The 144,179-nt window shown below is 38.7% G+C and overlaps 3 protein-coding genes and 1 pseudogene across 3 annotated transcripts; 2 read left to right on the forward strand and 2 right to left on the reverse strand.

Annotated features, from left to right (window-relative positions):
- Nucleotides 1-4,859: 4,859 nt before the first annotated feature.
- Nucleotides 4,860-97,993, forward strand: LOC139736452 (mediator of RNA polymerase II transcription subunit 12-like protein). The gene is made up of 40 exons (XM_071647202.1): nt 4,860-4,973; nt 9,392-9,454; nt 12,446-12,484; nt 23,225-23,329; nt 31,952-32,038; nt 34,640-34,799; nt 46,976-47,250; nt 47,739-47,849; nt 49,771-49,895; nt 50,733-51,003; nt 51,925-52,024; nt 52,693-52,829; nt 58,770-58,901; nt 59,507-59,636; nt 60,805-61,019; nt 61,370-62,092; nt 62,835-62,998; nt 65,810-65,918; nt 66,655-66,785; nt 68,630-68,743; nt 69,457-69,598; nt 70,024-70,159; nt 70,919-71,236; nt 73,024-73,310; nt 75,016-75,120; nt 75,871-76,103; nt 76,917-77,087; nt 77,918-78,053; nt 79,084-79,149; nt 81,167-81,279; nt 82,164-82,296; nt 82,506-82,667; nt 82,956-83,123; nt 83,459-83,707; nt 89,732-89,840; nt 90,668-90,771; nt 91,550-91,588; nt 95,353-95,451; nt 96,089-96,330; nt 97,660-97,993. Exons 1-40 carry the CDS (start codon nt 4,881-4,883, stop codon nt 97,991-97,993), a joined length of 6,630 nt encoding a protein of 2,209 aa, XP_071503303.1. The 5' UTR covers nt 4,860-4,880.
- A 7,999-nt stretch (nt 97,994-105,992) lies between these two features.
- On the reverse strand, nt 105,993-108,590 carry LOC139736453 (serpin B8-like). The gene is made up of 2 exons (XM_071647203.1): nt 108,572-108,590; nt 105,993-107,209 (listed from the first exon to the last, which is right to left on the reverse strand). Exons 1-2 carry the CDS (start codon nt 108,588-108,590, stop codon nt 105,993-105,995), a joined length of 1,236 nt encoding a protein of 411 aa, XP_071503304.1.
- A 4,692-nt stretch (nt 108,591-113,282) lies between these two features.
- LOC139736454 (leukocyte elastase inhibitor pseudogene) lies at nt 113,283-117,045 on the forward strand (annotated as a pseudogene).
- A 9,508-nt stretch (nt 117,046-126,553) lies between these two features.
- Nucleotides 126,554-136,324, reverse strand: LOC139736460 (programmed cell death protein 10-like). The gene is made up of 7 exons (XM_071647211.1): nt 136,267-136,324; nt 133,920-134,035; nt 133,098-133,253; nt 131,746-131,917; nt 130,443-130,569; nt 128,089-128,179; nt 126,554-126,715 (listed from the first exon to the last, which is right to left on the reverse strand). Exons 3-7 carry the CDS (start codon nt 133,176-133,178, stop codon nt 126,554-126,556), a joined length of 633 nt encoding a protein of 210 aa, XP_071503312.1. The 5' UTR covers nt 133,179-133,253; nt 133,920-134,035; nt 136,267-136,324.
- Between the last annotated feature and the right edge of the window lie 7,855 nt (nt 136,325-144,179).

Below are 144,179 nucleotides of genomic sequence, written 5' to 3' on the forward strand. Positions count from 1 at the left end.
CACTATATACCTATTTAATTATGGTTAAAAGAAATCATAGAAAAAATATCTTATTTCTTGATCACCCTTTCATTCAAAAAGCAGTTTACTAACACTTGAACTACTATTTCGGTAGGTTTTGTTTGTTTTTTTTTAACCAGCGGATTGGGAGGGGGCGCACCCCCCCCCCCCCCTCCGTCGTTACGCCACTGCTTTTGGGTGAAATAATTGGACAGATTTCTTAAATTCTAACAAAAAAGCAAGAAAATCTTTTCATCGCGGGAATTATGATTATGTGGGGTGGGGCAAATGGTGCGCTTGCCTTCCAATATTTTTATGGGGCAACATTTTTGTTTTCTTTCAAAAGCAAGAAAATCTTCTCATTACGGGAATTATTAATTATGGGGGGGGGGGGGCAAAATTCAAATATGCTTGCCCCTCCAATATTTTTATGGGGGTAACATTTTGTTTTTCTGTCAAAAAAAAAGAGAAAATCTTCTCGTCTCTGGAATTATGGAGGGGGGGGGTGGGCAAAATGATATGCTTGCCCCTCCATTTTTTTTTTCATTTTTTTTTAATGAGGCTAAGGCTCGCTCTTGGGCTGGCAATATGGATTGGTCAGAAGTAACGTACATAGTCCCTACATACTTGTAAGTAGCACACGTACATGCAAACGTGTATAAGTGCTCCGTATCGCACGGATGTACGATACGGCCGATAGATAGTAAACACTGTAGAATACTAATAGATATGTATAAAATCAGTGCTGCCAGAACCAGGGGTGCGAATTGTTTTTGCCGACGATTTGTGTGTGTGTGTGTGTGTGTGTGTGTGTGTGTGTCCCTGGTGTCAAATATCTAAAAAAAATAGAAAAGAATAATTATTTTGCGTCCGGCGTTGAGGTCGCTCGCAGACTGATTTTTTTTTTTTTTTTTTTTTTTAAAGGATCTGAAGGGGGGTGCGTTCGCACCCAACGCACCCCCCCCCCCCTGGTGACGCCCATGCGAATAATATCGACTGGAGATTCCATATTTATCAGTCATTATCTCGTCCGTTATTTCTCCAATTACTTAATGTGTTACATAATAAATCACATGCACAATTAGACACATCGTGCATTGTTTATATTCTCTGAATATTTTTAGTGCAGTGGATATGAAAAAGGAGAGGAAACCAGTGGCGTATCTAGGGAAAACGGCACCCGGGGCAAGCACGAAAATTGCGCCCCTAATTTCTGAAAAAGTGTTCAACCCCAACCCCATCCCGGTAGGGACTTTAAACCAAATCCACATGATGCTTTTTCAAGCATTTAAAAGGGATCTTTTTAAGGATGATTTAAATGTAATGAATCTTGATAGATTTTGGCGAGCGAGCGCAGTGAGCGAGCCGAAAATTTTTGTATTTCAGCTTACAAAACATGGAATTCTTGTCATTTTTTGCTTACCAAATCTTACTATTCTAATCAAGATATAGTGACAGCCTTATAGATATAACGATTTATGCCCAAAAACTGAGGACTTTAAAAAATACTCTAAATTAGTGCGCGCGAGTGAGCTGAAATTTGTATATGGATGTCCTCGTCATCATCACGTATTGTTCTTATCTTTTTTTATATAAATTTTGGCGAGCGAGCGCAGTGAGCGAGCCAAAATTTTTGTATTTCAGCTTACAAAACATGGAATTCTTGTCATTCTTTGCTTATTAAATCTCACAATTATAGTGACGACCTTATATAGATAACGATTTATACCAACAAATTGAGGACTTGAAAAAATACTCTAAATTAGTACAAGCGAGTGAGCCGAAATTTGTATATTTCTGCATCATCATTACGTTTTTTTCTTATCTTTTTAATTTTTTTTTGCGCCCCCCTCCCCCGTATGTTCGAAACCGTTGGCGTCGTCTTTTGATCCAATCGGCGATCGCTTCAGAACGAATGAAATTGCAGTCGCTGCTCGGTGTGACATTTTTCCTGCTAAATATAAAATGACATGAGTGAACACAATAGACATTATAATTTTGTCCGCGTCATCGTCACGTTTTGTTCTTATCTTCTTCTCTTTTTTTATACAAATTTTGGCGAGCGAGCGCAGCGAGCGAGCCGAAAATTTTTGTATTTCAGCTTACAAATCATGAAACTCCTGTCATTTTTTGCTTATTAGATCTTACAATTAATCAAGATAAATAATATAGTGACGGCCTTATAGATAACGATTTATACCAACAAACTGAGGACTTGAAAAAATACTCTAAATTAGTACGAGCAAGTATGCCGAAATTTGTATATTTCCGCGTCATCATTACGTTTTGTTATTATCTTGTTTGATTCGGGTTGGTTTTTTTTTTTTTGCGCACCACCCCCCCCCCCCCCTGTATGTTCGAAACCGTTGGCGCCTTCTTCTGATCCAATTGGCGATCGCTTCAGAACGAAAGAAATTGCAGCCGCTGCTCCGTGAAACATTTTGCCTGCTAAATATAAAATGACATGTGTGAACACGTAGACACTGTCATTTTGTCATCATCACGTTTTGTTCTTACCTTCTTTTTTTACATAAATTTTGGCGAGCGAGCGCTTGCGAGCGAGCCGAAAATTTTTGTATTTCAGCTCACAGAACATGTAATTTTTGTGTGAACACAATAAACATTGTCATTTTGTCCGCGTCATCATCATGTTTTGTTTTTATCTTGTTTGATTTGGATTTCTGCCCCCCCCCCCCCCCACCATTCTCCCTCCCCCCTTCCGGGCGAGTTTTTTTTCCCTTCTTCTTCTTCTTCTTCTTTTCTTTTCTTCTTCTTCTTCTTCTTCTTCTTCTTCTTCTTTTTCTTCTTCTTCTTCGTTTTTTTTTGCGCCCCCAAGGAGTGGCGCCCGGGGCACGTGCCCCCCTTGCCCCCCCCCCCCCCAGATACGCCACTGGAGGAAACATAAAGCATTTGCTCAAAGTTTGATAAACCAGAAAAAAAAGAAAGAGCACAGTTCATTTATGGAGTTATCATATTATATAGCTCTAGTTTTGCTGATCGGACTTTTGATGTGAGATTCTTGCTGTATGGGATACCATGACTGTGTCTAATAAACACAATCATTTCAAGACCCCTAAGCACACGGGTAATAAGTGACTGATCTAAGAATGTTTTGTTACCATTAATTATTATCGAATCTTGACAATAATACCTATGACGACGTCGTTGATCTTTAAAAAAAAAAGAAATCATCGTTAGATTGATTTTTGTTCGGGATGTCGATCGCTTGAGCTATGTGTTTCTATCAAATTGATTGATATTTTGCGATCCTCTCTGTCGTGAAGTGAAATGGGTCGACTTCACGGGGTATAATAGTGTGAGGTCCACGGGGTTCACACCATTGAGGATGTCGGGAGACTTCAATTTAAAAGAAATTGGGCCTTCAATGTTTCTGAATGACTAAAGCAAAACAAAAAACAAAAAACAAACCTGGATCCAACACAGGGATCTCTGTTGTGTTACGAGTTCCCGCTTTTCAGAATTCGTCGTACAAACCCGGATTTTCTCCAAAATTGGGATGATTGTCCAAAACTTTGACTTTTCCTCCGATGCAAAACGTGTCCTCTTCCTCTGGCCGTTCTTAGAGTGAATGAAACTCACGCGGTCTCTTCGAGCTGACCAGAGGAAGATTTCTGACCCAATCACTCTTTTCTTCCAAATTATTATTCTTACTCTAGAATAATCTTAGTTTTCCACAAACACGATTATACCTTTCGGGAATCACAATAACAAAAACTGCTAATGTCTGAAAATATCATAGCCGATGTTTTTATTCTATAATTTTCTCCAGGAGAATTACTTGCTTGCTCGCGGATGACCACCACGATGTCATCGCAAGTCAAGTGTTTTTTTTTAATGAAATACACCCGATTAAAGCTATAATTCTCCGGCATTTCTGAGGCAAAAACAGTAATACAATTGAATTACACTGTATATAATATTTTATGCAAATCCCTTTTTAATCCCGTTCATGCGCTGTATAGGGAAGTGTTCTATTCCAAGCGTGTTAGGCCTAATAATTACAATATTATCGAACTTACTTTCACCAACTATAAAATTAATCTTGTCAATTTCCTATTTCCCGACATCTCTTAGGCCTTTCAAACAAAGATGAAGATCATGTCAATTTAAGCTTTGTATTTTTCTTTTCTTTTCCACTCCAGGCCTCCCATCGATACAACAACTTAACCGTCCGCCGTGAATTAAGGTTCAGTGGTAAATTTAACAGAAGAAAATCATTGAAAATTAATCTTGTCTCATTAGTGTTAGTTTATCCAGCCACACTGAAGGCACAACATGTACCAATAAGTTACTGCATAAAACTCAGTATGAATCATGTCCCAGTGAGAATATTATTATGATAACCATATTCTCATAGCACTAATATGTACCATCACATAATTATGTTATTGGCAATGACGGTGAAAATAAATATCATGATGGGAAAAAAGATGTTGTAACATTGCCACGTCTAAGATTAGTAAGTATAGGTCTAGTCAAAGTGATAGTGCAGATCCGACAACAAATGTTCGAGGAAATTTTTTTGTTTTAAACTCTAAGGCAAAGTACGACAATCACTGTCTTTAAACCGTCTTTTGTTATTACTTTAATATATCACACACGGTAACGTACTTTCACAGTACAGGAGGTAGAACTTGCACTTCCCTAATTGAACGCTGCACCAGCTAGTAGAGCCACAGATAGAACTACACACGTACACTATATCATATGTATAGCGCACTGCAGCAGCGATCAAGACCCGTCACTCGCTGATTATCGTCTGTGTGTAGTGTATGCACACAAAAGTACGTGGAGCGGAGCCGAACTACAATCTCTTCGAACACACACTATGAGCAGGCCATTCTAACCTGCCAAGCAAGATGTCCTCTCATCTGCCTCACGAAAGTAGGCAATTAAAACGGCCTAAATTAGGGCCTCCTGGTTACTATCCTCAAGATCCCAAGCAAAAAGAGGTATGTAATTGTCTTTTACACATCAGATTTTGTATATTTGTGGTTGAACGGTGTGGCTATCTTTGTCTTGAGGTAGTGAACAGCTTTTTCCTCTCACGACAGGCCGAAGTGTTCGCCGCCGTGGCCGTGCCGACAGCAGGTTAGTGGCCGTGATGAACCGAGGCGGGCCGGCGCCGGGCTGACTCGCGGGTCGTTCGTTGTACTTGTAGTGTCGCAGCTGCACGCTCAGCTCGCGCTCATATTTCTGTTAAATTTTCCGGAAGAATTTAAGAGCTTGACAGTAATGTTTGATGTTACACTGTTGAAAAACTAAAAGTGGATCTGAGAGAAGGTATGAAAGTTAGCACGCTGAAATTCATCTCTACCAGTAGGTCTAAAATTTACTCTTGTCTAGCTGATTTCTGACAAGTAACCATGTTTAGACTTAACTGTTTGTCTTGCTTGGCCCATAAGACCATGTCATAGTAGGTTGGCTATAATTCATGTCCTGCCCCCCCCCCCCCCCCCCCCCCCCCCGATCCAGATCTGAGTCAAGTTTAGTTTTACTGTGAGTTGTGTTGTGTAGAAAAACTTAGTATGGTTGGGGCACCACCTATCGGCAGGGCACCTTCCCATCGGCACCCTGCGTATCATGGCTGTTTGGTGTGATGTAGAAAATGTGAATAAATTCAACTGAGAGCCTAAGAAAGGCAGTGTAGTAGCCCGACCAGACGCTGTGCGCTAGCACGGCGTCTGACGGTGTGTGATACACATATCTACTAAACCCCTCAAACACGGCCACACAACAACAAAACTGTTGAAAATTTCTACATTTTTATCACAAATTTTACAAATCACTCACGTGTATTGAGATGCCTGGACTATGAGCATTGTATTTCAGTCCATAGTGAGCCCTCACGCAACATACACTGAGCAAAAAGTCCAATCTTAACCCGGAATGCTGTGATCATCGCTGGGCGATTCAAAATAAATCTTTCCCGGCTTTGAACGATGCAAATTGCGCAGCTAGAGTTTGTACGTCCGCGCAGTCGACAGCGCCCCCTTTGCCCAGTGCTGCGCCGACATTTCGAATCATTTCTGCGATTTCTACGATTTCTGCGGCGTACAGGATTAAAAAAGGTGTCATTTTTGGTAAGTTGTGAAATATGTATGTCAATATCAATAGCTGAAAACGGTAGCTAAATAGGTACAGTTTTCATCTTATGTAGTCTCAGTAACAATATGGTGCAGTAAATTCAAAATAAAGTTGGCGCCCCGGAATACAAGATTACGTAGTGTCCACACGGTACAGCCCTGTCGCGACTTACACTTGTGTACAGCGACAGGGCTGTGTATAGTTAGCAGTGTAGTAGACTCTACTAAGGGACGGACCAAGGACTGAACTGAAGTGTTCGCAGTTGAATTGTCTTGTTCCATGGGCATCAACATGCGGACTCTGACCCCAACACAAAAAACTAGGGCTAGCCTCGGCATGACTCCACTTCAGGCCACCTCTGGAGGTGGTCTGAGCCCCGGCTATGCAGAGACTCTCCCGCTTTCGACGGGAGATCTCCTGCCCTGGCTCTGTGTCTCCCACTTGAAATTCTTTCTGACTTATTACCACCGTATGTTGAAAAATAAGCCTTAGTAGCATGAGAGAGCATCTAGAACCCTAGAGCTTCCTGGGCCCTTAAGCGGACCCTGGACCCGGGCCGCAAGGAAATTCGCGCTTCTCGCTCGTGATGTGCGCTTCGTGCACATCAAGTTGAAGTCTCCCATTTGCTAGGGGTTTCAAGCGGGAGAATCTCCAGATCAGAAAGTGCTTGGAGTTGGAGTCTCTGGCTATGTGGAAATGGTACATGGTCGAGGACAGCTTTTGGAGCTGCGATTGACTGGTCACATGACCTTCTGTGCGCGGTATAGTATCAAAATCAAATATACCGCGCAAAATGTTTGTTTACTAAAAGGGCACTCCTATGGCAGAGTAGGGCAAGGCAACCTGAGGCTGGCCCATGTATAAACTGCTTTTTCTCACACCACACACACAAACACCCCCAAAACATTATTTTTAGAAAAAAAAAAATATATAGATCCTATTTCACAATAAGCAAAAATATTGAATATGCACCAGATTGCACGATTTACAGCTTAAAAAAAGATAAAATCTCATGCCTAGCTGCTCGCTGACCTTTGCATATTCTGAACAAGCGCATCTGCAATGTACAGTACATTGTATACTTGTGTACTACAAGTTCGATCAACTGGAACCAATTTCAGTTGTACACATCTAGCATAAAAGTTAATGAGCTGATGGACTTGTGAGTCTGGCACTTCTATCAAAGTACATGTAAAGCCTCATTAATGAATATGCCTCAGCTACACTCTTTGTGTGTGGTTGTACCCATAATACTCAAGTGAAGTATATTCCTACGTCTGGAGAAAGCACAAAGAAGGAATAGTCACAGGAAGTACTACATATTCTTATATGCAATGAACAAGGAGACTATTTTAGAAGAAAACACAAAATGTTAATATTTTGCCATTTTAGTTGTTTCTTTGAGTGCTTGAGTACAGCTACAGGCTTTAAAAATGAATGTACATCCATGCTGTTGATTTTTAAAAAAAAAGATGATCTGAAGTTTATTTCACCCAACCTATTTTAGGAAAAAAAGCAATGATCCATAATGACAAGTTTAGCATGGCTGTACATATTTACAGCGTAACAGAATTTGAAATACGAAAGCAATGCAAAGAAGGGGTGGGTGTGATTTGAAGTCAGTAGTAGGCTCGTTTCACTGTGTGCAATAAATTTAGAAAATGATCATTCATAATTGATCACTCTAGTCTTTGAATCAGCCAATTATTCAAATAGAACTATCACTTTGTGAACACGGAAACATACGTTGTAGACTTGTGTAGTTGTATGAGGTGTTTGTGACATCTTCAGCGTTCAATTTCTGGCACACTGATGGATTAACAATTCATCAGAATTTTTTATCTCCTGAATCTCTCTCTCAGTCTTCTGTGACTCTTCTCTTTGTGTCTTTGCTCAGAATTGTAATACAGAGATACAAAACAAAAACAATTGTTGCAAAGAAATTACATTATAGATAGCATTTTAGTTTGCAGTATAAGTGCAAAACGAGTGGAATGAATGAATAGAAATACTGTATTTAATAAAAGGTGCAGACCATGTTTATTTGTTAATTTAAATTCTATTTTCACAAGATGGCTTTATAGTGCATTGAGCACTGTTTGTGGAGACCCTACAAATGTATTGAACAATATGAATTAGCATACACATACGAACATTGAAGCAATCATAGTACGGTATTAAAAAAGAATACAATATAAGATCTGTGATTGCAAAACAGATACCAAATTAATTGCAATTTACTTTTTCTTTTGTACATTAGCTGTAGAAGTATAGTAATGCATGTATATCAGATATGTTAACTATCCTTGACAAAATCAGTACCAATTGCAAAAAGGAAACTTTTCTGTATTTTTTTTCATATGCACTTGTCTGATGAATTCTACATCACTATAATTTATACATCTATATTCTAATTTTGCAGACTGAATATGTACAATAATTGTACACAAGAGTTTAGATTCATATTAATAAATACTAGTAAAATGTAGAATTTACATTATACTGGTTGGCTATGAATGGGATACCAGGGAATATTGCATGAGTTAGGGCCCAAGTTGGCATGAATCGAAGATGAGTGGAATTTTTGAAAATTTCAGGCTGCGAAAATTCCGTCGACTCCAATTTGCAAAAATTCAACGGTTGCCTGAAAATATCTTGCTTTACAGTATACATGTGTACAAACTGTATATGTGTTAGGTTACAGTAATTCATCCCTAGCTAGAATACAATAAGATATTATTATGATTGACGCAAAATTATTATTTGAAATATACAGTGTAACAATACAAACATAAAGGCAATGGCAAAAATCTGATGGCTTCAATATGTACAGAAATACACTGCGGTTATTGATGGATGTCTTCCAGTTTTCTGTAGACGCTCAATTTGTCTACCTATCTGTTGGAATTTTGTAGATATGACTTTCTCAAAAGGGGAATTTCAGGCCATATAAGTAAGTTTGATAAGAAAGAGTAAAGAGTAAAAGCTTACAAGCACAACAGTGAAAACTTGATCAAAATTGGATAAGAATTAGGAGAGTTATGACATTGTGGAAATTTGCTAATTTCTGCAAAACAATTCTGGTGTTGTTGATATGAATATGCAAATGAGTGAGCTGATGATGTCATCACCTCACAATTTCTATTGATCATGTACACAAAAAAAAAAAAAAAAAAATGGCCAAATTCAGTTTTAATGTCCATGTGGTCAACTTTTGTTACATCATTTAACTCATTAAACATGCTATTGTTTCTCTTTTTGTTTTTCTTTCCGTGTCCCACAGGATGAGCTCACAACAGTCAATGTCAAGCAGGGCTTCCCAAATATACCCCCTGTCTCACACGAGGTAAGAATTTTAAAGGTGTAGTATATTTCAAGCTTGAATCTTAAAGACAAGGCAAAGTGTGGAAAGTTCTGAAATGTGTTTGGACTGTTGTCCATATTCTACTTCTGTCATTGCATTTTTTTATTTTTACCGTTCAGTTCATGAAAACACTTCATGCATATTTTTGGCTCACCTGAGCCAAAGGCTCAAGTGAGTTATTCCGATCGCTCTTCGTCCGTTGTGCATCATGCGTAAACTTTTTACATTTTCATCTTCTTCTTAAAAACCCCTTGATGGATTTTTACCAAACTTGCTACATGTAGCATCCTTAGGGGAATAGGATCTCAACTTGTTCAAATGGGAGCCATGCTCCCCTTGAGGGCCCCCAGGGGGGCCCACCCCCCTCCAAATTAAAGAATCTTTAAAACAAACAAACAAACAAACAAATTATAGAACCAGAAGTGATAGAGCTGAGTTGATCCTATAAATTAGTACATTGGTGACTGTAGTTTCCAGTTTGTTCATGGTTGATCCAGGGGTGCCCCCCCTTGGAGTGGAGTACGGTGGGGGTCCAAACTGGGGCCTAAATTGTAAATTTTCATCTTTTTTGATTACCCGTGATGGATATTCATGAAACTTTGCAGACCATAGCATTCCTAGGGGAATAGGATCTCAATTTGTTCAAATACATGTGTAGGCAGCATGCTCCCCAGGGGGCCCCCAAGGAGGACCCCCCCCCCTCCCGGAATCTTTAAAAAGTCTTCTCTAGAACCAGAAGTGATAGAGCTATTCAGTTAATACTATACTGTAGTTTCAGAGTCTGCAAGAATGTGTGGAAGTTGAACTTGCGATACTTGGGTGAGCGCAAGACCCCTGGGTCTCTTGTTTAAGAGAGAGAAACTGTGACAACTAGAAAGCAGAGTGCTGTGAATACGAATATCCTTTATGATACTCTTAATGCACAGTTTAGGAGGTACTGTAACCTAGGGAAAAAGTTGTTTGAAAATCAAAGTAATAAATAAAGACTCAACCCTTGGTTGTTATTACCTCTCATTCAATATACAGCCAAACTTATAGTTATTACCAGAGCATCATCCAGACATTGGAAGTAAAAAAAAGAAAAAAAAAAAAAAAAAAAAAAGAGCAAACCATTAAGATAATAAATTTGACATTACGGTCATTAGGAAATGTAGAAACTATGTTTGAGTACCCGCATCTTATGTATGTACAGGTCAGTATCATATTACAATAGTAAGCTTAAAGGGAAGCAGTCCTGAGATTTTCACTGTACTGATAATTAAGAAGAGTAAAAAATATAACCTTTCATCAATTTATACGCGTGGACATCAAAAATTGTCTCCGTACGCGATTTTAAAAAATAATTCCTGCAAGCGATCGTGTAAGAGCTTGCCAAAAGGTGCAACGTCATTGATGCCCTACTCTCAAGTTGACAGCCGTGCCTCAGAAAACCAATTTAAGTGTTCAAAATGATCATATCTGATTTTTTTCATAAAATGTGACAATATGTGGTTTTATTATTTCAAACAAAATATTTCAAGCTTATTTATATATACAATTAATATAAAAATAAATAGTAAACATGTATTTATAAATAACTACGGAGCGTACGCATGACGAGCAGAACACCGCTGGAAAGAGTTGTGCATCGATGACGTATGACTCTCCGCCATAAGACTTGCTCATTTGCAGAGTCACACTTTTTTAACCGAAATGTACGAGCTTATTTGGTGATTTGAAAGTTTGTTTTTGATGAAAGTAGTTCATTTGAGGTACCAACAACAACATATTTTTTTAAATTTCGTGAGGACTGTGTCCCTTTAAACAGGTAGATTCAAAGTTGTCTATAAATGCAATTCCATTATAAACATGAACATGAAATGCTACAGTTGTAGTTGCCTGAAATGAGAATTACTAGCAGACATCTTGAATTTGATGCAGACATAAGAAATTTGAGACCACTCCATATTGTAAATAGATCTGCAGTGCTGCTTAATATTGAAAACATGCTATATGTGCAACGTCGTCCATAATGTCAGATCTGTTGGGACGTGCACTGTACAGTATATGCATTGTGTGTATTCTGTGCTCTATGTGCTCTTGAAAATGTTAATTTTCCATGACATAAGAGATTGGATGCAGCATTAAAAATACAAAGTCTGCTTCATGCATTCCTTAAATGCACATCCTTCACATGTGGGCAGCTTTGTATCTAAAACTTATTTTTCCTTCATGCAAGTGCATCAGGAATGCTTTAAAGATTTTTTAAGGATCTTTTTTTTTTTTTTTTGCTTTACAAGTATGATATATCTTGTGACAAAAAGAGAATCAAAAGGAAATTCCGTAACAATGGTGTACAATGAAGTGATAGAATGCAATGGAACATTCAAGTGACTAGATTTTTTGGGAATGAAATGCATTTTTGCTTTTGCTTTTGTGCAAACACTCTACAAGTGTTTAGCATTACTCTATTGTAGTAGTACACCAGTATATTAATGTAATACTGTAGTTCTGGGCAATTCTCTTATTTATTTGGAACGAAAGTTTTTCTGGAGATTTGGGGTCAAATATCCTGATAATAAATGTTGTTCGGCTTAAGAATGTGGTCAACTTTTTAGATTTGTAAGTCTCGAGTTCCAAAATTTCACTGTGTACCATGTGATAATGTTGAAAGGCAGATATAGTATCGATGGATTTCCTCAAAGATATGAAACTAATGTCACTTGAGATATCACTTGGCTGATCATATACATGGCAAACTGGAATGAAAATCAGTGTGATAATCATTAATGCAAAATACCAAAACCTCACATTTTTAGTGAAGTACATCTATCTTCATAGTATGTCAGATGGGAGATGAAGAAGCAGCTTTGATTATTCACCATTTAATGGTTCCTCTTCTATGACTGTTCATTTTATGGAAGATCTAGCCAATTGTTGGGTCATTCTCATTTTTTTTTTGTTCTTTTGTTCTTTTCTTTCTCATCCGTGCAGTATGCAAGTGCTAAGGACAGCAACATCTACAAGAACAAGGTATAGTATGCTACCCGTGGAAAGAATTGACAGTTCATAGAAAATGAAAGTTATTCTTGTGATGACTTCCAAGGAAGAGTGACCATCACTGTACCGAGTTTATTCTCATAAAAGGACCATAAAGTTGCAATGGGCGAGTATTCGACTGATGTACCTCAGTACATGGCCAGTAGGCAAACTGGCAAATCTGATAAACAGATAAACCCATGGCTTGTCTGTTACCTAGAAGTGCTTGTGCCATTGCACAAACACAATGTAATGCCGTATGATACCAACATTTATTTTTAAACTAAAAATCCACTAACAAGACTCGACGCTTACATTTTTATTTCTTTCTTCTTTTTTTTCTTTGTGGCCTGTCCAAAATCATCAAATTTCATTATCAGGTGGCTCCAAATATTAATAGAAACATAAGAAAATTATATAATTTAATAGAACATCAAAATAATGAAATAAGCTGTGATAAGCATGTGAAAATTGGCAGGTACAATTGATGGCTTCAGATGCCACATAATGTGACAAAGTTCACTTAAATTCTAGCATATTCAACACTGAAGTGAGGCATAAACATGATTTTCCATGACACCACACATTCATGAAATGAATTTGATATGGAGTGTACCTAGTACTATTATTGGATAGATGAAATTTGGTGGAATTTGGCTGTAACATAGACTGAGTGTGACCGTGAAGTTGAATGGCAATCTGGCAACCCTGGCCACAGCAGCTTGCTGAAATGTAGTGCACAGTTGTCAAGCACTGAGCTGTAGATATTCTCCTGTATTGTGGATGACAAAAACCCTTGAAAACAATGTACCAGGTACACACTTGCAAATGTTTGGTGAGATGGATCAATCAGGCCACCAAAACAGATCATTTCTTTGAAAGTGATGGCCCAACATCTATTTCTGGTGGCCCTGGGCCAACGCTAATTTTAAACCATGCCATCAAGTTGAAAAGTATTGTGAAGTTTAACTGGTAATTATTGTTCATTGCACCTTGCTAGTTTGAATATGAGCCACGAAGACATACATACAGTTGTAGTAGAGACACAGTGTATATTCTATTTAAGTTTAGCTTGCAAGTTGTATGCTTTCAGCTTATCATATTTTCAGGAGATTTTAACAGTATCATCTAGCACTAACAAGCTATGTAAGGATATAAATACCGGTAATCTTTTACGCTAGTCACTTTGAGGATCACCTGGGAGATTCACTGGGGAATCAAATGTGGAACACCACCGAAGATTTTTTTTCCACACAGGCGAATGAGCTCACAGTTGATTTTCTTTTGCTTGCTCTTCTGTAGACATATAGAATGTTTGTTTCGCTAGACCTTGGTATACTGGCCTCTTGCTGTTGCCCCCCCCCCCCCCCCCCCCCCCCAAAAAAAAAAAAAAGAAAAAAAAAAAAAGAAGAAAAAAAAAAAGTGTTTTTACAATGGGAAACAGAGTATGACCTCTGACGTTTAGTTGGGATTTTACCCAGTAGTTTAACCGCAATGCCCTTTACGCCACAACTTCACCCAGAACACCCTATAGAAGCTCCAGAGAGTTTACCAGGCATGGTTCAAGGATTAAATTTCTGCAAAGTCAACTGATATTTACTGGGGATTTGACCCATGAGACCTTTCATACTACAAGCTCTCCTGGGTTCACCTGGGTGCACCCTGATGAAATTTGCTAACATTTGCTATTAAAGTGTGAAAGGGATTTAAGGTATACTTTGTAAATCCTTACAGTTATGATATGGAAAATCCATTTTCATTTTGTCATAATTTCAAGATTTAATGAGAAAAATGGGCAAGGCTCTCTGTTCTGAGGTTGTGTGGGGAAAATTTCAGTAGCATTCATAAATATTAAAAGATCTTCAGTGGTACAAATTGTATGCATAGACAAAAGTGCATCATCAGTTAAGCTTCAGTGAGGAAAGTTGTCAACCACGTGATATGAGTGCATTTTTGTTCCCACAGTTAAAGTCACAGTGTAGTTGAAGTCGCACTTTAGAAGACTATGTCACCTCATTTTCATATCCCATTATAGAGAGCAGAGTGGCAGGATATTACATTCATGGTAGATTGATTGGTCATATTTTGATTGCAATACAGGAACAGTGAACTTCATAAAGCATCTATAGGAGTGAACTTTCTGAATTGTAACTTTTATGTTGCCATCACTATGAAATGCTGTTGTGAATGTTGCTAAAGGATGATTATTTGTCTTGTTCCAGGGGTGTAAAGAGGCCTTTAAGAACAAAAGGATGTTGCTTTTGGCTAGCATGATATTCTTAATTAAGTGATTCTAGTACCAGTTTGTCCCTGGTAATGTGCAACACTACAGGAAAAGATTGCTCATATCATTCTTTTGTAGTAAATGTATGGACAATGTACACCTAGAAATTTGCATACAGTAAGTGTAGATTTTGTGATGCTGTTTCACATATTGTTGTCTGTAAAGCCTGAAAAGGCAAAGACTCCAAAAGTTTCTACAGTTGCACACACTCATACTACACGTGTACCCTTGACTGTTCCATTCCTACGAAACTATGCCCTGAATTCACATGCACATGTCGGCGTACATTCATTATTTGATAAATGTCTGCAGAGGGATGCATGATTTGTCATGCACATTTACACAGACAAATTTGCATAATCCAAGGATTATTAGATTTAAACCAAATTCAAATTTAGTATTCATTTTTCATCCTTGGCCAATTTCAGTACACTTTACTTGTATTTTTTGACAAAGAGTGTGTTTTGTTTTTGTTTTTGTTTTTATTTTTTATTTTTTACATAATTTGACATCTACAGTGATCTTTACATGATCATGGTACTACTTTTGTGATAATTTCACAGTGTATTACCATTGTCTCAATAGTTCAGAGGAACACAAATTCTCTAAAGTCAAAACCACAAAGTATGACACTAAGCATTCTGGACAAATGCCTACTTTCTGTGAGGGGATAAAAAAACAACCAGTGTTCTCATGCCTAATGCATGATTTACACATTCATTGAAAACTTTGTTCGCAGAGCATATAATCAATGTTTCATTAGCTCATCACTCATGTGCACAATGTAAGTACAGTGAACTTAAGCTGATAATAGGTACCAGGTATTGTGACCTTCACTATGTATTGACAAGGAGACATCAGGCCCCCAAATTTTTCCAAATCCAATTTACGTAAATACTGAATGGGCGTGCAACACTATTTGGCTCTGAAATTCTCGCTATTCATTTGTGAACATAATACTTCAACAGCATTTTAATAAACAGTACTATGTACATTTTGTATTTAAACTTGCATGAAATCAAGGCCATAGCTACTGCATTTGTACTCTGTTTCCTTTTTCAAAAGACAAGATAATGCATTGGCGATATTTTTTTAATCGTTTACAACTCTGCAGTATCATCCTCTACCTGAAGTGCAATGTCTGCTATGTAGCAAGCCAGTAGCAAGTCAAAAAAATATCCAAAGCTGACAATATACATTGTATGTACCAAATTTGGTTTAAATAGATATAACAAGTCTGCCTTGCTAGTACTGGAGAAAAAAAAAACACATAAAAATAGAATTATAATGGGCAGCCCATTCTTAAGTGCGAGCTTGATGTACAAAGAGCACTGCACTAATTTGTTATTCTTGAAGAATATGATTTGTACATATTATATGCACACATATAAGTATGAACTCAATGGATTATTCCTTGTTTCTGACCGATGTTTATAGTGTCGGTCTTTAATACCAAGTGCATTTGGTAGCCTAGAAGAATAATAACATGCCAACTATATTCCCCTTATTCTGGCTTCAAATTTGTTGAAATAATTACACCATGGATATGCATGCAAGTTGAGATTGATTTTCTATTGCCTGCAGCAGACATCTGTATCTACAGTAATATTGTTTACACCATGAGTAAATGAGTAAATTTGATTACTTTCTCCGGATAGTAAAACTGAGCAAAGCAAAACAAAGTGCATTTGATAAATTCTTTAGTTCAACAAGTTATGTTTTGATCAGATTCTGTCAATATTCAAGTATTTGGAACACGTACTGTATAATATGAAAAGCATCAATCATCTTGAAAAGAGTTTTTTCCAACTGTTAGAAGACTTTCTTTTTCTTTCAAATTGGTAGAATTTATCTTGATCTCACGAAATGCACGTTTGTGGTGTGAATGTTGCTGTTGAGTTGATCTGCAGATGGTGATTTTAAGAGCTCAGATAGAAACCACCATATGTACAAATGTATCTACTGTTAAAGAACTCTATTCAAATTTGCCTCATCTTCATGGTTCAAAGGGCACAGTTTGTCTCCATGCTCACTGAATTTGACTAGAGTGTAGGCAGTAAAGATTTTCTTCTTCTTTTTTTTGACAAACCCAGCGGTTTTGTGGAAAACCTGCTGTATTCATTGTAGTTTTACCCTCCACAGTCTTTTTCACAGTATGCAATGCACAAGACGGGCAATAATGTACTCACCATTTACAGTGTATCCACATTACATTAAACGTGGAGGCACTTTCGACTTGAGTCTGGTACGAACAGTAGTATGTTGCCTTCTTTCTCAAGGCAAGCTTTGCTGTTTTTGTTCACTGGTATCCCAGATTCTAAACTATTTTGTTCCCCCCCCCCCCCAAAAAAAAAAGGATAACCTTTTGATTCTATCTGATATAACTAAAAGTTGGGGTAGTGTTGTGGTATATTTTGTGGCTTCTATTTCAACTAGTACCGTATTCTTTTGGATTTTAGAGAATATCAAACCTACTTTATTACAAGTTTACTCCAGAGGTATTGCTGTCTCTCCCAGTAATACTGTTTCTTAAAGGGATCGTACAGTTCTGGTTGAGACCTAATTTCAGGTTTCTAACATTTTTAGGTGAGATAATGAGAAATCTCATATGAAATATGAAAGAGCATGCAATTTTATGAGGAATTCATTGTTTATTTGATAAAAATTAGTTTTAAAATGGCTGAGATATCCAAAAAAGAACAATTCTCATAAAGTGTGGGACCCACACTTTGTAACGATCGCTTTGTTTTACTTTGTTTTTGGATGTTTCAGTTATTCCAAACCCGATTTTCATCAAATAAACTTTGAAATCCTCTTAAAATGGTATGCTCTGTGCTATATCATTAGTGTTTTCTTGGTATCTTGCAAAAATTCGAAAGCCTATTTCTCATCTCAACCAAAACTGTACTATCCCTTTAATCCCTTGAGGATGAGTCCTGAGTATACTCGGGCAGGAGTCTATGGGAAATGCGTGTTGTAGCAAAATCAAACCGTCCTCAACAGGTTACAGGTCAAGTTCACCTTCATATTCATAAGGATTGAGAGAATGCAGCAACATACATGTAGTAGAACACATCAGTCAAAGTTTGAGGACAATCCGTTCAGAAGTGATGAATTTTTGAAGTTTCAGTGCCACCATCGCTGGATGAGAAGACTACATGTACTATGCACACCCGTACAGAGCTCTTGTGATGTCACATGCATAGAATAGTATAACAAAATATGAAGAAAATTCGACATATTTTCACTTTATTTGCATAATAAAAGAGCATTTGACTTGAACCTTTCAGAAGGCAGAGGGAATAGCATTACCCTTTATTAGTTACAAGTTGAAGGAATGTGTACTTTTCTCAAAACATGAAATTTTGTCGAATTCTCTTTACATGTATATTTCCCTGATATCATTCTGTACATGTGACATCATACACTGTAGTAGTCTTTTCATCCAGCAGTGAAAAAACAGAACCAAACACAACACTAATGTGTAATGTGTGAAAAGTGTATGACTATAATGCGACAGAAATATTATGAACATTGCCCTTCTACTTAAACTATAATTTTTTCCTGTATTTTACAGATACAGTAAATTCAAAACACAAGCAAGAAATAATGTTTCATTGCTGGAAACATTCATCTGGTATTCTGTACTCCTTCATACTCCCTCACCTTTATCTACCCCCCCCCCCCCTTCGTTGCGTTGCTAGGATACATTTATAGTACAGATATGTCACTGCCAGTTTGTACTGTGTGGGAGAAACACACACACAAAAATGATCAGCACTGAAGTAGGGCATGTCACAGCAATCATCATATTGCGCAGAAATAAGCAATCATACCATAATTCATGCATACTGCATGCTCAGTCAGATGTATGTGGTACTTGAACATCGTCAGATGGCATTGCGGCCGATAGAGCACATCGTTAAGACTCCCAGCGGTGCTTGGTGGCACAATGTCATTCTTTTTAAGGGTAGTAGCGCACAGTTGTGATCAATCATTTCTACCTTTTATGCCACTTTGTCTCGCCCTGGAATGGCAGTCGTGAGATTTGATGGAAAAAGATATGAAAATGATTTTTTTTTTTAATGATTGTCTGTCTTTTTCTTAATACTTTTTTTTTTTTGCCTTTTCCCCTTGCCTTTGTCTTCTAATAGTACAACATACTTTAAAGATAGCTATTTGATTTGGGGGATGTGTAATAAAACTTGCTTTTAAGCACACACTTTTAAGGTTGTTATGTGAAATTCAGGTATTTTTTATTGCTGTATCATAGGTATACACACAGCTCCAGGCTGCAATACCATGTAGTAAAGGCTTGAAACTTTTTTTTTTTTTTTTTTTTTTTTGTTGCTTGCATGCATTTTTACAATCATAAATTCTTTTATGTTTTTTTAAATAAAATGTAGGTATATCTATATGAAGGAGGTTGTTAGGCATTTTGCACCTCAAAAGATGGTAAGAATTAATAATAATGATAATAATTAGACAAATTTGTATAGCGCAGCTACTATGTAAATATACTCTACTGCGCTGTGATGTAACAGAGCTCCTAATATTGTCACTGATTAGACACACGAAAAAATAGATAACAAATTAATCAAAGGCTTCTGAAAAAAGATAAGTCTTCAATAAAGATTTGAAGACAACAAGTGATGATGCCTTCCTCAGTTTCTCAGGTAATTTATTCCAAAGTTTTGGAGCAGCACAGCTGAAGACACAATCCCCTAAAGTTACTTTCGTTTTTAAGTGAGATTGCTTTAGGAGCAACTTATCCTGTGTCCTTCGTAAATTATGAGAATATGAGTGTGATTTCATTGATATCAATTCTGATAAATAACCAGGTGCTTGACCATGCAATACTTTATAAACAAGTATCAAAATCTTAAATACAATTCTCTGTCTTACTGGCAACCAATGTAACTTCTTCAAAACAGGTGTAATATGTAAAAATTTTGACGAACTGGACACAAGTCTGGCACATGCATTCTGCACATGCTGAAGCTTGGTTATCTGTTAATCTGGTAAACCAAACAATAGCCCATTACAATAATCAAGCTTATTGCTAATGAATGCATGAACAAGAGTTTCAGTGTCTTCCTGGCTCAAATATCTACGAATGGTGTGCAATGAATACATAATAGTATGGACATTATTTTACTTAATAAGGAATGCATGCTAAGAAATCCAGAAAGCATTCCATACCCTGTAGTGCATTTCATTTGCCCATGTACATGTAGAATGTCATTTTAAGTGGTTAACAGTGAAATGCCTGTTTGTCACAAGTGAGCAAAACTAGTTGTCACCTTATGGTTCCATGTCACCAGACTTCTTCACCATTAAAGGGTGTGTACAGTTCTGGTCGAGGTGAGGATTTACATTGTAGCTTTTAACGTTTTGCGAGATATTCAGAAACCACTCTATGAGATGTCAAAGAGCATGCAGTGCTGAGGGGTATCAAAAGTTTATTTGCTGAAAATCGGTTTGGAATATCCCAAAACAAGGTGAAACTGAGAGATCCTAATAAAAGGTGTGGCCTGTCGCCTTTTATTATTATCACTTTCTTGGATCTCGGCCATTTGAAAACCAACTTTCATCAAATAAACGTTGAATCCTTCTTAAAATTACATGCTCTTTCATATTTCACAAGAGGTTTCTCATTATCTCACTTTAATATGAATATTCAAAACATGAATCCCCACCTCAACCAATACTGTACAGTCCCTTTAATTCTGGGATTTGTTAATATTTTAATTCTCAATACAATAGAAAAAAAGTTCTACCCATTAGTGATGACAAAGATTGTTGATATCAGAGCAGTATAATCTCTTTCATAGCCAATCATTTTTATGCCCCCGACAAAGGCAGTTTGAAGGGGGTACAACATGTACTACTAAGTATTTATTAAATGGACATGTGGTTGGGCAGGTGTTCAGTCGGTCTGTTGCAAAATGCTGTGGATCAACTTCTTCTCAAGTATCCAAGTGAATCAATCAAAATTTTGCGCAAATGTTGAACTCAATGTAAAGTTGTGCAAGACACATTTTTCCACAGTGGGGGAAAGTGCATTGCCATGGTAGCAGCACATTATGCCCTGAAAATCAGGTACAATTGTAGAAGGCTTGTGAAGTGAACTACTTCTCTAAATTGTCATGCGATTCAAATTAAAGATTTGACAAATCTGTCGTTGTGTGAGACACATTTGTTGTCAGTAATGGAAAGTGCATTGCAATAGTAAAAGCACATTGTGGCCCCCAAATCAGGTCAAGACTTGCAGAGTAACATAATTCTTCAGACAGAGAAACTGGAATTTTTTATGAGAGAATAGGTGAACACAAAATCATGCATGTTGTCCTAAAAAGAACAGAATTTTGAAAAGAAGGAAGGTCAGGGAAAATGCAATGCAAAAGCAATGAAATGAGTGAGATGATTTAAGGTTCGTTCAGACGATAGTAAAATCTCTCGTTTTTTTTTTTTTTTTCTTTCCTTTTTTTGAATGGTGGTTGTATCTTGATTTGAGCTATGGAACATCCAGATGCTCAAAAATATGAATCATTATTGCTCTTTTGATTAGAGTTTTAGAGGTACAGTTTCCTGGCCGGTCAATCATGCGCACTTATTAATGCAGCACAAGCAAACGGCATTTTACATTTTGGGTGGTCTTTGGGCGGAAGTACCGGTAAGTGTAAATTTGAGCTATTAAAGCTCTGCCTCCTCGGTCATGTTGTGGAGGTCAAGTCTTTCAGACATGAATCAAGCAATTATCAAGATTTGAAACACCTTTTGAGAGTCAAAATTCCAGAATCATGGTTACAATGACTTGTTTTCAGACGATAGAGATATCTCGATTACAATCATGATTCTTGAAATAGCGATTACAGTCATGATAAACTGACCAATGATCTTTCATGGCTGACGTGTTAGCTGATTTTTGCTAATACCTAATGGCATGCGTTTCAAAGCAGAATAGATTTTTGAATTTGACTTCAACTCTTGTCAATTTTCCTAGTTGAAAATAGAAAGGTCAAGTGCCTTGTTTGTCTGAGGGCAGTCTACTTGAGTACATGTATTCTATTTTTTTTAATAGTTTGACAGGAAGCATTAGGTCCATTCCCATTTGAATGACCTTGGTATCAAATACCATGGTAGTCTGTCGGCACCATTTCCTAGTGGAGAGATACATGTACAATGTACCAGGATAATAGATACAGTGGCAATTCAGTCGGTACCATTCTCACTCTCAAAATACAGGGATTTTCTGGTAATCATTGCGCATGCGCACATCTTGTATTGGCATCAGACAGGAAATGTGTTAGGTCATGTGAAATTGACAATATGTACACCATTGTATGATTGGTGTTTTTTTACTGACAAATTTTACGCCCAAATCTTGCATGCATATTTCTTGCAAAGTTTGAATTAACCACCTTAAATGGCACAGTATTTTGCAATATATTTTGTGAAGTATTTGCATTCACATTACTTATGCGAAATACTGTGATATTTCAACATCAGTGTAAATGCACCTCTTGTGCTATCATCTAGATACAGGGTATCAGAATTCTCTAGGCACAGTGAACATGCAGTACAACGTCTGAGCAATGTACTTTTTATAGTGTGTGTTATGTACATTACACACACATGACTGTCACATAGGTTGTCATGAACCAGCCAGAATTGATTAGAGAGAGTGTTCAGAGTGTGTCAGTGTATTGTAATAGGGGTACGCATGAAGAATTCAGTTTACGATAGCGTATTTACCTAATGAAGCAGGATTTTGCTGCAGGTCGTTCAGCTTCCAGTCACATTAAATGCTATCAGTGGGTACAGTCAGCAAGAAAGCATGAATTTGTTGAATTTTTGGATTGTTTTTCTTTTTCCTTTGTTTTGACATTAAGAAATATACTGTGTCAGCCACATACATTATATGTAGGGAACGTACCCGCACTATTTCAGGAATCAGGGTATGTACACTGTACAAGACAATGATGAGAATGGTTTGAATTCAGGAGCTGCAGAACGAGGGGGGGGGGATAAGTGATACCATTGACCAGCAGCCCCCCCCCCCCTTTAATAAGAGTTCTGCGTCCCCTGAAATTCACAGTAAGAACCTCAGTGCTCAACAGAAGCAGCAATTGCTAAGAAGTAATGTTACCGTAGGGATTTTCCCACCTTGGAGATTTGATGCATTAAATCAATATATTGACATGTTGGTAATTTTACTGCCCATAAATGTTAAAGGAAGGCTGCAGTAATTTTCGAGGAACAAAGTGATCACATTTGGAAGATTTAGGTACTCCTCAGGTCTGTGTACTACACTGTATATTCAAAATGCTCTTTGTTCATTTTATCATTTTTCATAAAATTTGTTGTGTATTTGTATCAAATGATATTGACTGCTTTTAGATTCAATGTTTGTTTGTTTGTATTTTATTTCCCACTCCTGTCTGCAGTTTGGCGTGTATTTCAGTGCAATAGTGGCCGAGAAGCAGAAGCTGAACACATTCCAGGATACAGGAAAGAAGAGACAACCCATCTCAAAGGATAACTTCTCCCTGGTAAGAAAAACTGATTTCGTATTTGAATAAAAATTTCTCCGTGCCTATCTCTGTCTGCCTCTATGTGTTTGTGTGTGTGTCTGTGTGTGTGTGTCTGTCTGTCTTTCTCTTTCTCTTTCTTTCTTTGAATGTATGTTTTTAACTTGGACTTTTCATGAAAAAAAAAAGGTGAACATGTGTTTGGGTGTTCCACTGGTAGGTTTGGAAGATGAAGGTATTGTTGATAATGCGGGCTTGAGTCATGCTGATGATAATGATGAGAACACTCCACAGCCAGATGTGAAAGAGGATCACTTTTAGTATGGTGTTAGCAATTCCATATATCATTTCAACGTAGTGGAGATGATTACGACCGGAATTTGTGATAACAGGAGTACAGTGATGATAATGATGATGCTTACAGTGACATATCTGTTGCGGTATTATTTTTTATTTTACACTACTGATGGTAATGCGGCTGATGAAAAAGAAATTATGAATTGTTTGGACTATGGACATACATTAATCCGTCAAGCCGAATGCTTTGCAAATTGTTCAAGGTTTGCTGTTCTTGTTCTTTTTATTTAAAGAAAAAAAAGGGTAATGAAAGTCTTACCAGTTCTGACTCAGAAGTGAGGATTAATGAGGAATTCCAGTCCAGTCATAAGTACTGTAACTCTGATGAGAAAGAGCCAAATATTACAAGAGTACAGCAATGAAAATTTGATCGAAATCGGATAGAACTTGGGTAAGTTCTGAAATTTTTGTGAGGTTTTGCTAATTTCTGCAGATCAGTTCTCATATAGTTGATATGAATATGCAAATGAGTGAGCTGATGATGTCATTGCCTTGAAATTTTCCATTGATCATGTAAAAAAAAATGATGAAAATTCAATGTTACTGTTATTGAATTGTGAAACATGTTGAATAACTTCAGAATTGAAATGATCAGTTAGATATGTCAGGATATGAGATTGCATTTGAAACTATAGAATAAAAAAGGAAATATCGAAATTTATGTACAACTATATATGGCAACTTGTGAGGGGATTACATTTATAATCACTGCACTATTTGCATATTCATATTGACTGTTCAAGAAGTGTTTCCTGAAAAATGATCAAAACTTCACAGTGTCGTAGCTTACTTTTCATCCAATTTTGATCAAATTTTCATTGTTGTGCTTTAAGATGAAACTTCTACTTTTGAATAGACTAACATTCAATTGCACTGGAATTCCCCTTTAATGTAGCAGTGTGTGGAACTTTTCATTCACCCTGCCTAAAAGGATGTAAGAAAGGGGGTAAAGATGTTTCCAGGGCCGTCCATCTATTTCCAGTTTGAAATGGAGATTTCCCTTTAAAGGCACATTGTTGCAGAGTACTATAGGGACCAAGAGGGAACACGGGCATCTCAGTCAACTCAGCATGCTATTTGAATTTCTCCAGTGTTCTTTCATAAAACTGCCACAACTGCAACATGAACGCCAGTTTCTAAATTACATTCCTGAAAGATGGTTTTGCAGTTTTAGTGCACATAGTAAAGAATCTGTAGCGCTCTGTTAAAGCTTCAACTGAAAATGTGGGTGGTGCCAGCAGAAAAAGAATTTTTGTTGTTGCAGTCATATGATGCAGTTTGAAGATACTGTTTTTCCCCATTTTTTATCCAACTCTACCAATGCTACCCCATCGTTACTCCTGCTTTTATACACACACACTCACAAATAATTAATTGGGAGTCTCAATAAAGTTTGTTTTCTGCCTTCTGGACATGGCATTTCCACGAGGGAAAAAAAAAAATTATTGTCTCATAAAGTTTTGCTGATATAATGCAGTCTCTGTATGTCTGTTTCAAAAGCATGACTTGCAGAGTGTCACCTGAAAATTTTTAGATTCACCACCATATGTAGAAGCATTCAGTTATAAAATGCAATTTATGATGCATCAGGCAGCCCCAGTAATTGTGGAAAGTTACCACCCTTTGCTGAATTCAAAATGCAATTCCACCAAATGCTCAAGCTGCCTTCGATAAGTCGAGTATAATCAGTCATGCAGCGTGGTGGAGTCTTCATCAAAATCAGACAAAAAATATAAGAAATGTATGGAATTTGAGAGTTTGACATGTTTTCATGTAATCTAATGGTGACTCATGGCTATCTCATATACATACACTGTATAACATGCAAATTACGTGATCAAAGCAATGATGTACAATGTAGATTCTCAAGGTTCCCATGGATATACTTGGATAATCTCTACTAAAAGTACATTTCTGACATGAAATTTAAAAAAAGAAAAACTGGCATCCACTGTAATATATTTATTTATTAAATACAATTGTATATATGTATTTATTTATCTTTTTTTATTTTTTATTTTTGGCAATAACCAACCAGGGATGGCTTTCGGGGAACAAATTGTTCATTGTGTTGTAGTTGCTAGATCATCAACCAAAAGCATGATTTTATGATATTTTCCTGCACAAACAACTACGCAGTTCTGTATGATCTTGCTCCACAAATCTAACAAAAAAGTTACATACATGTAGGTTACACAGCCCCCAGGTTGGATTAAGGTCTGTCGAGAGTCAGCAATATTCAGTTTCAGTTTCTGTTATTCCTGGAATGAGGGATTCTTTGCAAAAGCTGGCAAAGTTTGGAAGCGTAGGATCAAGTTGAGTTAAAGGAATATTTCTCACTAATCTTTTGTTTTATATGCCAATTATGTTTCTTTGCTTTGACATGTTTCTACCTAATTTTCTGTACCGGAAAGAGTACTCATGTTTATGAATACTCTTAACAAGCACTTCTCAGAGCAATCAGCAGTAACACTGGTACTTTAATTCATGAATACATAGGCTTAATGTTCATTCCAACATTATATTATAGTCTGATACTCCCATCATAATATTTGCTGTAAAATTGTAAGTCCATTTTAAATCCTGAACAGTGAATTATTTTGTTTCAATAGTCTTGCAACTTCGGTTCTTTTTTTCAAACCAAAAGATTGATTTTCTTGCACCTGATGCAGTTAACATACTTGTACATGTATGTTAATGTTAGTTGTTGGTGAATTGTAATTCTAATACGTTAGTTGTATGGGTTAACATTTCAAAACTGATAACTTCTTTCATAATCTCATGAAGACTGGGAAATCGTCACTATCAATGTTTTTGTCAGTTTTGTGATGACGCCAGGTCATGTGTATACAAAATAACAATATCTCACAATTTCTGTGGAAGTGGTAGTACGATGTCTACATGCATGATGTGTGTATCTATTCTTTGTTTGCCCTTTGTGTTTCCCTTTTGCGACCCTGGAAATATGATTCTTCTCATATTAAGCACCAATATATTTGTAGAGGTAGGGTAATTCAGACCTTTCCTCAGAATAATAAAACTCGAAACTTCTTGTTGATAGAAGGAAGACAATATAGATTTATAGATACGTACTATAGAATTCATTTGGAAAAAAAAAAAATTCAACTGTTATTCTGGGTACAAAAGGGGAAGGTATTCTCACATGACATGGTTTCAGTGTTTCATTTCTTTCCTTAAAAACTGAGGTGTATTGCTGGACGATTTCATACACAAGATACGAGACATTATTCTTTCACCATGCAAAATTTCATGACATTTGCAAAAAGGATTCAAACTTTAAGTCTTGTCTGTTTGATGTCTGTTGCAGAGAATTTGTATATGCTGCGCATTTGTTTTCACAATTAAAAGGTGTGTATTAGTGCTGGCAATGGGAACTCAGCAAGAGGGGAGCAAGATTAAATGAGATTCACAGTTGCATAAAGAAGTTTTATCACGACTGATCTTTTCTTTTATGGAGGTTTGAAGACGCTGTAAAGGTATCAAAGTAGTATCAAGTCCTAATTGACTAAAAACATCAATATTTCCATAAAACTCTGCTGATACTGTGGTATTCATTGTCTTTGAAATGCTTTTAAAGGTATAATAGTAAAATATAGTTTTCCATATGCCTGCAGAAACTGTCAATTTTAGCCCTGAAATTGACAAATGCATGCCAGAAAAATGTGTACTTTATACAATCCGTGTATGCTGTGATAACACAGTTGCAGTTGTTGCGTAACAACCACTGTTCAAAATATTAGCCAAAAAAGGTACACCAAAATTTTTGCAGTCTTAGAGCATACTGATTGTGGTTGCTACTTACAACATAATGCTTTATAATTGATTACAAATCAGGCCATAGCAGTATCCATCAATCTTTTGCAAGAGAGTGAAATGCATGCAGCTTGTTGGGTGATAATATTGCTGGGTCACGATTGATCATTCAAGTATAATATTCTGCCTACCCAATACCGTACAGGGAGGGTACTTGAGGAGTGAAATACTATGATCAAAAGTGTCTTAATACTTTTGATCTCAAGGTACAACTTCAGAACAATTCATTATCCTGGCAAATCACATCAGCCTGACAAGTCTCGTGGTAGGATCCTATGGATATGTTACAGGGAAATTTTGAATGGTGAAAAATTAATTTTGAGCCCTTCTGATAACTATGTTTTGGCTTCAACATGAAAGATAACTTTCATGTTGAGAAGTCAAAAGTTGCTCATGATCTGCTGTCAACATTTCTTTTAAAAGTTGTGGGAACACGTCTGAGGAGTCTAGAATTTCTTTTCAACGGTTGATCATATTTCAATTGATGCACATGCATACAGTACATAATGTGTGAAATGTAGTGCATTATACACATGTACTTTAGTGCATTGCATAATTACTAGAACTACTTATTTCTTTTTAAGATCTGACAGTGAAATTTGAAAATGGTAGCAATTTCAAGAAGATCTGTGAATAGGCAAGATACCTTCATGAAATTTTGCTCAGAGATACAGACTGCAATGGCCTTGCTTCGGGTGGGGGGGGGGGGGTGCACATAAAAACAAAACATTTGCAACTCCAACAGTAAGAATGCATTCCTCAAAGACAACCTATGAACATGCATTTATTGGGACTATGCCTCCTTAAATGAAGGAAAAACATTTAATCATGTACATTGATGATCTGAGCATTTATAGAGCAAAGACTGAATTAGGAAGCTTTTTTTTTTGTATCCTATGTATAATATGGAACTTCATTTGTGTATTTGTGTCCTCTCACTTCTTCATGAAATGCAACCTCAGCAAAACTTAAATATGTACATTTTATATGTTTCATTATATACATGTATACATTAAATATCTCTTGTTCTGAATGTTTATGTTGCTCACAAATTTGGATTAAAGAAAAGAAGCCCCCCCCCCCCAAAAAAAAAAAAAAAAAAATCTGTTGTTGGATAGGAAATATAAGTTTTATGCATAATTCAGGAGGTTTAACAAACAGAAGAAGGCCCATTGTATATGGTGGCCATTATGCCTTATTGCAAACAGAGGCTATTAATGCAGAATTATTTGTCTCTTCCACAATATTTTAGATACTGTACAGTGCCAAAATCAAGTGTGGTACAACATGATATAATATACAAAGTATCACACATGCTAAATTTCAAATTCAGTGTCATCTTTCTTGGAGAACATTATCAAAAGGCTTACAAAAAAGGGTACTACTTGTACTGTACCTCTTAAGGTTAGAATGCTTCAGTCCAAGTTTGCATGCATTCTCAGAGTCTTCTGTATAGATGAAAACAAACAAACAAACAGACAAACAACCACAACCACAACTAGCATACTGGAAAGCAAACAGTATGGATGATCCGAAGTAGATGTGATATTAGTTCATGTTGTAAATTGATGGGAGATGAGTCACTCTGATGTTTTTCAGGCTTAGTTAAAGTACAATATTACATGATGAAAAGATATTTAATCATGAACTGGGATACTGAAAACACACACACACACACACACACACACACACACACACACACACACACACACACAGACTTTCTACCTTTCCACCAATCCATGTTTGATTTCACTCTATCAGGTCGAAATGAAACCGAAAGTGTTTATTTTGTATATTGGTAAAATGTATATTTTGCTAGAAAGAACTTGTTGATGGTGTGTTGAAATTTGAGAGATACAGTATACTGAGTCTCAGCTTTTTGCCAACAGTCGCATTCACCCAATTAGCATTGTAGAGACAATTCAAGGTTAACATACATTGTATGCTCTCTCCTAATCCTAATGAATCACATTAATTTGCGGTATTAAAGGGGGCAGTCCTCTTGCATCCACAACCATTTTCTTTCCATTGCAATTGTCTTTTTAGAGTAGTGTCTGCAATTTCTTTCTTCTTTTTTTTTCACTGACAGAATGTTTGATTCAAAGATGAAGAGTAGATGCTTGACAACTTTTATCATTCTTTCTGCATTTTTTATCAAGTTGCTAAAATGACTACACGATACCCGATGAATAAAGAGAACATCTCTTACACTTACATGTAGACATAGCATAGCATAGCATTCCATCCCTATTGAAAGAGGATCTTTTTTTTTTTTTTGTAAACAGCGATGAAAGAATATCCCGCTCTTGCCATTAGACATTTCAATAGTCTTCATATCTTTGATATCAATTTGACTTTAATGGTATTAGTTTGCTCGCAACTACAGGCTTGCTGTATTTAATTTGAGGGAGGTAAAGGGTTGCTTTTTGACATTTACAATGTATGTGAAACCAAAATGCTTATTTGTTAAAGTTTGAGGGAGGAAAAGTAAAAATTGGTCAAAGCTGAGTACAAATATGAATGTTTGGATTGAGTGACTGCAGCAACCTTAACACATCAGCAAAGTTTGAGGAAATTTAGGCAATCTGTTCTGAAGTTTGCATATTTTAAGTTTCGGTACTGCAAGTGCTGAATTAGAAGATTTCAACAATTTGTTGTGTCACAGCAGGACATTTATATAAAGAAAATATATATAATCTTTATAAGATATAAAGAAATTTCCATATATTTGATTTTTATATCATATGGAAAGTATACATTCATTTCACTTTATAGACAAATGTTGAGGGTAATATGATATATTCCCCCTTCTTTCTGAAAGAGGTAAGCCAAGTGCTTGTTCATTGTGCTAGAAAAATGAAAATATGTTACGTCTCCTTACATTTTCTTTACATTGTTGTTCATGTGTGACATCACATATTACTGTACTCTCCTTATCCAGCGATGGCTGTACTGAAACTTTGAAAATTCATAACTTTTGAACTGATTGTATGATTATCCTCAAACATCACTGATGTGTTCTACGAATGCACTTATATAATTTTTGCATTCACTCAATCAACATATACAGGGTGTCTCTAAAAAAAGTAAACCCAACTTCAACGGCAAATTTTCAGAAAACTATAAAATATTTACACATTATTTTTTCATGGTTACATAGTCCAATAAGTCCTCTGTCCAATGATACCACGTAGGTTATGTAACTCTCATGCATGACTGAGCATGATTCAACTTAGTGAATGGGTGTGAAATCATCACTGTGGCAAGTTTCGTGATCAGCATACTTTCTCACATTGTACGAGATGGCTCTTTGTGTTGGAGGCTGCCTGTCGGGGAACTGCATCCGAAAAGCCTCTTGAACTTCCACGCAACTTCTTGTTTCCTGGTATCGAGTTACCAGGAATACTCTCTGCTCAATTGTCAACTGTACCATGTTTGGAAAGCATGCGAAGTGTGCCTGTGTCAGGAACAACCTTTGCTGACAAAAATTTAACTTCAAATATGCCCTGAATGCATGACAACAGCAAGAAATAACTTGCCACAGTGATGATTTCACACCCATTCACTAAGTTGAATCATGCTCAGTCATGCATGAGAGTTACATAACCTATGTGGTATCATTAGATAGAAGACTTATTGAACTACAGTATATAACCATGAAAAAATAATGTGCAAATAGTTTTCTGAAAATTTGCTGTTGAAGTTGGGTTTACTTTTTTTAGAGACACACTGTATTTATAGGGGTTTCATTCCCCTTTAACCCATTGAGGACGAGTCCCGAGTATACTCGGGCAAGCTTCTGTGGGGAGTGTGTGTTGTAGCAAGATCAAACCGTCCTCAATGGGTAAAGCGGACCACTTGTGTTGAAAGTATAAATTGTATATCAGCAAGGGTATTCACTTGTTCATGGTAAAACATGGCAGATGAATATTGTAGTATTTTCATTCCAAGTTGAATGCAAGAGACCCATGCAAGAATGCAAGAATTTAAAGAAAATGTTGATGTTACCTGTGAAACTATGCATAATCTGTGTAATGTATCATGTAAAAAACTTTCAAATTGGACTTCTGGGGGCTTTTCATGAAGCATTTTGTCCAACAAAGTTGTCAGACAAATTTGCTCTCAGCCAATCAGATGCAAGAATTTCCGTAGCTTGTAACAGTTTGTCAGAAAAATATCCGACCAAAATGCTACATGAAATGCCCCCCTGTTGTGTGCATTCTTTAAAGGAAACCATTCAAACATTGGTTCCTGGTAGTTTGTGTTCATGTTAATGATTGTTCAGTTGTAATGAGGAATGAGATGTACAAGTGTACTTAGAAATGTTGCAGTATAAAGGCATAACTTTCAGTGACATACACTTAGCATACATTTGTAAATATTCTGCAAAGATTACATTCTTTCATCCAATTCAAGATATCTATGACACTCATATCTGTTTTCCATTACCAGGTTGCAGCCTCCAAAGCCCGTGGACAAGCGCAGTCATGGTTTTACGATCTCGCTGGAAACAAATCCCTCAACCAACTAGCGAAGAAGGTAATGAACTGTCAGAAATATCACACAAAGAATGCACTCATAATATTGTTTCATTCCATTATGAAATAATATCGATACAAATACTGCATCCTTTAAAGATTGAAAGATTATTCCTTTGAATCTGCATACAGTAGCTCCTCATGTGAAGAATTAACAGCATCCATTTAAAACACATCTTTTCAATCAGTTCTTTTGTGAAAACCAACCTTTGGACCTTCAAATGACTTTTCCTTCTGTTCTGTCTTCAGTTTGGTTATTGTCTGGGATTAGTTTTTATTTGGAAATATTTGTTTCCAAGAGAGAGTTCATATGATTTCTGTTAAATCACAATTCTTGAAAATCTTGCAGGAAATTGATCAATGTAAGGGATGATATAACCATTTTAATATCAGTATCATTTAGAATGGTGCTATGTATCAGAATGCCAAAGTTGTTTTGATTGCTGGAAATTGGCAGCTAATGAAATGTTTAGAAGAATTGAATTTCAGATTTGCACTAACCAAAATAGTATTGTAAGCCTTGCATGTATACATGGTTCTGCCACGTTCACACTAGTTTTTATTATTCTACAATATTGAATTATATTAGGACTATCTGCAAAGTCGCGCAACAAATTCTACTTGAAGAATAAGCAATTGATACACTATATAGACATCATCATTTTAGAAATATTCAGCTTAACCCGTTGAGGATAGGCTGATCTTGCTACAACATGCAGTTCTCATAGACACTCGTGACTCGTCCTCAATGGGTTAATATACGTTATAAACGTAGTTGATGGTGATAATTAAAAAGATCCTGTTGTCACTCAGAACTTGCCATACAATACATAATATCTATGTATAGTGTATAATTTGAAAACTATTTTCTCCGAAAACATGTGCGCAACTCTATGTGGAAAAGAAAAGTGATGTTGCAGTGAAGGAGATGTGGTTAGAGATGGTGCAATCTTGGAATCAGAAAAGTGTCTATAGATGTATTCAGTAGAGGAGGGCAAAATGATTTTTTTAAAGCATATTTGCTGTACATGCAATGTCAGTAAAACTCCAACATTGAGCGTGTCACCTATTTGCAATTTGTGAATCGTAAAACCTCCTTTCTGTAGTCAAGGGTGCAAGTCATCAGGCACCTTTTTACATACAACATCCGTGCCAGCCTGGATTCATAGTTTAGAATTCGTGACAGCCATTCTTTACGCTGCTAAGGAAGTGTAATGAAAGTGTCAGTGGAGTTGCATTTGGTACACAATGGGCATGGAAGAAAGCCCTTGGCAGGTCTTTGTAGGTGCCCAGAAAGTGCACTGTCATAGGTTGACTTTCCTCAGAAAGTGCTGGTTGGAGTTGGTTAGGAGTACAAAATGTGGTTTAGCATTGTGCTTGAAAGCAACAGACACACAAACACCACATGTACACACACACACACACACACGCTCATACACACATACACACACACACACACACACACACACACACACACACACACACACACACATGTAAGGAGAAGGAATAGACTCTTTATACCTGGTATTGATCTCACAGATTGAGCATTTAAGTCATACATTTCATGCATGTACATTGTACAGACATGTATACATTGCATGTGTGATGAATGTTGATTTAAAACCCAGAGAGCTTTTATTGGTGTGCTGTATTCTGAGAGAAGGATACCGGAAAGGAGTTTAGAGAAAGTACAGTGTAAAAGAAGGCCCGTTTACACTGCCTAACTTTGCAAAAATAAAATTGGGAAGTTAAGTCTTTCCATTTACACTGGTGATGTAACTTTGCATCTCTTCTTACTTTGCAAGGTTGGGGTGAAAGTTGCCTAGCAACCATCAGGCAAAATTGACTGAGGCACTGTACATGAACTACATCATAAATGCATATTAAATGTATGAGCTACACAGCACTCACTTGTGTTCAGAATTTCATGTTAAAGTTAGCACATTTTGGATCCAGTTGTGTATGCCACCACCGCCACCTCGGCATTGCGCAGATTTCTTGAGTGTATTCAGCCAATCATATTTCCTGGTGGGATTTCATACTGTTAGTACAGAGGCTTGTCATGTTATAAAATCTAGCCAATAGCCTGATTGTCATTGTGAAAAAAAAGATAAAGTCCCGGTACAGTTTTACTGTTTTTCTGATGTGTTTAAACAGTGGTCTTTGATAAGGGGATTTTACACATGTTGGGCTCAAAAAAATTGAATTTTCATCATTTTTTTTTTTACATGATCCATGGCAAATTGTGAGGTAATGACATCATGAGTTTAATATCTCAATTACATGTCATATCAACTGTTGAAAAAAATTTTTTGCAAAATTAGCAAAACTACACAATTTCCTAACTTAAAAGTTTCATGTAATTTTGATCGAGTTTTCATTGTTGTGCTTTTCCACAAATAAAAATTTTACTCTTTCTGTTAAATAGATAATTCTTTAACAGGGCTAGAATTCCCCAATGAGAAGTGATTTGCAACTTTGTAAGTCAGTCAGCTGTCAGTGTTGATGTTGTAGGCCGTGGGTAGTCCCAAGAGGCAATGGCATCCTATGCTGCACTTGTTGTGACCCGCCAGTCTCTTGGTTCCAATCCCCACCGTTTCAGGTACCCGTGTTCCATCGCAAGGATGACATCTTCATCACCATGTGTGAGACGAACATGCCGATGCTCCGGGCAGCGTGGTACCTCAAGATGAACGCCGCCTACCACGCCGCCATCTCGGAGAACAAGATGAAGAAGAGACAGCCCAACGACCCCTCACAAGGTACGTACGTGTACAGTTTATGTACCTCAAATCCTCCATCAGTTGGATATTATATTTACAAACTAGACCATTTCTGTAATATACTAGATTCGTGGGCGTTTCTTTTCCTGTAGCTTAGTAGCAAACCATTTTATTCACCTGCTCCCTCCAGTTTTAAAAGTTTCTTATGCAGAGATTCACTTGATAGCACTCATATTAAGTTGTTGCCAGATAGGGTAAGCCCTGTGGTTGTTAAAGCAATCTTTGTAAATAAAGTGTGCATAAAATTTGAATACATTACAGGAATTTTTTATTGATAGAGGGCGTATTAGTGATGAAAGCAGTGTGTGCACCAAAATAGCAGCAACATACATTGTAGATGAAATGTATTTTCAGCATTGTGTAATTTGCTAACAGATCTCTTCATAATAATGCCATAACTGTCCAAAATTCTTTGTTCCTCAATTTTTTTTTCATCCATTTGAACATCATTACTCAGCTAAGTGACATAGATTGACAGATTTGGGTGTTGTTGTTTTTTGATTTGGCCAACACAATGCTGAACAGTGTCTGTAAGCGGTTGTGCATTTAGCTTGAAGCTGTCACTGAATGGTACTGCCTTCCTGCATGGGTTTAAAGTATTAAACAATATTGCATGCGGGTAACATGGGGCGGCATATTCTAGCTAAGACAGATTTGTTGTCGTGCAGTCTTAGGATGAGAAAATGGTTCTATGACATTTGCTCCTGCGACAATTACTCCCATGAAATAATCTGCACACTATTTAAGCCAAACATAAAAACTTACCCACAATCATAACCCTAACCGTAGTCTTAATCCTCACATCAAAATAAAGCTAAATCCCTATTACAATTCTAACCCTAACCCTAAGGCCTTGGAGAAAATAAGACTGGGGCAATTAATTGCCGCAGGAGCAAATTTGATGTCACCAGGAAAATACAGTCCAGAGATTATTGTGTGCAGAAGGAAGACGAAAGCACTGGTTAAGGGGTATACTCTTCTCAATTATATACAGATCAGTGTTTGCCTACATCATGCTGTCTTTCTATTCACATATAATGTACCTTGTTGTGTTCGCCACTTTGTTTTAAGCTCAGAGAAATGGGAAGCTTTGCAAAATTCGCTGGGATGAACCAAAGTGTTGAGCGATTAGGTGAATTAACCATAATTACGGACTTCCTCAATGTTCTCAGTGTATGATCGTACATTCTTCATCAGCAAAACTATGCGAGGCTGTAATAGACTGATGTTTCAGTCATACAACTCTCTTAAAAAAAAGAATAATGGTGGCTTCATCACTTCTGGCTCTGCATGAGTTAGGGCTTCAACCCCCCCCCCCCCCCCCCCGTGGGGTGGGGGGTTTGCTGCTTAGGTGTGAATCTTTGACATTACCGGTAGCGTGCTATGACTGTAAATGCATTCACAAATTACCATAGTTGTTGCCATGATGCAGTGGTCTCAGAAGGCAACTGACACTTTCACCTTAGTTTAGGTGCTTGACGCATAGGATGTATTCCCTCCACATCAATTCATAAATCATTTAAAGGTGCACAGACTTGGGATTCAAGAGGGCACCATTTAATGGTGTGCCATCTTTATTATGAAGATCGATGTTGTAAAACTAGATAAATGGCAAAGAAAAAGTAGATCATCATTGCCGGGGTGACATGACCTCACATCTACAAAATGTTAAATGTTCAGGAGAGCAAGAAATGTGGCAGCCAAAGTTACTATATGAAATGGGATTGTCTTTCCTTTGACATCCCACAGCAAGTTTCCACAGCAAGCTAGTATTAAAAGCAAACTGTGTCTTTGAAGGATCCGAATATGTGATAGGTGGGACCAGCCTGGCACAACAGTGCCAGGTAAAAATGGCAGAGGTAAAAATGGCAGAGGTAAAAATGGCACAGGTAAAAATGGCACAGGTAAATATGGCAAAGGTAAAAATGGCAGAGGTAAAAATGGCAGAGGTAAAAATGTTACCTGTGACATTACCTCTGACATTTTAACCCCTGCCATTTTTACCTCTGACATTTTTACCTCTGACATTATTACACCGAACTGGAACGACAGCCAAACCAAGAGATGAACTATTGTAAAGTTGACATTATTTCAACTTTTGACACACACTGACCATACAAAACTGCTCTTGCTGAGATGTAGATGGTAGATGCATTTCCATAAGCATTGTCGAATAGTCCTGCAACAGTGCCCTCTTCAGTTCCGGGTCTGTTTAACTTTAACTGAAATTGACATAAAGGGGGGAAGTGCAAGAGTATGAAAAGAATTATGTCATTGCAGAAAACTTTCAGAATGAATAAGCCTCTTCTCAGGGCAATTACCCCCCGGCTAAATACTGGTTAGTAATATGGTTAGAGTAGAGATTAGGGTTAGGGTTAGAGTTAGGTTTAGGGTATAGAGTTTGGGTTAGGGTTAGGAGTTGGTTCAGGATTAGGATTAGGGTTAGGGTCAGGGGAATGGTCTGGGGTAATTGCCCAGGGGATAATTGCCCTAGTCCAAAACAAAGGTTTGTGTTTAATGACATTTGAATCATGCTGTATGCTTATGTTGCTGGAAGTAGAAAGATGCTTAATGACCCCACAATGAAAAGAGATATCGATCCTTTCATTAAATACGCCATGCACTGAAAGAGATACTTGCAGTTCTCGGTGTCTCTTTTTTAGTCAGTTATAAAGGATACGTCTTATCAGTGCAAATGACGTATGGAAATTTTCAGGAGAGATTAAAGATGCGTTGAAGCTTCAGTGATAATATTTTTATCTCTGAGCTTCCCTGTTCATTGCCCAATGGGAATGGAATATTGACACATTATTCTTTATCTGCACACCACACTGTAATCCCCCAATGCATCTTGCAGGTGGGAAGACTTTAATACCCCTCATTCAGACTAGAGAGTTCTCGTATACGACGTATGGATATAGCATGTTTTTATTGTGTCTGAATTGTGTCTGTTTCGTGTCTCTTATATTGAAACGTCGTACCAATATACATCGTATATCGAAATGGTGGTTTGAGCATCATTTCAAATCATTATCCTATATCCATACAACGTATACTTGTGTCTGAATGCTCTCATATCCGTACGTCGTATGAGTAGGCGGGGCTTATTCGCAGCGCGCGCCAAGCTCACATATCTGCGGTGCGGACTTATAACATGCGGCTGACAGATTGATTGTGAAGTAATAATGATCTGCCGCGAACTACCGGATGAATCCAAGGCAGAGTATAGACACACTGTGCAAAGCCTGCGTAAATTATGTACTGCGCATGGAAGAGAGGCACATCTACTCAAGAAATATCGCTTGTGCGCTAGGTCTGAATGCTCTGATATGATTATCGTATAACGGGGTGCTGTGTCAGAATGCTCTCATATCGAAACGTCGTATATCCATTCGTCATATGAATATGCAATAACTCAGTGTGTCTGAAAGCGCCATTAGATGGTGGATTTATTTTTTTTAAACCAGTGCAGGGATGATTTATTGGGGGGGGGGGGATGGGATACATATTCTTTTGAATATATGATTATACGTGTATACGGTACTTTATAGTATTCTATATAAAGCATACTTTGCATTTTGCTGATCAGGCCACTCTGTATTAAGATTGGCTATTTATAAATACACGCATGCACACATGCAAGCACAGTGGATAGTTTTGTGGTTTTTGTCTAGCCTCACTGTAATGCTAAATGCTTATATAGTTTGGTTAAGATTTCAAGTGTAATGCCCATGTTTTTTGTTTGCATTTTTATTTTTTATTTTGGAACTTCTGAATCCAAGGCTGTCAGGCTTGTACCTCCCGTATTCATGTATGTTGTAACACCCACTCCCCCCCCCCCCCCCAACAAAAAAGGGGAAAATATTTTTCATGTGGCACACACTCTTGCCTATAATTCACATATCATCAGTTCACTTAAACTCACAGAAGCATCATTTTTAATGAAGATTCAGCCTCGAAAATGAAAACAACAAAACTCAAGGGCAACGCCACAAGAAGGACGTGTGCACACAGCGAACCATACGGAATCACTTTGATTAATCAAACAAATTTAAAACTGCGCCGGCTGTCGATGAGGAGGAATACATATTGTATATGTTTTCTCTCATCAGGCATGCATTTACACATTGTGCATGGCATTGAAACATACATGTAGACAGACTAAAACAAGATGTGAGCCTTTTTATACTCTCTGTGCTTTTGTGGTTGAAATTAATGGCTCCTTGATTTAATCATGTAGATGGAACAAAAGTAATACCATTTCAGTCACAAGTTTGTTCATGCTAACATAATGAATTTCTCTTGGTAATAAAAATTGACTATGCCCATCCCCCGCTCCCTCCCTCCAGTTTTTTACTGTTAAAGAGGAATGAAACCCGGACATACGTGTGGATTGAGCGAATGCAGCCAAATTAGTAGAGCACATCAGTGAAAGTTTGAGGAAATTGGACAATTGATTAAAAAGTTATGATTTATGAAATTTTGGTGATGAGACCACAGGATCAGAAGACTACCACAGATCATGACGTCTCTTGCAAGATGATATAGAGAAAATTTAAAGAAAATTCCACAAAATATCATTTTATATGAAAAGTACACCTTCCCTGGACTTCTTAGTGACATAGATCAAAGGTAATATTATTCTCCCTGCTTTCTGAAAGAGGTAAGTCTAGCGCTCTTTCATTATGCTACAAAGGTCAAAATACATGTATGTTGAAATTTCTTTGTATTTTCCTTATATTGTATATCTTGCATATGTGATGTGCAATTTTGATGGGGATTTTGGTGCTAGCCTTCCATGTTCAAAGCCTTTTATTAACCCTTCCTTTCTGAGAGCTTTTTGGCTAACCTTTCCATTCACATGAAAGAAAGATATTATTCAGAGGGGTGAAGGTTCAGGTGTGAGTTTCTTCAATTTGTCTCCCTCTACAAATTAAATTTGTTAAGATCGCAACTGCTGATCTGTAAATTAACGAACGTGTCACTGCCGGCAACGAGGGACAGCCTGGTGGTAGTGTCGCTGCATGGAAAGCAGTACATGTAGATGACAGGTTCAAGTCCCACTGGTTCCTTTTTTCCAACATGTTTGTTAATTTACAGATCAGCAGTTGCGTTAAGATTAATTTGTAGAGGGAGACAAATTGAAGAAACTCACACCTTTCCATTCACAGCAGTGTGAATTTGTGAAGGGTGAAGGAATTCCCTTATCTGTCTTGGATGATGCATTTCAAAAATTAAAAACAAGAACAAAAATGGAATTGTCACGACATCTACACAGGATGCCATTTCAGTCAACTTTTTATCATTCATAAAGGCACCACTGTCAAAATTGCATGCTTTTGTTTCAAATTTTCGTTGACATTTCACCTATGGATGCTCTATTTCCTCCATCCTAAAAAGTCCTTTTTTTTGGGGGGGGGGGGGGGATGCTGCAGTCTCCTTTCAAACATTCAAAGTGATGTTTTCAGCTGTCGTTGTCAAATTGAGAGGGCGGGGGAGGATTATGGATTGCATGCCAGCGTGGTATTGCTCCTCTGATCCCACAAATCGTCTTCTGATTGAATTTAGGGGAAAATTTTTGTTGTGAGGCTTCGGGAAGGGGAATGCTGTTCCTGTGAAACGCCATTTAATTTCATGCAGCAATATTCCATCTGCTGTCGCATGCAAAATGCCACCAAAATATGCCGGAGTTCAAGTTGCCCCCAGCACCTAAAGTAACCCTGTATTCAAGCCAGCCATGCTTCCATGCATTACATCAAATGACTTATTTACCCCTTATCATTTTTGACAAGGAGTTTTTCACCCCAGCAAACATTAGATTTCTAATGAGGAATTACGCTTACCCTTTTTCAGACTTCTTTCAGGTAATACCCCATTAGATATGTTGTTGATGCATAACATATCCTAGATGCTAAGAAGACAGTTTTTCATAGTCTACAAATGAGAGAAGTTTATTAAAGGGATGGTACAGTATTGGTGGAGATGAGAATTGGACTTTTAACTTTTTGCGAGATACCAAGAAAACACTTATGATATAACACAGAGCATACCATTTTAAGAGGAATTCAAAGTTTATTTGATGAAAATCGGGTTTGGAATAACTGAAACATCCAAAAACAAAGTAAAACAAAGCAATCGTAATAAAGTGTGGGTCCCACACTTTATTAGAATTGCTCTTTTTTGGATATCTCAGCCATTTCAAAACCAGTTTTCATCAAATAAACGTTGAATTCCTCATAGAATTACTTGCTCTTTCATATTTCATAAGAGGTTTCTCATTATCTCACCTAAAAATGTTAGAAACCTGAAATTAGGTCTCAACCAAAACTGTACGTTCCCTTTAAAGTGAAGTAGTTTCTGCATTAGACGTGGGCAACATGAGTGGAAAGGGAAAACCTTGTTCATATTGAATATCATTATTATTCATGATTTATTAAGACTTGCAGCAGTGAAATTGCTGAATTTCTAATAATTGTATTTCAGGTTTAAATAATATTCTTCAATTAAAAATCAGAATGATGAAGGACCAGCAACAACTCGCGTAACATGTGGAAATTCACTATGCACACTTGATGGATTAGTTGGATGGCATGGAGGTTTGAATATTAGTATGCCCCGTGGTTCCTGTATTTGACTATTACAGCAGCTTCATTTGCCAGCATTTATACTGTATAATGGAACAGAGTGCCACTTCAAGTCATGCTCTTAAAAGAATAATAAAATGAAGAGAAATTATTAGGGTTCTTGGAAGAACTCACATTAATCATCTGTGGAAGATTGATGGTGCACACCTGAGCAGAAAATACAGCCTGCATCACATACATTTCTGAACTCCTGAAAGGACTAGTTCACCTTTATAGACATGTATGTTGAGTGAATGCAGCAATATTAGTAGAACACATCAGTGAGAGTTTGAGCAAAATCGGACAATCCATTTAAAAGTTATGAATTTTTGAAGTTTCTGCTCAGTCACGGCTGGATGAAAAGACTACTATAGCTTGTGATGTCACATGAGTACAATGATATAAAGAAAGAATAAAGAAAATTCAACATATTTCCATTTTTCTCGCATAACAAAAGAACACTCGACTTCTCTCTTTCAGAAGGCAGGGGTAATAATATTACCTTTAATATACGTCAGCAGCAAGTCGAAGAAATGTGTACTTTATTCAAAAAGTAAAGTTTTGTGAAATTCCTTATATAGTTGTACGCATGTGACATCATACACTGTAGTAGTCTTCTCTTCCAGCAGTGACTGCGCAGGTACTTAAAATATTCGTAACTTTTGAACGGATTGTCCAATTTTCCTCAAACTTTCACTGATGCCTTCTACTAATATTGCTGCATTCTCTCAATCCTTATGTATATGAAGGTGGACTTGTCCTTTAAGGCTACCTGTCTGGAGTGCTGATCAAACATTTTTCATCAGTGCACTGGATGGTCACCGAAACATTATAGAAGATGAGAATTCATGGGGAAAGATGGGACTGCACAAAGAAATCTTAGTATGTTGAATGAAATTATTGTGTGCAAACACCTATAAAGTAGAATAGTTGATTGATAGAGGAAATTTCCACACTTTTGCATTCTCTGACTGTATATTGCACGCAGAAACATCAATTAGGATACTGTAAAACATGATATATTCGCGGCATGAATTTTTCGTGAATTGGAGCCAACGGCCTTTTTTTCGGCATGAAAATTTTGCAAACTGCCTCTTGCATTCAGTGCATATAAAGTAGACAAGAACTTTCACATGCATTTTAATTTCGCGAATCTTGGCGCTCGCGAAATTCACGAAATTAAAATGCAGACGAATATTCCTCGTTTTACAGTAACAAGCTTGATGTAACTTGCACTTGACAGCAATGGAGGAAGATTATTAGAACTTCACTGTAGGAATGGCTACCCAGTATTCATATTCATCATCAAAGACACTACAGTACTGTTTCCTAATGTCAATGTAGGATTATCCCCCTCAATGGTGTGACATCACACATGAACACCATCCTCCACAAATTTTGCCAACACTCAGGCAATATGCAGGCATTGTGTATGTACAATCATACTGCGAATTGCTAATTACTGCCAGGTCTACAGTTTTTAGGATTGGGAGGGGTAGAAAAATCAAGGAGGTGGCCAGAGCTGTGATTGCGATGGTTAATTGCCATCAGGAGTGCTTTTTAAGTTTTTAATGCGAGTCTATAGTCCAAAAGATGGATAAGGGGACTTGTTGTGATCACTGTAGTACAGCTATCTATAGATAGGTTAAACCAGAAACCTTCACAGCATGAAACTATTGTGAATTGGAGCCGATGGCCTTTCTTGCAGGCTGTCGCCACTGGCTTTCAATGCATGGTATAAACAAACACTTGTGTTCATTTTACTTGGTGCGAATATTGGCTCCTTGTGAAATTTCCGAAAGTTTCATGCACGTGAAAATTTCTGGTATTAGTCATCCACTACATTTCCCTTCCGAGTGACTTTAAAAGCCATCTGTCTAGCAAACACAAAATTGCACATAAATGAACTCTTCATCATGTGACCAGGGTGGTCATGATTTCAATCTCTCCATCTAGGATGCCACACGTCATAGCTTTATTCACACTCCTCTAAATTTCATGATGTTTATGTGATCCTGCTCAGTTTGATGTCACTTAAAGTGACTTCATTTTTTCACTTAAAAAAAAATTTAAAAAACACCGCCATATGGCTTTTTGTGCTTAAGTACATGTAGAAGTTGCTTAATTGCCTGTGAGCCAATGATTTTTCTATTGTGCAGCGTGAATCATATTTGACGTCGGTCAAACATTCACACAGTGTGTAGAGTCCACAATTGTTATCATGTTTCAGTCTCAGTCAAGATGATACACAATGTACAGTGCACACATATAATGTACCCTCAAGATTCTTAAGTCTACAACCTGTATGATTGCAGACATATGGTAGTCTAGACTCAATGACACAAACATTAAAGGCATTATTTACCATTTGCAGATGAAACAAAAACCCAGCTTTGGTGCTTCAAAATAGTTCCAAAATGTGAGGTAGGGATAGAAACAACCAATGTAAAAATATTCATCAGTATAATCAATATAAAAGTATTGCTAAATATAAACAAAATCTCAACAATAGTTATAATAAAATTGAATAAACCATCTGCAGAACTTTAAGGTTTACTGAGAAAAATAGTGATACAGTGTATCTTCATACATTTTAGGCTTTATTGCAAAATTTTTATATGGTAGGATGTTTTGTGATACTACTGACCTATACATATGCATAAAATGTGATAACTTTAATATCTTTAAAATCACTGCTCCCTGTGGTAAACAATACCTTTTAAGGGATGGTACAGTATTGGTGGAGGCAAGGATCGGGCTTTAACTTTTTGCAAGATACGAAGAAATCACTTATGAAATAGTGCAGAGCACACCATTCTAAGACATGTTCAAAGTTTATGTGATGAAAATCGGTTTTGGAATGGCTGAGACATCCAAAAACAAAGTAAAATAAAGTGATCGTAATAAAAGCTGGGTCCCACCTTTTATTAGGATTACTCTGTTTTGGGTATCTCAGCCATTTCAAAACCAATTTTCATCAAATAACGTTGAATGCCTCTTGGAATTACATAATCTTTCATATTTCATAGGAGGTTTCTCATTATCTCACCCAAAACTGTTAGAAACCTGAAGTTCGGCCTCAACCAAAACTATACGATCCTTTTATGATGTGGTGATTACTCCTGCTGTGTGCATGTGAGGTGGTTTGTCAGCAGTGTTTAGACTAAAATAAAACAAAAACAAAAACAAACAGGCTTTGTTGAGTCAGGTGGATTTTGCTGGGTGTAAATGTTGCTGGCTATTTGGCTTTCATTAAAGATAAAGAAAAATAGCAAAACAGTTATTAGGAATTACAACTCATTTCAATATGCAAGGCAGCCTGGAACTTTTGTATTTACTCTTTCTATATACTAGTATTGAGGTAACTGTGCTTATGTAGTTGTAAGCGATAGATTCCATTACTGCAAAAATTAAGGAACAAAATATTGCATAGTCTGGGTCAACCAATATGAGAGCAAGTGTTCAAATAATTGGTAGAGAGCATCTGAGAGTTTATCTAATACACAAATACCAGGTAGTGAATGGTAAGGAGTGTGATGGTACAAGATTTTGCACGAGGTGAAAGATAGAGGCACTCTATTCAACGATGCGAAGGCAAGTTGGAATAGTGCACCTCATATTTCACCGAGTGCGAAATCTTGTTCCATTGCACAAGTAAAGCCCATACACTATTTGTTTTATACAACACCTCGGACGTCAAGATTCTTGAATTTTAGCACAGAAATGGCAACCATTTTTGTGAATGGCGAATGAGAAGCTGTACATACAGTCACAGTATGGGTATGACATACACCAGGGCTCGACACTAACGGTGGCCCGGTGGCCCGGGGCCACCAAAAATGAAAGTCGGGCCACCAAATTTTAAAAAAGGGCAAATTTGGTGGCCCACTTTGGGCCACCAAAATTTTTTTAAAAGTATGTCAATAAATTCATAACTTTTTGTGCCGGAAATTAGCAGTTAAATTTGTTTAAAGGATGGATGAAAAGGACTGATTGAGTGCCTGAGAGTGAGTGTTGCAAGTTTGTTGAAGTTTTTTTATGAGTAGATATGTCCAACTTCTAATTCTTTTTATCATAAAACTTAAATATTTGACTTATCTAAAAAAAGGACTTTTTTATTATTTTTTTTTTCGGGACACCAAATTTTTCTCTCGGGCCACCAAAAATTTGAAATTTCGGATTTTGGTGGCCCCATCGGGGCACCAAACAAAAAAGTTAGTGTCGAGCCATGCATACACTGTGTAGCAAAATGCCTCCAAAATGTCTTCAGCAGAGCAGGTAGAGAAATGTGGCATTTACAGAAAGGTGACATAACTGTATGTTTTGTATGCACCACCTCTACCGATTAAACGGAAACAAAAAGATGATAACTAAAAGATAGAAAATGTGTGTTGCTACACACACAACATCGCATTCCCATTGCCAAAATACAGCTTTCTTTTTCAGATATCTTCTAAATGCTGCAGTTTACTTATAGTATTAAACTCATGAACATTCACGCATGTGATTGCTTTAACAGCACAGATGACTGGTAGTGTGACATACTTGTAGTTCTGAGACATTTCCATCATATGAAAAGTGTAAGATACAGCAAAAATTATTTCATAGGGTTTTCCAGCTGTCTGTGAGATAACCCTATTGAATTTTAAACAATGCCTCACACAGATGTGAATTTTCATTTAACATGTCTTCCAGTGGTAGTGTTACCACACACTTCAGACCAGATGTAACAGCACAAAATGATATATGATTTAAAGTGAACACAATTCATTATAGTGGGTAGTTTCCCTTGTCATGAAGTGTCTTTTTAACAAACAAAAGACAGGATTTACGTACAGATGGCAAAAACATAAAGTATACAAAGTACAGCAGTCCCCAGTGATACTTATACCTGGGCATAAATGTATCATATTTTTATTACGATCGTGCTGATGTACACAGCAAATATACATGTATTGAGGTGACTTAATACAGTCCTAGATAATCCTGAAATGTATATGATCCGGTGGAAGTCTGCTGGATAAGTGATCCAAAAATGCTTGACTGCTGTTGACCCACAGGCGGAATAAACAAAAATATACCCCACAAAAATCCCAGAAATGCTTGACAAATTGCTGTCAGAGTCTGAGATTGTGATCATCTGCTATAATATGTACACAGGAGAGTAACTTTACCAAGTCCAGGAATAAAGTCATAAGTAGACTGATGATGGCATTGTTCATTACAACTGTGTGTTTCTTTATGTTGCTTTTTTCTGATGACCTTTGTCTTCTCATGCGCAGAACGTAACACCAACTAGCCTGCTGCAAAACCAGAAATTTTCATGTGCGTGAAATTTTCGTGAATTTTGTGAGGAGCTAACATTTGGAAAAGTAAACTGCACAGGAAAGGTTTTGTCTACACAAAGCTTTGAATGCCAATGGCAATTCCCCAAAGTTTCATGTGATGAAAAAGGCAGCTGCTCCCAGTTCGAGTCAAGTTTCATGCCTCAAATGCTTCTGGTTTTACAGTATTCCCTGGTTCTCTTTTCAGATTGGTGCCAGCACATCACCAAGTTCCTGAAATCTCAGCTGGATAAGATCGTCGAGTACAACAACACGGCCTCCCTGGTCTCCGCATCGCAGTCCTCGTCGATGAACCCCACCTCGTCGTCGGCCACCTCGGCCGCGACTTCCCTTGGCGGGATGGGGTCGATGGGGATGGGGTCGGGGACCATGGGGGGCAGCGCTTTCGCCCGCAACACGGAGCTGGAGAAGTGCGTCAAACTCTGGCAGTACACAACCAAGCTGGCGAGGTACCTCTATCAGGTGAGAAACAGTCTGAATTCCCCTTACCCGTGCCTCCCCCCCCCCCCCCCATCAACAAAGGATATCACCTCTTCTCTTCTTGAAGCTCAAACACATTGAACATGTTAACCCGTTGAAGACAAGACCCGAGTGTTCTTGGGCAGGTGTTCATGAGGATTGTGTGTTGCAGCAAAATCAACTCATGCTCAACAGATTATCATGAACATTGACTCCTCATCTATACATTTACAGCTCCCTCATCAATTTCAGCTTGACATCTTCTTCAATATATGTGCTGATGGGCTATGTTTTTTAAAACTGTAATTTGTAAGCAGTCATAAATATGAAGGATTTGTGTTTTCATCCTGTTACAGACTAGTCCCAAGTATGCTCAGGGAGGTGTGTCGTTGAAATGCGTGTTGTAGCAAACTCAACTCGTCCTCAACGGGTTAAGTGAAGAAATCATGTACGGAAAGACTTGCATATGTTTTTTTGGTTTCTGTCTCCAGGAGGGAATGCTGGAGTGTCATGATTACCTCTCCTGGTTGGTAGACACTCTTGAGAAGGTTAAGTCCAACGATGACAGCACCCTGCGGTTTCTGCTCCCCTTCGTCGTACAGGTCAGCCAGCCTTTCCTCTATCATTTCAGACATGTATCAGGAGCGATGTTGTGAAGTGCTTATTGTAAAATTACCACTCCAGGGTCTCATTTCATAAAACTTGCTATCAGTAACAACTACCACATTTCTATGACAAATTTGCTCTCAGCCAGTCAGATGCAAGGATTTCATTAGCTTACAACAACTATTGAAACTTGTTGTTTTGTGAAGCGGGGCTCTGATGTGCTGCCGAGACACCAGTCTTTATCTTTTATTGATGGTGAATTCTGTAATCTGATTGGTCAATTAACCATGCAATATATCCTGTATTATACGAATGAGGTTATTGCCCTCGTCGCATTTCATGTTTTGCGTTGTTCATGTTGTTCATCAAGTGCACATCACAGCTGCACACACTTGGAACTGTTACAATTTGCTACAAGCAGGCAGCTGCAGCACTGCAGTAGCACTGTATTGCAGCAGCTACACTATAATAAAGACTACAGAAAAAAGACAAGAAAGCACATTAAGTGATGGGTAGGCCAAAGTTTCTGAAATATGAATTAGGGGTTGAAGTTTTCATAGAAAATTGACCAATGAGATTACACTTAAAAGATAAAACCATTGCCCCCTGCTTGTTCATACGTAAAATATTTAAGGTCTGGTACCATATTATGAGAACAAGCAGGAGGTAACTGATGGTACTACCAAGATTATAAACTGTTTCTCGGAGGAGCCATTTGTGTAGTTAAATCCTATATGACTTGAGCAGCAAAAATTTGTTGAAGTTTTATCATCAGTATATTCACAACTACTAATGAATTAATGATGGATTTTTCTTAAGTTACTTGTTTCATTCTCATCGCTGTGTTTGTCTTGGTGTATAGTGTCGTTATTAAAGGTACTCTCGGTTCTCATTTTTGTTCACTTTGCAGTGTTATTGCTTGTTCATGTATATTTTATATGTAAGGGTGGTGTGCTTATGTGTATATCTTAAGATGGGATGGGAGGCTATAAAATATATGGGCAAATATTCTGGAAGGCTATAGAATGCTGTTTATTTTGTATCCCACAGAGGCAATACATTGAAAAGTGCAACAAACAAGGAATTTTAATTCTTACTGGTTATGAGGAACAATAAATGCTACATGCCTTAGCTGATTCTCTCTTTTTTGTTTGTCTTTAACTTTTTTTCATATTTAAGAGCATCTTTTAAAAAGGTACTTGTGCATGTAAAAACTCCTATTTGCACACCCGCCCTCGTTTAGCGTGTTTTTGTTTTTGATGCCACTTAGTACATTATTGGCAAGATGTTTTCACTTGGGGAGCAGGCATGAAAATGCGTCTGTAATATTTTGATTTTGTGTGCAGCGCCGAGTTCGAGTTGCCAGGCACACAATTAATTAGTGAGTGTCTCAGCATGATGCATTAAATTCCAGTCAATTGTCTCCAGGCTGTAGTTGCACAGAAATGTTCCGTTCCCACCAGTGATGAGCATCTCAGATTTTTCCAACTCAAGTTTTCCCATCTTGCGATGACCCTAAATCAAATTTGACTCGGTGAGTCATCGTTTTCAAGCAAATATTTGCCTGCATTTGTTGGAAGGCCCCCCCCCCCCTCCTCCCACAGTAGCTGGAAAGTCTTAAAATTCCCTTTTAAAGAAAACAGTATTGAAGATGGAGAATGATTTGTTCCTGTGAAGTATTTCAGTCCCAGTTGTGTGCTGTAAGTAGTTGCCAAAATTATGATCTTGTTAAGATCTACATGTCAAATGAAATGAATATTTTTTTGGCAAAAATTCAAATAAGGCTATGCAATGCAGCCAATTTGTATAAACATGATGATATGGCATTATTACCATATATAATGAATTTGTTGCCTCCGTTTGTAAGGGCTTTACCTGTAAATCCTTTTGCTTCCTGCTGCCCCCTTCTTGCCTCAGTACCTGGAGGAGTTTGTCAAGAGTCAGATGCTCTCCCGTCGCCTGGCGTACGTCTGCGCTCGGCGCCTGACCACGATGTGTTCCGAATCCAGACCCCAGTCGCCTCACATGAACACGTCCAGCAAGTGAGTCCGTTGGTCTCTGTTTCCGCTCTCCACTCTTTCTCCTCCCCCCCCCCCCCCCCACATCTTTCATCTCTCTTCCCACATCTTCCATATTCTGCCGGTAATGCGGTAATTGATTGATATGATTGGCGTAGTAATGTGAGTGAGCAGCATCAAATCAAAGCAAAAACATGCTTGATTTCCAGTGTCACCTACTAAGAGAAAAAGAAGAAGAAATGTTACAATATCAACATAATTTTGAGTGGTTACAGCTAAGTGGCTTATCATTTGTAGGCCAAGAGTATTAGTTTTAATGTGGGCATTGCTGGTAACAAGCTGATTTTCTTCCCACAGCTTCCATATTCTGCCGGTAATTGATTGATATTATTGGAGTAGAAATGTGAGTAAGCAGCATCAAGTCAAAGCAACAGCATGCTTACTTTTCAGTGTCACCTACTAATAAAAAAAGGAACAATATTACAAAAGCAACACAATTTTGATTGGTCACGCCTAAGTGGCTTGAATCATTGGTGTGAAATTTAGAAAGAATAAAAGCAGAGAGAACTGTGCTGATTTTCAAACCCTTTTAGAAAACATTTCTGAAATTATTCCAAAAGCACAGTTGTATAAACCTTTGAATAACTGAATAGATGTTACTTTTTGTCTGATAAAAAATTCCCACAAGTATCACTTACAGCACTTTGAATAACTTCGGTATAAAAAGGTAAGCAAAACCAATCAGGATTTCCGAGTCCAACTCTTTGTCACACAGATAACTCTTTATCTGTATTTTCTTTCTTTGTCTTCTCTTTTTGTATTCCTTTGAAATATGCTTGAAACACATTTGAAATACTCCAGTGTTCAGATGCCCTCGAGCACCCCACCCCATCACCAGAATGCCCTGGCCAGCATCCTGGCCGAGTTCCGCAGCTGCCCCCACCACCACTCTATCATCCTGGGGCTGAGCTGTATCCTCCAGGCCATCACTCTCCGCTGCCCCAGCGCCCTGGTATGGATCAACCTAGGGGAGAGCAAGAACTACAGCGTGCCCGGGTCCCCCCTGGACATCCTGCCCTGCCCTCCATCCCTCCTCCCGTTGCCAGGCAACATCCCCATGCAGAATCATCAGGTAGGTTATTTTAAAAGTATTGTTTACCATTTGGAGAAGTGATTTAAAAAAGTGTTTAATGAGTTATCACATTTGATGCATATGTATAGGTCAGTTGCATCACAAAACATCTTACCATATACAGATTTCACAGTAGAGCCTACAATATAATTAGATATCACTATTTTTCTCAATAAACCATAACTGTAGACGGTGTATTCCAGAAACAGTTTTGTCATAACTATTGTTCACATTTTGTTTTTAATACTTAACATCGATTGTACAGATTCAAATTTGTACAGTGGTTGTTTCTATCCCTAACTCACATTTTAAAAGTGTTTTGAAGCACTAAAGCTGGGTTTTTGTTTCATCTGCAAATGGTAAATAATGCCTTTAATGTCAGAGATGCTGAAGAGGTGCAGTGGTATGCTTTTAAGTACCCTTTAGCAGACGGCTCTAGATTCCAATCCAATTTTTGTTCTTCGGTATTGTCATCTAAAGTCAAATTATGTCATTTCCATCAACAAATAGATACTTCGCTCTTTTTTATTCTTTTTTTTTTTTTTGCAGACGTATGTAACAAAATGTTATCTGTTAAGATAGTTAATCCACGTTGCTTCTGTCTGTCCTGGAACATTGCTTGGTAGAATGTGAGTTGGCAGTTGTTCATCTATCTGCTAAAAATCTACAGGAGCAGGCTGAACAAAGAATTCTCTGTGCACAGTGCAAAGTCTGCATTGTAAATGACATCTTGACATTGCATCAAAAGGCCACTCCAAGAACATGTTATATACTTTGAACACAATGTCAAGTTATTAAAAGACACAGCCATCTGATCATAATCCCAAGTATGCGTAAGGATATCACAGCAGCTTTTACAGTGAGAAGAATAGATTTGCAAAGTTACCTTGCCAACGTACCAGCCAACTCTTTCTCCTGCAGATCCGAGCCAGTGTCCGTCAGTCTGAGAACCAGATCAAGATGAGGAGTCGGAGGGCAGAGGTCAGGTGGTCATCGGACAAGTGTCAGGAGTCGGCAAAAGGTCAGAGGGCAATGACCGCTCTTGTATCAACCTCTGGTTAGGGTTAGGATGAGGTCCAAAAAGAGTTGGTAGTAGTGTTACAAAATATTTATTTACCACTGTGAATCTACATGAGATTCCCCCACAGTATTTAGGTTTGGCAGGCTATGTGTGTGAACCAGTCTACACAAGTCTTTATTATGTTGCCCTGTGTAAATATATATTTTCTGTTGCTACTTAACAGAGAATTAGGTCTCAGAGTACAAGTTGGTATACATCAAGAAAAAGGGTGCATAATGAGCTGAAGTGTATGGTAATAACGTTGATACGGTTTCACCACAAGTGCAAAAATCTAAGACTTCTTTTTGTTTTTCTGTTGGCATGGTATGATAATTCATGGCAAATAGTGAAAAATATCCAGGTCCTTGGGGTAGAACCATAATGGATCAAACTACACATCCAAGTAAATACATACACAGCTGAATAATCGTGACTGTAGTTGACCATTACCAATCAGCTTGCGCTTTGATGCGCACTTGCTATTCGTGGTTTTCGAATGTGCCCCTGTTGGCGGTGAATCGATTCAAACGGGCATTATTCAGATTTCTCTCTCAATCTGTACAGTGAATATGCCTTTGTTTGGCATTTATTGATATTATTATGCATTATGTTGCATTTGTTATGGACAGGACACACCATCACCAGGGTTCTGCACACACTGGAAGTCCTGGATTGCCACTGCTTTGACCGCTGCGATGCTAGCAACTCTGTCGACGCCCTCTACAACAAAATTTTCCTCAGCAGCCAGAAGCAGGAATCACCTGAGGTGAGCATCAAGGGGTGTATATGTGCCGTTGATGTGGCAGATTACGAAGAGTGTCACTTTTGTTGTTGTTGTTGTTGTTGTTGTTGTTGTTGTTGTTGTTATTGTTGATGTCGTTGCTGTTACTGCTGCTGCTACTGATGTTGTTGTTGTTGTTGTTGTTGTTGTTGTTGTTGTTGTTGTTGTTGTTGCTGTTACTGCTGCTGCTGCTGTTGTTGGTGTTCATTTGACCAGGTAAAGACGAGATTATTGAAAGGAATGTTGTGGATTTGCATACCGACACATCTTGTCATTCAGTCATTGCTTGCATGAAATTAGGCACTTTGACTAGTTATTATTTGTGTGTATGTGTGTGTGCTTGTTTGTGGTTTAGGCATAGAAGTTATAAAACATGTACAGTATTCATCGCATAATCGGGACAGGTTGGGAGTAGTAAACACGGCCCCTTTAAGCAGGGTGCCCGATTTCGCGATTAGCACTCACCATACACTAACGACATACGACATGTACATGTAGTGCACACACACACACACATGCATACTGACGTACTGTACATGTACATGAATACACAGCCACGCTACCCCTCGGCGCGACCCTCTAGCTCTCCCTGCATTCTCGCAATGATGTAGAGTAATCGCAACCGGGTTCTTCTTCTGTCACCTCTCTTCGAACACAAAATATGTGGATTAAAAGCTAGCACTTTCTTAAACATTCATACAATTCTTGGACATGTAGGGCATTCCGTATAAATTCATATCCACAACCATGGGAAATGATTACCCAGAACTCAAAGTGTATGGCTGAGATTAAACAATGTACACAGCCTGAGCCGTGTGAGCGAGGCATGTTTTTTATTGGATGTGAGTAGGAATTGCAAGCCAGCACATGGCTTTGCTTATGTAGGGGAGAAGAATGTTCGCGAAAGCATGTCTTTGGCAATGGCATGGATACTTATACACAGCGCTTTCGTGGCTACGCATGTACGTGTACTGGATGGACGGAGGTCAAAACACACCAGTCCGAAGCTTGCTTTGTAAGTTCGATGTAAACAACAACTGATAGGGAATCTTTGAAATATTGTTGTGGTATTTTGGTAGATTTTTTGTGTAAAATATCAACAAAATCAAAGATCACTTGAAGAAAAATTGTCCCGTTTATCAGAGGTCTCCGCCCGATTATCCAGTGAAAATAACATGCATTGGAAATGTTTCTGGGAAGCGTATGTCATTTAAGCGAGGTTCCCGATTATCAGATGCCCGATTATGCGATGAATATTGTATTGGCCAAGCGTCTTCCTGATCTTTTATTGCTGTTTTCTGTCCTTATAGGGACATGTTTGGCTTAGTTTCCTATGAAGGATTAACCACATGCTGGTTCCCACTTTTCTGTTATATGTATTGAAATTACAAACAGCAAATGATTTGAGCCTCTTTAAAATTTTTAGGGGACTGTCTAAAACTAAGGTGCTTTCGAGCATTATGCAAGCATTTATACAAAGAGCGAAGTAATGAACAAAAGGAATTGGTTGGAATGGAGCTTAATTGTTGATCAGCATGACCACATGACCACATGAGGAAACCTGAAAAATGCAGGGGTGGTATTCTGTAAGCGCAATCCTTACTTCGATCCTAGGAGCGCGCGTAGGACAGAAAATAGGATACCCTTAGGACAGGCAAAATCGGTATTCTGTAAGCCTGTCCTAAGCCTATCCTAGGACAGTCGTTTTTGAATAATGAATATTAATGAGGAAAGACAGGACACGCCCGGCGCAGTATCTATAAGCCAATCATCTGGCTAATTTTACGCAATGCGCGCCCAAGATCTACATTGCTCAAACATGCGCTTCACTGTGCAAGGACTAAGGAGTTAAAAATGTATTGTCAGTCTAATTTTACAGTTAAGAATACAATTTAGATTAGCACGCACTTAGCCCACCATAATAAATGTGACCTTACGAGTTGCAGTAATTTGCATTTAAAGTTTTTGCAGAAATAAGCTCAAATTTTGAACTTTTGGAGGATGTTGGGGTAAACTGGGATATGATCACTGCATGCCAAACTTCGCCCTTAATGCAAAGTTATTATAAAATAATTATATAAGATTTTCTTAAATAGATGTAAAGAATGATAATAATAATAGATGCACACACACATGCGCTCACATTATTCTATGATCGATATGCTTATAATAATAATGTCTTGCTTACAGTTACTGTTTGTCCCACTTAAACCAAACCAATGTTCCACTTCTCCCAGGAAAAAAAAAAACAGTGATAACACAAATATGAGACTTATAGGAATATAGCGTAGCAACCCGTTATATGGCTAGCATCAAAAGTCTCTTGGTCCGATACATGTGTGCCCCATTCTAAATATCAGAAAGTGATTCGAGAAACTATAAAATCACAATTTTTGTCCCACTTAATTCACCCCGCTAGCTCTCCCCTATCTTTATGGTAGTATAGACTTACATGCAGGGCAATGATAACAGAATAAATAAAGGAGATTACTGATAGATTAGACAAAGATATAAACATGGAGCTACTATAGCTCCATGATATCCTTGTATACGGGTGCTGTTCGTTATGCCGAAGGTTCGCTATTCCGAAGGTTCGTTATTCCGAAGGTTCGTTAATCCAAAACACACAAATTCTCCATACCTAGAGGTCCGTTAATCCGAAAATGAAAAAGGGTTCGTTAATCCGAACATTTGTGACGTTATTTCGAAGGTTCGTTATTCCGAAGTTTTGTTAATTCGAAAATGAAATTCGGAATAACGAACCTTCGGAATAACGAATCTTCGGACTGGAAGAGCCTTCGAAATAACGAACCTTCGGAATAACGAGCTGTAACCGTATAAACACGTAAGTTCACTATATTATTTTTGGAAAAAAAATTTTAACCCATGCACATGGACTGTTAGGTCACCGGGTTGCGTCACACACTACGTACGTCTGAACAATAATGTGAGCGTATGGATCGTTGCGTTACTAGTACTTTATATGGCCGGCGGAACCGTGGGGGCCGTGGGGGCCGTGGGGGCACTTTTTGTGCACCATACAAACAAATACATAAGGTGTCATCACTTTGGGCCCCCACAGTTTTTTAAACCCGGAAGTACGTAAGTGGCTCCAAATAGAAATAGATCTTGAAGCGTGCGGAGCGCGGTAAGGTTATGTTTTTCCAATGTAGACCTTTTTTCTTTTCTTTTTTATTCGCTTGTCAGCTGAAGAAACCCAGAAATGAAAAGGGTGAGAGGAGCTGAGGACCTTTTTTTTTTTCATGTTAGCTCATGAAACCCGGAAGTAGGCCCCCACGCTTTTAAAAACGTTCCGACGGCCTTGCTTTATTCTTCACGCGACCTAGAAGCACACTGCGTACGTTTCTTTTTCTTTGGTTACTAGATCTTCATAGCAACGACTTCGAGGGTCACGTAATGTGGGCGGCGAAGGTAGGCTACTTGCACTGCGTCCGCATGACGTTCGGGCAGACGTTGAGCATAATAATAATGATAACAACAATAATGACAATAATAATGATAATAATGATAATAATAATAATAATAATATTAATAATGATAATAATAACAATGATAATACTAATAATGATCATAATTATCATCATTATTACAATATTAATTATAATTATGATAATAACTTTTGTTGTTATTGTGTACATAATGTACTTAACTACTTTTTATTAGCTCACCTGAGCCAAAGGCTCAAGTGAGCTATTGCGATCGCCCTTCGTCCGGCGTCCGTCGTGCGTCGTGCGTCGTGCGTCGTCCGTCGTCCGTCGTCCGTCGTCCGTCGTCCGTCGTGCGTCGTGCGTAAACTTTTTACATTTTCATCTTCTTCTTGAAAACCCCATGACTGATTTTCATCAAACTTGGCAGGTAGCATCCCTAGGGGGTTAGGAACTCAATTTGTTAAAATGGGCACCATGCCCCACCCAGGGGGCCCCCAGGGGGGCCCAAACCCCCCAAAATTAAGGAATCTGTAAAAATCTTCTTCTCTAGAACCAGAAGTGATAGAGCTAAGTTAATACTATGAGTTAGTACATTGATGACTGTAGTTTCAAGTTTGTTCATGGCAGAATCAGGGGTGCCCCCCTTGGGACCCAGGGGAGGGGGGTGGGGAAGGGTTCTAATGGGGCCTAAATTGTACATTTTCATCTTCTTCTTGAGAACTCCATGACCCATTTTCACCAAACTTGGCAGGTAGCATCCCTAGGGGGTTAGGAACTCCATTTGTTAAAATGGGCACCATGACCCACCCAGGGGGCCCCCAGGGGGCCCAAACCCCCAAAAATTAAGGAATCCGCAAAAATCTTCTTCTCTAGAACCAGAAGTGATAGAGCTAGGTTAATACTATGAGTTAGCACATTGATGACTGTAGTTTCAAGTTTGTTCATGGCAGAATCAGGGGTGCCCCCCTTGGGACCCAGGGGGGGGGGGGGGGGGGTGAGGAGGGGTCCTAATGGGGCCTAAATTGTACATTTTTATCTTCTTCTTGAGAACCCCATGACCCATTTTCACCAAACTTGGCAGGTAGCATCCCTAGGGGGTTAGGATCTCAATTTGTTAAAATGGGCACCATGCCCCGCCCAGGGGGCCCCCAGGGGGCCCAAACCCCCCAAATGAAGGAATCTTTAAAAATCTTCTCTAGAATCAGAAGTTATAGAGCTGAGATAATACTATGAGTGAGTACATTAATGACTGTAGTTTCAAGTTTGTTCATAGGAGATCCAGGGGTGCCCCTCTTGGGGGTAGGGGGGGGGGGGTGGTTGGAAGGGTCCAAATGGGGGCCTGAATTGTACATTTTCATCTTCTTCCTGAAAACCTCATGATGGTTTTTTGTCAAACTTGGCAGGTAGCATCCCTAGGTGGTCAGGATCTCAATTTATCAAACTGGGCCCCATGCCCCACCCAGAGGGCCCCAGGGGGCCCCAATTCCCCCAAATTAAGGAATCTTGAAAAAATTGGGCCCTTATTGTACATTTTCATCTTCCACTTGAGAATGCCTCATCAAATTTTGGTAGAGCTGTGAATAATTTAGATTAGTGACTGCGTGAAAGGTGAACTTGCGATACTCGGGTGAGCGCTAGACCCGCGGGTCTCTTGTTTATTTTGTGCCGAATAAAATGAAGTGTGAATTGAATTGAAAATGGCGAACAACAAACAAATAAACACATACCAGCTAGATAAAGAATACAATTGTTTCGAACATTATAGACTGCAGTTTTAGAATCCTAAGTATGAGAGGAACAGATAACTCTGTTATACGATTCATGTATTTATTTTCTTGTTTATGAACATACAAAATAAGAGACAGTGGGTCGTCAGTAGGTCTATATACGCAATAGCCCGGCATAATCGCCAGAGAAAGATTGCCTAGAGGCTATCCTTATTTTTGCTCCTAAACTTGATCCTACTTGTGCTTACAGAATACCACATGGAAGATGTCATTAACATCTAATTACATCTAATTAACATATCAAGTTACGCCCCTATCCTAAGCTGGGAGAGAAATAAGGATCCCTGACGTCACTATCCTATTTCTCCTCCTACGCGCGGTGTTACAGAATACCAAACGCGTATTTAGGAGCGAGAGCTGTCCTAGGATCCTTACAGAATACCACCCCAGGTTCATCAGCGATAGCGGAAGACCATTATATTCAGTGTATGCTCACATGATACATACCCACACACACACCCTCACATACTCAAATGTGGACGGTGCATTTACATTAGGCCAGACTACAAGGCCAAGACTGTGAACAGACTCAAACCAACCATTATAACTTGAACTAGCAGGCCAATAAGTTGTAGTGTAATGTGTGCAGATTGATATTATGTAAAGATTAGTATTCATTTGCGTCTTACCTCTGAGTGATCTACTCATCACACTTTTTATTCCTTCATTGTCATCCTTCCCTACATCAGCCTCTGCAGAGTGATGACCCCCTGGTGCTGTTGCTATGTCAGTGGGCCGTGAGCCCCGAAAGGACAAGCGAGCACCGGGCCCTCGTTGTCGCCCAACTCCTGGAAAAATATGTCATAGAGCTGGAGGCTGAGGTGAGTTGCCAGCTCTACAGAGAAGTGTATCGTAGAGTTTGAGGTGGGGGAGAACGGTCCCAGTGCTGAACAGACATATGTCTGATTTAGATTTGATCCGCAAATATATTCAGTGAAAAGTTGTCTTTTAGTGGTGCAATATCATTTGTTTGTTCGAGTACATACCCATGTCGTTCATACTCAGTGAACTGTATCAGAACGTCATGTTGGTGCTCTGTGTATTGCAGAGCAGTACTACTTTGGCCTTTTCCATCTACCCATAGTTTGTTTCCCCCTATGCGCATACATTGATTACACAAATGCCATTGTGTGAGGACACCAAGTAATGCAAGCTTCACTTAAGAGCAAAGTTTTGCTCTACATAAAAAAAAAAGAAAGCTAAGAAACCCTTTCCACAATTCAACCAGTGATTTGTTGGAATGACTGCTTTGGAGATACAATGTATGTTTTCACAAGAATTTTCACCAAGTAATTGCAGTTCAGGTGTATTTCAGTTGTCAACCTCACAATGAGTTTATTTCTGTTCACAATGGTGCCACGACCCTGTGTGGTGTCAGTCTCAAGAGACTGGTGTATGACCCGCTTCACACTGGATTTTTATGCAGAAAACGGCTGAAACAGAGGGAATGGAGGAGAAAGAGATGGCACCTGTCTCACCCATGCCCACCACATCAAACACGCACGTTTTCCAGAATCTCTTACAACATTTTCTGGACACACAGGCACCTGTCTTTGGTGAGAAATATTCCGCTTTAGAATTTGCAGAATTGTTTGCTCCCACATAGTAGCATTGAATAACTAGAAAAGCACTCCGAGAGTGCAGACCTCCGCCAAGCAGTTACTTTCCATCGATGATCTTGCTCTTCCATATGGAGATCAGTGATTTCCACCCACTGAAAAATTGCCCGAGATCCCCAATATAGAAGCCTTTGTTACGTCATAAACCCTCAGATGCACGGTGCGCCTCGCCCTAGCAGAAACTAGGGCACGCACTTTAGTGCACGCATGCAAACCTCAAATACGCCCAGCCTGAACTCCCAAGTTCATTGACCCTACCTGCCAAAATATCAAAAATCCTTCATAAATTCCCCCAAAATTCTCGGATCATTACCAAAAGTTAATCGTTTGTTACTTGTGTCATTCTCAACCTTTCCTACAAGTTTCATCCCAATCCATTCAATACCTTTTGAGTTATTTTGCGCACAGACAAACAAACGAACGAACGGACGAACGAACGAACGATCGTACAAATCAACGGTAACGAAAACATAACCTCCTCCCTTGGCGGAGGTAATAAGTCACTAACTATGAGAACGCAAGCAGTGACCAAGAAAGGAGCAGTATACAAATATTGTCTGCTTGGGATGGTTTATGCTGTAGTTGATGACGGGGCCTGAAGACCTCCAACGAATTTGTAAACTATATATGTTTCTTTTCGTATCTGTAGCAGTAAATATGCCTTAGGCTACATTTGTTGCCACATTTATGAGAATGTCAATTGAGGAATATTCCTTGTCTATTTTGTATGCTGCAAATTATAGTTATAATAACAGTAATAGTATGGTCTTCTGTATCCAGGGTAGCCTCTTCAGTGTTGCTACTGCTCTGTGAGAGAGCCGTGCTATCATCAGTACATGACGTGTCATGTCAAAAAAATAACAACAACAACAAGTGATTTAGCAAGTCACTCCAACCCAGTTGCTGTTACTGGAGAAAAGGTTTGGTATTTAAGAAAAAAGTGACCAAAGCTCTAAGATTGCATTCATTAGATCCATGTGAATTCTAATAGCAAGATTTAAAGGGGTTAGTACAGACAGGCAGCACTCATTTGCCAGAATTAGTCCTATTTGTCAACAGTAATGATGAGTTGTTTTGTGTCCATTTATTCCTGCATCAATTTCAGAAGAGAGTTCCTCGACAGATGACAGGAAAGCGTTTGCCAACCTGGTGCTACTCTTTGGTGAGCTGATCCGCTGCGAGGTGTTCTCCCACGATGCCTACATGTGCACCCTCATCTCCCGCGGCGACCTCGCGCCGAGCCCCGCCCCCGTGACGGGAGCCTTCATGGGTGCTCCCGGCAGCCAGCGGACAGATCGCGGAGGCGGGGAGAAAAACGAGGTATAGTGAAACCATCCAAGATTTCCCGAATTCAGAGTCAGATGTAGAGAGTGGCTTTATTCTTTTACCAGATATAGCAATCATTCATGGTATTTATTTAGTTTAGAGTATTAAGTCTTATTTGTTGATATTTTAAAACATTTTATTTGGCATCAAAACAGGAGTGATTAACAGGAAATCTGTTACAGATACCAATTGGGTGTACCTTTCAGTGTAGTATAAAAAGGCAACAATATGGGTATTTCGCTGAATGGTTGTGTGAGCGATGTAGACATGAAAGTGTGTCTTGCATATAGGGTTTAATCGGAGAATAAACTGACAAGTGCATTTGCATTGTCATCTCTGAAAAGGTAAAGGATGACAGCGAAGAGAAGCAAGATTCCTCTGATAATGAGGACTATGGTTACCTTGACGATAAGCCACCACCGGCTCCTGCACCTCCCCCTCGTAAGGAATCTGCATCATTTCAGGAGAAGTTTCTCGAGTCCATCCAGTCCAAGTCGGACTCGCAGTCGGACATCTCAGACGACGAGAAGGACAGCCCAATGGACGGGGAGAAGAGCGACGAGGAGAAGAAGTCGGAGGCCGAGTACCGATCACCGTCTCCAGAGGCGCCGCGCGTCAACCGACACCAGCTCTACGCCCTCCACTTCCCCATCCCGAACGAGGACGGCTCCAGCTACCACGAGAGCAACCAGCGTTCGGTGCTGCTGTACGGCTTTGGCCGTGCCCGCACCGAGGCGCGGCAACACACCAAACAGGTGCAGAAGGACCTCCTGCGGGTCCTGACCCACGGCGGTGGCAGGGGTGAAGGGTTAAAGGGCAAGAGGCTGTCCAAGTCTACCGAGGACCCCGCCGTCAGCAAGGAGGGGGCTCTGGAGAGGTTCCATGCGCTGTGTTACTTCGACCAGCACATTGTAGCAGGATCCTGTGCCAATGGGGTGTTGGACCAGGTGCATGCCTTCACACAGGGTAACAGGGACTCCCCTCCTACCTTTGACCAGGTGTCACTGGTGTTTGAACTGCTGGAGAACTCCCTGAACATCAATGGTCTGCTGGACTTTGCCGTCAAGGTTTGTTCATTTCTTGTCCATTTAATCCTTTCTATGCCAATGGGTCAAATGTATGCACAAATTTCACACACACACACACACACACACACACATGCACACACACACCTATGGACAAGAAATTAAAGTGGCATGCAGAGGGTTAGCTAACTCATCTTCATGCCAATTCAGTATTGTAGACCTGTTATGGCAGCCTCCTACTTCGAAGTTCCACCTTCTTACAGCAGCTGCTAGTGTGTTCTCTTTGCTCAAAGTGTGATGCTTCATATGACAACACCAATCATTTGATTTAGAATGGGTTTGTGCACAGATTTCAGGATTGATAGCATACAGACAAGAGATATGATGATGGGATAATTCCTGCACACCTTAAGAAAAAACTGCAGTAAACAGAATCTCTAACAAAATTTTGTGTCTCACCAGTCTTTGGTGTTTGTATGATTGCACTCTTTATTTCATTCAGTTCAGTGCAGTCTTACTTTATGAAATATTTTTAATTAACACATGCAATGGAAATACAAGGCTCATATGTACATAATATTTTGACCAAAACATCATGTGAATAATGCAAACGGAATTTAATCAATTGAAGACTAGTCCTGAGTATACTTTAGCAAATGTCTATGAGAAATGCATATTAAAGCAAAATCACCTTATCCTCAGTGGGTTAAACAAGTTCTCATGTCAGTCTGATGAGATTATCGTGTTTCTGTACGAGATGCTATCTTCTTTACTATTTGCGTAGCTGCTGTCCCAAATGAGTGGCGTGGATGCTGAACTGACGAGGAAGAAGTCTGCCCAGGCTGGTAGCTTCTGCACCAGTCTCTGTCTGATCATCGTGGCTGTCCTCCGCCGGTTCCAGGCCTGTCTCCTGGTCTTCCCGGAGCAGACGGCCATCGTCTTTGAGCTGTGAGCCCTCACTATCCTCTGCTATCATTTGTGACCACCCAGCTCAAAACCAACAACAAGTCACAGATTGAGATTTTCTGTAATCGACCAAAATAGATCATTTGGGTTTTAATTTCAATTCAGTTCACTTTATGGATGATCATAAAAACAGAAATATATGTAGTGTAAAATGTGTTGGGGAGTTCACAAAGAAAGCCAAAGGCTTGAGATAAATGTGATCCCCTTTGTATAGTTGACCAACACAGATTTTTAAAGTTTGTCTTACCTGGGAGAGTTATCTTTTCTCTACATACTGCCAAAATTTGGCAGCTAAAACAAAACCGATATCAAGATATTAACAATTTTTCTAGGCCATGTTTTTTGGACAGGTGCTGCTTTTCACTGGAAAATTGATACTTCTGCTCAGCATGCCTTAGTGACTCCAATCTTTAAATCCTCTTTTTCCCCTTTTCTGTGAAACTGCACCTCCCAAATTATGTTGTATTTGAATCATTTTTGTTTTTGGAATGGGTTAGGATGGTCCAATTTTGGCAAGTTAAATGTCATTTTGAAGCTTAGTGCTTATTCTTTTATACTATGTAGAAATGTGGAAATTCAAATTGGCCTACTTTTTGTTGGTTTCAAGCTGGGTGGTCACATTTACTCAAGATACCTATCATTCTATAGCTGTAGTGATGCAGCTCACTTATCAACTGTTCCTCCTTTTTTTATGCCTCCGCCACGAAGTGGTGCCGGAGGCATTATGTTTTCGGGTTGTCCGTCCGTCCGTCCTTCCGTCCGTCCGTCCTTCCGTCCGTCCGTAATGAATTTTGTGGACAAGGTAACTATCAAAACCTGTTGAGGTATCCTAATGAAACTTGGCATGTATGTGTATTAGGGGGTGAAGTTGTGCCTATCAACTTTTGGGTGCACATGCTCAAGGTCAAAGGTCAAAAGGTCAAGGTCAAATACATAAAATTTCACTATTTTCACCATATCTATTGAATGCCTGAAGATATTTTCTTGAAACTTAGTGTATACATGTATTACCCAATTAAGATTCTCTGGTGAAAGTTTGGGTCATGAGGTCAAAGGTCAAAGGTCAAAAGGTCAGGGTCAAATACATCAAATTTCACTATTTCCACCATATCTATTGAATGCCTGAAGATATTTTCTTGAAACTTAGTGTATACATGTATTACCCAATTAAGATTCTCTGGTGAAAGTTTGGGTCATGAGGTCAAAGGTCAAAGGTCAAAAGGTCAAGTAAGAATATTAAAACTTCTTTTTTTTTCTCCGTACCTTGGAAAATTGTTCAAGGTATCTTTATGGAATATATTATATACATGTACTGACTGGAAGTGATTATCTAGAGAATGTAGAGTTCATGGGGTCAAAGGTCAGGGGTCAAAGGTCAAGTGCAACACTTCAAAATTTTACTATTTCCTTCATATTTATGCAATGCCAGCAGGGTTATTTTTTTTTTTAACACTTGGTGTATGCATGTGTAACCTAATAGAAATTCTCTGGAAGTTTTTTTTTTCTTCTTTTTTTGCCTCAAAGGTCAAAAGGTCAAAGATCAAGTGAAAGTGCTGAACTAACTTTTTCCTCCATATCTCGGAAGTGGCTCAAGTTATCTTGAAACTTAGTACATATTATGTATGTCCTACCTGAAAGTGATTATCTTATGAATTTTAGGGTCAAGGGCCAGATGAAAATGGTAACAATTTACTATTCAATTCAGAAATTGCACTTTTTCTCCACACCTGTACCTTGAAAATTACTCAATGCCTAAATGTATGAATGGGTCAAAGTCAAGTTCAAGTCCTTAAATACCTAGATACATGCTCTCCTATTCATCCAATTAAACCTAGGTCAAGGAAGGTGAACATTCAACACATTTGTGACAAACTTGTCATTTCAATATTTTGCCAATTTTGTGAAAATGTAATCACACATTGTCCACATGTACTACATGTATCTAGACCTATTGGGAAAATCATGCATTATGGCGGAGGCATACCAGTCGCCAGAGCGACATTTCTAGTTTAAATGATTGATTATTGGAACAAGCATTTCTCTCTCCTTTTGTCCAGAAAAGATGAAGTTTGATTCAGGATTTATTTCCTTAATTGAGGAATATCTGTTACAAGAAAAGTATGGGAAATACGCAAAATTTCCTATTCTGGCAAATTTTACTCCCGTGTGGTCCGATTTGTTCCACTTCAAGAATGGCAAGATATGATGCTGGAATGTGACATTCTTTCTGTTGTGTCAGTACACTATCAAGCGAGATCTTCCACAGATACTGTTATCCATTAAATTTTCTTGTGCACTCCTTGCAGTTTTGCAGAAGTTAGTCGAAATGACAAGCTGATTGGAAGTTTTCTCAAAGAAAGCATACCAGCTATTATTGTGTGGACAAAGCATTTAAATTGATCCTACAAATGTTTGACATTTCTTGTTATTTAATTTCTGTGTTATTTTTCCTGTTCCTTTTATGGGGTGGGGGTAAAAAGCACAATAATGTGCATGTCAGAGTGCTATAATGCTGCTATGTGGTTGAGATATGGAATTTTCTCTACACGTCAAACATCTTTGAAGTGAACTGTAGTGTTGTACAGTTTCCGAAATTGGCAATTTTGTGTGTCCTCCGATCTTAATAAGGTGATTTGAGGCCCTTGCCGCCGTAAACTCATCATTGCAATCTGTCATGTTGTTAGCCAGAGTGCATGCATGACAGGAACGGCCTATGATTTGAACATGTGACCATTTCACCTCCATTTATATGTTTGTTTGTTTTTTCTCCCCAATGCAATGTTATGTTTGCAGGTTGTGCGGGGTTGTGAAACATGTGAGCAACGTCACCAACTGCACATCAGCGGAACGCTGCATCCTGGCTTACCTCTATGATCTGTACACGTCATGCAGTCACTTGAAGGTAGGAGGCTCCCTCGTGTGACTCAAGACATGCAAAGTGTTGCAGATGAGACGTTTATGTCTGATCTAGTACTTTATGGCCTACACTCCTTCACCTTGCATCTCTCTTTGCAATGTCTCTGATTTTCTGTCTTTTATTCATGTTCTTTCCATCTTTCCCTTTGTTCTTTCCTTTTCTCATCCTTTTGGACCCAGTTTGCTCTTTTCCCATTCTCTGTTCAAATAATCATCTTCAAATGCAGTGTATCTGTTTACCAGTGTATCAACTAACATCTGTATGGTCATCTGTTTATCTATCTATCCTTCTAGCCATATCTATGTATCGATTTACCTATCTATTTGTTCATCTATCTATCAATCCATCTGTTTATCTATCCCTCCATTTGTTTATGTATCTATTTGTTTGTGTACCTATCTATTTATCTATAGGTCTATCTGTTTGTGTATATATTTATCAGTCTAACTTTCTATCTATATGTTTATTTGTTTTTCTATGTGTTTTTCCAGCTAGTTATCTGTCTACAGTGTATTTATCTGTCTGTCTATTGTGTTTGTATAGCTATTGTATTTGGTATTATATATTATTTATTTTCTACAGTCCCTTACCTCAGTTCCTCTACCAACATCCAGCTACTCACTCATTTTATGGATATGTTGGTCTTGTGTTTTTCCATACATACTACCTATTAGACACATTCATGTATCCCCACCCCCTGTCTCTCTTTTCTGCACATTAGTCGAAGTTCTCTGACCTGTTCAGCAGCGTAGCCAACAAGGTGAAACAGGCCCTCTACACCAGCATCCAACCCTCCGAATCCAACCTGATGTGGAACCAGAACTTCATGCAGGAGTTCATCGAAAACCCCAAGTAAGAATCTAGAGGTGTCATAGTGAGTCGTGCGTAAGGGCATTAAAATCTAAGCTCTTGGTAAACACCACTTGAGCAGTGGTGTGGAGGAGAAATTGTTATTCACATCGCGGGGAGAGCCATTGTTAAAATGTTCTCAGAACATGATATTTATTAGATGATTTGCTCCCTTTGAAAAATTTCCAATTTCTCCTTTATTGATTCTTGTCAATATTTCGCTCATCTTTGCATGTATGTCTTAGTGATTGATTCGGAATAATGTTATGTTATTGATATACCAGGCATTTTGTATCAAGACATTAGTTACATGTCATTGCCACAGCATTAGAGGTTGTGACACAAAAGTTGGAGGTTTGGCATGGGTACTTAACCCTAACTTACCTGGGCTATTTAGCAAGCTTGAATTCCTGGGGGGGGGGGGGGGGGGGGCCATTATGGCCCCCCCCTTCAGATCTCGGCCGTTGATCGCGCGATTGCCGCAAAATTTTGCATGAACATAAAGCCGGATGTAATCTACAAGACTGGTCAGTTAAATTTTCAAAAAATTTGCATTTTCTATTTCAAATTAATTAATTATGCAAATATATGCAAAAAACCTCATTTTCGTCTGTAATTGGCTTATAAAAGCTTATGGAATGCTATTATTTGGTGTAAATATTCCTAGTGACATTCCGAGCATTTGTGCGTAAAAAAAAATTCAGTATCAAAATTAATTTCTTATGTTTTTTATTGTTTTAGCATTTTTTTATGTATTTCCTTGTTTTTTCGAACTTTTTTTGTTGTTTTTTTCAGCAGAATTTGTCATACACATCTTTAGAAGCATAATTATACTAAAATAAATTTATTTCAGCCATTAAAATTAAAAATATGAATTTTTATATGAATCAATTGAAAAAACACAATTTGTATTGACTTTGTACACAAAATCATGTTTTTGAGCAATTTTGGGGTTGACGAAAATTTTTTGAAGGGGCGTGGCTTTGGAACGGTATGCCCGGGCGCGACAAATTTGGTCTCAAAAGTTGCGCGAGACTTGAAAGTAAAAAGTCAGCGAGCGGCGCGGTCAAAAAATTTTGCGCGCCGGAATGGTCACGGAATTCGTCGAGGGGGGGGGCCATTATGGCCCCCCCCCCCCCCCCCCCCCAGGTAAGTTAGGGTTAACACTGAGTACAGATGATTGATGTCGCTGCATAAAATTTGTCATTGTAGATGAGGGTTAGCATTATGTACAGTGATATGATGTTATTGATAATTTACAGCAGTGTGCACTTGACGCATCATGTACTCAATTTCTTATTACAATTTAGTGTTTCTAAATACATACCAGAGGTAATCTGTGTAGCCAGAATAGAATCAATACAGTAAGTGGTTTCAGCATTTTGAAACAAAATGAGTAAGGATCTTCTCTAAATACAACAAAATTAGGGAAATTTGTTCAAAGCAGAATGTGCTTGCTGAATACCTGTACAATACAAATCAAAATATCATGTATTTAAACAAATTTAAACAAATTCTCACTCCTGCATTCCTTGGTTTTAGAGTCATGATATAAAAGATATGTGAAAATATGCACTGTCTACAGAGCTTCAGAGATGAGATGTACCACAAATGGGACATGAAAATATGATGTTCTCATATTGTCTTCATGGTCTCCTCTTCCTCCTCCTTCTCCTCCTCCTCCTCTTCCCCCACCTCCTTCTCCTACTACTTCTTCCTCCCTCCTCCATCTTCCTCCTCCTCCTCCATCTCTTCCTCCCATTCTCCTCTTCCTTTGCCTTCTCCTCCTCCTTCTCTTTCTCCTCCTCCTCCTCTTCATCCTCCACAATTACCACCACCATCACCAGGAGCCGAGAATTCAAGCACTCCTCCCTTGGTCGCCAGCTGAACGACAGTCCGGCCGATCGATACAGCTTTGTGTGCAATGCCCTTCTTGCCATTTGCAATGCATCACCAGAAAAGTGAGTCTAAGCTTTGAGCTACCAATTACGAACCCCTTTCACCTCTATATTTATTCTCTCACTTTCATTCATTCATTTATCATTGCATACACAGAGGTCTTAAAACTTGTCATATTATGAGTGTTTCTGCCAGTTAGTACAGAATGATGATAAATACGTAACATTTATATAGTGCTTCATACAGGCGTTTTTGAGCACATTAATATAGAAGAGTAAAGTTGAATTAGAATACAGAATATAAGCTCGAACAAAGAGAGCTTTTCACCGATGTTATTGATTCAGTGCTGTTGCCTTTCAGCTGTATTGTCTTTGGTCATGTCCTGCCACAGAAAAATTAAGTTATGTGTTGTAATTTATTAGTTCACTTATTGTCAAAGCATTTTCTTTCTGGACATCACAGGCAGCTCTCCTCATAAGGGTTCTATAATTGACTGACTCTTAGTAAGAATTGCATAAGGGAGAAGCAAGCATTTATTTTCTGTAGACTTTTGTGTGTGAATAGAAATATTGCAAGGCACAACTATCAAGAAAACCCCCCAAAAATGAATGTTCTTCTGAATAGAGATGTTGTTTCTTGTTGAGTAGGGTCCAATGTGACAGTTCCTTACTTCATAGCACAGTTTCCATTACAAATTCTGTGATGTAGTGGTCTGTCTAAGTGTATATTTTACAAAGTTTAAATCTTCCTTCACCTAACCTCTTTTCCCCCCAAGACTGAATAACCTGTCAATTATGTGTGCTGAGCTGACAGCCAGCTGCACCACGCTGAGCTCTGAGTGGCTGGGGGTCCTCAAGGCACTCTGCTGCTCGTCCAATCACAGCTGTGGATTCAACGACCTCCTCTGCGACGTCGACGTAAGTCAGATTTTCGGACATCGACTCCAGTGAGGGACCCCATTTTTTGTCTGTTCTGCTGCATGTTATACTAACTATGTGTGATAGACAATCATGATGAAAAGTTGTGACATCAAACAAAAGAAAGGTGGTTTCTGGGGCTCTGCTGGTTATTTGAAGGGAGCGGTCAAAAGAGATAAGAATAGTTATGGATGTGTTTGCAAAACATATATTTCTTTTTTAATCTTTTTTTCCATTTCATGTATAAAGCAATTTGCGAAAGGTCTTGAACCTAAAGCAAAAAAAAAAAAAAGGGGGAAAAAAAGCTATTTTCAGGTCAATTACAATGTACATTCATCTCAAATTGTATTGGAACTATTAAACAGAGTCATACCTGTCATACTTCGTAGTTCTGACAATGTTCATTGCATTTTCTCATCTCATAGGTGAGTGACCTGTCCATCCATGACAACATTGCCGTATTCACCGCCATCTTGATAGCAAGACACTGCTTCTCTCTGGAAGATGTTGTAGACCATGTTGCCCTTGCCTCTATTATTGCTGCAACTCCTGGAATTTCAGGTGAGCAACTTAATCAACACTAACACGATAAGAATGCCGCGATGCTGGAGCTCTTGAACTGTTGGTGCTTAGCAGAGAGAGCCTTCTTTTTGTATCATTCTCAGAGTAGATACTTGTGAAAGCAAATTTGACTGGGGAATCTTTGACACTTCACTTGACTTGAAGAAATTAATGAGTAGGAGCATAGAAAATTAATGTTTTGGCAAAGCAAGAATTTGGAGGAAAGTCAAGTGGCAATTAAGGTGTGCTTTCATTTCTCACTGCTCTAGTTGTACACTGTTTTCAGCTAACAAGTATGGTATTATGATACCCTGCACCGTTCTTGATGGAAACTTTGTTGGAATTAAGGTTGATGATGGGTGATGATGAAGAAACCTGGTCATTATCAGCTATCTTATCAGTTTGTGAAGGATTATTTTCCCCCACCCAGTAAGATTGAGCAATTCTGTCGGTTTCATGTCCAAACTTTGAAATATTTTCCTGCATGACAGAGATTGAATGCAGACACCAGTACTACACATGATGTACGTGTAGGCATTCATAATGAATTTGCCCATCACATCCATCCTATTTGTCCACGGTGTCCTGACACATGATTGATGTAGCCACCGCGAATGTGGTGTAAACGTAGCATTACAATAAAGACTGGTCCTGCGTGATAACACACAGTGGTGGATCTTACCTGACAATCTCGCCCATAACCTCTCCATCCCCTCCCCCCCAAAAATACACAAACAAACAAACAAAATACAGAGGAAGCCATGGCAGATCCCGATGCAGAGCCCGGGGCCCGCCTCATGTGCCACCTGTTGGTCCGCCTGTTCCGCACCTCTCAGGACACGGCCATGCTCTCCAACGTCGCCGCCGCCTCGTCTTCGAGTAACTCCAGCCAGTCGTCAACATCTACTGCACCCGGGAACGCAAACAGCTCATCCAGCGCAAACCCTGCAACCAAGGGCGACACCAGCAGCACGAGTTTCATCATGAATTCGTGCGATCGCCACCTCCTGGACTCGGCCCACCGCAGCATAAGTGTTGAACCTCTCGTAGGTGTTCTGAAGGCAATTTTACTGCTTGGTGAGTGCCATGCATTTGTATGTGTAAGTTTGTCTTGTTACACAAAAATTAAATTTACTGCATAATAAGTATCTTGTGTGTCTTGCCTGTTTACAATCAACTTGTTTTTGTCCCCGCCGAACGAGTTCGAGCAGGGGACTATGAAACGGGCTCCGTACGTGTGTGTGTCTGTGTGTCCGTGTGTCCGTGTGTCCGTGTGTCCGTCTGTCCGTGCGTCCGTGTGTGATCAAAATGTTCAAAATGCTACTCCTTCGCCATTTCTAACCCGATTTTGATTCTGTTTGCTTTATATGATAGCACTACATGGGAGCTTTGAAACTTCTATACAGAATTTCAGTTGTGACCTTTGACCTTGACCTTTGACCTATATTGTACATTTTGCTTCAAAATGCTACTCCTTCGCCATTTCTAACCCGATTTTGATTCCGTTTGCTTTATGTGATGGCACTAGGTGAGGGCTTCAAAACTTTTACACAGAATTTTGACCTTTGACTTCTTTGACCTTTGACCTTGATTTTTGACCTATATTGTACATTGGCTACAAAATGCTACTCCTTCGCCATTTCTAACCCGATTTCGATTCCGTTTGCTTTATGTGATGGCACTAGGTGAGGGCTTCAAAACTTGTACACAGAATTTTGACCTTTGACTTCTTTGACCTTTGACCTTGATTTTTGACCTATATTTTACATTTTGCTACAAAATGCTACTCCTTCGCCATTTGTTACCCGATTTCAATTCCGTTTGCTTTAAGTGATGGCACTAAGTGAGGGCTTCAAAATTTCTGCACAGAATTTTGACCTTTGACTTCTTTGACCTTTGACCTTGATTTTTGACCTGTATTGTACATTTTGCTACCAAGTGCTACTCCTTCGCCATTTCTAACCCGATTTCGATTCCGTTTGCTCTATGTGATGGCACTAGGTGAGGGCTTCAAAACTTCTACACAGAATTTTGACCTTTGACTTCTTTGACCTTTGACCTTGATTTTTTTTACCTATATTGTACATTGGCTACAAAATGCTACTCCTTCGCCATTTCTAACCCGATTTCGATTCCGTTTGCTTTATGTGATGGCACTAGGTGAGGGCTTCAAAACTTCTACATAGAATTTTGACCCTTGACTTCTTTCACCTTTGACCTTGATCTTTTTACCTATATTGTACATTTTGCTACTAAATGCTACTTCCGGCGGGGACATATTTTACGCACCGCGTAATTTCTACTTTTCCTTGTTATTTATGCGTTGACTTTTTGTAACAAAGTTACAGATGACATTTTTTTACGTGCAAATTAAATGTTATCTGCAGTTTTGTTCGTTGATTTTTGCTCCTGTGAACAAAAGTGGTTGCAGAGAAGGGGTCTAGCTTTGTTGGTGTGTAAAAAGCTATGAACAATGATGGTAACAGAACTTCTATCTGGATCTAGGTTGTAATTCTTGACCCAAAGTTTTACAACACAGTACTGGACATCAAAGGCTGATGTGTTCATAGCAACACCAAAGTCAGTCAATGTAATTACCTGGGAGTCTATCTTAAGTCAAACATAGCTTCCATGTTAGTACAGAACTTGTGTTTTGTGCACCGTATTTCTATCATTGTAGAAATAACTCTATTAGTCTATCAGGTTTGGCTACTAGTGAAAAATGATTCTTCCATTCAACAAATATGAGATGTAATTATCATTGAAAATGTAGTATTTAAAGCTTGTGTCAAAATATCAACATTCAGTGGAAAGAAGCTAATGTCTTATGCTTGTTTCTTCTTCAAAAAAAAAAATTGCTAAAGGTGATGCAACCGTTGGTGGTAACTCTACGTCAAGCCTCTTTGGATCATTCGACGACTTTGGCACCGGAGGAAGCGGGTCGGGACGAGACGGGGGAAGCCAAGATGAGGGGTTTGGCCAGGGCGCGAAGACTGCAGGGAACATGTCCACGGCCAGCCTCAGCAACTACGCCCGCTACACGCTGAAGACCATCTGCAGCCAGGGATGGGTGAGGGAGACCTTCCTCAAGGACCCGGACAACCTCTGGACCCCTGAAGTGTTACTGGATCAGGTTCTCTCGCACAAACAGGTGGGTATCGGTCAGGATTTTTTTTTTTTTGGGGGGGGGGGGGGGGGGGGGACAATCTTCCGTTTCATCCCAGTGACATTGTCACATGAATGGATGAGGGGATTAGATGGGAAATATTTTGCCATGACAAAGCTCTGGCTGTGCCATGAATATATGTTCAGCTATGTTCTCACCAGTTCTCCTGTTCCTGCTTTGTCATCAGAAACCTTCATCAGCTTCAGTGATGATATTTACGTGTTGTTGCTATAGCAACTGCCAGCCCCACCGAGGTGCCTGTATGTTGGATTTCCATCCCTTGATTGTGCATCAGACCAATATTTATACCCCCGCCAAACGAAGTTTGAAGGGGGTATATAGGAATCAGCGGACGGTCGGGCGGTCGGTCGGGCGGTCGGGCGGTCGGTCGGGCAGTCGGGCGGTCGGTCCGTTGCAAATCTTGCGTCGCGAACTACTTCCTCAGTTTTCAACCGATTCCCATAAAACTTGGCACAGATGTGTGCCTTGGGTTGTAGATGTGCAAGACATATTTTTTGACAGTACCCAAAAGTACGTTGCCATGGTAACGGCATATTATGGGCAAAAATGGGTACAAATCTTGCGTCGCGAACTCCTCCCACAGTTTTTGATCAATTTTTATGAAATTAGGTACAGATGTTCGTCTGAATATGTTAATGTGCAAGACACATATTTCCGCAGTGGCAAAAAGTGCGTTGCCATGGTAACGGCATGTTATTGGTAAAATATAGGGCAAAATGCTTCATGGCAAAACTGCTTCATCAGTGTTCTTCCAATTCTCATGGAATTCATATTGAATGTTTGTCTTAGGATATAGGTCAGCATGACACATTTCTTGACAGTGACAAAAAGTATGTTGCCATGGTAACAGCTCACATATTATGAGCCAAAATGATGGAAAATCTTGTGTTGCAAACTACTTCCTCAGTTTTCGCCCAATTTCCATGAAACTTGGTACAGATGTGTGCCTTTGGTTGTAGATGTGCAAGACGCATTTTTTGACAGTACCCGAAAGTACGTTGCCATGGTAACGGCATATTAATGGCAGAAGATCAAGGAAAGATCTTGCGGATTTAACTACTTCCTCAGTTTTTTGACCAAAGCTTATGAAATGTGGCACACACCTTGATCTTGGTGGGAAGATGTGGAAGACATATTTTTCGGACGTGTCGGAAGCTGCGTTGCCATGGTAACGGCATATAAATGGCAGAAGATCAAGGAAAGATCTTGCGGATTGAACTACTTCCTCTGTATTCGACTGAAGCTCATGAAATGTGGCACACACATTGGTCTTGGTGGGAAGATGTGCAAGACATATTTTTTGGACGTGTCGGAAGCTGCGTTGCCATGGTAACGGCATATTAATGGTGGAAGATCAAGGAAATATCTTGTGGATTGAACTACTTCCTCAGTTTTTGACAAAAGTTTATGAAATGTGGCACACACAATAGCCTTGGTGGGAAGATGTGCAAGACATATTTTTCGGACGTGTCGGAATCTGCGTTACCATGGTAACGGCATTTAAATGGCAGAAGATCAAGGAAAGATCATTCCTTGGGTAAGACTGTCGTCACGGGGCGGGGGTATTAATCACCTTAAGTGATATTTCTAGTTGATGGCAGAACGAATACTGTGATAGTCAATGGAAATACGATTGTATTTTGTTTGCTGTCTCTCCTGTCTACACTAGATCCACTACCTACTCCAACTGATCTGCTATCCTGCCGGTACCCCCACGATAGGAGATGGAGGCCTGGACCCAGACCAGAAGACCATCATTACTCGCATCCTCAAGGTAATTTTACCCCCTCATTCCGCAGCTCTTGCCAATTAGGCTGCAGTCACAAATCAGAGTTGCGACCAACCCTCGAGCTATGCCTGGGCGCGCCCTGTTGATTTCCCATTGGTCAGCAGTCGATTTTAAGTCATATGCAGATGTCCCGTAGGTGTACCGGCAGTACCAGCATATTTTGGGCAGCCAGGGAAAAGTGGGCATCACTGCCATAATTGTACCTCCCTACTAAAACTTCAGGAGCAATCAAGTGATGCCCCAGAAACCAGCGATTCCTGAGTGGTTGCCACCCGGTGCTGTGGGAAATGTGCTGAAAACTCACTGCTGCTCTGCTGGGTAGGCTGCAATTTTGTAGGCTTTTGACCATAGTGTAAGTGTTACCGTCAGGCGAGGATATGCCTGTAAAGAGAAGTGAAGTTAGCATTTAATTCCGTTCCTTGATAATGCTCCTAATGTTATCAAAGACACACCTGTAGATATTCTACAAACCACAGTGAAGTGAAAGTAGAATAACAGTTTATGCATTTTGAGATTTGATGGAATTTTTTGAGGTATGCAAACACAGGACTACTGCTGTACTTATGGGTGTTAGAGATTTTTTTTTCATTCCTTTATATCTCTGTCATACTCTCTCACAATCTTTCTCTCTCTCTGTTGCAATCCCTTTCTCCCTCTCAATATCTCTCGATCTCCATGTTGATCTCCATGTCGATCTCCATGTCGATCTCCATGTCGATCTCCATCTTGATGCAGAACCTGAACCAGTGGACTCTGAGGGTGTCGTGGTTGGAGCTGCAGCTGATACTGAAGCAGTGCTCCCCAACCTCCGAGGGCACCACCCTGGATAACATTGCCAAGGCAACCATTGAGGTGTTTCAGCTCACCCAGGATGACGACCAGAGCTCCTCAGCTGCTTCCTCGTCCAAGGGACCCTCAAGCAGCAGACGCACAGCCAGCGGCCCCCAGAAGGGGGCGTCCTTCCGAAAGTAAGCAGTATGAGAAAAAAATGGCTTGCTCATTCTGTCCAAGCTATCATATCTTTTAGTATTTTATTTCTGCGAGCCGAGCATATGCTAGAGATCTTTACCGTTGCCGAATTGAGCTGTTTCAGTTTATATCTTTGATATTGAAAATGAGCGCCCAAATGTAAGTTCCCCCCCCCCCCCCCAAGAGCTTTGCCTAGTGGGTTCATTATTCCATCACAATAGCAGCTATATTCTGCAGGAATTTGTAGAGTCAGGTTGACTTACTATTTGGTGAATTGGAGGAAGGAATTGTTGATCACATCGGTAGGAGCGTGAAGGCCTTGCAGTGCAGCTGTCTGAACCACAATCCTGATGACCTGGACCAGGATGAGTAATGGATACGGCATATATTTAGGAAGTCCGCGAATTGGACTTCCCAACAATTTCGCAAGTGGTTGAATTGGCATCTTGGAGTACAGCCATGAAGAGAGACATGTATACAGGCATGTTGCATTCAGAATTAATAATTTTGCATGTTGTTAAATAAATAATTTTTCATGTTTGTGAAAAGCACCTGACTCGCGAAATTGAAAAAATAAAAACGTCGCAAAATATATGATGCATGCAGTATGTCACACTGTCCGCTCAGCCATGATTTGGTTTTGGCTCAAAGCATTTAGAATCACACTGGCCTTTTCCTGAATGTTGGGGGAAATTTCGCATCCTGTGGTGCTGGACAGACACCTGTCCAAGTGCCACTTGGCCACGTATCTGCCACTCCCCATCTTTGCAAAGTTTTAGGAGTGACCTTGTCTGGTGTCATTCCTTTTGCAGAAGCGACGAGACCCCCAGCAGTGTGTGGTTGGTGGCGCCACTCATATCCAAGCTGTCCAGCTCAGTCCAGGGGCGTGTGCTGAAGGCTGCCGGCAACATCTTGGAGAGCGTCGGCCAGACGTGGACGTCCAAGGCCTCCAGCAAGGACAAGGACAAGCAGGGTCAGCGCAGGTCAGTCTCGCAGGACGTTGTCACATATCTCATGTACTTGAATGTTTGCATTGTGTTTTTTGATGTAATATTTTTGTCTGGCAGAGTCGTTGAAAACTGAGCTATAATGTACTACTTCTTTCTTTCGCAACATGTGCTTTCCACAGAACTTATTTCCATTAAACATGTCAAGATATCTCATTGTATAGTGTGTTAAAGTAAGGAATGCTAAGTGAGCTAATAGTTGAAGGACAAGTTTACCCAAGTGTATATGTGAGGATTGAGGGAATGCAGCGATAATATTAGAATTTTTAGAACATATCTGCAAAAGTTTGTGGAAAACAGGATAATGCTCAGTGCTTTAAAAAAAAAAAAAAACATATAAGAGGTGTGTGTGAGTGACCAGATTTACCATGCTCAGAATGTCCATAAATAGTGGAATGACAAACCATTCAGTAGATTGGTTAGTAGTATAGTAATATTTGTTCATGGATATCTTGGTATTAACAGTATGATTTCCATTCAGTAGACTGTTTATCAGTGTGGTAGTATTTGTTCAGAGATATCTTGACAGTGGCAACATCATTTTTATTCCGTAAACTGCTCAGTAGTATGGTGATAATTGTTCATGGATATCTTAAAGGTAACAGCATAAGTTTTAAAGTTATGTATGCTGGAATGTGTTTCATACTTTTTTAACATCATAATACAACTCAATTAGTGAAGTTCAGCAGTTTCTGGAATCTAGCTGCCACAATGTCTCAAAAATGTTATAAACATAACAATCTGTACAATCATTCAACTTGAATTTTGTCGATAGTCTTTCAACCATTAATATGCTTCCCTCACAGCCAAGCTCCAACGGTCAGCCACCAGCCCCTCCTGTCCTTGGTGCTGACCTGTCTCAAGGGTCAAGATGAACAGAGGGAGGGTCTCCTCTCCTCACTCCAGACACAACTCACACAGTTCCTCCAGTCACCCAAGGATGTAAGCACTCACATTTTACCCACATGAAAGGGGGCATGGTTTGATATTATTGCCCTGGGAATCTTAACTCCATGCTGTGACCTGAGGAGCTTGCGATAAGAGTCATAGGATGGAGTTGAGATCCCGATCCCATTGTTTCGAAAGTTTATTGCAAGAAGACAATTGATCTGAACAATATCATTACCTCAAATTAAAGGACAAGTTCACCTTCATAAACATAAGGATTGAGAGAATGTAGCAATATTAGTAGAACACATCATTGAAAGTTTGAGGAAAATCAGACAATCCGTTCAAAAGTTATGAATTTTTGAAGTTTTTGTGCAGTACCCGCTGGATGAGAAGACTACTGCAGTGTATGAATAACTTAGATGTCACATGCGTACAACAATATAAGGAAAATATAAAGAGAATTTCACAAAATTCCATCTTTTGAAAAAAGTACACATTTCCCTGACTTGTTACCGACAAATGTTATGGGTAATATTATTCCCCCTAGCTTTAGAAAGAGGCAAGTCAAGTGCACTTTTATTATGCCAAAAAAGTGAAAATATGTTGAATTTTCTTTTACATTTTCTTTAAACTGTTGTACGCATATGACTCACAAGCTGTAGTAGTCTCCTCATCCAGCGGTTCCAACACAAAAATTTAAAAAATCCATAACTTTTGCATCGATTGTGCAATTTTCCTCAAACTTTCACTGATGTGTTCTACTGATATTGTTGCATTTTTTCAATCCTTATGTTTATGAAGGTGAACTTGTCCTTTAACAAAGCCGTGATGATGTTTGCAGACTGAATGTTTATCATGAAGTTTATGATGTCTTTTATGTAAATAAGCCACCCAGTCTGATATCACGTAAGAATCTGGATATCAAGACAGCCATATCAGTTGTTGACGCAGCTCTGTAGGAAATTTGTATGTATATTTTTACATCCTCACTTAGTGATACATAAAACTCTTGATTTGTTCCCCTCCCAAACCAGTCATCATATAAAGTTTATTTGTTTTGTTCCTTCTTCATGCTGTGTAGGACCGATGGGAAGACCCAAAGAGCAGGAGACTGATGCATGAAGCACTGCAGCTGCGGCTCAGCTTGGTAAGATTCCAGTCCCCCAGAGAGGGCGCTGTGACAAGGTCATAGCCAGTGCTGTATGTAAAGAGAGTCTGGCGAACTCGGGTTTTCGGCTTATGACTTAAGAAGCCTGTGATTGGTCGAAAGTGGTCCCGTGATCTTCGTGGAGCCATGTCATTACCAAAGTGCACTCATACGCAGTGCCCATTGTTCACTACCCCTTATTTGGTAGGTTTTCATTATTACGTCTGAGTGTACACGCTAACCCTGTAACGCATAATACGCTGGGCAACGACATGGCGTCCAAATTACGAGTTGGCCAGACTCTCTTTATTCTCATGGTCGGACATCCGGGTATTTTGCGTGTCACGGGGTCATGGATAGCGTTGGAGTGAAAACAAACCACTCGCGTGAGCCTGGAGTGAACGCTGTACGTGTTTTCTGCCGGGGCGCCCCGCGAGCATAGCGCTAGCGCAAGCTGGTACTGTAGCTGTGCGGGCGGCAGGATTACTAGTACGCCCTAGGCCTACTCTAAATTAGGCCCTACCCTAAGTACTACAGTACTAACGTTAGACCTACCTGAAGTTTCTATGAGGTACTAAGTAAGCGTAGATATCGGGGTAGGGCCTACTCAAAGAGGTTCTACTGCACATCTGGCCATTTTGTCGGGTCGTTGATCCAGAGTCCTGCCGCGATTTCATACGGGCACAGGTCCAGTCCGGCCGCCTTAAACTTGGCAAAATACCGGGACCGATCGATCGACAGGATCCAGATTTTTAGAATATTGCTGGCAAGACATGATGCATGTATCTCATGAATGATGGCACAAATGACAAAATGAATAATGAAAAACAGTCCCCATGTCTGAGCTGCGTAGAGTTGCACATAAATTATACGCGTCGCACATGCACAGCATGCAGTACTTAGTATGCGCATTATGCAGGCTTAGCGCTTGCAAGCTGTTTGTTTTCACTCCAGTCGACCGGAAGTGACGTGTAGCCGACCGCAAGAATATACGACACTGATCATAGCGGGAGAAATACCAGGATTTCAACTTTATCGATATCTCACACGAATAATCAATCTTAAAGACTCGTAGCATGGGGATTCATGGGTAGCCGAATTTATTTGCTGCCACCCAGGGTACATTCAAAGCCATGAAAAGCACCAGTCAGTGAATATACATTAATTAAAGCAGACACAAGTTTATCAGTAACGGCTGATTTCAGTCGAGATTCTTCAGCTGTGTGTGTACTTACACAGCGATCAGTGATAAAGCAGTAAACAATTCATTACAGGGATTCTCAAATACATCCAATCTGGGCCAGCTTCCCACTCCATGGTATCCCCATGCTGCTGGGTACGGGTCTGTTTGCCACTTTCTTTCAGAATATCTTTTGTGCTTTACAGGTTTTCAAATGTTTAATTGGATGTGCAGGTTTTCAAAAAAGCAACAAAAGTCACCGCTTGAATTCATGACTTTGTCAGCATGGAATTGGGTCGAGACCCGGTTTCTTAAATGTAATCATAGAAATACATTTTATTTCTAGTTCTAAATGCACAAGAGTTAAATGCGGTAGGAAGTTTTATAGGAATCTATACCTCTTTTGTTGTTGCTTTCACTGCTCACTGTTTGACTGTTTCACCATTGACATTCCTTTGAATGAACTGTGGGGGAGCTGTTGTGACTCCCTTTAGTAAAATTTTTATCTGTGTTGTTTGATGGGGAATTTATTAAAGATATTTTCCATTTTATTCTAAAGATTTGCTGTGAAATGTATTGGTGTGAAATATATATTTCATAATGAATGTCTTACAGTGCATAAATGAGAATGAATCTGCAGAATAAGTGAATATATAAGGCAAGGCTTGAGAAGAGTATTAAAGGGCTTCCGGAATGCATTAATATATATTTAGTATTCTTTTCCCAGAGTAGCCCCACTAGTGGTTTATACACTGTTATTCTTGAGGGCCCTGTAACAGGGAGACAAGGTAACAATTAAGTCAGAATATACAAAGATGTGTCTCTCTCATCTTGTAGGTTGGTAACATGTTTGATACCATCATGAGGAACAACCTGCCGTGGACCACCGAGTTTGCTCTCCTCCTCCTACAACTCATCACCACGGGAACCGTGGACCCACACACCAACAAGTGAGAAGAGACCAGGGACCGTTGTGGCCTTTGGCTTGACCCTTCTTCTCTCCACACACTAAGCTCATTAACTTGTCAAGCCTTCGCATCAGCATTCAGTAATCTGTTCAAACTTGATCTAGTTGTAAAGTTAGCAAACCTACTCCGGTGTAGCAATGCACCAACAGGAAAATCATGGAAACACAATCTTATAGATATTGGGGGGGGGGGGGGATTAGTTAATCTCTGTTATTGATGATTAGTTTTTAGATATCTGTGCCAGTCATTGAAGAAAGCGCAGTAAGGGTTAATATTAAGTCAATCATATGAGTGTAAGAATACATTTAGTCTATTTAAATCTCTAAAAGTATATTCTGTTGTCACTTGCCCTCATTCTATTCATCTGTAGTCAATATTCCCCCATTTTATGTCGTTCACACAAATATGTAGACATCAATGATGTCGCACTCTGTAACTGAAAGTATTCATACTGGGCCAGTGAATGATCAGTAATACACGCATGCTTGCATTTAGGTAGCTTTTCTCATAGTTGAATGCATTTTACGTGGGATATGGATATTCACGATTTAAGTGTTTTGTGTTTAAATAAAATGATAATGACGTGGTATTGTGATACATCATCATTATTGTCACAATTGAGAAGAGAGAAGTGAAATCAAACCAATTTAGAGAATTGAACAACTCCATGGCATAACTGAATTAGATTTTAGAAAAATAATAGGAGAAATTATGCCAAAGCTGCTCGTGTAAACAAACTTATTTTGAGATTGAACTCAAATCTTTTCACTTCTTTGTTGCCCATCAACTCTCTCAGACAATGACAGAATATTCTGGCGAGAATGTTAACTGATGGTCACAATTTTCTGTTTTTCTGTTGTTTGCAGCGAGCTCTTTACCACCGTGCTGGACATGTTATCAGTTCTCATCAATAGCACGCTGTCATCTGATGCTAGCGGCAGTCCAGGGGCAGGGGAAGAGAAAGGACGAACACACCAGACTCTCATCAAGAAGTTGAAGGTAGGTGGATATCAAACAGAAAATTGATGGGTTTTTTCTCCATGTATTGTGTGTATAACTTTGTTACAGTTTATACTAATGGTAGTTATGCCCTCTTGGGGGCCTAGGGCAAGGCCCAAATGCCCCAGGTGAGGGGGGGGGGGGGGGGGGGCTATCGCAAGCTCCAAATCTCTAAGATTTTGCTCATGGCAAAAATATTTTCTTTGCAGAAAGAGGTTGGCGACAAGCACTCGGATGGCATCAACCTGGTGAGGCAGCTGCTCCCCGTCCCCCGCAAGACCATCGAGGTGATCACCTGTGAACCCATGGGGAGCCTGATCGACACCAAGGGCAACAAGATCACCGGCTTTGACTCCATCGACAAGAAACAGGTCAGTGTGTCGTTCTTGCAATGTGCAGATTTATACCCCTTTCAGAAACGCATCCCTTTGTTTTCTGCATAAGAGTCACATGGAAAATTCAGTAAAAATATGTGTTTATAATCTCTGAAGACAATGGGACACCCTTTTTTGTTTGAGTGCCTGTTGATTAAAAAAAAAAAAAAATGATAATGTTGGTCGTTCATGGAGGACATGTGTTTGATTTCATGTATGCTTTTGCCTTTAAATGATTTGCATCAGTATTCATTTTATTACTCCTCTTGGCTGTGTCCATTGTAGGGTCTACAAGTATCTGCCAAGCAGAAGATCAACCCCTGGGACACACTGGAGATTCACAAGAACCCCGCCCCCCTGTCCTGGGCGTGGTTCGGGGGGATCCGCATGGAGCGCAAGCCACTTCGGTATCAGGAGCAGTACAGGTTGACCCTCTACCACACCCACAATCAGGTACATGGCTTCCTTGCCATTAGTCCCACAAATGTTAAATGATATTGTGTCAAACTAACTGTCCAGTCATGACAGTGTAGATTACGGTGATGACAATTATGGTGACGATCGCAGTGACAACAATTCCGAAGATGTCAGTAGTGGTAATAGTCCTAGTGACCTGTGATGATTGTGTTGACAATGACGAGGATAAGGATCATGAAAACGGGTTAATTCACAGATTCTGATGACTTGTGTTGTGTTGAGTGTCACACTTATGCTATTGGATATTCTAAAGCTGATTTCTAAAGGCCGGAAACATCTCCAATCTCTGCCTTTGCTGTCGGACATCTCAGGTCAAGCCTGATGACCACTACTTCGACCCGCCCCAAGTCCCACCGGATGAGGAGGAGCCACCGCCGCCTAGCAACCAGGAGGCGGAGAAGCCTGCGCAGGAGCTGGACATCATCCAGCCGGATGTGAAGATAGGCGTGGCCAGCACCGTACCGCCGGAGACCTCCAAGGAGCCGAGCAACAAGAAGGGGAAGAAGAACCGGCGGAAACGCCCCGCCCCAACGCCCCCTCAGGCCCCGGTCAACAGAGATGTAAGTGACCCGATTTGTCTGTCTTGCATCGCCTTGTGTATATGGCTTGAGAGTGTGCTTCATTTTCCCTTTCTGTGCATTGATATCATTGTTATTATTTTCTTATTCTTTATTTTGCTGTGCTCAATTTCATTTCATACTCTATCCCCAGGTTTTCACATCACTCTAGCAAAAGTATAACCTCTGTTTGGCCACGAAAATATTTGAGTTGACATAATTCTATTTTTTCATTTAAATTTAGTCAACTTATTCACAGTAAAACAAACTTTTTCAGGATCACATAAGTTATGTATATCCACCTCTCTAAGACTACCATTCATTTCTTGTGCTGCTAAGGCATGCTTGGTAATGATTTCATAATCTTTATTTTTCATGGTAGGTTAGCTCATGAAGCAAAATCAAGTCAGTCTTGGGTTGTGACCAAGTGTGTATTTGGTGTAAAGCTTTACTGCAACAAACTAGGTGAAGCAGGTATCCCATTTTCATTTAATAATTTGCTGTCATTTCTGATCCCCCCTTTTTTTTTTGAGAAAAAAAAAGGAAGAGAAAGAAAATTACCCAAATCCTGACTGTTTCATGTGATGGAGACTCAGTTGCAAATGATATACATGTATGGGTCAAGAGTGAAGGCTGTTTCTTTTCTCAGCATTTGTTGTGTTTGTGATATGTCATTATGAAAGCTATCTTATATTTTTGTTATTACTGACACATACAGCTAATTTAAAATCCATGTGTTGTTACGTCATTGTCTACCATATCCTACAGATACAACATGTGTATCCTGTGTATCATTTTGACCCTTGTCTTTGAAATCTTTCCATGTTTGTCACCCCCCTTTTGATTTTGCTTGCTTTGTTTCATTTTTCCCCAATCGTCTGGTGCTCCCCAGCTGTTAAGTCCCCGAAACTAGATCCATCCCCTCCGATCTCTGGTCCTATGTCCATCTCAAGTGTATTTTCATTCCCTTTGCTCTCCCCTCAATCTCATTCGTCCCACATGCCACCTTGTATATATTTGCCAGTTTTTTTAAAGCCATTAGGTCCTAGGGGAATTTTGCTGCAGAAATAGTGATCTTGTGATCATCAAATTGGCAACTCTAAATGTCATTGCTTATCTTATCTTGGGGAAAGATTAGATAGAAGTGCTGAAGTTGATTAAATCTATGCAAAATCAGAAAGGTTGTTGTTTTTTATTGCCCACACAAGAGAGAAACAGGAACTTGATTCCTGTAAAATGTGTTGCCAATTTAAGAATTTATCATGAATTTAGAAGCTGAAAGGCTTTTAAAAATTCTGCAGTCATAAACAATTGAAAGTCAAATATGAAGGATTCCAATGAATGAGCATCATTTCTGTAATCTTCTCAATGAATAAAAGAAATCATAACAAAAGGATACAAAAATGGCATTTCTGGGACTTGATGGGTCAATTACAGTATCATGATGTTAGCTGTGACAGTTTACATCTTTGTTAATGAGGTGGTTTCATACAGCCAACTTGCATTCCCTTGTTTGTTTGTTTGTTTGGTTTGTTTGTTGTTGTTTGTTTGTTTGTTTGTTTGTTTTTAAGTCCTCTTATTTACCTAACTCTGTGTGGACTGGTCAGCAGTGGTTTATGTTTATGATTTCAACTAACCCACTGTTTATTCATTTACTTTTCACACATTCTGTTTTCATACCTGTAGCCATATTCCTATGGTACCCCTAACCACTATCATCATGCCGTTCCGTCGATTTACCCTATGCATCAGGTACACTCCACTAACACCTAGTCATCTGCACTGACATGGCATTTTTAGTGATCTTTGTTGGAGAGAACAGATACTTGACTGATTCTCAGTGCTCAGTGGACTTGTTTCAAAAGATCATCAATCACCAACTACTGTAATAGTGGAAATTTTCGCGGTGCTGAAATTTTTGCGCATTTCGCGCAACGAGAAGCTAGCGCGAAAATAAAATCACGCGAATATTTCTGCATGCCATATGTTCCAGTATTTGATGTCTTGATTCCACGGAATTAAAAACACGCGAAAGTCTTCTGGCACGGTCAAGCGCGAAAAATTAGTCGCGCGAAAATATCCACTTTTACAGTGAAGTGATTCTAGGGTGTTTATCAAAGTCATCTTTATGTACCTTTAAATACAAGGGGAATTAAGCAGCAGCAATAACAAAATGGTATATCTGTTTATATGAGAAAAAAAATATCTACATTCGTCTTTTCCTTCTGGCAAAGCTGATGACTTGCATGTTTGTCTATATATCGCATTTTATCATTCATACAATAAATCAGGAATGATGTCAAGCTTAGTTTATAATATTTTTGCACCTGTGTGTGTAAGTCTATCACGAAATGGAGACCAGGGGCCCTTTGCATAAAAGTTACTATCATGGTAACTTTGCCATCCAATGGTAACTTCCATGGAATTCTTGATTTTGATTGGCTGTTGAGTATTGTTGCCATGGCAGTTACCATTGGATGGCAAAGTTACCGTAATTGTAACTTTTCTGCAACGGGCCCCAGGCAAAGCCTTCATTTACTGAATGTCTTACTGACTCAGCATTAGTCTTGCACATAATCACACAATGCACCGTAGAGTTGTCCTTCGACCACAACATTAGACACTCTGTGTGGGACTACTGAAAAAGAAGATGTCTGTACACTTTGACAGAAATTAATAATAATAGTGTTAATGTAGTCTTGTTCCACTGAAATATGGAAGGTGATTAACAAAATGAAACTAAAATAGTAAAACCATTATATTATCAGCTATCATAAGATATTTGGGAGAGTAGGATGTGATCCTTTATTGTTGATTTTGATTTTTACCACTATTGTATGATGATGATCATTGTCAATTAAAAAGTTATTATTTGTAGTTGTCAACAGTGTTATTAGCAGTAGTTGTGGTAAAAGTAGTGATACCACTGCTTTTATTAGAATTGCCATTGGTGGTCTTAATAGCAGTAGTAGTAGTAGTAGCCAGTAGTAGTAGTAGTAGTAGTAGTAGTAGTAGTAGTAGTAGTAGTAGTAGTAGTAGTAGTAGTAGTAGTAGTAGTAGTAGTAGTAGTAGTAGTAGTAGCAGCAGCAGTAGCAGTAGAAGTAGTAGTAGTAGTAGTAGTAGTGTAGTAGTAGTAGTAGTAGTAGTAGTAGTAGTAGTAGCAGCAGCAGCAGTAGCAGTAGAAGTAGTAGTAGTAGTAGTAGTAGGAGTAGTAGTAGTAGTAGTAGTAGCAGCAGCAGCAGTAGAAGTAGTAGTAGTAGTAGTAGTAGTAGTAGTAGTAGCGGTAGTAGTAGTAGTCCAAGTAGAATCTACTGTACACTATAGCATTCAAGATCACTACATGCCAGTCATGCATGGAGTCACTGTAGCACAAGGCATGTATATCACTTGTGCACAGCATTGTTAACCCGTTGAGGACGAGTCCCGAGTATACTCGGGCAAGTGTCTATGGGAAATGTGTGTTGTAGCAAAATCAGTCCGTCCTCAACGGGTTAATAGCAAGGAGCAAACACCCAAGTGTCTGGTGACAAGGCTAGACACTGACTTACACCACACTATAACTGTGTACATTGTATAGTTACCTCTTACCAAGCACTCTGCAACCTTTTTATAAAGCGGCCTGATTGAAAATTCTTAATCCTTGGAACATGCTTTGACATGCTTCTGTTGTTGTGTGATGATCATGATCATACTGATTTCACTTCCAGACCCCACTGTTTGTAATTTTCCCTAAAGTTATTAAAAAGATGGGAGCAAATTGATCATGTGGATTGGTTAGGAAGTAGAGAAGTCAGTCCCCATGATGTTTTTGATGTATCCGTGATGATGCTGTCTTCAAATAATAATTCTCAAGGTTTGCTATCATTTTTAGCTGTTTTTCATTTGTGTCTTTGTTTGTTTGTTTGTTTCTTTCTTTCTTTCTTTCTTTCTTTCTTTCTTTCTTTCTTTTTTGATGGCTCAGGGCGTTTATGTGGGCGCTAACATGAGCACGTGAGATGTCCAATATTGATGCTATGTTATGACCCTAAACTGAGTGGTCTGAAACATGCTTCTTCTTTTTTTCTGGGGGAGGCTTGCGGAGGTTGTGATGTGTGTGTGTGTGTGTGGGGGGGGGGGGGGGGGTTGTTCGTTTGTTTTTTTAAAGCCAGTAGATGTCAATTATTATTCTTAATAGCAGACACCACTACCCTCACACCACACGATGAACTTATTAATTTATGCTCTCACCATTAATACAATAATTTTAGTCAGTGATTTATTATTCCGTCTGTTGTTTCTATATTTCACCCAGTGTTGATCATGTTCAAGCATGTATCACAAAGAGTACTCACCCTGATATTATTGTCATCTACATCCACGTTTCTCTGTGTGCTCGCAATTGTTATTATCAATATTGTCTGACGGTGTATTTCTTTCTCGATGTTAATTCACTTTCTGTTCTTTTTGATACAGGCATGCAAATGTACTAATAACACAGCATTGTTTGTGTGTGTATGTGTGTGTGTGTGTGTGTGTGTGTGTGTGTGTATGTGTGTGTGTGTGTGTGTGTCTTGAAAGTGCACACAAAAGCATTTACCATCAAGCTGCTTTTCTTCTCTCAGAGAGCTTGAGGTAGCTTTGTGAAAATGTGTGCCTTAGTCAATTTGTGATATCCTCTACCCACACAATTAACTCTGGTTTAAAACTTTTCTAAAGAAAAGATGAAGTGTTTGTTGTGAGATTAGTTATGATGTTGATAGCCAAATTTCACTGGGGAAATTATCTGCCAAACCTGATTGTCAACCTGGGATAATTCCAACAAAGACATATGTGATACTGTATGCTGGGGTGACAGAGACAAGAAACTTGTCTGAAATATTATGGCTTGGCTCACACATTATCAGTCCTTTGAGCCAGCGGTCAGTGATATTTGCTTGCGCTTGATCTGCAAGAGACATGTTTTAATAAAGAGCCAGTTCTGCCAAGACTAGACTAACCGCATTTTTACTGTAAGAATTAATACCTGGTATGCATAAACACCAGAATTTCTTACAATAAGTTTGGCAGGATACACAAAAGATTTGTCGCAATTGTGGAAAGCAAATATATGATTACGTGAAGTGGAAATTTGCCATTATCGAATAGCATGACTACCACATTGACTGTAAAATAATTGTATTGTCTCTTTCATATGACTTTATATGAGTCAAAGCACCCTTACTTGCACACCAGACACTGGTCTCGATGAACTTTATACCAAAACTTTGGCAGGGCTAATTTGTGACCATATCTGCAACCAGACTTACCCTTATTTATAGCAGAGCATCCTGTGACAGGCATACACTGTCAGTCAAGTCTTTTGATGTGTATTGAATGTGATCCTCCAAAATCTATGACACCCCAAAACCTACAAGACTTACACTACTGTAACAGTACTTATCTACATCCACTCGAATACAATGTTCAAATATTTCCATTGAGCAGAGAGGTAAGTTATGATAGAAACAATATTTTTGATTCTGACATATCCCTGACCACTGTAGGATTTCATAATTCTTATAAGATGTCACTGATGCAGTGGAACCTTGTTATAACAAGGACCTAAGAACAATGCCAATTGCCTTGTTATATCAGGTTTCTCACTATATTAGGGTACAAAAACCTAGAAAAACATAAATTCGGGGCCTGCAAAATCACTTTGTTATAAGAGGGCTTTATTATACTCAACCCTTTATAACGAGGTTCCTCTGTAGTAGCAGCATGAAGCCTGACCATAAATGCTGTCATTCTTGTGCTATGCCATTCCATGATGTACCTCTTGTAAGTACCGTCCAAATTGTGCAGATGCAATATACTTGCTAATGCTTGCAGGTGGCAACGAACATGACTAATGCACCCACCATTCACACTGAGACCTTGTTCATTTTCACTTTTTTCACGGCAAGAAGGCAAGTATATGAGGCATATCGTATGGTCGGCCTTAAGGAATCGCATCATAACAGCCCTGTCTTCTTTTCTGTTTTTCCTCTCCGCCTTTCTTGATTTCAGCAACAGTATCCGTTCAACCCGGGAATGCCAGGCTACACTGATAGGGGGTTCGTCTCACCCGCCATGTACCCCCCTGGACAGGTGCCCTTCCAGCAGCCCCTGCCCCCAGGTAAGATGATGGGTGCTGTTACCATGAACCCCTCCCATTTTCTTGTCAGCCATTTGCAGGGTTGACCTATTCTATGGCCCGACTCTCTGTAAATGGTTTGTCAGATGCATTAAAACTGTGTAGTATATTTGAGAATGTAATGAAGGAGGTATATAAATGCTTCAATATACTGTAAAAGTAGACATTTTTGTGCATTTCGCGCAACCAGAAGCCAGTGCGAAAATAAAAGTACAGGAATATTTTTGCTTGCCATATGTTGCAGTGGTTGATGTCTTGATTAGGCGGAATTAAAACATGTGAAACATTTCTTACACGGCTGAGCATGAAAAATTAGGCGTGCGAAATTAACCACTTTTACAGTAATTGATTTTAGGATGGAATGTGTATTTTGAGCTTCGAAATGGGTACTAAGATGTTGCTTGAAGCAATTTTCATCAGCTCTTTGAACAATACAACATTTTGTGAACTTGGACAGCGTTACATGTAGGTTTAGGAATCATCTTTTATATGTCCCTCCACCCAGTTCACACAGATGTTTGTAAACCTAATTCTAATGAGCATTTTTGTGGTATGTTTCCCATCATCTCTATTTCTAGATCCTCAATTCTCCAATGTCTCTTCCAGCCAAATCTATCCTGATCACAGTTCCCAATGTTTGACTTGCGGGGGCATAATTAAAATTTTCATTTTCATCACACACTAATATTTTGTGGTGTAATTCATTTCGAGAACATTGTTGAATGTTGTTATAATTGCACATTGATATCTAAACATTCATCTTCCATCCATTTGTTTTCTTTCTTTCTTTGTTGAACTTCTCCCCCCAGCTGGGCCAATCCGACCCGAACGGCAGCCAATGATACCAGGGAGCTCCAAGGTGGCCCTCAAAAACCATCTCATCAGTGCCAGGGCCACGGTACCTCCAGGGCAGGTAGGGTTTACATTGCTTTCATTCTAACATTGTTCCTATTAAGGTCCATCATCAGCACCTGTGCCTATTGCTCTTGCAACTTCATAGATCAAATAGATTGAAAAGACAGAAAGGCAACTGTGGTTCATACACATTGGACAGTTCACAATCGGTGTACAAAAAATGTCGCTCATTTGATAAGATGAATAGATATAATTACACAATAGGTGCATGACTCACATTCTACAAGATGGATATGTTTGAACTTGTCCATGAAAAAGAATAATAATAAAGCTATATCACTCACAACTTGTTGTGAAATGAGGATTGAAGTGTAGGATTGATGCAGCAATGAAAGAATTACACCAGGTTCTCTGAATTACTGGATTATTCTGATACTGTGCCGAATTGTGTCTGCATTATCAGCGTTATTTGAAGGTTTAACAATTTTGATGCTAGACAATCATTTTTTGTGTCTCTCTGTATTAAACACTGCTTTTGATACACTGCAGATCTCTGTGTAGGCCTACCTTTGTGTACTCCCAAATTCATGCATAATATACTAGGGGCAAGTATGTTCAAGAGTTCATTTTGTTCAGTTCATGGTTAACCATTAATATCAAACATCTTTTCATTTGGAAGTATGATTACAAAGCAAGACCTAGGAGGCGTAAACACCATTTGAAACTTACTAGGAAGTTGAATAGCTACTATGTTGCAAGAGTTTTAACGTTGCCATAGCAACCATCTTGTGAACTCGTTCAAGAGGATTTACTCTGAAATGTATTGTTTGTTACAGCGTGATGAAGGGTATGGCTATGGGGGTCCGATATTGAAGGTAACGTCTGAAATGCCGAACTCTGCTTCATCAATGTCCTGTAAATGCATGACGAGAAAATTTGCAGCTGTTGAAGAGAGTGGATGGTTGTTCTATCTTTTTATGCTGCTTTGTGTTTGTTGCCATGGCAACTCTGTACCATTGGCCCCTAGATCTTTTTCCCCTAAAAAGCTTGTAACTAGCATGAGTCCTTACCAGGGAATCGTATATGCATGGCTTTTTCTGGATGATGATACAACGCTTCTGTTCCATATGCTGCTTGAAAACCAGCTTTCGACTATTTACTTTTAACTGCACCATTGTCGAAATCCAGGCATTATTTTTCACTGATGGGGATAGCAACTTCTGTGTCAAGCTATAGATTTAAATGTGTCTATCATAATTATGCAGATGGCCCAAGAAACAAGATGCTCGTATCGCCTTTACATGTGAAATATGATGTGATATCTGTAGTCTTCAGCCAGATGCAACATGATATATGATGTTCAGGAATGAGTTGCTGAGAATAATTTCATTCTTTAAATCTTGCCACGTTCCAAACTTAAAACCTGTGTACTGTGTTTTCCTTCATTGAAGCACAAAGATTATTAAAGAGCCATTGTTCTTCACACATCTTTGACCAAGCAAAATATGAAAAGATACCATTCTTCCCACTATTAACAAAAATGTGATGTAATGATACTCCGAGAGCGACTGACAGGTTATGTACGGGATTGTTACCATGTTACTACCCCTGTGCTGTTTCTGCATGATTTCAGACATTGGCTGCTTTGAAACCTTTGCTCTATCTGCTTCTGTGAGTGTGAATGTAATATGTCCAGCATTATGCAGTCAGTTAATGGTTGCCTGTCATTTGCAATGACCCGAGTCTTGATAAAAGACTAATATGCATGTTAAGCATCAAGAATACATGTAGGTACATAATAGGCGTTTTCACATCAGCCCGATAAAAATCCAAGCTCGAGATATTTTTTCACGATTGCGAATTAGCGCGCTATTTCATTTCTTATTCACATCAGCCCGAAGAGAATTAGCCCGAATTTTTTTCGAGCTAATTCAACAGCTGAGTATGTGCAAACAGCAACAGTAATGTGTGTGCCCTCTCAAAAATTCCTCATGATTTGTGTGCAGTTTGCCTCGATCGATCGAGTCACGCACACTAGGCATGATGGGATGCATCGCGCTAATTTCTCGAGTCGTTTTCACATTATCAAATAGCGCGCTACTATCCCGCTATTTCAGAAATTTCCCGAGTTGGACTCAAGAAATTTTCTCGATCAGAGCGATACAATTAACGCGCTAATTTGTGTTCACATTATCAAATAGCGCGCTATTTCGCTACCAGGATAATTTCTCAAGTCAGAAAATAGCGCGCTATTTCGAAACATCGGGCTGATGTGAAAACGCCTAATGCTTTTTGTTTGTGCATTTTCCAGTTTGTAGTTTCACTGATGACCTGTATACCTTAAAAGTGTTTTACCAGCTGCTGTGTATTGCATTATTTTTATTTTTATTGTCTTTCTTTTAAACTATATTTATCTAAAAGGTACAAAATTCTATGTGTGATTGTGGAAACTTTCTGTCCTGTTTGTGCATGCATTAATTATTTGAATCACTGGTTCTCATGTCACCACAACCATGTGCTGATGACTGGCAATCATGTGCTCTCAGAATTACTGTAGCAGTAAAAGTTTATTGAGCACATTATTTGAAAATACTTCTCTAAATGCTCTCATTGATCTCATAAAGTTGTTGTACAAGAATTCAAAATAATGACAGCCTTAAAGTGACTGTACAGTACTGGTTGAGATGGGGATTCATGTTTTGAACATTCCCAAGTGAGATAATGAGAAACCTTTTATGAAATATGAAAGAGCACGTAATTTTAAGAAGGATTCAATGTTTATTTGATGAAAATTGGTTTTCAAATGGCTGAGATATACAAAAAAGTGACAATAATAAAAGGCGACAGGCCACACCTTTTATTAGGATCTTTTTGTTTCACCTTGTTTTTGGATGTCTCAGCCATTTCCAAACCGATTTTCATCAAATAAACTTTTGATACCCTTTAGAATTGCATGCTCTTTGACATCTCAGAGTGGTTTCTGAATATCTTGCAAAACGTTAAAAGCTAAATCCTCATCTTAACCAGAAGTGTACACACCCTTTAAGGTAGTGCTGTCTTAATATGATTTGTCACTTTTGTATCAAAGGATCGTAATCATAATTCACATAGGAATAGACTTCTTTGCAAGATATATGTATAAAATCGTGATATCTTCATCTGCTATCTTGAACGTAATCATGGGAAAGAAAAATGTCTCTTCAGAGAATGTTGAATTCATGAAGTTTTATGTGTGAAAGAAATGAGGGTGGGGGTGGTAAAAGAAAAACAATTCCTTTGAGATGATGTTACTGTATTGTAATTAAATTATCAAAGTGGAACTATACTGTAACTATTGATACATGTGATTAGCGTCAGCTCAACTCAAAACTTTCACAGATGTGTTCTTCCCTTTATCATACTTTTTTTTCTAAATCTATCGTGATGTTGGAGGAAATTTATCCTTTGAACTATCCTGCGACAAAAATTATTGTGTGTGCTTGTAGTCAGAAGTCACTGCAAGTTACATTGTATTATTGCAGGAGAGAATTTGATAGGTGTACAGTATTTGATAACTTCATATTTTGTCACACTAAGATGCATTGTAGGCCTAATGATTATACAAAATGTATCTGTGCTCACAAAGCGATTACCTTCAGGCGGGCTTGCATGATTGTGATTATTTCAGGCTGCTTCCGTGACTATGTAGTGTAGTTCAAAGGGTAGAGATGATCGTGTGATGTGGTATATTTGCAGTCAGGAGTTTTCGACAGTGGTTTGACAGTCTGCTTTAAGTTTTGATTTGAGCGGAGTTGATGAAAAACCCTGGCTGCTTTTCATCTGTCACAAAAATGCTAGTTATTACATGCATGATTGAATCATTTAAAGTACGAGCAAAATGGCATTATGGGCATTATCATTGCGATGATGATGGTGATGATGATCACAAGGTTGACTAGTGGTATCATCATTATCATCATCATCATCATTATCAATGCAATGGTTATGTAACTCAGGAACCATCCTTGTTTTAATGCACTCCTGAGTGCTTCAATATTCATGCCACAAGCTGTCTAAATAAAAGGCCCCTGCTACTGGATCATATTCTCGGTTTGAAGACTGCACATCTCAATTAAATACTATAGATGTTGATCTTTGTTTAATCCCCATCTTCATATGACTATGTTTGCGTCACACATCAGAGTCGAGTTACCAATCAAGAAGACATGGATCAGTAGTTTTGTGTTAATGCATGTCATAAATGCCATTTAGTAGGAATCCACTCATTAAGTAGGAGTCCTACCCGTAATTCAATTCTCAACCAGTTTGAAATGAATGAGGCACAGTCTGGTGCTGTTGGATTCCATTGGTAGCAAGTAATATTGGTCCCCTCTGAATATTAGAGCCTGATATGGTATTAATCAATTCGTAATCTGAAAGCATTGATCTTATGCTGAAAAAAAAGAGTATAGAGGTACTTATACAAAAGTCATTATATTGCTCACAGCTCAGAAAGTGTTTCACTTCTGTTTATACATTTCTCTCTTTTTTTTCACAAAGAATAAGAGACATGATCAGTCATGACTCATCTCGTAGTCCACAATTTCACCCGTGTCAGGGTCACTGTTTTTTATGTAATTCCTGTTTTCTCTTCTTCCAGCCTTTGTTGACCAACAAGCTGCTGCGAGATCAGATCACCAGCCGCCGGTCCCGTCCAGTCATTGGTCAAGAGGGGCCAATGAACCCAATTGTTCAACCGGTTAGTAGCCAGTCCTTCCTCCCCCCCCCCCTCCCTTTTCATCTGATCCACACAACCACCTCAAACATTTTTTGTTGTTCAGTTCATTGTTAAGTTCAGTGTATGTGCTAGAATTGAATTAGAAGAGCATGATTGGGTCGTGGAAAAAAAAAATTCTCAGTTGCTTAAAATTTGACTATGTACATCGTGAGTTATAATTACAGTCTTTGATTATTATGTGACCATCAGAGTAAAATGCCCCTCCCCTGAAAAAACAACAACAACAAAACAAAACAAAGCAACAAAAACCTGCACTCTTTTTTTTCTACAAGTAAAACACATGAATATTGGGTCTGTGATAAATATGTAGAATAGATATTGCAGAGATTATTAATCTGTAGTTTATGATATTTTTCCACATGTAACAAATGATAGAAAATTTTGATAATGGCATATAAGATTGTACATGCACATGTTAGAGAAAACCTTTAATATGCCAAGCTTAGAGGTCATGTACAACCATGTCCAAATGTAATGTCCAACAGAAAAGATTCAATTTTTATACATTTGAACAATATTGCCTGTAAAGGAAGCAGTGAGTCATATGACTTCAATGAAATTATCATGCCTATACATCTGTACTGCTTGGTTTTTACAGGGGTCATCGCAGTACAGTAACTACGGCATGCAGATGATGGGGCAGCAGCCGGGCATGTCCGCAGACCCCCACGGGGGTCAGCCCCAGTCCGGCATGGTCTCGGCCAACTACAACCAGCAGTACTCGCACCCCGGCGGGGCGGGGCCGGGCCAGCGGATGATGACCAGCATCGGGCAGCATTCCAACCCCTCCCAGATGGGTTACATGCCGCAGCATAGACAGATGCCTGCAGCCAGGGCCAAGTGAGTTGCGTAGGACACAATCTACATGTGGGATATTTCCAAGTATGGAATTCTTTTTAGCTCCATTCAACTTGAGTGAAATTTAGATCACACAGATATCTTTGGGAGATACTGAAATAGGAACAGATGTAGTCTAATCTATGATGGAATAAACAAATGATGATAAATTAAATTGGCTTTGCAATAATGATCATGATGATGATGATAATAATAATAATGATAATGATAATAATTATAACAACAATGATAATAATAATAATAATGATAATAATATTAATATTAATAAAAGATGGTAATAATAATATTATGATATCAATAAATGGCATGAAAGTTTCCTCTTTTGGAGTATCTTGATGGATGAGTGCATGTGCCATGGGAGGAGAGGTTAAGTTTCTGCCTTGGTCCTCCCATTTTAACAGTCGTTGTGAGCGGCTGAACACTACTCCAAGGTCGGGCACTATGAAAAAAGGTGTTTCTTTAGAGTGTAGAGGTTTGCCACTTGAGGCTCAACAGATGGGGAACCTATAAAGTTTATAATGAAGGATCTCAAAGAATGTTACAGGGCATAAGACCAATGTATGTAGGCTGTAGCTGAATGAAAGAGGCGCTCTTGGGGTAAGATATGAAAGTTGGAGGTACCATGGCAATTCTCGGTATCGCCAATACCTAGGTGCCGTGCGCAGAGCAGCATTTTGGATGCATTATGGGATAGCTCAGGGGACAAACTTGCCCTGGTTTTGGCTGCATATGCTCTCAGGTCACATTCTGTCTTTGTTTATCCAGGGGTATTTTTTGTTGAAGATTTCTTCGCTTTCCATCGTATGACCATGGATTGAAGCCTTGCAGTAGTGAACCATGACTCTAGTGACCGCATATCAGTAAAATTTAGAAAATTTCAACTCTTTTAAAGCTGAATTATAGCCAAGAAAAAAGGAGTACCGGTAACAACATAAAAGCAGACAAATAACTCCATTGAATTACATGGGAACAGCGACGTGCGCGAGACAACCGGAAGTGACAATGGCACCGAGGAATCCCACAGTGCATCTGTGACAGGGCTCTTCAGTGTGCACAGAAGTTTTCTGCGCATTGGCGATACCGAGAATCGATTGCCTTCAGTGTTTTAACTTTGCTGTCATGATGGTCATGAATGAAGAAGAGTTTTGCTGGTATTATAAGTCTGTCACGAAACAAACGTCACTTTAGAAACAGACCACTGGTTGATTACTTGTAGTTGAAAACTCACGGATCTACACTCTTGTTATCTACACCAAGACACTCGGCATTTGATATGTTGCTCTATTGCCATCCCTATTCACATGCATCCAGGTTGCAGCAACAGTTACAGCACCAGCTCTCGATGCGGCAGCCAATGCAGCAGGGCATCCAGCACGCGCCAGGCTCAGCAGGTCCGGGGGGCCCCGGTGGCCCGGGGGCCCAGCCCTACATGGGCCATCAGCTGACCCAGCAGCAGCAGCAGCAGCGGGGCCAACAGCTCCTCCAACAGCAGCGCCTGATGGCCCTACAACAGCAGCAGATGCAGCAGGGCCAGATGCCAGTGGGCAGCTCGACCATGATGCCAGGCATGCAGGGTCAGATGGGGGCCCCGGGCAGGCCCGCCAACACCATGAATCCGGCCCACCACAACCCTTACCAATATTGAGCAGGACGGGAGAGAGGGAGAGACACCTTGGGGGAGGGAAAAGGGGGATCTGTTAATACTCTGACCAGAAATGTGTGTGTGAATATCTCTGCAACTCTGTGTCATAATACCACCGCCTCAGGGGAGTGAGACATTGACTGAACAAGAAAGGAGAGCTCATGAACAATTAAAGAGGTATTGGCAGACAGACAGACAGACAGAGTATGTGTGTGTGTGTGTGTGTGTGTGTGAGAGATGATTCGAAAGGAGTGGGGACGAGACTAATGTATACATTGTTCACATATGTTTAAAATCAGTGAAAATAGACTTATACAATTTGCCCCCACACTGTAGAGCCAAATCTTTACGATTAAATGTGAGTTTCTACAGTTTCCCCATTTTCTAAGAATTGTAATTTTCCTTTGTGTTTCCAGCTCTATGATATTCAAGGTATCAACAGTTTGACCATAAGAGAAAGTTAACCCGTATGATTTCATCCTGTGCAAACACATTTCTATAGATCTTAATGGGAAGACTGTTACGAAGTGGATTGACCATCCTCCCCAACACATATAATAATAATAGTAGACATTTATAGAGCGCCTTTTCCACTGGATGCAAAGCGCTATGACATGTCATCCCTGGTCGCCATATAGGAGATAAAATATATACAAAATACCAGGCAGTGACAGCTGTAAAAACTCAACCGGCAGCGGCGTTATTTAATTTCCGTTACAATTTGTCAACAACAATGTACCAGTACACAGTGCGAGCTCGATTTGATCATACACGGAAAACATGGAGCACTATCTCTAACAGCAAACTGCTCTCATTTTAATAGATTGTATAATTAATGCCAATACTGTTGCATGTTTTAAGTACAGGAACTGGAAATAGTGAGGCTGAATTACTTGCAGAAACCACAAACTGGTCTGGTCATCATTATGTGAACTTGACACACCACAATAAGTGTTTACAACAAATATAATAATAATAATGGTATCACTCTGTGTGTGATGTAGTGTAAGCGATTCATTCATGCCAGCATTTCAAAGCTGCGTCACTACTGGCTGTTTGCACTGCATGGGAGAGCCAATTTACTGTTGTTTTCTTACCATTCATAGATGCTGTCCAAGTTGTATGCGGAGATGAGCATACTTATCTAAAAACATATCCAACTTTGCAACAATGTAGAAGATCAGCATGCATTTCAAATGTTGTACATTGTGTTCGATGGTGCATATACTTGTGGGTCGTGGCACTGGCAGTGTTTGCTCTTCAAAAACACACAGACATCTGGACGAACACAGACATACGGACTGGCGCAATTTTGTGTCCAACTGTCTTCTTCATTTTTTTTTTAGAGTGAGGTAAATAAGAAATAAGGCAATAAGAAAGTATTTGACATTTGAAAATGTCAGATTCATTTTCAGATTAAAGTAGTTGCTGTATTGCCCCCCACCCCCTTTCATATTGTGTTATGTGCTCCAAATACACATTTGTGTATATGCTGAATTTGCTTGACAGTTTATGATTTTTTTAAGAACCAGCAATTTACTGTTATCTGGCCAGATTTCTTTTTCTTTCTTTTTTTTTGTACAACCTGAGGAGTGTAGTATTTTTTTTTCAGACTCAAAATCAATCCCTCCAAAGGATTGCAGCAACTTTGAAGTCATGTTCAGATAGATGTACCAGATAGGTATATCTGTCACCAGTAGAAAATGAGCCCAACATTTGTACAGTGTGGAGTTATAAATTGTTTGTAGAATCCACAAGCACAGACTACATGCAGGCAGATATTTGTACATCAGTGTCTTTTATATATAACATTACGTGATTATGATAAAGATTTTGCCAAAGTTTCTCACCAGTGGACAAATGTCGCTGAGGTAGCACACTAGCACAATATGCTGATAATAATTGCAATGCCAAATTGTACATACTAGAATTTAAAAAGAGAAAAGAAAAAAAAAAATCAATATCTTGGTAATGATTTGTACATGTATGTACAATATTTAATCAGATATTCCTTGATTTTTTTTATTGTTACGTAAAGCCTGAGAATAATTTTGTATTGACTATTTAGTCAAAGAGAAATCGGGAGATCGTGTTTGTAATGATTGATTTAATTTTTTTTTTTTTTTTTTTTTTAGATATCCCTGGCTACAATGACCAAATAAATGTATTACAGTTGAGTTTCACATACCAAGGTAATGCTTCATGGAATATACCTTTAAAGTACTGCCATGGCTAAGTAATTGTGGGTCGACCATGATTGATTTCTTTGATGTCAAAACCGAGTCTTCAAACTTTTTTTTTTAAATGTCTACACTTTCAATATTTCACCCACATTATGAATGTGGCAAGAAGCAATGTCTTATTTTTTTTTTTTTTTTTGTAATCAGCTTCCCAAACTACACTTTGGCTTCTATGAAAGGAGGTTGAAGCCACAATTCTAAAAGGGGTCTACACAGTAAAACACCCAAAACTTGTTTCTCTGAAGGCAATTTATCCAAATATCCTGGCAATGTAAAAACTGGGAACAAGTTCTGGAACAGCCCGTCTTAATACACAACAATTTTGTTGCGTGAAAGTGGGGGCAATCACTTTGTTCATTTTCCCACAGCATAATATCCCGACAGCCGCTTCATACGACATGCTAAGTCTTGGGTATTGTTCAGCTTCAATGTGACATCACAATCGTCATCATCCTATTGTGCGTTAGATGCATCAGTGCAAGTGTGCTAGCCAGCTCTCTGCTCGGGCTGGGGTTATGCATTTCTTGCAAACATTATGAAATAAGGCTGATGTTGGTTACTGTAAATCAAGAAATATTGGCAGCATGAAACTTTCACAAATTGCCACTGGCATTCAATGCATTGTGCAGACGAGAACTTTTGCGTGCATTTTACTTTTACAAGTTGTGGCTCTTTGAGAAATTCGCAAAAGTTTCATAGAGATGAAAATTTTGGGGTTTACAGAACCTTTGCCAGGATGGAAACTTTTTGTAATGTATGACCAGGCAGTGTATGTTTTTCAGGCAGTGTTTGTTTTGGGGGGCGATATAGAAGACAAACGTGCCTCTGAGAAGTGATATAGTTTGTTTGCTTGAAAATGATTTCCCTGTTAGCAGACATGATCAAAACTACAAAACTGTACTTGGATGATTAGATACAGCTGCAAACAGTGTGTGTAGGAGCAATGGTTTCAAAAACTACAGCAATTGTGGAAATTTTTTTGTGATGTGGAAATTTTGGCAAATTTTGCACCCAAAATGAAGAAATGAGAAAACTATGTACCACAATTTTTTTTTTATCAGAGAGAGTGAATTTTGCGCAAATATACCCTCATCAGTGAAATTATAGACAAGAAATAAAGTGGAAATCTTCAGTCAAACAGAAAACCAGACCCTATCACTCTCTTTGCCTCCAAACTAAATCTGTGAATATTTCAACATGCAGCTCACTCTTTTAACTACAGCTCATCTGTCCTTACATTGAGTTTACCACTTCTAGCAGCTACTTTGACTGTCTGCAGTCATCTCCAAAATATTCTTAATGAATCAGATGCAGAAAGCAGTACAAACTCCTTTTGCTATGTCCCATATACACCATGATAACAGTGAAGAAGAAAATGAATCAATGAATTAGTAATTAAATGAATAAATGAATGAATGATTCAATAAGCAAGTAAATAGATAAATGAATAGATAAAGGAGTGCCCTTGTGTGTCCCTGCCTTTGATTTTAAACAAAGATTGCAGTGTACAGAAGAAGCAATAATTCATGATGATAATGTCTGTTAGAAGTTGTGAACCCGTAGCAAAGGTAGATTTCCGATACTCTCATTTATATTCAGTCATCAAGTGTCAAACGTGATTTCTAAGTCAATGCTGTAGATTCGTTGGGTTTTATCTCAAAAGTCAAATATCTACATGCTCCAACTCTGTGTGTCTTTGTTCCACCATCTCGTGACAGCTATGATTTTTTTTTTTCTGGTAAATTGTTCATGCTTATTTTTTTTTTCTGGTAAATTGCTCATGCCTATTTCTTTGCCACCTCCTCCCCCTCCCTTTGTGACTTCTCCTCTTTTATTTTTCTTTTTTTTTTATTAACCTTTTCTATTTCTTTTGGTAGCAGCGCTTGTGATGCTATTATTATCCAAGCGCTCATGTGATTGATATTTATACCTGGCATAGATTAAGGATGGTTTTGAAACCGATTGATTGGTATAAGATTGTATTCACAATTGACACACACATGTTTCCTATCCTAGAGCATGATTCTGGAACTGCATCGATCAGCATCAGAAATAGAAGCACAGTGTATTTCATAGGAATGCCAGCTTTTGCTCTTATGGTATTCATATCCCTCCCCCCAACCCTGCCCCACCTTTTTTGTGTGACCAAATCTGGCCATAATGTAAGCTGTTGTGTCATAGAAAGTAATACTAGATTGAAACCATGTAGTTTCAAGCATATTTTTTTTTCTTTGAGTACATTACTTGCTTACTCTGAAAACACACAACTGCATATTTATCATTCTCTGTAAATACTTGTCAGTTTTTTAGAAGTTGTGAAGTAGTGATACCCTTTGACCCATTGTTAGACGCAGCTCATTTTCTAGGGTCTTCACACATTCTTAATGTACAGCCCGGTTTCTAGATGCACTTATGTGAAACGGAAGGTGTACATAATGATTGAAAATAATGTCAAATTATGTAATATGAATCTTTAAGATAGAGATGAGAAAGCTACGGAGCAAAGATGAGTGTGTGTGTGTGTGTGTGTGTGTGTGTGTGTGTGTGTGTGTGAGAGAGAGAGAGAGAGAGGGAGAGAGGGATAGAGTGAGGTGGAATATATCCATGGACAAAGGATTGAAATAAAACTGTACATAAATACACCACTTAAACGTTCAGTTGATTCATTGCATTCATTCATGTGCGTACTAATGTTGAGGCTCTTCCGATCCTTAGTAGAGGTGTTTGCGTGCCTCGACAGTGGGCAGAATTATTACAAACATAATATTCTCAAAAGAAATTGTAGAAGTGATCACTTCACAACTCTCACTGTGACCTGCACACAAATCAATCTTCACCATGTTTTTCAAATAAGAAATGAAGAACAAAATCCTGCTTATCTCGCATCAAATTAAGAGTATGTAGTTTCTTGTAGTATCTAAGGGAAAAGGAAGGGGTTGTAATTGCTAATGAGTAGAGATCAGAAACATGATTATTTTTGTTACATTCTTGTGTACAGAACAATTTAGAGGTTTTGAGATAACATAAAAGTGTGCATATGTGTATAATGGTGGTGATGGCAATAACAAAAATAATGTGATAATGAATAATGATAATATAATAATAATAATAATAGTAATAATAATAATAATTATAATAATGGTATTATTATTATTATTGTTATTATTTTCATCATTATTATTATTGTTATCATTATTATTATTATTATTATTATTATTATCATCATCATCATCATTGTCATCATCATCATTATTACTACAACAACTACTAATTCCAAAATGATAATGTTATGGTTGTATTTATCCAGGCTAACCTCTTCAGTATAAGTATACTGTTTTACAAGGGGGCCCTACCATTATTATTACCCCCAGTTTTGCCAGGAACACATTTTTATACCTTGGTAGAGAGGGACATTGAGGGTTAAAAAGTAATCAGGTTAATTATTGTTTAAAAAGAGATTGTGTTCCATGGAAATATACCAAACTCTGTGTTATATCCAATACCTTCATCATGATTGTGCCCACTTTTCATGAAAATTCTACCAATTTTGTTTGTGATTTGTGCTTTGTGAAAGTCAAGTAGTCAACTCGAACTTGAGTTGAAATTGCAGTTTGAGAAAGAAAATTTCATTATTGAGTGATCCGATAAAAATATCGCTGAAAACTATACGAGCATCCGATAATCATTCCAGGGAGAAAAAATAGTTACAGAGTGAATAAAAATTTTCATTTTAACAATATACGAGATCAGTGGTGTCTTATATACCTAAAATCAAGTGTAAATCAGAGTCAACCTCGCCTAAGTCGAATCCATTAGGACGGGATAAATTTCCGTGAATTTCGAAGTAAATCCGTGATATTAAAAGTCAGAGAAAGTTATCGGGACCCATTTCTTCTGCTGAAAAGTGGCGTTTTTATTTCTCTTCAAGCATTCTATTGCTTCATCGCGAAAAGTGTTACTGCCAACAGAAACCTTATCTCTACAAGCGGTGGTAAGCCTCCTATAGCAGAATGAATCTCGAACGGATATGACTTTTTGTATTTATACAGCGGCAATTCTTCTCGCCATGTCATAACCCGTGACATTCGCGAGCTTTAGATATGCGGGCAAATACACAGTACGACATTCTCCTGTCACTGTCTGACGTCACAACAAAGTCTCAGAATGCTTTACCGCAAACATTTCCATGGCGAAAAGTGCCTCAAACTTGATCTATAGGACCGTTTCGTAAGAATCTCCTTATGTCTGTGTATCAGCGAGCCGGGGCTTATAATTTCTTTATCTCATTCTAGTTAGTGAGATGGGGAAAAAGTGCAGCTGCATAATGATGTAAATTAATAATTAACTGGTTAATCGCCGCATAAGTCGGGTAAAGTATTGAGTAAAGTCAAACCAGCATGCAGTTTTGTGTTAGACGCTTGCGTGGTTAAAACGATATTTCGTTGTGTGATTACAAAAGATTGAACTGAGCAAAGCTTGTACCCAGTGTTAATCACTTTTGTTGCGATTAAAGAAATAAAGGTCTTGATATTGACCACTCTTTCTCATTTTTCCAACATGCATAATATTCTCATATCAACCTATCCGCGGTCCTTTTAGAAGGCAGTTTTGATCTGTAGAATAGCACGAAATTTCTCCAAGCATGCAAACGCAACATTTGACCCCTCAAATGGCATTTGAGCCCTAGAAAGATTATTGGTATACTCTACGCTGTGTCAATTTCAGTCATTAACCAATTTATTTGAATCACGTGAAGTAATGTTAATCAAAATCAATTTACGGTATAAAATTTGTCGAGATGAACATGCATTTCAGGATCATATGAGAGCTCTATTACAGTGGACTCCCGTTGTAACGAAGTTGTCGGGACCGGCAGTCTTCTTTCGTTATATCGATATTTCGTTATAACCGAACAAATACACAATAAAAAAAAAAACAGCGGATAATGCTGGGGCGTGTATTTTTACTTCGTTGTAATCGGAATTTCGTTATAACCGTGTTCGTTATAACGGGAGTGCACTGTAGGTGACAGTGTAGTGAAAGTTATTTTATTGTCAACTTGCACCACTTCGGAGTAAATTTGACGGATAATCAAATGTGTCTGTGCAGAGATTAATCGCATAAAACATTAAACCTCTGTTAAGCTTCCTGCTGTTTTCCAAATTCGCCGAATTAGAGACAAAAATGAACTAACATCTATTTATGTCGTATGAATCAACATCTATTTATGTCAAGAAGATGTTTCAAATAAAACACTCTATATTTGTCATTTACTGGCTGCTTGATGACAAGTACCAGATTTCTCCGTAATCGTGACATATTATTATTTTTTGTTGTAACTGTTGTCTCAAAAATCTATCACTGCGGCACAATATTTTGTACTTTTGCTGCAAGGAAAGAGAACATCGCTGGACAGTCGTTCCATTGAATGATGCATCCATTTCTATGAAAACAAACAAAATAGATGAAGTACGAGAAGAGGAGAGACAAGTTATTAAATAAGAAGATACACTCTGTGGACAGGAGAAAATTATCTGTTTTTAACACAACATTGCTTAGTGAATCATTACACTTAAACTACTCCACATAATATTCATTGAATTACGCAGAAACCGATGTGATCTTAATTCTAAAACCTACAACTACACAAAAATCACGTTACGTTTATGGTTTACTGACAGTGGATGATGAAGTACAAATTTGAATTTGGAGTATTCGAGTTATCGATGTCAGTTCTTCTAAAAAATAAAAAATCTCACGATTTAGAGTTCATCTTTCATCACGCGACTGTCGTGAGGAGGGTCGACCATTCTACCCAAGAACAAGATGGTCCCGGTACGTCGGTCCCTGATGAAGAACATGAAGGGATAGGTAAATTTCAGCTGGTACGGCCTCGTGGTCCTTCCGGGTGGAGGAGAGGCCACACCAGCCCCGCTTCCCTGCTCGTCGACCTCCAGAGAGGCCTTGTGCAACATCTTTGAGAGGTACAGTGACTGCTCAGCAGCGATGCCCTCGAAGTTGGCACTGGTAGAGCTGAACGGGTCGGCCACGCCCATCGAAGCCAGTGTCGATGACAGGTCAAACGTGTCCTCGAGACTGAACTTGGGGAATTCCACGAAGGCCCTCTCTGATAAAAGATCTTCGTACCAGAAATCAAGGGCATCCTCGTCGAACACGTTCTCCACGCTGGTGAGCCCATCGGGTTTCCATGGCAACACTGCCATCATGCTAAGGTCACCGTTCTCGTAGGGCAGCTCCAGGACAAAACACTTCCGGGTCTTGTCGTCCGTCATTTCATACCAGCCATTCTGCTTCATCATCCGCATGTGTATTGTCTCGTGGGAAACCTTGAAGAGAGACGTCTCCGTGACTTCAGGATCAAACGCCCTGTCCCACTGGCCCTTGAAGTACATTGCGTCGACATAGACCAACCCCGCCAGACCAGCGAGAACTTGATGGGAAACCAGATCTGAGACTTTGCCCTCTGTCCGTTTGGCGACCCAGTTGTTGATCACTTTCGCTAATTCGGGATCATCAAAACTGTCCACTTTCTTGACACCGGTGTCGTACACGTCTTCAGCTGTATTCAAGAATTCCTGTGAAAATTCTGCACCAGTTTTGCCGAGTAGTTTGCTGGCACTTCTCAAGAGGTAATCGCCGGTGGATTTGTAGAGGGCGGAGTTGAGTTTCGCAAAAGATTCGTGCCGCTTCATTTCATCCACTGACTTCAACCCGAGCACTTCGACGATTTGTGAGGAGGACGCCCCTTTTGTTCCGCTCTCCAAGAGACTGAGCGCAGAGGCAACGCCCAGAGGAGAGAAGAAAAGGTTTTTGCCTTCATTTCCGGCTCTCAATGATTGATAGAGATGGATGGCGAAGGCGTTGTTGGCTCGTGCAAGCTTCTGCAAGTCTTCTGGCACTTCTTCTGAAGATATCCTTTGCGGTAGGACTGATGCCAGCACGAGAACGATCATAAACCCTATACGGAAAGGAAAAGAAATTGATTGAAGAGTACAGGAACTTCATTTTCATTCGTCACAAGCATTTTGTCGTTAACAGTGAAAGCACATCAAACTGTCCCGTCTCAAATGCGTATTCGATTGAATCATTTTCTTGTTATGAACGCACAAAATTGCCCCCGAAAATGTAAATGTTTGTAATAAAAGTTATCATCATAAAACAAAATAAAAAAATGGCTGATAATAGGAGTTTCAGCACACGTGATAATAATAACTATATAGAATCAGTGACGATCCCGTTAATAGGAAGTGTCCAATGTGGTGCAAACAGTTAGAATTAAATGCAATTTCATACCATAAAAGGTCAATGAGATTTTTTTTTTCCGAAACGAGAATTAATTTTTATCGATGTTGCCGAATCGAGATGCTAAAAAAATGGCGGTGAAAGACTAAGCACGAATATGTTTGTGAAAAGGCGGCTCGTAACTGCATGCATGTAGCCATCCCACCTCCTCCCTACTCATAAGCGGATGCGACAGCATTAATGAGCTAATGTCTAGAGCCTTATCTATCACTCCTTATTTATCGCATTCTGAAAGGAGATTTACCGACGAACTTCCTCAACCATATCATTACCGATGGCAGGGTGTTTCTGCAAATTAGTTGTCAATGCGGTTTTAATTGGTGGTGGTGGTGGAAAGAGTCTGTGTACGTGTCAACGGGTCTGACTGGCGTTTCATCTCTCGCATGTCTTGAGTTGATAGATGTAAATACTATACTCCGGAAGATATGCGATTTCGTTTTGAGCCCTTAGAGATAAGGTGAAGAAAGCAAACGTCTTCTCGTATTTTTTTTTCATTTACTTATAAACATCATTGTCCAGTAGGCCTATACGTGACTTCTGCTTTAGAGCAAGAAGTTATTAGAGCAAGAAGTTATTGCCATTATGTCTGTCCAACTTAAAATATAAAAACATAATATCGATGCTTTGGAGATCCCGTGAGGAATTTGATCAAGTCATGCAAATTTTATGACTTCTCACTCATGGCGTCCCTTCACCTGCAAAGTGGATCAAAATCAAATTCACCATAATAGTTATACGTCACACTGATTGGATACTATATAACCGCTACACGCATACATATGCTTCACAATGAAAAAAGCAAGCAAGATATGTACTATGATTTACTTGGCAACATCGTTGGCTGCGGTTAGCTAGTTTCTTCGTGGTGTATTTTACCAGTGAACGTGGACAAATTCTGTTCTACAACGTCGAACGACACGCCTGGACCAAACTGTGGAAAAGGCACATACAACATAGGCCTATCTTGAAATTTGCTGGATCATCTGGTTCGCTTGTATTTTTTGTCTTTGAAGCTTACCCTTGAAGTGCAAATCCATGGCGATCGAAGACCTCTGGTAATGCAATGGGAAGTTCTGAAGTAAACTTGTTCACCCTCGCAGTGTGGATTCCCAGAACCCTTGTAGGCCTACTAATTCTCCACCAGTTCAACCTTCGACTTGAACAGGGCACAACCAGGGCTTTTAACTAAACTAGGATTGTATGATTCACCGTGATAAATACTGGGCTTGTTTTGTTATAAAATGGTAATGGAGTTCACGCCCATGAAATAACTGCCCTGCCTCATTCATAGTGTGCAGGTGTGTATGGGCGATGACTGTATATGGTTTTATGTACACGTGTCCCACCTGAAGTTCTGCTGTGACCAAAATCTCGCGGAGCAAGTTATTGTTAAAAGCCGGTCTGCCGTGACAGAACAATATGGAAGAATGCTATATCAATGCCAATAGCAAATATTGGGTGTGGGCAGGAGTGATTTCATTTTTTCTTTTTCGTTATCAATGTCGAGTCGTACATTGCAAACAGTTTTTTCATTGAGGAATATTCTTCGATTAAAAAAAAAGATCAAAGCTAGTCTTCAATTCTGTAGGCCTGTACCTCAAACCTTTTAAAGATCAGACTAGACCCTTTTAACTTCAAACCCGCTTAAGATGACTGTAACATAAAATCAAACAAATAGAATCGGAAAGCGGACTTATATGTAAAATTTGTTTTGAAACAAAATAAAAAATCCAAACTTCTATGTGGTGTTCAGAATGCACAGAATTGTTTGATATAAATATTCAGTTGATTTATGGTCACGAAGCTGAGTGGTATCGATAAAAGTCCATCCTGTTAAATATTTGAGGGTAATTAAATGCCAATGCAAGCATTTCAACAGCGAAAAGAAAAGGAACCAATTCTACTGTCACGTGACTGTGTTTACACGGGGAAATCCATATACCATATATAATATATGAATTATATGTATATATATAGATCGAGAGTCCAAGCGATGGGTCCTTAACAGTTTGAGGGTCGTATAAAATATATATATCAATGCTCACACACACACACACACACACATATATATATATATATATATATATATATATATATATATATATATATTTATATAAACATGTATATATATAGAGAGAGCCTGAGTCTGATATATACACACATATATATATATATATATATATATATATATAATTTGATCCGCGTATTGGCAGTAATAAACTGAATTGAACCACACGAGATTAAATGCCAGTTGACATTTTATTAAAAATCCAAATTTTCGGGAGTCTTCCCGTTCGTCAGGAATGAAAATGCTATGTTATCTTCCAATATATCAATCTTCATCTTGTATATGAATCTTAAGGATTAAGGGGATTTTGGTATATAAACAAGCACGTCTGATGTTATAGACATTCTACTGGGTAGTGAGGCAATTCAGGTATCAAAATTAGGACAAAACATCAAAAATAAATGAGTGCGTGGCGTCTAATGCATCGCAGAATCGTTGACAATCTCATATCCACAACATGTTACCAGTATTTTTCAACAGTGTGGAAGAGAATACCATACGATACCGTTTGCATGTATACCCCGTAAATGCATATACCGTCTGCCCTCGTAACAGGGAGGTGGTCCCTGCTCGTACATTATCGTGATTATAGCGTGTGTTTCAGTCCGAATATGGAGTATAATATAGGTCTGTAGACTTTGTATAATGTGTACACGTTTGTCCATGCGTGATAAAATGTTGTGTGCAAAAAGAAAAACAAAAAGGAACTGTTTCGGTACATTATAGGATGTTTTACAAACCTTCATTTAAAAAAAAAAGTGGAAAACAAGCCTGTGTTTTGCTGTTGATATCCATGAAAGCAAGGTACACTATTTCTTACCATATTGACCGGAAGAAAAAAATTACGGATTCACGAACGCGCGTACACACACACACACACACACGAAAGTTCAAGTGGAAAGCAATTTTGACTTTCGCCTAGATGCCCTTAACCCAGCTCATAATTCTCTTTTGCACAACAATAGGGAAATTGGATTAGGTTCCTTATGATTAATCAGTAAATGAGAGCAAGATTACGTATCCTAATGAACCTTAATTCGTAATTACGAACCTCAATACATGTATTTCTTTTTCAGCTTAACGAACCTTCGCATCAATAACGAAACTTTTTTTTACCTTCATTACGGATTTACGAACCTTTCGAATAGCGAGTAAACTTACATTAGTCTTATTATGGGCTATGCTCTAATCCCGTTAGTCAAGATTCTGAACGTTATTGTTGACACCCCCCCCCCCCCCCCCCATGATTGGTAATCACGCGGGTGGATCATGAGCGTCAGACAGGCGTTCAATTGATTTCGTTTCTGCATCAAGTGGGAATCAAATTCTTCTAATTGCCTTATCTTCGACCGCAGACTCTTTGTCAACAAATCAAAGTGCAACAAAACGTGGAAGCGTTGACGTGCACGCAGTTCGCGTCACGTCTCGGTCCGAGAAGCTACGACCATGTAGCAGGGGTCGCGGAACGGGAGGGGGTGTGGGGGGGGGGGGGGGGAACTGGCGGCTGCATCCCCCACTTTCTGTGTCTGTGTGTTAACCCATTGAAGACTAATCCCCATGGAATACTCGCGCAAAGGTCAATGGAAATGTGTGTTATAGCAAAATCAGCTCGTCTTCATTGGGTTCATCAGGGGGAAGAGGGGAGGGGGATGGGGTTATCATTGATCTGCACGCCTGTGTGATAGTGTCGCTTCCATTATCAACAAAACTTACGTCCTATCCGATCGGCCTACTTAATAATATTGTGCTAGTAACTATTGCAAACCCCTTGTTGATAGTTAACAGACTGTTGAAATTACCAATGAAGTGTCCTCCTCTGACATTCTACGGCGTATTTCTTTTCTTTGATGGAAACTCAGAAAACTAATAACCACGGAGCCACAATAAAAATTCCCGCTGTGGACATGGTGGAGGATGCAAGAGCTCCACGTGCAATGGCCCCGTGCAGAAGGGGAATCCCCGCCTGCGCGCGTTCAGAAATATACCACTGACCTTTCGGTCACACCCAGGGTCGATCTAACAGACTAACATCTCCCTGGTCACTAAGCTCCATATGGAGGTACTACAGTACAGTGTATTAGCTCCATGAAGCAAACCAGCCAGTGAGCTCTCTAGTCTTCCGTCATTAATGAAAATAGATTGTCAGCAGGTTCACTGCGATGTTCTCGAAACAATATTGGTTTTCAAATCGAAATGCAACCAGTGTGTCGACTCTACCCAACAGAAATTGGTAAATAATTAGTATATAGCTAGCACCTACAACTATTACCAAACAAGAATTATTCATAATCATACGTAGGTTCACCGGGGACACTCCCCACAAACTTCCGATGTGATGACGCTGCGCCACCGTGAAAGTAAAGCGTGGTATTACTCTTGCTAGAATTTAAGTTGTTCATGTAAACTGGACCTTTCCCGGCAAATTTACGTAATCGCTTGAAAATCTGTTGGGGTTTACTATCTCCTCATAAAACATGTCCTTGAGCTTAAAGGGGTGGTACAGTATCGGTGGAGATGAGAATTGGGCTTTTAACTTTTTGCGAGATACCAAGAAAACACATGATATAGTACAGAACATACCATTTTAAGAGGAATTCAAAGCTTATGTGATGAAAATTGGGTTTGGAATGACTGAAATATCCAAAAACAAAGTAAAACAAAGCAATCGTAATAAAGTGTGGGTCCGACACTTACTAGAATCGCTCTTTTCTTCTTCTTTTTTTGATATCTCAACCATTTCAAATCCAAGTTTCATCAAATAAACGTTGAATTCCTCATAGAATTACATGCTCTTTCATATTTCATAAGAGGTTTCTCATTATCTCATCAAAAAAAATGTTAGAAACCTGAAATTAGGTCTCAACCAAAACTATTCATTAATCCCTTTAAAGCAGTCGTGGTTGCTTGCTTCGATTCCAGACAGTCCCGGTCCCCAGGGTAACCCCGGCGCGGGGCGCTGGGTCGCTGGTGCCGTGGTGGTGCGGTTATCCCCAGGGTTGCTTGCATGGGGGAAAGGTCAAAAGTCAGGGACGAATTACGTGTACTCCTACATGACAGGGATGACATCAGTGTCGGGTGATCCCCCTTCCACGTATAACTAGCCAGCACGACACGGTTGAACAGATAAGCATCTTTACATCGAATACAAGAGAGGTAAGTTTGGCTACTAATACTAATAGTAATACTTTAGGCAGCAGCTTACAATAGGTAAACAATAGAGATACACGTGTACATACGGGTACGTTGATAAGCACACACATGTGAATGGTTTCCTGCGCTCGGTGTAAACGAAACGAAAGGTCCTTCCTGGCGTAAAGTATACATTAAAATCTCACACAGGCTGTGCACTACAGGAAGAAACCATCATGTTTAGTAGAATGAAGTTGCGATTTCTGTCTAGTCTATAGTCGCAGCTAGCTGTCTGTTAAGAAGCATATTTGTCAGCTCGAAATACTAGCTGTGCAGGTATAGTCACTGTGAAGGTAGGGCTGATTTCAGGGCGCACCGGATTCACCGCATACCTGCATGACATCCTCCCTGGAGAAACGCCGCGGTTACAGTTTTCGTACACATTATTGTTTACCAGCACAGCTGTAACAGTTTATACTGATAAAAGTGATACCGTAAACTCGTAGACGCAGTCATCTTCATATCAGCCGCCATGACTTTCCGAGGTAAGACAGAAAACTTTGCAAACAAATATACTGATTTTTCTGATAATTATTTCATTTAATAGATCACACATATTCAAATTAATTGTACCTTTAGGCTTTGAACTGCAGGACAGTTGGTTGATATTCATATGCGATTAAATTTACATTTTTTTTTTAGCATGCACACAGAACTACCAAGTCTCCCTGACAATATGTCCACATCCTGCAAATAGTGCAATATCAAAGCCTTCCAGATTTGGGAATTAGTTTTGCCCGTTGGGATGTATCAATACAGATACTTTCATAAAATCATTCTACTAGAGTAGAATCTCTCTTGCTTTGGTGTGCAAGTGTTTGCAGCTTTGTGTATTGTTGAATGTTGTGTATATTTGCTATAAATCACATTCCTCTACTTTCTATAGTCTCCAAATCTAAGAGTACTCTGGGTCTTGAAAAGAATACTCGGCTGTGTCTCTTGTATTACATAAACTCTGCTGATAGTTTACAATGTATCTTAAAGGGGATGACTAGTACCTGATCAGTGGGAATGCTGGGGGATGATTGTTCCAATATTGTGGGATTCATTTAAGAGTACATTATATATCTACTGTTGTGTGAAATTTATTTGCTTCAGAATGGTGTCATATTCAAGTAATGTGCAGTTTAATGTCCCATCACTGTGCAGGCATGGTAACCTGGAAACATTAAACTGCACATTACTTGAATATGAGACCATTCTGAAGCAAATAATTTTCACAAAACAAGATATCCAGTATGGTAAGGGTACCACCTATCGGCAGGGTACCTTGACATCGGCACCTTGCGTATCATGGCTGTTTGCGTATAGAACGAAAAGGTACGTGTGGGATTAAGTGCCACTAGCTATGAAAGCAATAAAAACGAAGAAACGAAAATCAAACTCACAAATAAAGTAACAAACCAAACTAAACACGTTTCAAGTACACATCCGCTCAGTAACGACGCATGACTGTGGAATTCATGTGTATTACCTATGGAGGGAAGGGGTGCCAATCGTGAGGTACCCTTTCAAGCCGCGCGAAGAAAATGCATCGCATGCACTAAAATTGCGTTATTTCACTACGGAGATTCAGAATCAAGAGGACGGTCACAACATTCAAAACTGCAGTATTCATGGCATATTTGAGGTAGAAATTAGGCAACTTTGTTTTATGCTTTTGGAATAAACAAGCTGCAGATCCTTAGGGTGACGATAGGTGGTACCCTCAATCATACTCTTAAATGACTCCCACAAGGATTGGAACAATCATCCCCTGATTCTTTCTGATCAGTTACTAGCCATCCTCTTGAACACTATCACTACTTTTCTTTGTGGGGAAAAAAATTCCCCCTCATTGCAATTTTCTATGCATTTTTACAAAACTGCTACACAAACTATCTTTTGTGTAGCAGTTTTCTTCCAAAGAAGTATGTACATAATACCATTTGAAATATTGTTCATCAGCTGAAATTGCTAATAAATATGAGTTTAAAAATTACTCCCTGCTTCATGACCATGAAGCTTGATTTTGTGTTTACATGAAATCAGGAGGCCTATCATCTTGAATTGATTCTCTCTAGAATGCAGATGACCGCATTTCAAATAATGAGGGATAAAAAAGTATGTTGTGCAATATTCATTAAAAGTGTCTTCTGGTATAATAAATGATGATATATTTTTTTAACTCTTTCTGTGCTGCTGTGACAACTGTTTTGTTTGTTTCTTCTGTATGTTTCTTCTGTATTGTACACTCTGCCATCATTTCTATTAACATTTTTTTTTTTTTTTGGTCATCTGTGTCTTTGCAGATTTGTTGTCTCTTCTACTGCTGTTTGTGGCCATGGAGTCAGGGGTCATTTCAACAGAAGTCTCCGATCAAGTAAAGAATCTCGCTCGGGCCAACAATGAATTCTCAGTTCATCTCTACCAGACGCTTCAGGGGACCCACGAAGGTCAAAATCTCTTCTTCTCCCCTCTCAGCATTTCGACAGCCCTTGCGATGACGCACCTCGGAGCAAGAGGCAACTCATCGGCACAGCTGAGTGAAGTGCTCCGCTTTGACAAGATGGAGGAGTCGAAACTGCACGATTCGTTCAGGGAACTGAACTCGCTTTTATACGAGTCTGCGGGCAGCTACGTTTTGAGGGGAGCCAACAAGCTCTATGGCAAAGCTGGGGCAAAGTTTGTCCAGGAGTTCCTTGACAGCACCAAGGCCTTCTACGGCTCTGCCTTAGAGGCAGTCGAGGACTTCACTGACCCTGCAGTACAAGCAAGGATCAATGATTGGGTATCCCAACAGACTGAGGGAAAAATTAGGGATCTGATATCTCCAGACCATGTCAACCCCCTGACAAAGCTCATCCTGATTAATGCCATCTACTTCAAAGGAAAGTGGGACAAACCTTTCGAGCCAGAGGACACAGAACCGGGGACATTCAGGAAGCCGCACGAAGCAGTCCTCATGGACATGATGAGCCAGTCGGGCTGGTTTCAGATCAGTGATGATAAGACCAGGAAATGTTTTGTCCTGGAGATGCCCTATGTGGACAAGGATTTGAGCATGCTGGCAGTCTTGCCCTGGCAGACAGATGGACTCGCTGGCGTGGAGGCGCAGCTATCCCAAGAGGTCCTGGACTTCTGGGATGGCGATCTCATGCGGGAAAAGGCTGAGATCACTTTCCCAAAGTTCAAGCTTGAAGATACGTTCAGTTTGCCGGCCACGCTCGCTGCAATGGGTATGACTGATCCTTTCAGCGCTACTCTCGCTAATTTTGAGGGCATCACGGGCGACCGCTCTCTCTTCATCTCCGAGGTGATCCACAAATCTTTCATCGAAGTTAATGAAGAGGGGAGTGAAGCAGCCGCTGCTACGGCCGTCCACATGATGGCCCGCTCTATCGCCCCAAGGCCATACGAACTAAAGTTTGACCATCCTTTCATGTTCTTGATCAGGGATCGTCGGTCTAAGGCAGTTTTGTTTATGGGTCGTATCGTTGATCCACCTCACGATAGTCAAGTACAAAGAGATGAGTTGTGACTATAATTGGGGCATTCCTGAGAAGATCTCACAAGTGCTAATATAAGGAGGTTACACAAATGTGGCTAAATTGTCAATAATGGTGCCTTAGTTTTTTCATAAAAGCCACAAAGAAAATAATAAGTGCTCAGAAACATAGATGGTCATAATCAGATCTCTCTGGTTATGTAGGTTTCCATTCTGTCATTTCCTGAAAAATCAACTTTTACCAGCATTCTGTGCAATTAAAAAAAGTAAGAACTTATCCACTCCTCGACCAAGTCTTGTGTTATAATGAACTAGAGTACTGGCAATGTGTGTTAAAGTATTTTTTTCTTTCCCCTTGTTCAATGTACCTCTTTAAGCTGTCTTCAAAATGCAAACTTAAATTATGCATAATCTTTTTTTCCCCAAGATAAGAGGGGCTGGAGGATATTGATACTTCTGCAAGAACATTGTAGTGCTTTGATCAGTAGTCCCATCACATTTGGGATTTTTTTGGTGCTAGTTATCCTAATGCAGACATCGACGTTGCACCAATTAGAAACCACCATGAACCAACAGTCCACAGAGGTTCGACTTTATGGCTGCTTACTTGGTGGCCCGTCCCCTCAGGGATACCCCAATTACTTCAGAAGAATATATGCAGCAGTCCTTATTATGGCTACTCGTGGGGTTACGTGATCCATACTCAAAATTAAAACAGGGAGTCGGCATATTGTGAGCTCTGGCAATGATCAACAACAAATAACATTGGACAAAATGCGTGAAACATTTTCTTGTAGAAATGCTCTCACATCCATGCACATTTTGTAAGACATCAAACCTTACACATCTTATGCATGTCTTCAGCGATTTTGCACATGTGCAGAGCAACTTAGACATTCAAAGGAAAAAAACAATGTTTTGCAGGTACACTGATACTATGCTTGAAGTATCTATACAATACAGCTATAGATGAAAGTCTGGCATAGTTTAGCCTGTTTAGGAAGTTCTTTGTATGTTAGGCACAAATAGAGTATGTTACCCCACAACAAAGACAGAAAAAAATGCTCTGATCCATAATTTGTTTCTTTTCCATTTCATCAGAAAATTCATTATGTGTTTAGCGACATATTATAGTAGAAACCACATTACTTGGGCGCAATGCTTCGATTCAGTACTTCTTGAATTTGGGTTTTACAAGATGGATGGATTGTCAATTTCGCTGCATTTTAAATTCTGTAGTCAACCAAAATGCACACCTTAAGTGGAGTTTTTGAGAGTTGATGTCTTCAGTAGTGAGTACACTGTTCAAATTATTGAGGAGGTCATCCATTCTTAATCTCCGATGACAACAATGTTTCCAGATTCACTAGTCCACTTAACAGAAATTGGCAGCCTAGTGTAATGTAAATCAAACTTGTGGACATCCCTCCATTTTGACAAGATGCAAGTAAAATTCAAATACTGTAAAATCAGAATTTTTCTCATGCATGAAACTTTTGCAATTTCGCAAGGAGCCAGGATTTGTAATTGAGTAAAATGTATGCAAAAGTTCAACAAATTCCTGTACTGCTAGTACATGTATTATACTCCTAATTTTTCGCATGGTCAGCAAATTTCGAGAGTTTCGTGTTGCAAATGTTTCTGGTTTTACAATGTACAGTAATATGTAGCTGTCTTTGTTTCTCATTTTGAATTTTAGTTATAAATAAATTGAATATGCTGTTAATTTTGCAAACTATACATTTTCTCAGATTGTATGGTAATTCGTGTCCTACAAAATAACCAATACCAATGAAATTTTGCTCCCGCTGCCACCTCTAACATTGATTGATCTAGCACTCTCAAAAAAAAACATGATTTATAGATATAGAGCGGAGTTACTGTTGGCACGAGCAAGGTGATATTCAAATTGCACCTTATAATTTGCCTCGTAAGCTGATGATACACAATGAAAATTGAATTATAGCAGTTACAGATACATAATTGCTCAAAGACTGTAGATTTTTGTTTCTTTCAAGTATCATTTGATCACTAAATGCAAACATACAGTGTGTATGTCCTTGTTTAGAAACAGTCTTACATTGTATGATGTTATCTAATTTTATTTAATTTGTAAACAGTTTTCCACACCCTGTGTTGTGAAAGGAAATTCTGCTGACTGAAATATTTAAAAAAAAAAGATCGTGACAATGGAAGATCAAGTTCAGTACACCTGTACCAGTAAGCATCCCTGGTGGTGCATTCTCATGATTTATGTTTTGTTTTGAATTTTAAGGTACTGTGCTTTCAAACTTTGTATAAAGTCATCATATACATACGTAATGTGTGTCATTTTGTCTCTGTCTGAAATCATGTTGATTTTTGTTTGGATTTTAGCTCATTTATGCACATATATCATGTACATTTCATTGCTCAGTAATGATTATGTGCGTAGGATTGCCACCACCGCCCCCCCCCCCCCAAAAAAAAAAAAAGAAAGAAAGAGTGAACATACTACTTATTGACTGAATTAAACTGATAATGATACAAATTTGAAAACAGACTGTGCATCGAATGATTTGTGAAAGTTGAATAATATGTAGGACAGAGTAATCTTGGATTTTGTAGAGCATGTACACTTCTTACAGGGATATTGATAGATTTTCAAATAATTATGGTCTAAAAAGAAAATTAGTCAATGCCTGAGTTCAGACTGTTAGTTTTCTTTTTCCATGATAGAGTATGAGAAAAAAAAATGTGCCCACAATTAATAATAATGATAGTAATTTGTGCCCACAATAGTGGAACTGAATGCATGTGTGTCTGTGTGTAAAGTATAATTTTCTTGTAAAGCCTATCTGCACAACATGCTGTCTGTCTCGAGTAAGTTTACAGTTTATGATCACCTTTGCTGCTCTACTTTTTACTTCATTCTGATGGAAAAAGCCAGTTCGTGGTTCCACTTTACATATGAGCAGAAAAGGGGTAATTTGTACCAACAGGACATGTTGGTTTTTAAATTCACTGAGATTTGCATCTGTGATGTAATGATTATTCAAGTTATAAATGGTGCTTGCCAGCACATCTGCCAGACAGCAATAGTGGTATTTGGTAATATCAATAGAAAAATATTTTTGATACAGTCAAAACAAAATAATGAAATGGATGCTTTCTCGAGTGTTAATTGACAGACCATTCTGGTCATCTGGTCTACACAAGTTCATCCTTTTTGTTTGAACATGATTGATGAATTCTGTAAATTGTTACATCAGGCAAGCTTATGTATCATGTTGCTTTGAAATCTAGTGAAGTGGCTAACCAATTGAAAAAAAAAAGGAAACCTTATTTTGTTTCAGATTAACAACTCTTTGGAATAAGATACCTTTTTATTCATTTTTGGATTAACAAACCTTCAGAATAATGAGCCTCATTTAATTCTCAGATTAACAAACCTTGGGAATAACGAACCTTGTTTCATGTTCGTATTGACAAACCTTTGGAATAACAAACTGTATCTGTATCAATCAGGGGTTCCTTTCTTATCATGCTTTCTGTTACCCATCAAGTCCTAGGGAGAAATTAGAAGAAATAATCATTAATCAAATAAAGATAAAATAATCAAAATCAGATTGTCACTTCTGAAATTCACTGCATATCTTAAACTTAGAGTATAGATGGACCTCATTGAATTCATTAAATTAGTACAAAGAAAGGTATTGACAAGAACTGACCAATTTCAGAAAAACAAAAGGAACTTCTACACTGTATCTTCATTATTACATTGCCAATTTGACAATTGATTATGAATCTATGTAATTTCAGTTATGAGGTTTTTAACAATTCTGGAATTTTAACAGACACATTACCAACAATAAGCTCAAATTGAAACATCGTTTTCTGTTTAACTGTACCCTTTAAAACACTATTAATGAATACAAAGCACTCCCGTTATAACGAACACGGTTATATTTATAACGAAATTCCAGTTACGATGAAGTAAAAATTCAGGCCGCAAATTATCCACTCTATGTATTCTTATTGTATATATGTTGGTTATAACGAAAGAAAACTGCCGGTCCCGAGGACTTCGCTATAACTGGAGTCCACTGTAGTACAAATTGTAATAAACTGATACAGCATCAAATCATAGAAATTTTAAGACTTGATGGGTTTTAAGCAGGATATTTGATTATCTATACAATACAAGTGTAATTGGTGTCATTAATTGTTAACCCCCCTCAATTGATGTGTTTTCCACTACCTGAGGAACAGCAAAGATTATATGAGCATAGGGAAACCCTCTTATAACAAGGTCACCAAGACTGCCAATTTTACCTTGTTATAACCAGTACCTCTCAAATACTTAAAAAAAAACTAGAAATGTCGCTACGGCGACTGGTGTGCCTCCGCCATAATGCATGGTTCTCCTAATAGGTCTATAGTACAATGTCTTGACAATGTGTGATGACAGTTTCACACAATTGGCAAAATATTAGAATGACAGGTTTGCCACAAATGTGCTGAATGTTCACTTTCCTAGAACTAGGTTCAATTGGATGAACGATTAAAACGTCAGAGTGCAGGTATTTGGGGATCTGATGATTTTTACTTGACTTTTGACCCTTTTATATGTTTATGCATTGAGTAATTTTCAAGGTATTGAGAAAAAGTATAATTTCAGTATCAAATGGTAAAATAGTATTGTCTAAACCTGGCCTTTGACCTTTGACCTCACAGTTCCAAAGAGAATCACTGTTAGGTAGAACATGCATAAATATGTAAGTTTCATGATGATACCTTGAGTTACTTTCGAGATATGGAGGAAAAAGTGCAATTTAGCACTTTCACTTGACCTTTTGACCTTTGACCTTTTGGCAAGAAACTTCCCACAGAATATATATTGGGTAATACATACATACATCAAGTTTAAAAAAAATCCTTTAGGCATTGCATAAATATAAGGAAAGTAGTGATATTTTGAGGAGTTGACCTTGACCTTTGACCCCCTGACCTTTGACCCATGACCCCCAACTTCCCTAGATAATCACTGCCCATCAGTACATGCATATATACTAAGTTCCATGAAGATACCTTGAACCATTTGCGAGATATGGAGAAAAACATGAAATTTCACCCTTTTTTTCACAAAATAACCTGTGACTTTTGACCTTTGACCCCGTGACCCTAAAATCCAAACGAAGTATTATCCCCCCAGGATATACCCTCATACCAAGTTTGATGTAAAACCACTACACGGTTGAGATATCGACAAAAACAAAACGGGACGGACGGACGGACGGACGGACGGACGGACGTACGGACGGACGGACAGACGGACGGACGACCCGAAAACAATGCCTCCGGCCACTTCGTTGGCGGAGGCATAAAAAGACAAGCAAAATACACTATAAAGCAAAATGAGGACCACCGAATTAAACTTTTTTAAAACCGTACATGTATTACCGGTAATAGAACTTCCCTGTATATCCATACACATTTCACCCACTTGCACAGGTACTCATATTCAGAGTTCGCACAGAGGGGAATTAACCCCAAATATTCATGTTGATTGAGTGAATGCAGCAATATTAGTAGAACACATCAGAGAAAGTTTGAGGGAAATTGGACAATCTGTTTAAAAGTTATGAATTTTTGAAATTTGGTGATGAGACCACTGGATCAGAAGACTACTACACATCATGGCATCACATATATATGTACTACGATATAAAGAAAGTATAAAGAAAATTCCACAAAATATCATTTTATATGAAAAGTACACATTCCCTGAACTTGTTACTGACATATGTCAAAGGTAATATTATTCCCCCTGCTTTCTGAAAGAGGGAAGCCTAGTGCTCTTTCATTATGTTAGAAAAGTGAAAAAAAGGTTTAATTTTCTTTATATTTTCTTAATAATTATGGTAGTCCATATGTGATGTAATGATCCGTAGTAGTCTTCTGATAAAGCGGCCTCGTCACAAAAACTTCAAAAATTCATAACTTTTAAACGGATTGTCCGATTTTCCTCAAACTTTCACTGATGTATTCTACTAATATTGCTCCATTCACTCAATCAACATGTATTTTGGGGGTTAATTCCCCTTTAACTGCTTGATATTAATACAGTAGTCAATAATGTAGAACACCCGTGAATCACCTTGTTTCCTCATTTGTGGAGATATTTATTGCCAATCATTCATCCAAAAACAAAAATTTCCCACATTCTTACTGTTGATATCATTTCTAGCAGCCACTTTCTGGCTAATTGCATTATCACAAATTCTGATCGTCAACACATACTACATGTACATGGGGCGTACAGTCTGTATACACTGTATATATTCACAGGGGATATTTGAAGTTACTGCTTTCTAAATGTGTGACTTAAAAATGATCGAATATTGACAATTTATGTAAACATCGTACGCCTGCAAAAAGTGAACAGTGAAAAAGTGATGCTGGGCATATTCCTGCATTTTGATGTGAAATACTAAATTCATACACTTTTGTTTTTGTGACTATACTATGAACTGTACATATGGCCAATAGAAATAAGATTTCATACACTTTTGATTTGATTACCTCATGCATTATCTTAGGATAGCTCCCTGAACTTGATGTCAAAATGATGCTCATATAAATTACTCTTAGTTTTTGCTGATTGAGGTTTCACTTCTTTAAATGCTTCACAATTGCAGACCAAAATATTTGCATCTCTCACAATTAGTAACCAATAAGCTATGAGGATTCCATTCAGTTACAGCTGTCTAGAATCAGCTGCCATCTCTGAGACAGTACATGCCTAACTTTTTATGAGATTATACATTAATGCATTTTAAATGGTACCCTTTTGCAAAACTGGGAGAAATATGAATTGATAACCAACTGAATGAATCAAGAATAGATGAGTATTAACCCATTGAGGACAAGTCCTGAGAATACTGTGGCAGGTGTCTACAGGAAATACGTGTTATAGCAAAATCAGTCCATCCTCAATGGGTTGAAGTTGGTAAATGAATAGATATGATATGTCCCAGGGGCATAGTTTTGTATAACCACAGGGGTAATATGTGTACAGGTTTTCTGAATGGACAATGAAATGTCCTCTGCAGCCGTGCTATTCCAGATGATAATTGTGATGGCAGCATACCAATTCATTTGGTCTTCGCCCACAGTCTTTTTAAATCGATAACTTTACATCGATACTTGCTGCTCGGTCCTAAAAGATAGGGAAGAAGTGAAAGCCAACTTTCCTGACTAGCATCAGACATCAGACTGCTCAGATCAATGTTCAAGAAAGTGAAATAGCAAAGCATACAGCTTCTACATGTTTATCCCATATAATAAATAACACTGCTTTTACGGCTTGCCTAGCTAGATCCCCACATATGATACAAAAATAGTTCATCAAATATAAATATTCAATCCAAGGTATTTCATATGTTGATGCATGCATGGAAAGAAAAAAATAATGATAAATGAGAGATTTTTGCCATTCCATGTTTCCTGAATGATTATGGACATCAAAATGAGCACAAATTTACACATAACTTTTACTACAAACTGGTATGGCTAAACAAAAACAAAATATAGTAAAAAGCATGAATTTCAATCTCTGTATCCATTGTTTATCACAGAAAACAAATGAAAAATATCAAAAGATCCTATCTCTATATTCGTGGGCCCTTTGATGTTATCATCAAAAGTAATGAGAGACACTTTGTTTACCTTTGTAAAACTACTAAAAAGACCCTCTAACAGTTGGATTCACACTTTGAAGAGATATAATACAAACTTGTGGAAGAGAGTCTGGCATACCAACATAAAATGATGCACTGTCCTCATAGCATATTACAAGCCATTATCACTGATTGAGATGCATCATAGGGGAAAAAATCATGCACAATCATCACCTTTTCCTGCCTAAGCAAGAGAGGGCCCACACATGACAGACAATAAATGCCTAGAAACTTAGCATCATCACAAACAAGGTGTCTGAGACTAATAAACAAACAAAACAGACAAAAAAAAGCCATGCCATATCAATAAAAAAGCTTTCCTTGGGTAGCTTTGCGAATGAATCTTTAACCATACCCAAACCAACAATTTTCTGAATCCTTGCATTCAATATTGACCACAGCATGCCATGATTTTTCCGCAATTTGAATACCACTGTGACATCACACTTAACTAGTCATATTGTCTAGTCCCTACCAGGCTTGTAACTGGAAATCACTGGTCCCGGTACAGTCAAACTTCTCTATAGTGGCCATCCAAGGGAGACAAAAAGTGGCTATTATAGAGAGGTGGCCACTATGCACAGGTTCTCCGACATGTCTTGTGTATCTAACTCACTCACACACACATGTATGTGTATAGTATGCACATGCTGCATGCATTGAACAATGCCGTTATTGATCCTGCTAGTGCACCCGAGCTGGAATTTAGCAAGCGAGCTTTTCATGAGTAAATTTAGAGTACTTCTATGCCTGAATGATCACTGAACTGTTCTACATGCATGACTGGCACGGCTGCAAAGCAGAAAATACGCTGAATTATTGACTCGACTGCGGCTCCCTATGGGTCTGTGGCTGCTATACACAGGTTAATATCTACAGCAGCATACAAAAATTGGTGGCCGCTGATGGCATTAAACTGGTGGCCGCTATGCACAGGGTCTCTAACATGGATTTTCTCTCCGGAGAATTTTTCATTGCCCATTTATGGCAGGTGGCCGTTAAGGCAGGTTTGACTGTACTTGGAAAGTAATGGCTTGTTGGTATTTTTTTTTTTATGGTCACATTTCAAAAACTCTTTGAAATCCACACTCAAGGCTACCTAACCTTGGTGTACTGCAAGTACATGTTCCCACAGCTTAAGAAAATTCTTTACATTCACAATCCTACAAATCCATCTGGAACATGTTCCTTCTAGTTGTCACATCTGAAACAGGGCCACGATCGTCATGAAACAAATCAAGTATTTGTATATAGGTATAATATATACAGGAGTATACAAGATAAATTATAGCTAAAAATCTTACAACTATACACAAACTACTATCCCAAAAGGGAAACAACTAGCAACCCTCATTCATCATATTGTCCCAATGCTGTAAATAACCCTTGCAGATCACAATATACAAATAATTTCAAACACTTTGAGATATAAATTTTCAGCAAATCAACAATCTCTGATGACAAGAACAAAAAAAAAAGTTCAGTAAAACTACACATCCCTCACACCTATATTCAAACCGTAATTTTCAGTGTTTATTTCTCCTAATTCTTTATGCAGTCAAACTAGTAGTATCACAGCTCAGTGTCTGCTCCACGAACCACATAGCTGGCTGGCTACATACACCAGTGAACATGAAACAAAAAATGGCGCTGATCATTACTGCCTACGAAGGTTTTGTACACCAAAAAGCTTCCTGAACCCTACTGCAAATGCTCGTTGAGAAACTTTGGCCAAGGGAAAGTACAACAAAGGCACAATCATATATCAAGTGGCATCCATCCCACACAACTAAGAACTATCAATTGCTGATGTCACACACATATTCTCTTGATTTCTTGCTATGAATTTATACCTGAATAGGAACCATCAGAGCATACCGGGGTAAAAATCAATTATACAGGTAAAGATGAATCTTGCTCTTAAAATTCAACTTCACTACACTTCACTATTATAACTTGATACAGGTTATGCATCTGGCAATTTCAAAGAAACCATAAAAATCTAAAGGAAGGCTTACATATCTTAGATATGGAAATTCAAGCTCTGAGTCACCTGAAATACATTGAGGGGATGCAATCCTTACAATAATATTAGCACAATTTGTTCTGGGAACCAGCCCTATCCTAAAATACTGTGCTACTTGCAATATGAACTTGAAAACACCATTGCTCTGTTAATTTTTCTATGTGGCTCTTACGAGGAAGAGTCCTACTGAGGAATTAAATGGCCAAAGCTGACACATTTGGCTAGGTAAGATACATGCCTGCCATGAATATCTGTTTGATAATTCTTGTAAAAGACAGACAAAAAAAAAAAGACAACAAAATCCATGAAGGCTATGTGAAATGGTGACTACGGAAAAGAAGGCGAAAAGAAATTAAAAAGGATTATGGAACTATTACAAATTTGATTACAGGGATGGGAGAATTCTACTAGCCTCTCTCTGTATGTTTGTGTGTGTGCATGCATGCCTTATCTATGTACACAAGAGTAGGTGGGGAGGAGGGGGAGGGAGGTTGAGGAGTGGAAACTCATCAGATGCTCTTCAGCAGCTTCAGTATAAGATTGATGTGGTGGATCAGGTGGGTGGCGCTCTCATACACCTCTGTGATGTTGCCCACGCGGAAGTAGGTCTTGAGATTCAGGCTGAAGTCCTTGGAAGAGCGGATAAACTCCCTTCGGTACGATTCAAGTGGCTGTAGGGGGTGGGACAAAATGGGGAAAATACATCTTGAGACTTGAGGTCTACCGTTTGCACAGCAGAGTCATTAGGAACCCAATTATTCCAGACACCATAGCAATGCGAGAGTTTTGCAACAAATTTTCCTCAATGAAAAAGATGGAAATTTGCTCTGTATGATTGATTACGCCTATCTCTTGCATCCTTGATCCACTGACAAAATATTGTTGAAATAATTACCTTCAGCATAGCTGAAGATCATTTACATAAATTAGAAATTGCCAACAAAAGGATGGATATACACAAAATGTATGATTATTCTGGAAAAAAAAAAGAAATATAAAATATTGCCATTTGCCAGATTGTTGGAGTCACTGCAGTACAGCAATCCCTTGTCAAGCCCTTTAATGCTACAATATTTGTATTGTAGAAGTAGTGTCTTCTTGAAACAGCTTATGTGAGTGAAGCATGATTTTATTACATACCAGGATATTTTCCCTAATCACATTCAGATTCCAACCACTGTTTCAGGAAATCCCCTCTAGTAATACTACAATTTGTTCGATGACAATTGGAAAAAAAAAAAAAACCATAGAAACGTTTTATCTAACTATGACTAGTCTACCAAATGTCCTACCATAAGGGATACTGTCACTACATAATGACTCAGTTAGAACTATGACAAATCTCAGAAATTTCTCTTTCAACAATTTCAGCTTGTCAGAACTATGCTAGGTCTTCATTTTTTTAGAGACAATGTTGAGAAAAAAGTGGTAGAGTTTCATTCCTCAAAATCCTGTAGGACAGTATTTTATTCCAGTGTCGCAAAAACTGCTTTGAAAGTACTGTATACAGCAAACAACTGTTCATATTATCATGCACAGAGACATTTTCTTTATTGTAAAATTGAGTTTCCAAACAAACATCACATTGACAGAGCATTTATGTACAGATACATATTCTCAGAACTAAAGGTTTTGATTTAATCAAAGCAAACCCAAACCCAAAGAGAAATGTGGATTGAGTGAAAGCAGCAACATTAGTAGAACATATCAGTGAAAGTTTGAGGAAAATCGGACAATCGATGCAAAAGTTATGAATTTTCAAAGTTTTGGTGTTGGAACCGCTGGATGACGGGATAACTAGAGGTTATGTGTATACAATATAAAGAAAATATAAAGGGAATTCCACAAAAATTCATTTTTCATGAAAATTACACATTCCATCAATTTGATACTGACATATGTTCAGGGTAGCAATTATTCTGCTGCTTTCTGAAAGCGGTTAGTCAAGTGCTCTTTCATTAAAATTGAAAAGTGAATTTTTGTGGAATTTTCATCCTGCAAAGTCTATTGAACTTGGCAGCTCTGTGCTTTATAGAATACTCACCCTCTTCTGTTCGGGATCCCTAAACAATGAGTCATCCTTGAAGATTGTGTTTAGCGCCCCCAAGAGGTCCTTGATACCGCATGCTATATCCCTGTAGGAAAAAACAAAACAAAATCATGAAGCGAATTAGTTTGCACAATTCCTGTTGGAAGATAAGCAGGGTGAGTTGTTTACCAGCTACCTCTATTTACGCAGGATTAACAACAAATAGTCGCTATCATACGCCCAATTGCTCTGTGAATGAGTGTGTTTTCTGACTGTGTAGTATCAAATTCATCTGACTTCCTTTGTTTTTGTAAGTTTTTTTTGCAACAAAATGGAAAAAAAAAATGCAGTTCAAGCATGTACATTTTGTGACTGTAACAGACATCTACGAAAGCCTATCCTACAAGGTATGATTTGCTTAAAACTGGAAACTATCATGCATGAGCAGCATACCATTACATAACTTAGCATACATGTATTATTCCTTCTCAAAAAATGTGACAAAAAATAAAGATACACAATAATCTGATAATTATCGACATACCCTTCAAATCTTCAAATATTACGATAAAATCTATCGTTGGCATTTATTTGACTGTTCAAAAACATCTGCAAGATCGAAAATTACTTGTCATATGTCTGTCTCTTCATTTCCATTCCTACTAGAGAGAAATCTACATAGAAGAATGTTTAATCAAAGTTGGTATATCTATTCCTTTTACAAAACATTATGTTTGGGAAGAAATTTAAACAGTCTGCACATAATATCTGAAAATACAGCTTCCCTCAAATTCAAAATGGAGAAATGTAGAGCACAACATTTGAAGAATGTTTTCAAATTTCATTCTGAAAAGAGCCAATTCAAATTGAAGTAAGTACGGTACACCTACTATCCTGGTATCTCTATATTTCACAACCTGAAGAACATTTGTTCACTCCTTTCACAATATTTTTAGAAATCACCTGCTGAACATGAGACACAATACAAATGTACATGCAGTGGTAAAGGCCAAGAATCAAAGATTTGACAATGCAAGGTGACTGTGGACATTGCCATGTCCCTGTGTTTTGTCTATTTGCCTGTCTCTCTCTGCAATTGATAATCTGTTCAGAACTCAACATTTGCCTTTACATCAGGGCTATAGATTTATGGGCGGATAAACAGGCAATTTATCTCAGTCAGACACACACACGTTTAAAGTTGAGGATGATTATTGTAAGTCATTACAGAATGCCAATCACCTCAAAGACAGGAAATAAATCTGTCAATCATTTTACCGATCGGAAATGCAAACAATGGCTTCTCAAACAAGCTAATATTTGTTCATATTCCATAAGAGCTCTGTAGTCTTGGTTTGACTAAGACTGACAGCAATACTGAGCACACAAGCTGAGAAACCCTATTCAAACAGAAATCTGGTGAGCACATCTTAAATTCTTCATCATTTTTCACTACTCTTACGTTTTCTTCAGACAGCATTTTTCTTCTTTCACGGTAGTCTTTGGCACTAAATGCTAATCTTTGAATCTCTCAATAGTCTGGGCAATTCAAAGCCACAGTTTCACACTGATAAAGCTGGAAGATGGTGAGTCAAATTGGCATAACAGGAAAAGAAATTCTGAGAACAATTGATGACTGCACTGTTATCAGTTTTACACTGGTCTCTCAGAGAGCTGTTGGATGTTACATAGTCTTTTAAACTCAACGAATCCAATTGCATTCTGGAGGAGTAGAGCTATCATGCGTAATAATCAAAGAGGAAAACTTTTCTCAGATTGTAAAAAGATAGCTGCTGAAACTAAGATAATCACACTTGCAAACCATCAGGGCAGTGTTTCATGAAACTTGTCAGTCACTGACAACTGTTTTTAGAGCTACTGAAATCCTTGCATCGGATTGGCTGAGAGCAAATTTGTCAGCGAAAATTACTGACAAAACACATAATGAAATGCCCCCTAGAGTTCATTCATTCCTATATAAGTCGTATATTTCATGAGTCAGGTGCTATTTGCAAAATTAAAAACACACAAAAATATTAACTCTGATCCTACAATGAATGTGGCGTGCAAGCATATCTATTTTCTCCCTTCATTACGGTGCTCCAAGATCACGAACTTAACCTGTTGTGTACGAGAACCTGGTGGGCCCTGTGTTAGCTCAATGGGAATTACAGAATCTCGGCGGCAATGGGTTAACCATTCGCAAATTGTCGGGAAGTCCCATTTTGTGAAAAACAGGACTCTCTAAATACATGGCGTATACAGTAGTTTATGAGGAAGACTAATCAAAATCAAGGTGCTGGGGCCTGATGTACATTCTTAGCCAAAGTCTCTCTATCTCTCCTTCTCTCCCTCTTCCTGACACTCACTTGATGGTCTGAAGAAAGACTGGTCGGTTGGCGTACTGATCAGGGAGTCGTGCCAAGATGGCCTTCAGGGATCTAGCCTGCTGGTTCATGCGCATGAACTTATCTTCTCTCCTCGTTAATATGTATTCTGTTCAAAAGAAAATTTAAAAATGCATAAGCACACACACATACACCTACACATTCACATTTATGCTCCAAGTACTGAAATACTGTTCATTTATGACTTCTTACACACATAGGAAGTCAGGTGATAGAGCACTGAAATAAAGCTTTATTCAAAATGCATCGCAACTTATAGAGTACGAAAGCATGAGGGTAAGCATGAGTCGCTAAACAGGCTTTGATGAGAAGCACTGTTGCAGTAGAAAAAGAAGATACATTAGTTTTTCCACAGACTAAATCCTTTAAATAGGTGATATATATGTCAGTTTTTTTTTATTGATGCCTGCCTTTTCCTGTACTTGCTAGTACCATAAAAGATAGTGAGGTAGCTATAGTGGAAATAAGACATGCCACTTTAGCTGGTAAACTTAAACATCCTTTTTCTTGCTTGGTCAGTGGATGACTTACATCAAGCTACCAAAAGCTTGTAGCAAGAAAGTATAAAGAAGTGAGTCACTCACTGTTTCTGTCCTAGGGAATGACATTTTGCATAACTACCACAAAGCATTTTATGTGATCACGGAAGGACATGATAATGATGACAATACAAATACAGCTGCTTTTGTTAAGTCTTTTTTTTTCTGTTCAACCTCTTTTTATCACATCTTCATGACATCATCTCATCCAAAAGCACTCTACAACATAGGATTACCCTGCTTGCTAGAATCAAACCAACACGAACAGTGCACTCATTCAACTCCCTGCATTTTGGCCATATCGCTCCTTACAGGCAAATCCTGTTATAGTGAACATGGATACAACAGGATTCCATTTACGAGAGGATTCTACCAGCAAAAGTGTCATTATTTTACTTCTTTATTTTGTCTGTTTTACTGGTAACTACATTTTGTTATAACATAAAAATTCTTGCCATCGTATGTTGTTCTAACACGGTTTGCCTGTATATGGCTCACATGAATTATACTGCAATAATAACCAACTTGCTACCAAGTAGAAATTAATACACCTGGGTAGAGATGAACATTGTAGACAAATATCTTGCTAATAGAAACAAGCACTGTAACTCGTCCTGAACCTTGGACCTCCTGAATGAAAGCATAAAGTGTAATCTATCATACTGTGAGATCTCCACATGACACACCAACAGTTTGAAATGAATGCATGCTTGACTACTGCTCACCTTCACTGTCCAATGCAGCCAGCTTGAGTAGACTCTCAGTGAAGTTGACATTAACAGACTTGGCCTCCAGAATACCTGTGACGAGTTGTTTGGTGAATCCCGGCTTCTTCTTCTCGATCTTGTTGAACGCTGCCCTCAAGGTCTGTGATGCTGCAACATCCGTCTGCTGCATCTGCGAGAGCAAAAAAAAATAAAAATACAAGCGTCATGATAGTGATAAATAACACTAACAAAAATCGTTGTAGTATCACAGATCAAGTGCTATTCCTTCCTCTCTTTTTCATCTACAGAGAATCTGTTTAAAAGTCATTACATGCATACAGAATGCTGCCTGCATGCCCTACAGAATCCAGCTAGACATGAATTCCTCACACAGGACATAATGCATATTATGTACCTCACATATAGATTCCTCTCATCTGATTGGTTAAAAGTGGAGTCATGAAAATAGCTGTGCCCCATTTTTGATCAAAATGACGTCATGATTTACTGTGCCCGGGGCGTAGAATCAACTGTGCCCTGTAAATAGGTTTGGAGACGGTCGCAACCCCGTACACATAGATCACTCATGTACGCACCAATGATACGACCGCCGCGCTGTCGATCAGCATTGATTAGGAGTGCTGTAAAAGAGACTAGAATCTATATTTTCGGTATCTATATTTCGGAATCTATATTTTCGGTATATAAAACAAATAATGACAGCTTGATATTCGGGGCACAGTTAAAATTATGTAGGCCCTCGGTGATGTGAAAACCATAACTATGCCCTCAGCTTCGCTTCGGGCATAGTTATGGTTTTCACATCACCTTGGGCCCATAATTTTAACTGTGCCCCTCATAGCAGTCATTATTTGTATACTGTAAAACATGAAATCTTAGCGGCATGAAATTTTCACGAATTGGAGCGGACTGCCTTTTTCACGGCATGAAATTTTCGCAAAGTGCCTCTGGCATTCACTGCATATAGTGTAGACAAGAGCCTTCGTGTGCATTTTAATTTCGCGAATCTTGGCTCTCGCGAAATTCAAAAAAATTAAAATGCACGCTAACATTCCTCGTTTTACAGTAGATCACTCTGTAATTCTGGCAATTCTCTGGTACTCTGTGTTCTTATTTTTCTTTGTTTCAGTTATCAACCGGCAATCTTCAAATCTTGCCTAAACAATTCATTTTCTTTTCCTTTCCACAGAGGACAAAGTGAAATGCTAGCAAGGAAAACACACATATGTTTTTGTACACATACACTTTCCCTAGCCCCTATGATTAAATATATACATGGGGTTGTCTTTGCGCATTTATAACTTCATGCACCTCTCTGTCATGTAGCGTAGGAGTTACACATAACTCACCTCATCCAAGATCGGATACAAGAGAATGTGGAGCGGGAAGGATTCGACGGTAGATGCATTATTCTCATCCTCCATTGTCATTCTGTTGGCAGGCCGTGCTGAACCGTTTGCAGTCGCTATGGTGACAGATTGCTCTCCAACAACAGGTGGATAAACCTACATCGACATTGATGTGACAGACACTGGAACATGGTTACATAATTACTAAGGGTAGCAGTCTCAGCACTGAAGACATTTACTGCACTATACTGATGACTGAATTAATATATACATGTAAAAGTATATTACATGTACATTATTCTATTCATGGCTGAAAGATACTGAATATACTGAAAAAATATGGTAACACAACTGAGGGAAAACTTTCAATTGGTTCTAAAACATAATTTTGAGACAATCAAGGAATATTTACCACTGCTTATCAATGTTCAAATTTCATGCATGCGACTCAGATATCGAATAGCATCTACAAAGGTGACAAGGGCATATTTTGCATCACATTATGAGCTGAAAGGGTTCAAAAATGTGATGGTATTATACACTTATAATCAACATACAGGTACATACACATGTCATCAGGCAAAATGGCTTGAAATGTCCAATTATGGTATGTTCAAACTGGGACTAACATTTAGCACAATACAGTATTTCATTTCTTACACAGTGATATGAGAACTGATTCCTGATACTTTGGTCTCTCAGCATCTTTCTTTTCAGCTGAACTTAAAAGAGAGATGCTGTGATGCCTTCTTTCATTGTAGTGTGAAAGTGAAGATTTGCCATCATTTCTTAATTTTGAGGTTTTTTTAAAGCAGCAAGTACCTTTGATCACGATGTCTGTGGGCTCAGAGTTGCATGCCCTGCCAAAGTTCCCCCACTCTTGTTCCACGCTGGTAACTGGGTCCACTGCATCAATTCAGGAGCATGGTTGCAATCAACTACAAGCACCAATCCAAGTAACAATAAGAAAGATATGTACGGAGATTAGTAAGGCTTTCCACAAAGGCATAATATTATCTGTTCCCATCACAAAAACAAAATGATAATGGAGAAATCCAATAATATTGAAAATTCCAAAAGAAAATCTCCTCAACAATGCTTAAGGAGACATTGAGTTTGGAAGACCTATATCTGGCCAATTCTCGTGTATGCCAGCACTGTTTGGGAGCCCTTCACACATGTCTACATCAACATGCTAGACGATGTCCAATGATGTGCAGCTTGCTCTGTCATAAGATGCCCGCTAACACAACAAGTGTGCTGTCCATGATTGATGAACTGCAGTGGTTATCCTTAGAAGATCATCGTACGACTTCACATCCAGCAACATTGTGAAAAAAGTACACCACAACCTTGCTTGTTTATTGGAAGGTATTGATCGAAACTCAGATCTCTCTCTTCTAATGTCAAAGAAGGGGGGCAATGACTGTCAGACTCAACAAAAACTATGGATAAACTATGACTTCCACAGGACATCATCATCGAAGCCTGTATCATCGACACCCACGTGTTAAGGGCTTTGAGACAGGAATAATAGCCCAGCCAACACCATTTTTATTCTATTTCTATTGAGAGTATCTTTTCAAAGTTTTATTTGTTTATTGGTTTCATTTATTTACCCTCTTGCCTCAGCAACAAAATACAAGGCATTTAAGTAATCAAGAATAGAAATTAAATTACATGCAAGACCTGCTTTACATCAAGCCCCCTATAATTTGACCATAAGTAAATGAAGGTGTCAAAAATTCGACCATCAGCTACATACATGCATGCAGGAACCTATGCTTTTGCGCGCGGTCAAATTTTGTCACAAGAGGTCAAACCTGTCCTTGTTGGTGTACTGTAGCTTTACTGCAATAGCGCAAAGTGCAATTTCGACCTCCTCTGAAAGAAACATTAACTAGACTAATCATGATAATAATCAGCTAGATCTAGAGTCTAGTTGATTGCGGTCACTCACCAGGAAGAAGCAGAAGAAGCATAGAGTTGCTACATTGACTCTCCAGTGACTGGGGTGAGAGAGTGTCTGGAATTTAGATGTTCTATAAATAATCTAGATGCACTTTTAATAAGTGGAGGTGTTCTGTTTAAATTTTTCACAGCATTATCAAATCAATTACTGTCAAAGTATTTTATAAAAAAATTATATTACTAATAGGCTATTCTAGGCCTAGACATCTAAGACCCAGTATCTAGCATAATTCTGGATACAACATGTTAGATAACCGGCCCTATTTTTGCTTTGTCTTCATAGTGACGCAGAGCTACCAAGTCTCACGCATTCTGTGTGAGACTCAAGCAGTTAGGGGCCATCTCACAATCTCACGCATGACACCCATTTTTCTCACGCATCGGGCGAAGTCTGTAACTTGAGCCTATAATAATGAGCATGTAGCTCAAAAGATTAAAGTGATAGTTGCATTTGAAGGTATATTTCTCTTTTGTCTTTCAAAATAAGTAAAAAATAGTCACTTAAGTATGCACCCGATCGCACCATTAAGAGCTAAAAATTGAAAAAGCTCCTTACCGTGGGAAGCCACAGGGGGGAAAAACCCCTCCCACACCCTCGCTCGCGCGCACATTCGCATGCCGAGATGCCGAGTCATGAAAATCTCACTCATAATCTTTTTTTCCCCTTGGGCCCTTGGCATCCCTGAGGGCTGATGAGTGACGTGTTATGTTCTTTTGACTAAATTTAAAAATTTACGTTTAGAGTCTATATTTAGATCTATATCTAACCGTAACGTTAGGTATAACATTATTTACAGTTACCAGTACTGCAAGTTACGCTGGACATAACTGGACTTGTCACATGATTACACTAAGTAAACTTAACAGTAACACCTTATTCACCTATATATTTTTCTAGTAGTAACGTAACAAACAAGAACACTTAGTGGTGGAAAACGTAGGTGAAACAATGTCACTCTGTGCTACGCTACCCTTCGTTCAAACCGAGGACGAGGTCTAACTCTAACGTTAGAAATCTCGTCTGACTTCAGTTATGATGATCTCTAATTTGCTGTCGCGCGTAGCGTAGCACTGTACAAATCATGGAATCAAGTAACAAGCCGACATCTTGTGTATTGTCACTGTCATTAGCATGTATTATAAATGATGACCGAATCCTGATAAAGTTTAATAGATTCTACCGTGTAAATGTACTCACGTCTAACCAGTGTGAATCCTCTGTTGTATGCTTGTCCAATACACTACATGCATTGGTCCCACACGTACATATTCATGTTGCTTTAATGAACTTAAGTTCCTGTTAGTGTTAGCAATGACTGTAAATTTGGGCATTCGGTGCGATTCAAATACCTTTTTCTGTATTTTCATCTTCTTTCTTTTTAAATGTAAAAAATTTTGTGATAAAGCATTACTTTTTTCATTTTTAGAGCATGAAATTATGTTGCGTTATGAAAAAGTTTACAAACATTATCAAATTGGCAATGTCAAGAATGGGTGGAGTCGTTTTGGTAGAGAGGTGAGGTCACCGGAGTAGAATACAAATGTAGTTGGGGCTATCAAAATAGAAGCCACAGGTCAAGTGTTCAATAAGTTCGTCAAACAAATCATCTTTTTGAAAAGAAAACAAAACAAGAGACTTCATAGAACGAAACGAAACATTAAAACTGATGATTTTGTTGGGAAAAAGTATTGTTGGAGAAAAAAGAAGAATGAAAATAAATGAATTGAATTGAAATCGAATTGAATTTGGAGTAGTAAAGAGAATGCCGAGATAGTGCAAGTTGGCGTAGAAGGGGTGGATCACGAACATAAAAAGTACAAGTCAATATAATTTACAAGCGTAATTGCATTGACCTATCATTAAGGTGGAATTTACACCTCCCTGTTTAAATGTTTTGGATCTGCACAATAAGTCATAGAGTGTCAGCCAAATTATGTTACCAGTGTGGATTTCAAAGTGCTGAACCTTTCCAAGGAATATAAATTATGAGTAGGCCTATATGTCTGACAACACAATTTTGTTTATTCAAATCAAGGATTCTTGCAACTAATTGACTAATTGTCCTTCATCGACGTGAAAATAGGCCTACAGAGAAATCATTAAGTTTTTGTTTGTTTGTTTGTTTGTGGGTTGTTGTTGTTGTTGTTTTTGTTTGTTTGTTTGTTTGTTTGTTTGTTTTTGTTTTGTTTTTTGTGTGCTTTTTGTGTGCTTTTTTTTTGGGGGGGGGCGGGGGTAAGTAATAGCCGTGATAGAGAGAAAAAAAACAAGCAATTTCTATGGGCGTATATATATGAGCAGGGGTGAATTGCTATTTACCGACTTGATTGTGCAATAAAATCTTTATTAACACGTCACCTATTATAGATCACTAAACAAAAGATTCAATTTCAATTCTATTCTATTCAATTCATTTTCTTCTCCAACAAAGCACAATAGAAAACAAAATCACAAATGATCTTGAGTATCAATGCCCACATATTGCAGCATATCACACACTGTGACCATTATGTGGTAACCTGTGGTAACTGTGTATGACTATGTGAGTTGTACGTGGTGAACCATATAGTTTGTAATTTCACACTGTGGCAACACTGTGAACACACTATATTCACACATTTTACACATAGATAACTATGTGAATACGGTGTGGTAACACTGTATTTGTTCCATAAGGGATATTACATAACGATTTAACTGTACCACACAAATAAAGGTAATTATGAATCAAAAATAGTTATAAATCACCCTCGATACATGTTACACTATCCATGCTCTGAGGGAAAAAAATGAGAAGTTCACTAAAAAGCAGGGCTTGTGTATTGTGGACAACTTATACACGAGACTCAAAAATATAACCAAAAAAAATGTAAAGTCATTCTGAACAACAAAAACATTAAAGGACAGACATCAGTAACAACAAACACAAAAAAGCAAATATAAAATCACAAGAACATAACATGCTATGACAGTATAACGCCTATAAGCTGCTAATGGAGGGATCAGAACGGGAATAATCAAGAATGTCGTTTGAATAGCTGTAAAATTATTGTTGAATGAGAATTTGGGGTTTAAAGAATGCAATCAGAGAGCGTGTTGTTGATTTTTTTCTTTATAATCCAAGGAAATCCATAATTTAGGACTGTGTAACTGTATTTTGGAGGTAAATGAAATGATTAGACTGCCTACTATAAGATACTTATGTAGGGTAATATTTCTCGGAAACATGGAGTCAAATATTACGTGGAAGTGTGCCATTACTGTAATTAAACATACATTATGCCAGCTGAAACAAATACAAATCTTCATATTTTTTTTTTATTCTGTGACTAAAAAATAATGCATAAAAATGGCAAGATGGGGCGAGTCCTCAAATAGTTTTGATGTGTGTTTCCCCATGCTAAAATTCCATAAGTTAAGTAAGGTAAATTCAAGAATATCATAGAGCCAACAAAGAAGAGGAAGGAATGTGTGACTTAAGTCTGCTATTATTTGAAATTGATTTACAGAGGTGAAATAATATATGTTGTGATGTCCAAGATAATTTGTCATCAACAGTAACATCCAGAAATTTGATTTCAGACACATTTTCTAAAAAGTTTCATCAAATATAACATAATTATGTTGGCAGAACTTCCTATCAATTTTGCCCCCACCCTTTTAATGATATTGTGGCTTTTTTTTTAGGCAAACGTGAGTGTAACATTCGCAGCTGAAATACTAGTGTATAGTACTGTCAAACGGTGTTCAAGACGGAACGATTTCGTCGAGTCTGAATGTTGGTACCCGCCCTCTATTGTTCACAACATGGATTCTCCCTCAGAACTTGAAGAAGGGTTCGGTGATTCTCACAGGCACTCCTTGTTCTTCGCATTGATGGATACTTTTTTTTTTTAAAGACTCGCAGATGTAGAAAATATAGGACTACATACAAGCACAGGATAAACACGTGCACGCACCATGTTGAATTTATTTAAGTATCCGCCTTAAACACGAGATAATCTTATTCCATTTTTTTTTCCACGAATTAAGGTTGATGAACCAACAAAAATACCACTGTCTGCCGGACAGAGTTTACGGACTGTGACTGGTCATGGAATGTGTGAAGTTGCCACGACTGTATGTCGGCGATAAACCAAGTACCTTCTTGGATAAACTGCGCTAAAAACGGATCAAGGCAATTAGATGAGTTAATCTGTGCCGTACAAGAACACGAACAGATCGAGAAACCCTATTAGGCATAGAACTGTGGCACCACTCACACTGTGACAGTCACTCAAGGCTTTAAGCAGGATATTTTTGGGAGGAAGGGTGGGGGAGAGGGGTTGCGAGGAGTTATACTTCTTATGCCCCATCTAACATTTCTCTGTTTTATAGCATAATAATTTATATATTATCATTGTTTAAAAATGTACTTTTGTCATATGTGTATTTCATTTATCTAAACGTGTAGGTTGTCCCATAGTAAGTTATAAGGCACAGCATGCCTATCATACTCTGAAACGGTGGAGGGGGCAACAAATGCCCCTGCAGCGGCCCCGCCCTGCTTCGTGCAGGGCCCTGCAGGCAGCTCTAAGCTCTGCTTGTGTTCACCGCTTCAGTTGGTAAAGCTGTGACGATAGTCCACTTTCATGTTATAGGCCCTCCTTTAATCTCACTTGTAATTCCTCAGTGATCGGTGTTTGATTTTTCGTTCAATCACGTTGAGGAAACCTTTGAGGTATACTCTGGACAGACTTACCGGCGAATGTAAAAATCATGAGTCGACTCATACTATAACAATTCCAAATCGATCTTAGCTGCGGCTTTGAAATTTGTATTAAAATTTACACTGGAAACACAACAAGGCGTAAATTTTAAATCATGCTCATTTTATAGCTTTGATGACAGTGAGTCACAGGCAAGGGAAATGATAGAGATTTCAGCATGATTATATAGATGACCTTGAACAATGTTGAATGAGAACTAAAGGAGTTTTACAGTCAACGTTCGATGTCTAAAGTGAGGACATGCAAAATATAGATAATGGAGGAAGCAATGATACAGGGTTATCGCAAATCCTCAATGCAATCTTTAAATCTTCATTCAATTTCATAAACCTTTTTCTTTACATGAACAATAATCAGTTGTATTCCTTGCATCAAATTATTGTATTTTTGTTATAATCCGGCAACATTATTAGGGGAAATTTGTTGTATTTACAGAACTATCGACCAGGAACAAGATTTTTCTGTATACAGGCCGACGGGAGAAGAGTGTGGTATCCTTTTATGATTTGCCCTTGCCTTTCACATTGATGATTCCTACTCTTCGGTGAAAACACGTGAAACTGATGTGATATTCCATTCAATTTCTAATTTTGTGTCCGATTTTGACAAAACCTTTTCCATAATGCTTGTTATCGGATTATTAAATCTATCAATTTTGAACATGATGTGCAGGGGCGGATCCAGGAATTTCGTAAAGGGGGGGGGGGTGGGGGCGCCTTAATCGATGCAAAAGTTATGAGTTTTTAAGGTTTTGGTGTTGGAACCGCTGGATGAGGAGACTACTAGAGGTTATGATGTCATCTGAAGACAACAATATAAAGAAAATATAAAGCGGATTCCACAAAAATTCATTTTTCATGAAAATTAGGCCTACACATTTTATCAACTTGATACTGACATACCTGAATGTAGCAATTTATTTATTCCCCCTGCTTTCTGAAAGCGGTTAGTCAAGTACTCTTTCATTGTGCTAGAAAAGTGAATTTTTGTAGAATTCCCTTTATATTTTTTATATTGTTGCCCACACATTACGTCATAACCTCTGTAGTAGTCTCCTCATCCAGCGGTTCCGACGCCAAAACTTTAAAAAATCATAACTTTTGCATCGATTATCCGATTTTCCTCGAACTTTCACTGATGTGTTCTACTAATGTTGCTGCTTTCACTCAATCCACATTTCTCTTTGGCTTTTGGTTTCCTTTAATATTATACATGGTATGCACGTTGATATCTTCACATATGATATTATCATGATGCAAACATACCGCGTCAGTCTTGGGAAAAAAAAAAATTGAATGGAGTCTTCAAATATGGTTTGCTATAGATGAACAATGCCTTACACTCTTAGGCCTATCATCTGTCACTAGCCCTGGTCCGATGCCAATGTAGTAAAACTGACCTATTATTAGAATGTTTGGAACAGCGTCTTCATGGTTTGAGGTTCGTCAGACATTTTGGAAATTGGTCGCGTTCAATGACGAATGAACGATCTGGACTGATTTCCAACGACTATGATTAGTGACTATATAATACTTAACTTTTCGTTATTTTTTTTTCTTTCTAGGTGAGGGTAATCCCTGTTCTTTATAATTGCGATATCGCAACTATCCTTTTGTATTGTTTGGAAAAGTACCGAAGTATAGTTTTAGTCAATTAGACTACAGGATTTATCCACTTTCAGAAGGAGATATTACATCGCACTGCAAGGATCTCAGCCACGTGTAGGAACCTAGGTATTTAAAGTCATCGACCTCATAATTATGGGCTGAGCCATCATTGGAAAGGATTGTGGCTGGCTCCGTGAAGGACTTTCATGACTCAAAAAGCACAAGCTTATGGAATGCATATAACACACTGCATCCTATTTGGCAGTTAAACATTAATTTTCAAGGACTACATTGTCTGATTGTTTTTGGTTTGTTTGTTTGTTTTAAAGCTTTTGAAAGCATAAATGAACCCGAGCCATGGCAGTACCCTGTAGGACCGGATCGGTGGCAAAATACGCCCGGCTTCTTTTGAGAGTGCAGAATATCAGCTGGAGAGAGAGAGCACAAAACGGAAGAGATCTATGGAGACATTCCATCCATTTCTTCTATTGTAGCTAGTCGTGTAGAATGCGATTTGCTGGTCACAACTTCCGTCCCTAGGAGGCCAGGAGCATATCATAATTATATATCTGATGTAGTTTTCTTGAGAATACCCTGCCCACATTATTATACAGAGGAAGAAAACCTATTTTGATTGCATTGCAGCCACACTAGATATTTAATCACTGTTGATGTAGATGGACAGAGAAAATTTGGGAGGGCATTGCGTACTCGATCTCAGTGGTAGTAGTAGTATAATAGCAGTAGTAGTAGTAGTAGTAGTAGTAGTAGTAGTAGTAGTAGTAGTAGTAGTAGTAGTAGTAGTATAGTAGTAGGCTAGTGGTGGTGGTAGTAGTAGTAGTAGTAGTATAATGTATACTAGCAATGAACTCCGAAACTCTGACATAAATTTACGCTGGAAATTACATGCATTAAACACTTGGTTTACATGAAATGACATTTACACCATGTCAATTTCTTGCTTAATTATGATGCTGATATATATAGGCTATAATAAGCATTAACAGACTGCCAGAGAATTTGCCCCGTCATTGCTCTCTTATATACATTCAGTGAAATTCATACAAAAAGAAATTAACTCGTCACTTTGTCACTGCAGACAAAAAACAAAAACAAAAACAAAAACAAAGAGAAGAAAACCACAAACCTCGTAAACTACAACAATAACCTTCTGTTCATAAGATTTCCAGTCATTCATTTGAGAATTTTCTATGTATTGCATGGTAATGATAGTTCATGGTGATGGTAACTGTGATAACAGTCAAAATTATATGCTATGGATATAGGCCTATTTGAATATACAAAGGTGACAAAATGAAAATATATGTATATATATATATATATATATATATATATATATATATATATATATATATGTTCGTATTGCTTTCGTCACAAAGCATTGTAATCACTAAAATATTTGTTACCACTACCTTTTCATCCAATCTTGATATCAGTTCAATATTTTCAGAAAAAAACAAACAAACAGGTTTATGCAGAGTTGGTTGCACTGTCGGCGAACACATGGAACAACACTATACACTACAAGAGTGGCGGTTGTCGAACTTAGAGGGCGTTATTGCTAACTTGTCTTCTGGGCGTCGTTCTTTGCCCGTTTGCAGAAGCATTGTGCAATATATATTTTGTAATCTCGTATGTGCGAGTTATAGTTTGCTCAGAATATGACCATGGAGAAGGTTATTTGTCGAATTGTCATGAGACTGTGGAAGAGGATGATTTATTCGTTAGACATTTGAATACCCTGGTTGCCTCTTTCAAATATAGCTGCCTGTGTATATTGGCAGTGACCCAGCATTTTGCGACGAAAATGACAAATGGGGTGTGCTGCAAAGTCAGCGCGGTCGCAGGTGAAGACGTGTCGTTCAATATCTAAAATCTTTTTCTCTTTCATACACCATGTAACAACTCACGTTGTTAGTCTATAGTGTCAGGAGCAATATCTATCGAAATAAAATGAAACCATAATCAAGAGCATTGTGCCGGGGGAGGTGAGATCAACGAATGGACTATTTTGGAGTGTCATGCCCGCCAGCAGAAATCCGAAATAATGTGGCGGAAAAACCTCGCGCGTGAACAAGTTTTGCAAATGGTTGGTGCCTTTGGTCCCCTCGTCAGATGTAAAATTCGATCAAAATGTCTCATGCGATTCATAACACACAGACAATATTGCCCTGATCTTAAACCAAACTTAGGAGAGATAAAACATATAATTATCATGCAAATGTATAAGACCGTAAATCAAATTGAGCATCAAAATTATGAAATAATATTAATCTGTCAGCTGCACCTGAGATATTATCCCTTTTGTTTTATCTTAACGAGTAGGTATATATAGGTACAACGCAAAGTATGAAAGTAAAAATAAACCGAGCAAATGACGAACATATTGCGTAACGCTGTCTTGATGGCGTCATTGGCGCTAATCTTACGACTGTCGATGAAAAGTTCATAACCTGCTTTCAGAAACAAGCTATATACTCAGTAGACGGGATACCTCATCAAAGTAAGAATAACAAATTGCCCGGACAGCAAGGATGGCTGTCCAGGGATGTTCCTGGAAGAGATAAAATGAAAAATCCTATTTAGAATGGCCTCCTGCCAAGTGAGTGGCTAATCATGGCATATATGAAAAAAGGGTCATGCATAATAGTTTAAAGTGGCGTATTAGACAACCAATGCAAAAATTCAGTGTATTCGACTGATTATTCTAATATTC

Source organism: Diadema antillarum, unplaced genomic scaffold (genome assembly GCF_040938485.1).
Source record: "Diadema antillarum isolate AM-2024a unplaced genomic scaffold, OU_Dant_1.0 seq00000648_RagTag, whole genome shotgun sequence".
Taxonomy (NCBI): Eukaryota; Metazoa; Echinodermata; class Echinoidea; order Diadematoida; family Diadematidae; genus Diadema; species Diadema antillarum.

Excerpts from the sequence above, each read along its gene's own strand:
- LOC139736452 (XM_071647202.1), top strand. The coding sequence starts at position 4,881 with ATGTCCTCTCATCTGCCTCACGAAAGTAGGCAATTAAAACGGCCTAAA. Across the intron at positions 52,025-52,692 it reads GTGTCAGGAGTCGGCAAAAG|GACACACCATCACCAGGGTT; the intron begins GTCAGAGGGCAA and ends TGTTATGGACAG. Across the intron at positions 90,772-91,549 it reads CCACGGTACCTCCAGGGCAG|CGTGATGAAGGGTATGGCTA; the intron begins GTAGGGTTTACA and ends TGTTTGTTACAG.
- LOC139736460 (XM_071647211.1), bottom strand. The coding sequence starts at position 133,178 with ATGACAATGGAGGATGAGAATAATGCATCTACCGTCGAATCCTTCCCG. Across the intron at positions 131,918-133,097 it reads TGTATCCGATCTTGGATGAG|ATGCAGCAGACGGATGTTGC; the intron begins GTGAGTTATGTG and ends TTGCTCTCGCAG. Across the intron at positions 130,570-131,745 it reads GGCTGCATTGGACAGTGAAG|AATACATATTAACGAGGAGA; the intron begins GTGAGCAGTAGT and ends TCTTTTGAACAG.